The sequence below is a fragment of the Neopelma chrysocephalum genome, unplaced genomic scaffold, assembly GCF_003984885.1.
Source record: "Neopelma chrysocephalum unplaced genomic scaffold, ASM398488v2 Primary Assembly neopelma1_82, whole genome shotgun sequence".
In the NCBI taxonomy this organism is placed as follows: Eukaryota; Metazoa; Chordata; class Aves; order Passeriformes; family Pipridae; genus Neopelma; species Neopelma chrysocephalum.
In genome coordinates, this window is record NW_020897744.1 from 3,586,576 (window position 1) to 3,723,403 (window position 136,828).

The 136,828-nt window shown below is 50.2% G+C and overlaps 7 protein-coding genes and 1 non-coding gene across 16 annotated transcripts in view; 4 read left to right on the forward strand and 4 right to left on the reverse strand.

Moving 5' to 3' along the window:
• Positions 1-902, reverse strand: part of RAD51D (RAD51 paralog D) — an 8,945-nt gene extending 8,043 nt beyond the window's left edge. For 2 of the 3 annotated variants that reach the window (XR_003535491.1, XM_027690992.1), the window contains exon 1: positions 1-902. This exon is cut by the window's left edge and continues 168 nt beyond it. Coding sequence is in view for 2 of the 3 variants with exons in the window: in XM_027690992.1 (XP_027546793.1) it covers positions 1-78 (78 nt within the window). In the remaining variant the exon portion in view is untranslated. The other variant, XM_027690991.1, reaches the window with a different exon arrangement.
• A 249-nt stretch (positions 903-1,151) lies between these two features.
• UNC45B (unc-45 myosin chaperone B) lies at positions 1,152-12,394 on the forward strand. The gene is made up of 20 exons (XM_027690990.1): positions 1,152-1,349; positions 1,484-1,655; positions 2,401-2,437; positions 2,744-2,919; positions 3,477-3,566; positions 4,049-4,216; positions 4,438-4,606; positions 4,888-5,058; positions 5,954-6,125; positions 6,401-6,701; positions 7,090-7,184; positions 7,861-8,002; positions 8,451-8,591; positions 8,786-8,913; positions 9,373-9,439; positions 9,792-9,905; positions 10,012-10,127; positions 10,478-10,595; positions 10,697-10,852; positions 11,586-12,394. Exons 2-20 carry the CDS (start codon positions 1,494-1,496, stop codon positions 11,850-11,852), a joined length of 2,790 nt encoding a protein of 929 aa, XP_027546791.1. The 5' UTR covers positions 1,152-1,349; positions 1,484-1,493; the 3' UTR covers positions 11,853-12,394.
• A 1,819-nt stretch (positions 12,395-14,213) lies between these two features.
• LOC113971387 lies at positions 14,214-14,311 on the forward strand. Its single transcript, XR_003535539.1, has one exon. It is a non-coding gene; the product is annotated as a Z30 small nucleolar RNA (small nucleolar RNA).
• A 1,888-nt stretch (positions 14,312-16,199) lies between these two features.
• On the reverse strand, positions 16,200-19,754 carry PEX12 (peroxisomal biogenesis factor 12). Its single transcript, XM_027691123.1, has 3 exons — positions 19,604-19,754; positions 18,694-19,238; positions 16,200-18,036 (listed from the first exon to the last, which is right to left on the reverse strand). Exons 1-3 carry the CDS (start codon positions 19,727-19,729, stop codon positions 17,637-17,639), a joined length of 1,071 nt encoding a protein of 356 aa, XP_027546924.1. The 5' UTR covers positions 19,730-19,754; the 3' UTR covers positions 16,200-17,636.
• Positions 19,755-19,881: 127 nt separating this feature from the next.
• AP2B1 (adaptor related protein complex 2 subunit beta 1) lies at positions 19,882-98,471 on the forward strand. Of its 4 annotated transcripts, none has more exons than XM_027690807.1 (22): positions 19,882-19,948; positions 24,052-24,109; positions 26,128-26,233; positions 28,179-28,314; positions 29,939-30,184; positions 42,240-42,430; positions 44,509-44,730; positions 45,777-45,897; positions 47,962-48,057; positions 52,563-52,678; positions 53,764-53,929; positions 54,419-54,517; positions 57,433-57,692; positions 61,777-61,969; positions 71,691-71,732; positions 73,480-73,626; positions 74,906-75,051; positions 77,498-77,627; positions 86,008-86,092; positions 86,849-86,935; positions 94,997-95,151; positions 96,193-98,471. In XM_027690807.1, exons 2-22 carry the CDS (start codon positions 24,073-24,075, stop codon positions 96,265-96,267), a joined length of 2,856 nt encoding a protein of 951 aa, XP_027546608.1. In that variant the 5' UTR covers positions 19,882-19,948; positions 24,052-24,072; the 3' UTR covers positions 96,268-98,471. The 4 variants fall into 4 exon arrangements, with proteins under 4 accessions (XP_027546608.1, XP_027546611.1, XP_027546607.1 ...); XM_027690806.1 differs by having other exon boundaries at positions 19,896-19,957; positions 96,193-96,439; XM_027690809.1 differs by lacking the exon at positions 19,882-19,948 and adding an exon at positions 23,594-23,746 and having other exon boundaries at positions 96,193-96,439.
• Positions 98,472-100,626: 2,155 nt separating this feature from the next.
• RASL10B (RAS like family 10 member B) lies at positions 100,627-114,384 on the forward strand. 4 transcript variants are annotated; one of them, XR_003535516.1, is made up of 5 exons: positions 101,669-101,710; positions 103,781-104,113; positions 106,578-106,702; positions 107,140-109,039; positions 114,372-114,384. XR_003535516.1 is itself a non-coding variant. In XM_027691106.1 (4 exons), the coding sequence occupies exons 2-4, from the start codon at positions 103,898-103,900 to the stop codon at positions 107,408-107,410; spliced, it is 612 nt and encodes a 203-aa protein (XP_027546907.1). In that variant the 5' UTR covers positions 100,627-100,826; positions 103,781-103,897; the 3' UTR covers positions 107,411-110,137. The 4 variants fall into 4 exon arrangements, 3 of the variants coding, with proteins under 3 accessions (XP_027546907.1, XP_027546908.1, XP_027546906.1); XM_027691106.1 differs by lacking the exons at positions 101,669-101,710; positions 114,372-114,384 and adding an exon at positions 100,627-100,826 and having other exon boundaries at positions 107,140-110,137; XM_027691107.1 differs by lacking the exons at positions 101,669-101,710; positions 114,372-114,384 and adding an exon at positions 100,891-100,963 and having other exon boundaries at positions 107,140-110,137.
• GAS2L2 (growth arrest specific 2 like 2) lies at positions 110,261-115,134 on the reverse strand. Its single transcript, XM_027691214.1, has 6 exons — positions 114,780-115,134; positions 113,890-114,128; positions 113,664-113,771; positions 113,008-113,104; positions 112,372-112,642; positions 110,261-112,170 (listed from the first exon to the last, which is right to left on the reverse strand). The coding sequence occupies exons 1-6, from the start codon at positions 115,132-115,134 to the stop codon at positions 110,991-110,993; spliced, it is 2,250 nt and encodes a 749-aa protein (XP_027547015.1). The 3' UTR covers positions 110,261-110,990.
• Positions 115,135-117,208: 2,074 nt separating this feature from the next.
• MMP28 (matrix metallopeptidase 28) lies at positions 117,209-133,305 on the reverse strand. The gene is made up of 8 exons (XM_027691179.1): positions 133,216-133,305; positions 125,421-125,500; positions 124,568-124,731; positions 122,199-122,420; positions 121,605-121,850; positions 121,124-121,273; positions 120,456-120,623; positions 117,209-119,297 (listed from the first exon to the last, which is right to left on the reverse strand). The coding sequence occupies exons 1-8, from the start codon at positions 133,303-133,305 to the stop codon at positions 118,903-118,905; spliced, it is 1,515 nt and encodes a 504-aa protein (XP_027546980.1). The 3' UTR covers positions 117,209-118,902.
• Positions 133,306-136,828: the final 3,523 nt, after the last annotated feature.

Below are 136,828 nucleotides of genomic sequence, written 5' to 3' on the forward strand. Positions count from 1 at the left end.
AGAAAAACCACTGAGTCTATCCAAGGCAGGGATGGCCTCTTGCACCTTCCATAGCTGCTGTCCTTGTGCCTTGGACATACCTCTGCAGTGGTGAAGGTGTGTGAATTGCCCTTGATGCAGTGCCTGCAGCTGCAGTGCAGGTGATGTGCTGTGAAGGGATTTCCAAATTACTTTGGAATCACCTCCTGCCTGGATACCAGGGGCCAAGCAGTGTCACTGGTGCCAGGTGAATAAAACAGGAGACCTGGCAGGGCAGTCCTGTGCCAATTCTTGCTGTGTAAGATCCACAAGCCACAACACAGATCACAGAATTAAAGACGATATTTTTCCTCTTGTGACGAGCCCGTGCTCTCCCCATCCTTCTGCCACTTCTCCCATTTGGTTTACAGTTGGGATGCTGGTGGGGACTCTCGGGAAGGCAAAGCCTGCGTTTTGGGGGAGATAAGTCCCAAAGCAAAATTCCTGATTCATTGTGACCCCTGGGAAACAGGGTGTGTTGAAAGGCCCAGCTATTTAGGAGCTCAGTGCTGCTCTGGCTACTGGTGTCACTCAAATTGAGCCACTCATCACAGCAGTGGGCCAGTACGTTCCAGTACAGTGTGTGTTCCAGTCTGTGACAATGGGCTGCTGAAAAAGGGGAGGTGGCAGTGGGTGAGATTTCCAGTGGGATGGGCTCCCATAGGCCCTGTGAGAAGGAGCAGGCAGCACAGGGTGTCAGTCAGCTTTCCATCCCAGGGAATTCTGGAAGGTGCTGGGCGCTGTTGCAGCTGCTGGCGTGGGGCCGCTTGTCCCCGAGGCTCAGCTGTCTCATGCTTCCCTAAATAGAAAGGGAAAAGGGTCTGAGCACTGTAATGGGGGTCAGCCATCCCAGCCGGGGGCTTTTTTGGCATGAAACCCCCGTGTTCCTGCCCCCCACACCCTGTGCAGCTCTGCAGGCAGAGGGAAGCTGGGATTTGCTCTGGCAGGTGGGAGAGGATCCCCTCTTGCTGCAGAGAGGTGCTGCCCACGTGCAGGCAGGTGCCCCCCCCGAGCTGGCCCTGGCTCCCAGCCCTCCCCAGGCATATATAGCAGAGGGGGACAAGGAGGGGACAGGCTGTGGTGACAGGTGACGCTGACAGACAGCAGGAGCTGCCAGCTCCTGCCCAAACTTGGAGTGGGAAGCAAGCTCTTTCCTGAGCCCCACGGACTCTCCGTAGTGCTGGCAGACTTCTTCAATTCCTTTTGTTGTTGTTGCTTTTCTTTCTTGTATTTAATTGACTCCTAAGGACCTACAGCAGTGGGAAAAGCTTCTGAGAAGTCACAGCCTGGAGGAGCAATTTAGCTCTTGATTTTCAGAACTCTTCAGTCTGGTAAGCTGCTTTTATTAATGTGTGTGTTAATTATATGTCAGTCTCGTGGTGAAACTCAGCTTGGGGCAATAGGCAGGCGACCTCGGGTGACACAGGCAGTTGAAAATGGGACCCAAATTGATGTTCTTCCTTAGAGCTCTCCAGATGGAGGACCCCATCCAGCTGAAGGAGGAGGGCAATAAATATTTTCAGGCCAATGACTACGAGAAAGCCCTTCAAAGCTACACTCAAGCCTTAAAGCTCAACAAGGACAAGGCGCTGCAGGCGGTGCTGTACAGGAACAGGGCAGCCTGCTTCCTCAAAAAGGTGAGAAAAGCTCCCAGTTCTCCTGGGCAGTGCTCGAGGGGAGAAGAGCAGGGAGGCTCACCAGTTGTGGACTGTGTGGTTTGTCTATTTATTGAATAGGGTGTTTGCAAACTGGTCTGAAATTACATGTTCTGGGCTTGTGCTAGAGCTGTAAAGCCTCCTCCTTGCTTCCATCCTGATGGGGCTCAGCATGCAGGTTCAGCTCAGAGATGGTCCCACTTAATCACTTTGAAGCAAAGGCTTTTGGCATCCAGGCTGCTCCACACTTACCAAAGAGCTCTGTAAGCCATAGATTGGGATTGCTTTTGCAGTCTGTCCCAGTATAAGAAAAACAGGTGAAGATATTTAGTAAAACAAAAAGTTATTGCTATCTGTACCAAAATTGTCTCAGCTTGTAGCGGCCTGTTGTGGGAACTGAGCAGATTGCTTGCATGTTCCTGAATTTTCTCTAATCCAGAAGTGACACCAACACAGACCAAGGCTGTTGTGAGCATTCCCTCTTTCTTCAGTGCCCACTGTCCTGCTGCATCCTCAGCAAAGTGTGTTGTTTCACCTGCACCACGCACCCCTTCCCTTCCATCAGTGATGCAAAGGTACCTCAGCTCCCCTTCCCTTCCCTAGGCTGCTGCTGGCTTCACTGGGATGTCCTGTTAGGAATTGGGAACAGAGGGGTCAGTGTCCATCAGGAATGGGGACATGCTCTGCTATTCCATGCCTAACAACTCTCTCCTTTCTGGTTTAACAGGAGGAATACGCCAAGGCAGCCTCAGATGCGTCTAGAGGTGAGGAGGGGGCTGTTTTGAGAAACGAGAGCTGTATTGCTGGGTACATGTGCTCAGCCTGCTCTCACATCTGCTTTTGGGACACTGTGGCCTTATCCCTTAATGTCCAGTAACACCCAAGTGCTGAGGCCACAAGGGAATTACTGGAGGTTCAAAAGACAACGTACCAATTCGGTGGGATGGTGCAGTCGGTGCTAATCAGGCACCAATTCACGTACAGTGTCAATAACAAAGCAAATCCCAGTTAACACAGGCCATTCCCAAGCAGCAAACTCTGATGCCTGGTGTTTTGGATCACTTTCCCAGCTATTGACATCAATGCTTCGGATATCAAAGCCTTGTACCGGCGCAGCCAAGCTCTAGAAAAACTGGGGAAGTTGGACCAGGCGTTCAAAGATGCTCAGAAATGTGCCACCATCGAACCCCGCAACAAGAACTTCCAGGAGACCCTGAGGCGGCTGGGGGCCAACATCCAGGAGAAGGTAAATGCTGGAGGAGCAGTCCTGGATTCACAGGCTGGGTGTGGGAAGTCCTTGCTCTGGGTTATACCAAGGGGTTGTTGGTCATACTGGAAACTTGTAATGGTGTAGGGGAATAAATAGGCTCCATTAACTGGAAGTTCATACTTGATGTGTATAAATCTGAGGACTGGGTTGAATGGTTAAATTAGAAAGTGTGGCAGCTCCCTCCAGAGGCTGGCCTGCTCCTGAGTGTCTTAAAAGGGTTCTGGCAGGGAATTGGGCCTGCTTTGGACTGGGTCTGGCAGTTGCCACATTGACACAGTTACCTTTACAGGGCTGCTGTGAAGAAGCCCTTGCATCACTAGGTACTGTGAAATAATGATTTAGGGCTGTCCTGTCCATTCCCATGAGTCTGAGATGGGTAATGGGTGCCGATAGCTGAGAAGTGATACCTGTTTTGTTATTCAGCTTAAATTGTCTGTGGTTTGAGGGTCTGGGGTGTTCTCGAAGCAAAAAAAGGAATATTGCTCCTCAGTTTTCTCCCTGTGATGCTCCATGCCCTCTCCCCCTTGGCACAGCTGCGCATTCAGTTCTCCACGGACTCGAGGGTGCAGAAGATGTTTGAAATCCTGCTGGATGAGAACAGTGAGAAAGAAAAGCGAGAAAAGGTGAGAACTGCTCTGCATTTGAGAAAATGGCTGTTTAATGTCAGAGGCTGCACCAAGGAGCAGAACAGAGTTCTTTTCCCCACCTCCCCTGGATGGAGGATGAGGGAAGGAGCTGGGAAATGAACTGCACTCAGAGGGACAGCTGAGAGGAGAAATGTCCCAACGAGGCATCATCCCTACGCCAAGGGAAGGTGGCCAAACCTCCCAAAATATCAAAGGTGGGATCACACTGGACTTCTGCTCAGGTCCATCTCTGCCACCCTTTAAATGTTCCACTCCAAGCAGTGATCCACTCTTCTTGGGCACAGTGAAGGGATCCCACGTGCACCTGGATAAACTGTCTGGGGGGTCTGAGCTGGTCTGCTGCATCTGTCAGGAGATGGCCAATCCACAACTCCCACCAGGACCTCCCAGAGCTGCCTGGAGATGTTCTGGAGGCCTGAGTGTGCCACTGACCCCTGTCTCTTCTGTCTCCCACCCAGGCTGCAAACAACCTCATAGTCCTGGGGCGGGAGGAAGCAGGTGCTGAGAGGATTTTCCAGAATAACGGGGTCAACTTGCTGCTGCAGCTGATAGAAACCAAAAATCCTGAGCTGATCCTGGCAGCCGTGAGGACACTTTCGGGAATGTGCACGGGACATAAGGCTCGGGTAAGAAGAGGGTGCTTGGGACCTTTGCTGCTATTGTCTTGCATCTGGGGGAGTGGGAAATTGCAGTATGTTTGTGAGCAGTGGGAAAAAAAATTAAAACTCTGCCTTGTACTGACTCAGGAATCACTGAGGAAAACAGATTCTTTGTCCCAGCTGAGCCTGATCTTTCTGAAGCACACAGGAAGGAAAAGCCTTTGCTAACACTGTCCTGCTCTCTCCAGGCCACTGCCATTCTCCATTACCTGGGCATCGACAGCATTTGTATGTGGATGTCGGTAGACAACGAGGAAATCTCCCTGGCTGTCTGCAACCTCCTGCAGACCATCACTGACTGCCTGCTGGACCAGGGCAAAGAGGAGCACCACGGCAAGGAGGAGGCTGTCGTGTTAGGTAACAGCACATGGGGATCCCTCCATCCGGCTGGAGGAGAAGTGGGCTGAGCAGAAGAGCTCTGCTCCTGGGATGCCCACCCTATTCCTTGTTCTTTTGTGAAGTGGGGCCTTTACCCTTCAGCTGTCCAGGATGACAACCTGCACACAGCTCTTATCCTCATGCATAACTTAAATACCTCTATTCGAGCCACACGATGGCTTTGAATGGTTTTCACAGGGTTCAGCTGCTTTCAGAGATAATTTCTTGTAACTGGCCGCTACTGTTTTGCTTCTCTGTAGACACTAAGAAAGATTTGAAGATGATCACAATGCGTTTGCTGGATATGCTGGTCAGTAAGAGAGTGTCTGGGCAAGGGCGAGACAGAGCTCTCAACCTTCTCAACAAGAATATACCGAGGAAGGACCTGAAAGACCATGACAACAGCAGGACCATCTTTGTCATCGACAATGGTGAGCCCTTCCCTGCCATCCTGTTCTGATTTGGGAGATGTGGAGCTGTGTGTTCTTGCGTGCATACCTGTAGAACTGGTATAAAATAAAATATATATATAAAAAATATATATAAAATATATATGTATATAGAGAGAGTTATATATATATATAAAATATATATATAAAACTCTCTATAAAATAAATCCTGGAGCAAAGTTAGACTTATTATCAGGAAATAGTATTAAGAAAAAAAGAACCCTGTGTATGAGAACAAGAATTTTTGAGTTTCTGAAGAGTTGACTAACATCTCTGGTTAGTTTTTTCCAATGTATTTGCTAATGTTAGGAGGATTTGGCTTGGATAAATTGTCTAGTTTAGACAGGATGAGATGAGCACCTGCTGAGCTTGGTGGATCCACAAGCTGATCAGTTCTAAAACTGGGCAGGGGTGAGGGATTTGTGTGCAGTGTGTTTTTATACTAATTCCAGTGCATGTTACCATTCTGATGGAAATTATTTAATTACAGTTCAGCAAAAGGAGGGTTAAGACATCCAGAATCACTTGAAAGTTGCTGAGTTTTCCTCAGTCAAAGCCTCCAGCCTTGGAGGTCAGTAGGTTTAGTGTCTCCTGACAAAAATAACAGATCCAGCCAGAGACCTAATGCAGTTTTGCTTATCTCACTCTGAGAACTGGAAAAAGGCTTGATGCTGCAAACCTGTAATCTCACCAGCAGAAGCTCCTCCCCAGTGAATATCTAAATGTCTTGTCTGTTTAAGACTTATGTGATTAGGCTGCAGAATAATTGAGAACCATCCAAGCTGGATATTTCATGTCAAGAAACCAAAAAATGGTATCTTGAGTTTTGCACAGACCCTCTCCCCTGTAACAAGCTGTATCACTTGATTGCTTCCAGGCTTAAAAAAGATACTGAAAGTGGTGGGCCAGATTCCTGAGATGCCTGACTGCCTGCCCCTGACAGAGAACACCCAGCTGACTGCCTCTGTCCTCCTGAATAAGCTGTACGATGACCTGCGCTGCGACCCGGAGCGTGACAACTACCGGATCATCTGTGAGGAGTACATCAAGTGAGTTGGGAACGGCCTCCTGGGAGCCTTGAGGATGAGATGAGGCACTTGAAGTCCACTTACATTCCAAACTGAGGCTCTGGGAGATGATGATTTGCTTGAGATCCTGTTGGATCACAGCCTTTGCAGGAATCTGGGCTCAGCTCTGTCCCAGATACCAATGTATTTCAGCAGAGGAACTCACTTCCCAGTCTGAGGAAGGGCATTCCCTGCCCAAGGGAATAAGAACTGTAAGTAACTCCTGTCCCACGTGCTACTCCCTCTATCCCATGCAGGAGCAAAATCGACCCACAAGACATGGATAAGACACTCCATGCTGTCCAGATTGTGTCTGGAGTTCTGCAAGGGCCCTTTGACTTAGGCAACAAGCTACTTGGCATGAAGGGAGTGATGGAGATGATGGTGGCCCTGTGTGGGTCTGAGAGGGAGATTGACCAGCTGGTGGCTGTGGAAGCCCTCATCCATGCCTCCACCAAGCTGAGCCGGGCCACCTTCATCATCTCCAACGGGGTGAACCTCCTGAAGGAGATCTACAAGAAGACCAAGAATGAGAAGATCAAAATCCGAGCCCTGGTGGTAAGGATGCAGCCCCTGCCCTTATCACCTGCCACACTCACCAGCTTAACCCCAGACCTGGAAGAGTGGGGAGGTCCTGGGAAGGGGTTGGGTTCACTCACCCCATATGGGTAATGGTTTACCGTGTTTCCCCCCACAAGGAAGAGAGCACATGGATTGCTGGTAATTTTGAAGGCAAAACTGGTTAATCTTCCATGAAAGATATCCAATAGGAGCACAAAACATCCCTTTGCTGTGCTGCAAACTCAACGATCTACAGGGTGTTAGGATGCTTCCTCTTTGCTAGAACTGACTTGACACTTCAGGTGTGGGTCTAGGCTGTTTTGGGCAGCAATACGAGAGGGTTAATGAGCCTTTCTCACTGGTAAAATATTTTCATCCTCCTCAGGGTCTCTGCAAGCTGGGCTCAGCAGGAGGCACAGATTATGGCCTGCGGCAGTTTGCTGAGGGGTCCACTGAGAAGTTGGCCAGGCAGTGCCGAAAGTGAGTGACTTCACTTATTTCTTCAATTGTCCTGTCTTTTGCAAAACACAGTATGTTCCTTTTTCCCATGAGATCCTGCCCACATGTTGCCTTCATGTCCTATTGCTGCCTGACAGCTGACAGTGCCCCCAGAGCCACTGCACTGGGACCTGGAGCTCTTCTGTGCCTGAAGGAACCATATGTTCCTCCTGCCACAACATCCAGAGGAGGCTTCTCCCTTGCTCACTGCCCATGGGAGACACCAGGCATGGTGCCTCCCTCTTTGCCAGAGTGGTACAGCCTGACCAAGTGCTACCTTGCATATGCACAAGTCCCTTCTGAAGGGGAATTTACCACCAAGGAGGTGGGATGAAGTTAGGAAGTGACTGAATGGGCAGTCATTCCTGCAGGCAGTGGATAGCAGGGCATCCCTTGTTTTGTGGGATGGTAAATGCAAAGCAGTGCCAAGTAGCTGTCCTGGTCTGCCTCTCCCTGCAGCATTTACATCCCTCAAGCTGGGCCATGGGAGGAAGGTCATGTCTCAAAGGGAAGCATCCACAGTCTTAGGAGCTGCAGCTGAACCTGAGGACATGTTCGGACCTGAAACAGTCTCAATATCTGTTTTTCCTCCCTCTGTTTCCAAATAAATCAGTCCTGGCTCCTGAGATGGAAATGTGGGTGTTTTTCTCTTTTGCAGATGGTTGTGCAACACCACCATTGATGCCCGCACCAGGAAATGGGCTGTGGAAGGGATGTCATATCTCACCCTCGATGCAGATGTGAAAGATGACTTTGTTGAAGATGAGCCAGCCCTGAAAGCTATGTTTGATTTAGCCAAGGTCTGTCTCCTTTCCTTGTTCCCTCACTTCTCTGGTAGCATCAAGTTCTCCCAGCTCTGCAGCCCTGCACTGTCTCCCCAGTCCGGAGGGGCTGTGACCCCCAATCCCTCACCTCTAGTTAAACAAGAATTTCAGTTTTGCCTGTGCCCTGAAGACACCTCAAGGCTGTTACCATCCTGCTCTTCTCCCAAGACTCAGGATGATTGCTCCTATCTTTACTGTCAGCAACTGCATGAAAACCAAAGCACCAAAGTGTTGACAGCGCTGATGATGTGAAACAGCCTGTTTGACCGCAAAAACTTTGGGTTTTCCTTGCCACGGGCTATAAAGTGGTGGATAAGGCTAGGAACACTTCAGCTAGTGCAAACCACCATGATGGCAGTCCAAAGGGACCCCTTTCCCTGCTGTGTCCTCCTCACCTCACATAAGCTTTTATTTGTCTGTGCAGACAAGCGACAAGACCATCTTGTACTCTGTGGCTTCTGCTCTGGTGAACTGTACCAACAGCTATGACACCAAGGAGCTGGTCCCAGAGCTGGTGCAACTGGCAAAATTCTCCAAGCAGCACGTGCCTGAGGAGCATCCAAAGGTGGGTTGTGCACTGCTGGGGAGCTGGGAGGAGCTGCTCGGATCTGACAACTTTCTTTGGTGCATCCATTGTCACAGGCCTCAGGTCTCCTGTCCCTGAGGCTGAAATTGCTTTGCTCTCCAACCAGGCTTAGCTCTAGTTGGTAGAACAGCAGCTGCTAAGGGACTAATCCTTTTCCAATGTTCCCCCCTCAGGACAAGAAGGATTTTGTGGTGAAGCGGGTGAAGCGGCTGCTGAAGGCCGGGGTTGTCTCTGCCTTGGCCTGCATGGTGAAGGCAGACAGTGCCATCCTGACAGACCAGAGCAAGGAGCTCATTGCCAGGTGCCTCCATCGCTGTCCTGGGAGCCGGGAGCACTGGCCAGCCTGTGTGCCATGGAGAGGGACACCTGGGCTGGCTCCTTGTTTGTGGGGTGGGACATTCTGCCTGGGGGGGAGAAATGAAAGGGAGGTGGAAAAAGATGTAAACCAACATTTTTGTCATAAAAATCTCTGTTCTGACCTTGAAGCAGGTTTACAGGGCTGCCTTGCTAGGATGCACTTTGATTTTTTTAGTCCTCTCTACTGGTTTGGACTGGAATAGAGTTCATCTTACAGGCCTGGAAACTTCTTACTGTGCCATTTGTTGCTTCCCCCTAGAGTGCCACGGGCACTGGGTTAAACATCTGGAATTTGCCTGGTGGCTCTGGCAGTCCTGCAAAAACCTCAGCCCCCTTCCATGAGGGGTATTGGCTGTTGCTGTCCCACGTGGCTGTTCCACTAAGTGTTGCTGTGCTCCTGCAGGGTGTTTCTTGCCTTATGTGAAGATCCCAAGGACCGTGGGACCATTGTTGCTCAAGGAGGTGGAAAGGTGATTACTTTCCTGTGAAGTTAATGTCTGTTGGGAGCCTGTGATGTGCCTCCAGTGAGGGACGGTGACAGAAAAGCACGAGCTGCCCTGGTAGCCCCTGGGGCCACACTGACACTCCAGCCCCATCTCTGCAAGGCTGCAAAGAAGTGATGTTCTTGGAACACCTGTGTGTGAGCTACAGGCTCTGGTGTGGTGCCTATTTGAAAACTAAAGCAAGACGTCACTGTGAGCTGCAGTTCAGACCCATTTCCTCAACAGACACATATTTAGGATATTTTTAAATTATTTTAGTATATTAAGGCAATCCTGTAAGTCTTCTCAGAGCACTGAATGCTTTCCTGTGTGTCACCAGGCCCTGATACCTCTGGCTTTGGAAGGCACAGATGTTGGCAAGATAAAGGCTTCTCACGCTCTGGCCAAAATTGCTGCTATCTCCAATCCAGACATTGCATTCCCAGGGGAGAGGGTAAGCTTGAAAATAATAATAATAATAAAACCAAAAGTATTAATAATTCCTTTGGCAAATAAAAATCCAAGAGCTGGAAAAGCAGTGACATGCCTTCTCTTCTTAGGTTTATGAGGTGGTGAGGCCCCTTGTCAGCCTGCTGAACACAGAGAGAGATGGCCTCCAGAACTATGAGGCTCTGTTAGGTCTCACTAACTTTTCAGGAAGAAGTGATAAACTTAGGTGAGTTGAACTGCTTTTTAACTTTCCTCCTTCTTCAGGAGTGAATGTAAATTACATTTCAGCACTTTCCTTGTTGGACTATGAAGACTGGTAAGTTTGAGCTACCTTTGGCAGAGATCCAAAGCCTCAGATCTAAAAGACTAATAAAATAGGAAAAGGAGAGTGGCACATTTTCCTCTAGAGACAGGAAAGACATGAACCAAATCTGCATTAGACAGGGAATGAACCACATCATGAGCTCCACTGCTGGGGACACTGATTTGTTTCAAGGCCTTCCCTGCAGTTAATACTTGATAAGTTGGTTATTGCTTGACCCGTAACGTGTTTTATTTGACTGCTCCTCAACACAGGTTGAAGATAGTCAAAGAGAAGGCCCTGCCAGATATTGAAAACTACATGTTTGAGAACCACGATCAGCTTCGACAGGCAGCCACGGAGTGCATGTGCAACCTGGTGGTCAACAAAGAGGTAACTCCCTGGGCACCTCACACCTGACTGTGTGCACCAGCCCCCGTGAAGAGACATTCCTAAATGAGATATCTCTGGGTATCATGGGGGCTTTTTTTTAGGTTCAAGAGAGGTTTGTGGCTGATGGAAACGACCGGCTGAAGTTGGTGGTGTTACTGTGTGGGGAGGATGATGAGAAAGTCCAGGTTGCGGCGGCAGGAGCCCTGGCCATGCTTACGGCAGCACAAAAGAAACTCTGCTATAAGATGACTCAAGTGGTAAGAGCATAACTGATTATTGGCAGTGTAGGTGTACCGTGGAAGGGGCCTGGCTCAGACGTGAAAATGCCTCTCAACAGAAAGATTCGCTCTACTAGTTTGATAGTGAGGAGCTCGGTGAAGCTGAGACCTGGTTGTGCAAGCTCCTTGTCCATTTTGATAAATAACCTGAAATTGTTTCACTCAGAAATGAGAAGAGCTTGATCAATAACCTGCTGAGCTTTACAGATCCCAAAGCATCTCTCTTCCCTACACAAATCCCTGAGCACCCAGACCCTGCAGGGCTGAGTGTCTCTGAAGAGCTGTAGTTGGGAACTCTGAGCCCTGTTGTGCTGCACACATGATGATGTTGGACACTGGAGCTTGTTAGAATAAAAATGATTAATCAAGCCAAGAGGGAGGCTCAGGAAGATCAGGGTGGGGGAGTGTGTGATCTGCTTCTGGTCATCTCAGTTGTGCCAATGTTCTGGTCAGATTCTTTGCACAGAGATTATGCAGCAGCCTGAACATGAAACACATTTCATGGGGTGCCAGTGCCATGAAAGGTTCTGAGTTTAGTGTAACAAAAATCGGGTTCAAACCTTTGGAGTCAGGTTTCCTCAGTTAAAGAATGAAATAACCAAAACTGACATGACTGTTGCTCTTCCTTCTGCTGAGAAATGCCTTGCCAAACTCACATTTTTGGTTGAGATGTTCTGCAGATCAATACTCATGATCTCTCTTTCCCTTGAAGACCACCCAGTGGCTCGAAATCCTGCAGAGGCTCTGCTTGCACGACAACATGGAGGTCCAGCACCGAGGGTTGGTCATTGCTTTCAACTTAATCAGTGCTGACAAAGAGCTGGCGAAGAAGCTGGTGGAGTCAGAGCTCCTGGAGATCCTGACCTACGTTGGGAAGCAAGAGGATCACCCCAAGAAGCAGCACATCATTAACGTGGCACGTGATTGCCTCACGAGGTGCATGGATTATGGGCTGATCAAACCTTTCTCTCAGGCATGAGGAGGTGAAAAGCAACAAAAAGGGCTGAATGTGGGGGGAAAAAATGCTGTGGAGAAATATGGAAAAGTGAGAGTCACGAGGAGAGCCTAGTGCCATTGTCAAGGTGTGGAATAGTTTGAGGACAGCTTTGGAGGATCAGAAGCTCTACGAGAAAAAGGAGGGCATTTGCCTGGGAAATTTGGAAAGTGTCCATCTGAGTAATTCCCAGATGGCATAAATCCTTTCTCTGCCCCCATTCAGCTGATAATGATAAAAGCTTCAAGGCCCAGCTGTAAAAGAGTCAGTTGTGTTGGAAATGTTCCAGGAGCCTTTTGGAAGGAAACTCAAATGAGCTGAAGTCTGAGTCCACCTCCAGCTCCTAGTACTTCTGGAATTCCCAGCAATGGTGGAACAGAGAGGGTTAAGTGCCTTCTATTCTGCAGTCAGAAAATAAGTTGGGTTTTAGCTGTGTGCTTCTTTGTTCATTTATGGTAAGTTGTGTGCCAAAGTGTGAGGATGGCGGATGAACTCCTAATAAATTCACTACTTTGTTCCATGTGGAATTCCTGTTCTGCTTTCATTAAGCAAAAGGAGAATCTAAGGCAACTGGGTAACTGGAGTAATCTGTAGCACAGGCTGAATTTTCACCCCTTGCAAACTATCCAGTGCTGCTCAAATGAAGATACAGAGTCATCACAAAAGGCTGTACAAGGAGGTGACACCAAGGGGTTAAGTTGAGGTTTACACCAGAGCACAGTGTTTGGCTCAACAGGGAATGTTGAAAATATCTCATTTGTGAGAAAAGCAGAATGAGAAACAAACACACCAGTTGGTCATCACATTAAACTTCATTATATAAATATTTTCATTCAAGCACAGATTCTTAATGGATTCTATGGGCAACACAAAAAAACAGAGACCCTTGCTTTAGTCCCTGGGGGGAAGTCCCTAAGTTTATAGTAAATATAATCTTACTCAGCAATAATTTAAATGTGAATTCAAGCGCAGTAAAATATCTCTGATAATACTAAATGTCAGTGATGCCCACAACAGGCATAGCACGATGAAATGTTGAGGTTTGGAGGTTATGAAAGGAACCATGGGGATAGTCTTTCCTTGCATGTTGATTAAGGAAAAAAATAAATGAAAAGTGCCTCTAGCTTCCTGAATTTAGAAAAACATAAAATTTTTTAAGCTAATAGGTTTGATGACCTGAAGGCAAATTTATTTGGAGCGTTATTCCTGTGTACAGTATCTTCTCCATACTGTAACCATATTCAGTTTATGATGACAGCAGGAGGATATCAGACTCTTCTTCCAAACCACATGCTGTGGTGGAAAATATAGTTTGTTTTTAACTACCCTGAAATTTTTGGATACCCAGTTTTAGGGATTTTGAATCTGCCTTTCCAAAGTACTTTACATTAACTCTGTTCAGAGTTTTATCTAATCAACATCTCTGACACCAAGACAAAAACCCTACATTGGTATTGAAGGGCAAAGTTTTCATTCTCCCAACTGAAGCTTCTCTGTGGAGTAACTGGATTCTACTAATACTAATCCTGCTGCTGAAACTGAGTGGGGAAACTACTTATGTAAAAGCCATTTATTGGCACTTTTTAGCTAAAACACAGACATAACAGCCACTTTACACTGACAGAGCCCGCCCGCTCCCTCAGGCCCCCTCAGACGGCTCTGGGCGGGAAACGCTCGCACCGCCCCAGCTCTTGTAACGCGCCTTCCTATTGGCTCCCGCCAGGCCCCGCCGGCAGAGCCGCGCGCTGCCATTGGCTGTTGGCCAGCGGGGGGTGGGACAAAGGCGGGTGGCTCCGGCCTGGCATGGCCGGGCCTGGGGGAGTCGGGAGCGGCGGGAGGGGACACGGGACAAGGGGGCTGGGAGCGGCGGTTCGGGGGCCCGCGGAGGGGCAGCTCAGGGCTTGGTGTTGGGGGGCACGGGGTCAGGGAGGCTGAGGGTATCTGGGGGGCTCGGGGAATGCGGGGCTGGGTTAGGGCGGACGCGGGCAGAGGAACTGGGAGCTGAAGAGCTGCAGGGGCCTGGGCGAAAAATACAGGGAAGGAGATGGGAGAGTGCAAACGTGTGGCATGAGGGATCAAAACAGGCCTCTGGACCCCTGGAGCGACACTGATTGCAGCGGCATTCATGGGTATGAGACGGTTTTTTCCTCATTGTAGAGCCTGGTACGGGCTCTCCTTAGCCTGGAATCCCCACTCGTCACCTGCCTTCCCCAGCTTGGCTCTAGCAGGGATGTCCTTCCCTTCCTGTGCTCCCCTGCTACACGTGCTCCTCCTCCTAGGAAGGAGGAAACCACCTACTGCTAACTTGGGATCAGGCTCCCTATGGAATGGCAATGGACTTGCCCAAAGCAATGATGAGCGAAGTATAGTCTGAACTGGTATTGCCGAGACTCCGTGTCTCTGCTCTGACCAGGGCATGATCACCTAATCTTCTCTCTGAGCTTCTTTAGGCTAAGCTCGTCTGGAGGAAACAGCTTTGCTGCTTCTTGAAACTTTTTGATGTCCTCCCTCCCAAAAAAAAAATTGGAAAAAAAATAAGTATTTTTAGCAAAATACTTAATGGTAGAAAAAGAAAACCTCGATTTAAAAAATGAGTGGTGCAAATACTTGTTTGGGTTTGTGTGTGTTGCTGCAATGCTGGGTTTAGGACCGAGCTTGCAGTGAGGGGGGTTTCTTGTTTTGTCACCTATATATGACACGGCTCATGAAATTCCAGATACTCTGCCCCTGTATCTTCTCTGTAAGGTGGAGTCTGAGCTGCCTGTCCTGTAGATGCTCATTAGCAGTTGGTCTAGCTGTATTCTCATCTAGCAATTGCCAGCACAGAGCCAGAAGTATTTTTGGAATAGTCTTGATAAAGTGCAGCCCCTTTGGGGCTGGGGGAGAGGCTGGGCTAATTAAGCAAGGAGAGGAAAGGAGAGAGAGCTATTCTCTAACCCAGTTTTTTGTTCTTTTCCAGGTCCTGTTGACACCTTTATATTCATTTCTCTCTTTCTGTGGAGAAGGAAGCATCTATGGGGAATATATACCTAGGAGTATGTCATGGTGGTTCTCCCTTAATAGGAAAAGCTACATGGTTTCTCTTAAGGAAATAGGAAAAGTTGCTAATACATTGTTTTTTGAACACCGTGTGGATGAGCTGTGAATGTGACTCAGGTTCACTAATTATTTGTTAACAGACTTGCAAAGTCAAGTTCTGGCAGTGAAGTATTGGGCAGCTCCAGTGCTGTTGTTAATATTGGTGAAATTGTATTAAGCAAAAACAAAGCATTCTGAAGGTATATATACGATACATCACTGTATGTAAGACACAAATTAGTATGTGAGTCCAAAGGTTGGTTTAATAAAGTTGGTGTTACCTGAAAAAAACCCTCCTCTTGTCTATCTTTAGCCCATGATGGCTTTAAGAACACTATCACAGTTAAAAAGCAGATAAATGGGAATTTTTCTATAACCCTGATGGGTTTTGTAGTTTCGTTTTAGAACATTAAACCTGATAAATGTGTATGTATTTGGCTACTAAGGACAGGTTTTGACAGAGTCAAATCCAAGCTGGCATCCTGCAGCCATCTACAGGAACACATAAAATCCACGGAGTGACTGCTGAGTCTTGTCACCATTGTGGGCTCGATGCCTGTTACTCAGTTAAGGAGTAAAATTTAATTTAAAGAGCAATTTAATGTTCAAAAGAGTAATCACAGCTGCTCAGAACTGTGAGGCTTAGGCGTGGGTGTTCTGTGGAGGTCTTGGAGCTGCTGTGGAGTTGGCCAAATCCAGGTTTGGCAGGGACAGGGTGTTGTGCAGTGGGGAGTGGAAGGCAGCCAGGGCCTGGCAGGCAGTGGGTGTTCTGGGGAGAGGAAGAGATTAATCCTGGGAGAAGGAGGTGTACAGGCCCTGGAGCAGTGTGGGATCAGGCAACTCTGTTGCGCTGTTTGGCCTTTAATGAATCCTTCTGGATTAGAGGGAGAATGGTGCAGAACCTGCCCAAGAGCTCTGCAGTGCTGGCAGGTGAGTCAGCATCGGTCACTCTTCTGTCCCAGGTCTGCCCAGCTTCTCCCTGAGCAGCAGATGGATAATTTGGAAAGCATAGGAAGGACAAAAGGAAAATAATCCACTTGTGAAACTGAATCATTAGTCAAATGCTTCAGCCCTTATTTAAACGAGCAGTTGCACTGGAGTCACCAGGACATCAATACCCAGGCCAAGGCCAACCCTCTGAAAAGTGATTTGAAATCTCAGATAATCTCACACCTTGATGGGATTGCTCTTCCAGTAAGATGTGTGTGCTCTTACTGGCTCTCTGAAGGAAGAGAGGTGTCTTCATGGATCCTGTAACTACTGGAGAAAGGAGGAATGAGACAGTTTTTATTGTTATTCCATAGTGGCACAGGTAGAAGGGTCTGGAAGTTGTACAGAGATAAAAAGACAAGTTTGAGGACAAATCTCATTTGTTACAATAGGTATTTTCCAGAGCATCTTTGGGAGAATGCAAATTACTGTATTTTCCCACATTATTCAATAACCTTGCTATCTTAGTTACAGGTGAGGGAGGATATTGGAAATTTTTATCTTCTGAAGCAGAGCTAAAGTGGGGGGAAAATGAGATGCCTGGTTCAGTGGATTAAATGTCTAAAGATATCTCTTAATCTGGGAAGGACTTGTACTTTGTGCAGCAAACTTTGCTCTTGTGTTCTGTAAGCACTGTCACTGTGATGTCTGGAGCACTGCTGCTCCCTAGAGTCAGGAAAAAACCTTACAGCTGTCAAGCAGGAACCAGCCATGGCACACGGGTTTTCTTTCCTCTTGTGTTCAGTGAAAGGATGTTTTGTATTGAAAAGAATGTGCTACATGGCTGGGACTGCAATATGTGCATTGTAATACTTAGAGATTCTCAGCTTACAAAATGCTAATCTTACATCCATTATCATCACATAAAAAGATGAAAGCAGCTTTAATCTGGTCTCTCTTATATAAATAGAGCCCCCAGAGAAGCAAACTCTATTGGAACCAGAAAATAATTAAGTTAGGTTCTCAATCAAGAAAGAATTTTGCTTTATAAAAGCAGATAATAACGAATGCAAAGATTTATTTAACAAAAAGCAACTCTCACCATTTGGCAGCTTCTGTTTTAATCTGGTTTGTCATTTTCCTCCCTTGTGCAGAAAATGTAACGTTCCTTGTTTGTACACATGACCTTTTGTTCCTTTAATGAGTCAGAAGTCTTAATTTAGAACTACTGATGGCAATTAGGGGTGTGATGTTCTCAATTCAGGGGTGAGTAGCCTGAAAATGCAGGAGGCTGAAGGGCAGGATGACCAGAGCAGAGGTTTAAGCCCATCTCCACCTCTCTGACAAGCCCCAGTGCCAGAGCTCGGCCTGGGAAGCTGCTAAGGGAACAAAAACTCTCCTAGAGAATTTCCCTACCTCTTTAATTTGCTGGCTCATGCCCTCGGGCAGGACTTTTACCAGTGCTGGTCTCTGATCCTCACATCTGCGTTCTTCTTATCCAAATCAATGTTCCTTCCCTTTCAGCTGGTCTTTGAAGGCATTTCTGTACTGTCTAACAGACTGGGGCTGCCTGATCCCTCTGGAACTGTCACAGGATGTTGGAACAGCTTATCAACAAAGGGGAGAGCCTTGCCAGAAGGCACAGAGGCAGCAAAACTGATGGACCACCAAATTCAAAGGAGCTGCAGAGCTCACCGAGGAGCTGTAGCGGCCGGAATTCCTGGGATGTAAGAAGGGGTGATGGAGGCTCCCAGCAGCCTTTCAGCTCTCAGGGGAGTACAGTTTGACAAGGTGCTGCAGCTCTGTGGCATAGCCCGTGACAGGGCAGCGCTGGTGAGCCTTCACATGGCTGTAGATGCAGCGGTAGCAGAACACGAAGCCGGACGTGGACAGGGCCGTGGCGTTCACGCGGATCTTGCGGCACAGAGGGCACACGGTCTTCAGTTTGGGCAGCAGAGCTGAGCTGGGCTCATGGTCCAGGTGCACAGGAGGTGGAGGAGTTGGGAGAGCTGTCAGAGACTTGATGGTCTCCTGGTTCTCTGAGGAGTACCACCAGTCCAGGAACTGGAGGAAGAACACGCTGACGGACAGCCCGGTGGAGAGGGAGAAGGCGATGCCACCCAGAGCTTTTCTCAGTGCCAGCTGCACTCGTGATGTAAAACTGTGGCAGAGAGAAGAGTATGGAGAGACCATCACCACTGCACATTTATCCATCTAGAAACCGTGGAAAAAAGTACTTGGGGAGTCACTGCTTCCTACAGCTCCTTAATGCTGAGGAAGTTGATCAGTGTGTCCCATGTTTGTAGTGAGGCATATGTTAGGATGTTTCCCTCAGATTCTTTGTATTTTAAGAAAGATCCAAATCCTCTTTCGTTCAGAAGTCTAAATTAAGAGAGTTTGGATTGAGGGGACCTGGACCACAAAGCATGTCACTCATGGCTGACCATTTTACAGAATATTAAGGGTGGTCATGACTAGCTGCTGCTCAGGAAAATCAAAGAGCTAAGCTTCAGTCCTTTTAGCAACATTGCTGCAGTCTAATTTCCTTGTTGGAAAAGTGCAGGTGAAGACTGGACAGGATAAAGGCTGGAATGCCCCAAAAGACCCCCCAAACCCTGCAATTTCATTACCACAAGATGTTAAGCTAATCCCTGCTACTTGTTTCCTTACTTTCACTAACAATACTCCCTTTGGGAGCACATTTTGCCATTCTTCATCTTGAAGAATTTCTGGAGAACAAGGCACTTTTGCTTTGCAGCATCACCTCAAAATTAACACACCCCAGGAACCCCCTGGAGAGCATCGGGTTCTGACATACCTGTGTGTCTGACTTGAGGTGGCTCCAGCCAATTTCTTCTCCAGGGCCTGGATGTCCTCCGCAGTCAGCCTGACCAGGCGGACCCCAGCCAGCCTCAGCAAGGGGGAATGATGCTGAGCTTTCCCGAGGATGTAGCACAGCTGCTGGATAAGAAACCAGCCCTCCCAGGTCATGTTTACAAAGGGGTAGGCAGCTAGAAAGGCTCTGTAGAAGCGCTTCCAGGATGACGATGGAGGGTGGATGGAGTACTCATCCTCCTCCCTCAGGCTGGACACCAGTTTCTCCAGCTTTCCTTTCAGGTAAGGAACAAGAACCAGCAGGAGCAGAGATTTCCAGTGCTGCCTCTTTGGCAGGCCAGCCGTGGCCAGGGCCTGCCGTGTGCCCTCTCCCATCGGGATCCTCTTCAGGCTATAGAAGTTCTCGGAGAAGGAGGCGCTGCACCTGGCCAGGTAGTGCTGCTGGAGCAGCAGATCCAGAAGGACGTAGATCTCATCAAACCAGTGCCACACGGAGCCGTACCGGGCAGGATTGGACTCAGCAAGCACCTGTTGTGAAAGGGGACATAGAAGGAATCACAGAATGGTTTGGGTTGGAAGGGTTCAAAGACCATCCTGTTCCACCCCCTGCCATGGGCAGGGACACCTTCCACTATCCCAGGTTGCTCCAAGCCCCGTCCAACCTGGCCTTGGACACTTCAGGGATGGGGCAGCCACAGCTTCGCTGGGCAACCTGTGGCAGGGCCTCACCACCCTCACCGGGAAGTTGCTGAAAGTGGAGTATTGTGCTAAATTATAAGTTACTACAGCTCTACACGACGCCTCCGGTTCGGGAGGGTCACAACTGCCCCACTGCCTGTGAGAGGAGCCCGGCCCCGCTCCTGTGCCCTCCCCCGCGGCCCGGCCCGCCTCACCTTGACCAGGTGCTGCAGGGCGGGTTTCACGGCGGCCATCAGGCTGTCCTGGGCCACCGCCTCGAACACGGACGGCCTGTCCCCGCCGGCCGGGGCGGCCGTGAGGTGAGCGCCCACCTCCGCCATCGCACCGCCGCGCCCGCCCCGCCGCCGGGGGGAGCCGCCGCGCCGCGCCCCACACGGGCACCGCTCCGCCCCGCCCACCCGGAAGCGCGAGCGGCCTGCGCTCCGCCCGCTCTATGGTGGGGGGGGGCGCGGCCGCTCTGGGCGTGGGAGGGTTTGATCTCGCTGCTCGCGAGTCCGCCCGGCCCCGCCGCTTCCGGTTCCGCCGCCGCCCCCGCAGCGGTGAGTCCGGTCCGTGAGTGGGGCCGGGAACTGGGACGGACTGGGACGGACTGGGATGGAGTGGAAGGGGGCCGGAAGGGGCACTGGGAGGGGCACTGAGAGGGGGGACTGGGATAGGGTGGGGAGGGGCACTGGTGGAGTCTTGGGAGGGTCTGGGAGGAGATACTGGGAGGAGGTGAGACACACTAGTGGGGTACTGGGAGGGGGGACTGGGACAGGGTGGGAAGGGGCACTGGGGGACGCTGGCAGGTGATACTGGGTGGAGGTGAGGGGCACTGGTGGAGTATTGGGAGGGGCTGGGAGGGGGGACTGGAGCAGGACGTGGAGGGTTGCTGGTGAGGCACTGGGAGGGGCACTGTTGATGTACTGGAAGAGGATGGGGGGGTCATTGGGAGGAATGGGCAGGTGGGTGCAGAGGTACTGGGAGGAGGCACAAGGCTGGGGGGTGGTGGGTGGGCAGGTGCTGGGGGATGGGCTGGGATGGGGCTTGGTGGGACTGGGGAAGGGAAGTTGGGTGGGAATGAACACAGCAAGCTACTGGGACACTGGTAAGGCCAGGCAGGGAGGAGGGCTGGGGTGCTGAGAGGGACTGGGCAGGCACTGCTGGGGCTGGGAATGCTGGGGAGGGAAGCTGGGATTGGTGGGGAATGCTCCTGTGACTGTGGGATTCTGGGGATATCCATGGAATGCTGCTGACAGGGAAGGGCTGGTGGACAGGGGCTTGAGGGGGGTACTGGGCTGCCAGGGGGGAGTGTGGGGGGGTGCTGTGAGTCCTGCTGGAGGTGTGGGGGTGGCAGCAGAGCTGGGATTGGGGGTTCCAAGGAGTTGGGAGGTGACAGGAGGCAGAGGGCATTTGAGAGTGGAGGGGGGAGCACCACAAATTCCCTGCCCCAGCACAAGCTGCAGGTTTCTGGAGCCTCAGCACTGCTCTGCCTCTGCCATCCATGTTCCATTGTCCTGTTTATTTTCCTGGTGTTCCAGTGGCTCTGGGCCACCCTTGGGCTGTCATGTGGCTCCTTGAGAGGCTTTTCAGGGGAAATGGGTGGCACCACTTAACACTGGAGTTAAACCAGGGATCATTGTAGAGATTTGGGAGTGCAATAGTGGATTGTTTCAGGGAACTTGGATCTATCCCAAAGCCTTAAACCTGCTTCCTCTCTGTGTGGAATGAGTGGTGGGGAGCTGATCAGGCTGTTGTTGGAGCCACATTTGGGGTAAAGCAGGTGTTGGTCAGACACAGGATCCAGTTTTCTGTGTGGTTTTGGGCTGAGGAGGTTTATCTTACTGACTGTGATGGTTCCTTAGTCCTTTCACTTAATCATGGTTTTGGTTCAATCTGCATTTAAATGTCAGTAAATAGCATTAAGAACTGCTGGACCTTTCTGGAGTAATTCCTGTATTTAATGTCTTCTTGTTTGCTGGGGTTGGATCAGGAGCCTTTTACTGTCAGCTTTGAACACCTCTTACCTGTTTCCACCTTAGCAAGGGCTGGACACAAACATTAGTAAGGAGTGGGCAACCTCATGTGGATTTTCTTCTAAAAATACAAGGTTGTTCATGATGCTGTCATAATTTATCTTGGCTCCCTGCAGTTTAGATTTGTGTCCAGGAAGCTGGCATTTTCTGGAGGGATACAAACAGCAGTGTTTTAAATATCTGGGCTGTTTTGCTTTCATTTGCTGCAAACCATGCTGAGGTTGTTAGTGATGAGATAACGCTCAGTGCTGCTGGCAAGCTGTCTGTGAGCAATGTGCAAAGCAAGCCCTGACATCCATGAAGCAAAAATGTGTGTGCTCAGGAGAAAAAGGGCTTTATCCTGTGGTGCACTTGGAATAGGGTGGTTTGGTTGTTGACCTAAGTCAGTTCTCATTTACATCTGTCAAAGCAGGTTGTAAAGACATGGGCTGTGCTTGGCCCTGTCTGAGTGTTTCTAGGATTCTTCATGTTCCCAAGAATGTGATCTGAAGGGAGGAAAAATAGCGAAACGTCCTGCTTTAGGGATTTAATGATCATCCCTGAAATTCAGCGAGGTCCCTCCCTCTGTGTGTGGGGCTTTATGCAACTGGGATGATGTTTGTGCTGGTTTGGGTTTTTTTCTCCTCAATTTGCTCTCTAATCTGCTGCTCTGGCCCCAGTTAAAGCTGTATTAGAGTAGCTCAGCTGGGAGATATGACCCTGGCAGACAAATCCACATATAATGCAAACAAAGAACATTGAGGCCACGTTCAATGCCTTTTCCATGGCACTGTGCCAAGTACTCTCATAGAGAAAAACATTTAAGTCATCTTTTAAGCTGGGTTCAAACCCGAAGGACTGTGCCACAGTAACATTGCAGCTGAACACAGGGTCTGGTTTTAATTACAAAACAGGCCCCACAGCAGCTTCTGCTTTCAGGAGGGCTGTGATATTTTTGCTGGAAAAATTTGCAGTGCTGTGGCTCGTGTGGCTTTCCCAACCCAGCCTCTGTTTTGGAAGGAGGTGAAACCTACTCTGCAGGAGGAACGTGCTTCCACAGCTGCCTCCAGGCATAGTTTGCTCTCCAGCTTGGAGCAGAAAGGGAGAGAAATCAAACCCAAACGCAGTAATTCTGCCTAATTAGGATGTGGCAGTTACCACAGAGCAAGCAGGAGCTCCAGGGAACTGGGAAGAGCAACAGGTTGTTCCTCATCCGGTTGTTTGGCAGTTGGGCGAGATGATCCCGGCAATGCCATGTGGGGCACAGAGAAGGAGGTGGGAATTGGGGAATTACCCCCGAGCTGCTGCTGGGAATTCAACTGCCAAGGTGTTAAACTGCTCCAGGTGGATGGGGGCAAAGGAGTGGTGATGGTGTTGGGGTTGTTTAAGGGATGAGGAAGGAAAGTGTTAAGGAACACCCAGCTGGTTGCACTGCTGGGCAGAGCCTTGGAGTTCAAAGCTGTGCTGGTCCTTTTGTTGCTGAGCCAGCAAGACCTGCAGGGTTTAGAGGCAAGACAGGCAGCATTTAGGGAACAGATGACTTAGTGCTTTGCTAGCAGCATTTAAGGTCATGGAAGGATGTGTAAGTAAAGGAGAATTGGGGAAAAAATAGAAAAAGGAGGTAAGAGATGGAAAAAAGCCTTTTTTGAGGTGGTTTTAGCGCTGATACAGGCTGTTTCATCAAGAGCAGTCAAACTGCCCACTCCTCTGCTTGTTTTTCAGCCAGTACTTGAAAATTCTTTGAGTCATGTTTGTCACAGAGCTGGCATTTATCACAATAAAATGATGGATATCCACATACATCTGGGCAATCTCTGTATTCTAAGGCATTAATAATTTAGTGGAGCAAGAGAAGTGCTGGTGAGACCATTCTGCTGGCTCTGCTGAGCACTTTGCTGGCCCGACAGCATTTTTTGGTCCTGCCCACAAAACAAGCAGTGCAGCACTGAAATAATAAGCTTGTGTGTGTCTCAGAGGTGGGATGTTGGATCTTGGCAGAGAAAGATTTCGATTTCAAGCTTGAGAGAACTGAAGAGTAATGGCTGTTCTTTCAAAAAAAAAAAAAACAGAAAGAAAACAAACCCATAACTGCTTTGCATCTTCTGGGAACAAAAGAAGGGAAAGAAATGAAAGGCCTGGGGGTGGGTGTTGCAATTGGGGTTAATTGTGCCTTCCATGAAGATGCAGCACAGGGAAATATCGTTAGGGGGAGATGACAGTTTCCTTTGTCTGAAACCTGGAGTTCTCCCTGCCAGGCGAGATATTAAATGTGCTTTTTCTTGGAAAATGGAATAGCGAACCCGGGAAAGGCAGAGCTGCAGAACACACCAGGATCTGCTGATTGTAAGGAGTTAAAAAACGCCTTTTCCCTTCTGAGACTGGGAATTTGGAAAGCTTTCCCAGCCCATCCGCCACAGGCTGTTGTATTTTCCCCAGCACTGTTCATCTGAGCCCTTTAAATCCCTGGGTTTGCCAGGAAATTCCAGCAGCAGGTGCAGGATGAAGATTGGGAAACTTGTGCCTGTGGATGTAAAGCGTTTGCTTCTTCCCTCACCCTCACCAACCGTCCTCCTGCCTCCCAAACTGGGTGTTGCCATCACACAGCTCTGGGAGCTGACTTGTTCTTTTTTTATTATTGTCATTCTCAGGTGTTTTAAGGACCTGGAACCATGACGGACTCCAAATACTTCACGACCAATAAAAAAGGTTGGTGTTCAGCTGGTGCAGTGGATTGGAGGTGGTGGGTGGCTATTTTTACACAGCTTTTTTAACTGCATGCAGAAGGACTTGTGCTTTTCTGGTAGCTCTGTCCCTGTTTCTCTTCTTAATCATCCAGGGAGAAACTTCCAAAGTAGGTCACATGGTGACAAAAGACAAAACTGGTGTGTTGTACGGTTTTATGATGCACAAAACGACCCAAATTGCTGCTTTTTTAAGGATCAGAGATCAAAATATTGGGGTTTGAGTGCAGATCTGGTCAGAGACAAAGTTTTAGCCATGGGCTAACAAGTTCCAGACTGAGGATGGATGTTCTGTTGGGGATCACAGGATTAAATTGATTGTGAGCCATTTAATATTTCGGGTATAAGGATATTCTACATCAAGTAAAGATAACGGGTTTTCCTGCTGCCATTCCCTCCAAAGCTGCACTGCTCTGTTTGACTTTCCTATGACTTTACTGCAGGTGTGGTGGTCACCTCACCTCAGGACAAACTTCTGCCCTTAATAATGGGAAGCCTGGAAAACATCCTTGAGGACACTTTATCCATTCAGATGGTCCAGAGCTGGGCTTGTTCTGCTGAGACCGTCCCAGACAAATTTTATTTTCTAACCTGTTTTTAAACAAAACACTGTCTCTGAGTGCAGTTTGAGCCTGATGTTGCTCATCCTTCTCCAGTAGATGTGGAGAATGGTTTGCATTAACCTCTGCTTTTTAAAATGTCTGGGTGCTTCTGGGGAACGCTCGCCAGGGAAAAACCTACACTGTTGATCTATTTATGTTTCATTAAGCTCCAGAATGAGCTCATAAATAAAGCTAATGCAGTTGACATCTTTCTAAGGCGCAGCTGTCTGTAAATTCAGTCCTAAAGGCAGGTTTTTCTGGGGTGGCTGCAGGAAGTCAGCCTGCATAGTCTGGGCTCTGGTGAGCTCTGCTGCTGGCTCAGCTCTGCTCCAGGGCATGAGCTCTGGGTGAGTAATGCCAGTGTCTCTCCCTCAGGCAAGAGGGATGACAAGTGGTCCCTCCACTGCATTCTGCAGAACAGCCACTGCTCTTCCCTTCTGAAGTGCCTGGTAGCCCTTTGTGTCAGGCTCTTCAGCAATTACTGCTGCTGCTCTGACAAAGTGTGTAGGAATTGAAAGTTGGGGCTAGAATGTATTTTTTTCACAAATATTTTGATATTTGTAATTGTCTTCAGCCTGTGGCTTCCACTGGGAATACTGTTGGCTGTCCTTCCTGGGGAAAGCTGTTTGTCAGCTGGGAGCATTATCCTTCTCATAGCACTTGCTCTGTCTGGAACAGGCCTGATAAACAGTCTTTTGCACATGTTGCTTTATTTTATAAACTTGTTTTGCCAATTTGGTGACCCAGCCTGAACTGACTTTCCATGCAGTAATCTCAGGAAGAATTAGTGTTGTGGAAAAGGCTGCTTTGGCAACCTTGGAATCCAGACAAGCTCTGTTACATGCAGCTTTTGTTAGGAGTAGCTCTGTCTTTCTAGCTTGAAAAGAATTTATTCCACTGGACTAAATAGATGCTTTCCTGTTTCAGCCACAGCATGTGGGCTCCACTCCAGTTTTCCCAGGAAGCAGGCAATGATGAGCAAAAAAGTTAAAAAGTCTGGGCAAAATTCCTAGCTTAGTTTTTTTTTCTTGCAGGCACGAATCTGGCACCTCCAAATATCTTTTCATCCTGGTTACATAATAGTTGCCTCTGAGAAACAGACGCCCCAGGGATGTGATTTGGTGTTCTGGAAGTGGGAGAGCTGCAACATGCACGTTCTTGTTAACAGCTTTTCCCTCAGCAAGGTGTAGCCCCTGTCATTCCCTGGAGTGTTGCAGCTTTGCTTCTTATGTTGTCCATAAGGTCTGACAGGTTCCTTGTGCTGCTGCACCAGTTTTATGGGGAAAACAGGCTGGGAAAGTAAAAATTCACTCTTGAACTATCCCTATAGTGAGACCCTTTTCTTCTCCCAAGAGGCTCAATTTGTTTTGTCTTCTGCCAGGAGAGATTTTTGAACTGAAGGCTGAACTCAATAATGAAAAGAAAGAGAAGAGGAAAGAAGCTGTAAAGAAGGTTATTGCAGCCATGACTGTGGGGAAGGATGTCAGGTAAAAGCAACTTGTATCTCTTGGCAGCTCTGGTTATCCTGGGACTCAGTCGGGTGTAGTGATACACATGTCCATGGAACAGCTCTGAGTTTGGCATCTTGGTGAGGCTGGATGTGTCCTTGCCTGTGCTGTGCCTGTCACAGATTTCTCCAGCTCCTTCCTGTTACTGAGAGCAAAACAAACAACTATTTTTCCTGCTGGTTTAGCCCAGTGCCAATAACCCTTTTTATTTAAACCCATCCAGAATTCAGCCAATTTGTATGTTCACTTTAGGTGATGTTTTCTCCCTGCTTGCTATCCTGGGTTTCACTATTAAAAAAGTAATTCCACTTGTTTTTCTCAGCCTTACTTGCTGTAGCATAGATTTGAGCTACGTTTTAAAACAAGCAATTTTTATATTGGACCTGTGTCTCAAAGGGCACCAGCATTTACCTTCTGCAGCACTATCCCCAACACGTTTTTCTGTCTTTGAGACAACCAGAAAAACCTGTTTGAGTGAATGCTTTCTCCCTCCAGCTTCTCCTGTTGCTGGAGCCTACCAGAAATTCATGGCAGCGTGGTCTGTTGCCACGGAAATCAGGATAAGGTTGCAAATTTAGCATTGTGACTTCATCGTAGAATGAAGGAACATGTAAACTGGAAGGAAAAGAACCTAATCTTTTTTTGCCAACAGCACCTACCCTTCACCTTTAGATCCCTGCAGCTTACCTGGGAGCTGCAGAGATCCTTGTGTAACATCCTTGTGTTCTTCTGCAGTGCTGTTTACAGATTGCTGCTTGACATTTGTGTGAAACCCAGCTTGTCAGTGTTTAAGCTCCTAGAATTCACTAGTCTGAAATCTGGCAGGTTCTTTGTAAATGTCCTGCATGACCAAAACATTTTTAAGCAACGTTTTTTTCTCTTGTGGGTTCATCCCCAGGCCTGGCGTGGTAGAATTTTCTTGTTTGGTGAACTCGCCATTTAAAACACATTTAGGAAATTGCATTAGTTTTCACCTCTTCCAGAACTGACCTATGTTAGAGCCCTAGAAGAGATTAAATGATTATAATAAAAGCCATTGCAAACTGTTTTGGGAAGGAAGGTGACCTTTTGTTGGACAGCAGGGTGCTTAAAGTGGAACTCCAGTTTTTCTGGCTTCCTTGATATTGTTACTATCCCTTTTGCCTACTGTGAATTCTTGCTTTTTTTTCCTGTGCATGGGAGTGTTGATGTGCTGGAGGGCTGGAAGGCTGTGCAGAGGGATCTGGACAGGTTGGATGGATGGGCTGAGGCCATCCCATGGAACGCTCCAGGCTTGGGGCAGAGCAGCTGGAAAGCTGGAAAAGTACCTGGACCTGCTGGTTGACAGTGGCTGAGCATGAGCCCAAGGTGTGTCCAGGTAGCCAAGAAGGCCAGTGGCACTTGGCCTGTAACAAAAATAGTGTGGCCAGGCAGGACCAGGATTGTTCCCTGTGCTGGGCACTGGTGAGGCACCTCAAATTCTGTGTCCAGTCTCATGACAAGAAAGACATTGAGAGGCTGGAGCATGTCCAGGGATGAGCAACAGGGCTGGGGAAGGGTCTGGAGCACCAGGAGCAGCTGAGGAAGCTGAGGGGCTCAGCCTGGAGAAAAGGACAGTCAGGGGAGACCTTCTTGCTCTCTCCAGCTCCCTGACAGGAGGTTGTGGTGAGATGGGGTCAGTCTATTCTCCCAGGTAACAAGTGATAGGACAAGAGGAAACAGCCTCGAGTTGTGCTAGGAAGGTTTATATTGAATTTTAATAACCTTCCCTGGGCAGTGGTGAGTCACCATCCCTGGAAGAGATTGAAGAATCATATAGATTTGGCACCTGGGGACACGGTTTAGTGGTGGCTTTGGCAGTGCTGGGTTAACAGCTGAACTTAAAGGTCTTTTCTAACCTAAGCAATTGTGTGTATTTTTACTTATTCCTGTGTTGTCTATCCAGCTCACTCTTTCCTGATGTTGTGAACTGCATGCAGACTGACAACCTGGAGCTGAAGAAGCTGGTCTACCTGTACCTGATGAACTATGCCAAAAGCCAGCCAGACATGGCCATCATGGCTGTCAACAGCTTTGTGAAGGTAACCTGCTCCCAGGGCTCACCAGAAAATGGCCCAGCACAGTGCCTGCCAGCACATCTCCTTTGCCCATTAGCCTTTGGGAGCTGTTTATCTCTGCTTTTTGGTCTCAGCCTCTGGGCTGGGCTCATGCTGAGTCCCAGTAGTTCTGGCTCCTTTCCCTCACTTGCTGCTGTTTCTGCAGAGATGACTTAAGCACCCCTGTAAGTGGTTATGGGGGAGCCTGGTCCAGGGAAAGCTGCTTTTATTGTTTTCCCAGCTTCTGGTGTTGGCTGACAGATTTTATCTGTTTCATCTCCCAGCCGTTGTAGTATCTCTGATGTGTAGATATCTGCTTCCTGTTTGAATGTTCCAGCTGTGTGGAAACCCTTTATCTGTGGTGAAACCAAAAGACAGTTCAGTGCAAAAATAACAGCCTGATTGCTGTGTTGCCTTTAGTTCTGTCATCAAGTTGCCACTCCTTATCAAGAAAATGTTATTTCACATTGTGCAAGATAAAACCCAGTACTTAGAAGTTTGAAACTCCTTGTAGAGTATTATAAAATCTGAGATACTGGGGAATGGCATCGAGTTCCAATTTTCTGTCGTGGTTCTTGAGGCAGAAAGAGGTGAGAGCAGGCTGAGAGCAGGTCAGTTCTGCTCAGAGAAGGGTGTCCCTGTCTTCCTGTCTAGACAGAATATTGATGTCTGTCTTTCAGAGTAATTCCATTAGAATGGGCTAACAAACAAAATTATATTTTCCATCTTCATTCTTCTCCCTGCAAGGAAATGTCTGGTGTCCCTTTTGGCAAGGTGAGGGTCAAGTGTTTATAAAGAGCAAGTGTTGACACTGGTCTGCACTAACTCAGCACTTCACACCCAGTTCACACTTCAAGGTGTGGAATGCACTGGTAAGAGGTGTCACTTCTCTTGAAATGCTTTAAAAGTGTTTTATCAGCTGTAGGAAATTTAAACAGGGAAAGGTAAATGGACCTTATGCTTTTGTAGGTTGTTCTGCAGCCATCCTTTTACAGGCTGATTTTAGGGGAGCTCAGAGATGTGGATGGTTTGGATGTATGGAAAATTCTGTAGTCTTGAAGTATGAAGTGCTGTGTTCCTGTCTGCTTTTGCTGTTTCCTCTTCAGAAAAGCACCTCTAGACCAGCCTTTGCTTAGTGCTTCATGTGTTACAAACTTAAGGGATGCACAGGCCTTGATGGCTGTTGCATTGTGTTTAGTTGTTGACTTCTCCCATTATATGTCTTGCTTCTTTAAGCCAGTAAGGCTGGAAATCAGTGTATTTTTTTTGTCTGAGGGTTGCCTGTGATTTTGGGTGGTGAGAGCTTCTTCTCTGGCTTAGCTGTAGCTGCTGGATCATGTTGAAAGAAGCTTTTCCTGGGACAACAAAGGGACACCAAGATCACAATTTTACGAGCTATCACAGCCTGAAAACATCTTGAGACAGCATAAAATGTTTCTGTGAACCAGCGAGTGCCACCTTTTAACCCCGATCTGAAATAATTGCCAGGTTTTTAGTGTGTAATCAGAGAGAATGCTGCTTGAGCAAGAACAGCCTGACTCTGGCTGCAGGGAAGGCATCAGTGGGTGGTGGTGCAGATTTGTTTACTGGGTATTCTGTCCCCTTGCAGGACTGCGAGGACCCAAACCCTCTGATCCGTGCCCTGGCCGTGCGCACGATGGGCTGCATCAGGGTGGATAAAATCACGGAGTACCTGTGTGAGCCCCTCCGCAAGTGTCTGAAGGATGAGGACCCCTATGTCAGGAAGACTGCAGCTGTCTGTGTGGCAAAGCTGCATGACATCAATGCCCAGATGGTGGAGGACCAAGGATTTCTGGATTCTCTGCGTGACCTGATTGCAGACTCCAATCCCATGGTAACGTATTTCCAGCGCTTCGCTCGAGTGCATAATGGGCAGATGATCAGAAATGTGAAGGGTCTTTAATTGCAACTGCTGCACTGTGATGAATGGGTTGGTTAGAGAGCAGTTGTTGCCTCAGAAAACAGGAAATACCCTCTGTTGTTAGATCTGTTTGGGCTTTTGCCTGTCTTGAGTGCTGCAGCAAAAGTGTAACTTCCCGGTCAGGTGAGTCAGAGCAGCAAGAAATATTTGATGCTGCTTCCTCAGTGACAGCTTGTAGTTACTGCTTTCCTGCCGGCTTTGGCTCTTCTTGGAATAAGAGGTTGGATGAATTCATTCACTAATGCAGATAAATCCACTGGCTTGTAATGAGTGGAGAAAATCAATGCTAATGTTTTTAATAAAGTTAAATGAGTCGTCAGAGCAGAGGTGGAGATCACAACCAAGAATTTCACAGGAGTAAATTACCTACTAAATCAGCATTTAATCATGGTTGATGAAGGGTCCATTTCCAAGCCAGGCATGTTCTGCTATTATTTTGTAACTAAAAGGTGGTGGCCAATGGATTGAACTGTCCCACTGCATAATCCTTTCATTCAATATTGTTTGCTGTTACCTACTGGAATCCAGCGATCATATATATATATATCATCCTAACTGCAGCTCAGTGTAACTCAGACTTTAAGGACGTGACCACTACTTTTTTAGCTCTTTTAGAGCAGAGATCTCATTTGACTCTGCTTAAAGACATAATTGCACATTATTAGGGCTTGTCTGACAGCTCTTTCCATGGTGCATGTAAAGCAAATTGCTCTTGTAGCTGTCTTGGGCAGGTTAGATAAACCAAGTGCAGGTGGTAAGGTGCCATCCCCTTTAGGAGGAGAGTGAAGGCTGCTGATTGCTTTTTGTAAGGCTTTCTAGAGACAGTAAAAGTAGAGATGTCTGACTTTCACAGGCACCAGTCTGAGCAGAGATGTCTGTCAGGAGACACACCTATTGCCTCTGATATCCAGCTCTTTTACAAGCTGTTCTTTTTATCTGCCTCCCTGATTTTTTTTTTCTTGTGCCAGGTTTCTGTATGAATATTGATGACTCCTTGAAGATGCTCTCTCTGTCGAGGCAACTTTGAGTCACATAGAGGAACACCTGCTGGGTTAATTCCACGTGGGAGGGTGTGTGCCTTGCAGCCTCTGAAAGAACTTTCTTGGGTTGCTTTAGTTCCACTTAAATGCTGGCCCTGGCATTCACCAGCTCACAGGCAGCAATGGAATGTGCTGTGGACAGGGATAGAACTTCCTCTTCTCCTAGCCTGGGTTCCAGCTCTGATTTTCTTCTGGTCACAGCCACATGGATGTGGTTCTTCAGGAGGAATTAATGAGTTCTTTTTTTCCCCTTTCTGCTCGTTGATCTCGATGGAACTCACAGGTTTGGTTAAATGGACCCTTGGCTGACAGGAGAGCACCGATATGTATTTCACTTAAATACTGACTTAAATGAATGAAGAAAAGAGGAAAAACACCAAAGGGCAATGCATGCTCCATTTGCTAAATAAACCTCCGAAAGCAGCACAAGGAGTCCCAATAAACCATCAGTACAACTAATGAGCTCCTTGGTGGTAACGAGGGTGGGCTGGGGCAGCAGAACCTTTGCAGCTTCTGGAGCTGTGCAGGATCCCAGTACCTGCCTCATGTTGCACTCACCTTGCTCTTCCCAAAACTGAGGATTCACAGCAGGACAATGCAGTTTAAAGGAGTGATAGTGATGGAGAGGCCTGTGGTGTGTGGCTTTGAGAGGATCATGTAGCTGGTGTTCTCTGTACTGGTTTCCCAGGTTTCACTGTGGATGGAGCATTGTATTTTTGCTTCCTGAGGGTGCATGGGGAGAGATTTTTATCAAAGGTTTGAGGCTCCTATAGCTGCTGATTTAATACAATATTTAATCTGGTTACAATTTTAGTAGAAAAAGACATTCCTTCTAGTTAAGTTTATTCCTTTGGTCTCCTTTGAAATTCAAGCCTTTGTGGCATAGTGATTGTCAAAAGTACAGGAACTATCCACCTCCAATTAAGGTTCATCTTCCCAGTCAAACCATCCATTTCATTGCTGCTTTCTCCGTGTGAAACTCCAGTGGGGTTCCAGATGACCAGGAGTTGTGTTTGCCAGATAAATTATATTTATGTGCGAGTTGATATTTGTTAAGCTGTTTTTCCTTGATCAGATGGAATGCAGCCCTGCCTGGGAGCTCTTTTTAAGTAAAATCTGTGTATCAGTGTTGGCTATCAAAAGAAAGATTGCTGGAAAAATGGTACAGAGGGATCGATTCTTATGGCCTATTCCTCTAAATGGTGCATCTCAGTCATTGGAACCTGTTATCTAAGCTCATTCATATTTATATTATAAATGTTTCTCCTCCTTTGATGGCTTGTGGAAATGGGCAGCATTAGACACTTAATGAAGCAGAATTTTTTAGATGGGAAATCCACACTTGTTCTCTCTTCTGAGAAATGAGGATGTTGAGCAGGAGCTAAAAAAGGCTGCAGTTGAAAAATAGTCTCCAAGAAGGGTTTTATTATGGTTTTGTAATTAGTTGCCTCTAGGACATGAGCGAGCACTGAGCATTCTAGCTGGGTGCTTGGTAAAGTAACATCTCCATCTGTGGCTTGCTAATTGCCTTATAATTATGCAGAGATCAGGGTGCATATTTCTGTTGGCTCAGATCACCTTCGTCCTAACGATGTCTGACTAAGTTGGGAGGTGACCTTGTCAGAAACATTTTGTTGTTTTGGGGGTTTTTTCCATGTTTTTTTGGCTACTGGCATGATTCTTTGTTAGTAAGTTAACAGATTGGGGATGTTCAGGGCATTGAAGTCCTGTGGAGGTGCTGCAGGTCCACAGGCAAGGTGTTTGCCCCCTTTATCTGGGCTTTTTGTTGTCAGGATGTGGCCTTAGTTCACATTCAGTGATCTTCTGAGCAGCTGCAGTGTTGCACCCTTCCAGGTGAGCTGGCTGTAGTTGACATTAAAGGCCTGACACCTCAGTCTGGTAGTTCACTAGCTATTCCTGAAAAATCTCTGTGTAGCTTTGCAGCTTCTGCTGGGTGAATTAATTTAAACCTCTAACTGCCTATATAGTGATGTGGGTATGTATAGCAAGGCACCAGCTGGGCTGGTGACTTGTGACATGTGTAGGCACTGGGCCAATAACCCCTGCAAGGGCACAGTTCAGTTGCACTGCAGAAGTTTGATTGTGGCAGGAGTCTTTAATCTCGTTTTACAGATGGGTCTGAAGTGCTTGTGGCTGCCCTTTGTCACCTGGGATCCTGCCAAAGAGGATCCTTCCCTAGAGGGAACCCTCACTCCTTCCCAGGGCTGTCTTAAGGCAAACCCTCCTCTTTTGCTCTTCATTTCCTTGCAAGAAAAGCAAAAGCAGATCTGGAGGAATGAAATGCTGGGGCCTGGCTGCTTTGGGCTGCTGGACTTGCTCAGTCCTCAGTGCCTTTCTCACTGGTGACTTGGGCACAGTGCGACTCAGAAGCCACTGAATGGCTTCCATAATCCACGTACTCCAACCAAAATGCAATTCCAAAACGACATCCCAGGGTTTTTGTGTACTCCAGGTCACTGCAGAACACTGTTCACACCCAACGGCAGCAGTAGATAATAGATGGGTGAGAGAGGTAGGTTTGTTACACACCTACTGATGACCAGAGACTCTCTGAAGTCTTGGAAAACCCTTTTTTTTTTTCTTTTTCCTGATTCTGTCTTGTTCTGGCATTTTTGAACGAGACCCAGTGACTGCTTTAGGTTGGAAATGCTGAGCCCAGGTGAGGGAGAGCAGACCACGAGATGGCAGCAGCTTAAAGCAGAACCAAAGCTGAATGCCCTTAGACACCTCATTTTGTAACTAGTTCCCTCCTGGCTTTTATCCCAGCACTTGGTTTTCTTCAAGAATGTAAATATTAGCAGACAAACATAAGAAGAAATCCATCTTAAAACTTACTGGTCTTCTAATATTTGCATGGAACAACCTTTCTGTCCAAATATTTTCAATCCTTGACCTTCCAAGGTAACTCTTAACCCATGGAATAGTTTTCTTATATCAGTCTATCTGTTATCCACATGGCTTAAGTTGATGTCACCTTCTCCCTTTTATTTTCTAGGTGCTGTTCAGTGTTTAACTCCTTCCTGTAGCATTTCTTCTTCCTCACATTCTGCTTTGTCACTGTGATGTGCTGGATCAGGGCTTTTTCAGGTGTGGCTGTTCTGCTCCTGTGTTCTTGTTGGCTGTACAGATGTAGCACTTCTGTGCTGTCCAACAGAATGTCTTGTTTTACACCATCTACACATCACAGTTTATTGGGAGAAGCATTGTTGTGAATCAACACGCAGTAAACCAAGATCACATAAGTAAATGCACCAAGTGTGTGGAGATCATTAAACTCTGTTGTACCTGGGATGATTTTTGCCTTTAGCATTAACCACTCTAGGAAGGGAATCTATTGAGATCTGACAACTAGGGGTGGTGAGGTGCACCTAGGTCCCTCTAGCAGTATTGAGTTCCCACAGATGAGACTAAAAACCTGTTGATAGAGATCACAGTGCTCTCTTGTCTCTCCTGCTCTGCCTGCAAGTGATGGGGGTTCCTTCTCTGCCAGAACTTCACAGTGTGTGTGTGGGGGGGGCTTTCTGGATGACCCTGTGGAGGAAGAAGGTCTTCCTTTTGTTCCTTTTCCTCCTAGCTGGCAAGCTGTATGTCTTTGTGAGGTGGTGTCCTGAGTAAAAAGCCAGTTTAGAAACAGAAGCAGCTTTTGTCTCCTGGGCTGTCCTCCTCTGAGTACTCTGCAGGAATTTTAATCCCTCTCTGTGTAATAAGTCTGGGAAACTGGTGATCCTCTGAGTCCCAAAAGGGGTCTGTGGGAGGCAGTCAGGGATGTGGGAATTCTCTCATACAACAGGGAGTGGAACACCACCTTCTCCAGGGGCAAAGGAGAGCACTTGTCCCTCATGGGGACTCTCACAGCCGTGTGTTTTCCCTGTGCAGCTGATGCTTTATGAAGTGGGAGGAGTGAACCACCACTGCTGGGTGAGTTCATGATTCCTGCTCATGAAGGCTGAAAGGACTTGAAAATTCACATCCCAGTATGGAGCTGAATATTGCTGTGACTGTGGGCTCTCTCATCAGCCTGGGGCTGCTCCAGGGTACTCTGTCTGTCCCTCTGGATATAAAAATGTCTCTCCACTTTTCAACGTGGGTGTTGCAGATGCAGGCTGGATCTTGGAGTCCCCCAACCATGTCTCTATCGGTCCTGTGTGTGGTTTGGGTTTTTAATCTGTTTGTGCAGCAAGTGGAGATAATATTTCCTTCTGGGAGACACTTGATGGCATTTGTAGGCGGAATTTCTTTTACCCATTGATGGATAGGTTGCAGTGAGTGAGCCCATTGCTTAGGGCTGTTGAAAAGTGGTGGCAACACTTTGGAGCTCTTTAATGGATGTTTCTGCTGTTTGCATGAGGCTGCCCAGGAAGGGAGAGCAACACTTTTTGCAAAGTAAGCAGCCAGCCAGCAGCAGCAAATTGAGAAGGAAATAGGGAGAGGTTATGGAGGAGTTTGTATAAACAGTGGCTACATTAATGTGTGTGGTGGGTGCTTGAGAGTGGGAGACTGCCAGGGGAGAGCAGGAACTTGAACTGGGGGAGAAGGGAGAGCTGATGTCTGTAGTTGGTGGTTACCCACTCAGACCCTGCTTGCTCTGCTGATGAAACCCAGTTTTGGCTCTGGAACGAGCTCCTGCAACAGCTTCTCCAGAGGAAGGCTGGAATCTGACTTACCAAGTAGCTCTTTTTTTCTCCAGGTTGTCATCCTGAACAGGTCTGAGGGAATTTCCAGCCTGTATGTGGGACTTGATTGTTTGTTTGGTTTTCGTAGGCTTGTGGATGAAGGATTTGGGTCTTGAGCATCTTCCATCGAAGTTGTGCTTTTCCCTGTGTTTTCAGTACTAACAGAGATGCAACGAGTTTATATGATAATGCATGAATTTCCACGGCTCCACAGAGTCTGTCTTTCCAGACCCCTCATTTATAAAGCTTAATTGACAAATCCATCCATCAGAGACCTGTCTCCTTCCAATTACAGCCACCAGTATGTGCCTAATTTCCAAAGCATTTGTCTTGCCAAATAGATCACTCTAGGATCTCTCACATCAATCAGGGTGCTGGGAATTTTGCTGACATGTGTCTACATGTTACATTTTCAATCGGAACAGGCATTTCTAGCTATTGACAAGCACCATTCGTCTGAAAACGCTGTGGCTGTGATGTTTTGTAACTCTGCACCCCCCTTTTCAGGGCTCTGTGAGGGTTTTGTTGATGCTTAGCTGGTGCTTTTCTCCTCGGTTGCAGCTCGGATTGTTTGCCACTGGATGGTGCCAGCGAGAACCTCTGCAAGGGAATTGCAAAGAGCCTTACACAAAAAAAACCAAAAAACAAAAAAGGTGAAAGAAGCCTTCCTGGTGTGTGATAGGTGCCTGATCCAGGCTGGGATCACACCATGGTGTTTCCTGGAAGAGGAGTAGGGAGTTGCAGACCCTCTGTGTCTTCCTATAGACTTTAATTTCCTGTACTGGGGGCTCAGCTGTGCCAAGGAGAAACCCTTCATGATGGAGCCATCCCTGAACAGCTTCTTGCCCACCTACCACAAGAGTTTCAGCAGCTGGGGGAAGCATGTTTTCCTGTCTTACAGCTAACACATCCTGATTTTGCAGGGATGTGAGAGCAGGAGTGATGCTCTAGTCTGCCACAAAGTGCCATTTTTCTGCAGGGAAGTGCAAAAACCAGTCAAGGCAAGCACGCCGTGGGAAGGATAACACTTCACTTCCCTTTGGTTGCCACCTCCATAAAAATTCATCCCACTTGCAAAGAGCAAGCCAGGAGGTCTTCCCCACTCAGGCAGTTTTTGGGATGTGATCAGGAACTGGGGATTTGTTAGTCTCTATACATATTACATGAATTACCAGTGCGAGGTTCCCATAGGCTCCCTGACTTGCCTGATTGAGCCATTTTATAGTCATAGAATCCCCAAATGGTTTGGGTTGGAAGGGACCTTGAAGTTCATCCAGTCCCAACCATTGTCATGAGCAGGGACACCTTCCACTATCCCACGTTGCTCCAAGCCCCATCCAGCCTGGCCTGGGACACTTCCAGGGATGGGGCAGCCACAGCTTCTCTGGGCAGCCTGTGCCAGGGCCTCACCACCCTCACAGGGAAGAATTTCCTCTGTAAATTTAATTATAAAATTACTTTTAAAAAGTAATTTTAATTGTTCATGGGCCATTTCTAGGGAAGCAAAGTAAAGGGGGCTTGTAGATAAAAGACATAATATGAACAGAAGTAGGAGTCATATAATCTGGAAAGAGCCTGTCTGTGTTAGTACTCGTTAGGGAGCTTTTGGGCACACAGCATGGTCTGTGGCCATGAAAACGAGTGGCCTGGTAAAATACCCACCCTGAATATCCCATCTGGGAGTCTGTGCTTTATGACATGAGAGCTCAGAGTGCTCTTCAAAATGTCAGCACCTCTCCATTCCCAAAAACATCATGTGGTGCCTGGCTCCCTGGAGGATGGGAGCCTCCAGCTGTGTGGGGAATGCTGCCTTTCCTCAGCATCTCTTCAGAGCCCCTTAATTTTTCCTCCTCTTCTTCGTTTTTCCTCCTCATTTTAATGGCGTGGTGAGCCAGAGGTTCCTGTTTTAAGCAGCAGAACATTGTATTTCATTAACTCCATTACACACTTGGTTTAATTTCCAATTAGCCTGGGATGGGAGGAAAATAATCTGATTGCTCCGACCGGTTGGCGTTCTGGATGTGCCGAGCTTCCCTCTGTCCCCCCACCCCCTGCAAAGCTTTTCCGTGTGGGTTGACAGGCAGACACTCAGGTTTTCACCCACCCCCTTTCCTCCTTGTTAATGTATTTTATACCATTTGCTCTGAGCTGAAGGTTTGAGCTGCCAGAAGGAATAACTGGCAAATCAGTGTTCCTACCTCTGCAGCTTTCCGTGAGGTCGGATCTGGTCTCTCCGGCTGCAGAGGGAGTTTTGTCTGTAGGTGGATTTAAAAACGTTGGGTTCTTGTGAAAGCTGTAATGTAGTTCTAAGTGCAGGGTTGGGGTTTTTTTTTTTGGTTTTTATTTTAATAAGAGTCTGTGAGATTTAGCTATCCTCATCCCAATGACGCTTCTCCAAGAGTCTAAATTTATTGGGAAATTCCAGCCAAAAGCAGGTTTATTGTCATTGGGTTCATCTGTGCTCCAAAGGGATGTTGCTGTGGCTGCATTTGAATAACGTTGAAATGTAGCCAGGGTGAACTGATTTACATCAGCAAGCCAGGGACCTGTTGTTATTAATAATTATGATTAATTCTTCCGTCTCCTTTGCATTTTTATTATTCAGGTGATTTTTAGGTGGGTCCTCACTGGTTGGTAGCTCTTAGCTTAAAGGTGGTACCCTTAATTGTGAGTCAAGTGAGGCATTTTGCCGTGGAGTTAACTTAGAAGTTTAAGCTCTTAAAAGCTTTTCCTGTTCATTAGTTGTTTGGGCTCACGAATCTGTGGCTACTGGGGCGACCACAGTTTTTTCATTAATTTGAGGACTAAAGACTATGATAAATGTTAGTTTCTTGTCCTTTTAGTTTCATCCTTCTCATCTGTGGATTAATTATACAACTCCTGGTTGGTTTCTCATCACAATCGACTTGGTGCATGTTTTGAAAAGCAGAGAATACTTAGTTTTCTAAAAAACTTAGGGCTTTTTTTTCGTCAGCCTGTGAAACTTGTCCAGTTCCATGGAGGACTTTGTCCTGTACCACTTGTAAAGCTTTAGCTTTAATTTTTTATGTCCTCCAGCAAGTCCATCATTGCTGTTTATTTTCAAGGGAAAATAAGCAACTTCCATAAGTTACCACTTTGTACCTTGCTCTTGCTGTTCAGTGCAGTTGGACTTCACCATCTCCTGTTGCTGTGTTAAGGAAGAAACATCAGCTGAGTTGAAGGTTTAAGACTCAGCTTTGATGTTGTAGATTTTCTTTGGCCGAAACATGTTTCTAAATAATTCAAGTGACACTTCCATGACTGCCAGAGTATGTAGTAGGTTATCAGGTGATGTAATACTGGAATTGGTGTGAATGGTTCTTGATGGACTCCTTTCCATACCTGAGTGGTAGCTGTTAGAGGGCAGTGCTTCAGTCCTTGTTGACCTGCCCTCTCCCTTGGTGAGAGCTGTTGGCAGCGTGGTTATTGTGGGCTGGGATGGAACCACGCAGTGCCAGCTTGTGTTGCTCTGTGTTCCTGCCTCCCAGCGAAGCCCAGTGGCAGTGCCAAGGAAGAGGTGAGCGTGTGTGCTCGAACCAGTGTTTGTGTTGGACGGGGTCCTGAAATCTGTTTTCATTTCAGCTGTACTGTGGCTGTGTAAAAAGCCTTGGAGATGCTAATTATTTTTGTTGGCGTACCATAACATATCAATGTGTTCGGTGCAAATCGCCAGAGAGTCTTTTCTTTTTTAATCAATGTTGCTTAAAGTTTGAAGACATTCCCCAACCCTTCCCTTATCCCGTTTTGCTTTATTTATCTTCTTGTCACTGAGTTGACAGCAGCTCTGTTTTGCTGAGGTAGGAGGTGAGGACCAGCTCTAATTGTGGACTATGGATTGCAGATCCCAGCTCCTCTGGCAGAGCTGAGCTGCCACCAGATGTTGCACAGCCCCTCCCAGTCCTTTTTTTATAACCCCCAAGGACATGACAGCCCGTGCTCCAAAGTGCTTCTTGCCATCTGACACTCTCTCTCATGGATGCTTTTAATGGAAATCTGAGTGGATTGCCATGTGATGTCCCATCCTCAGCTTTGATTTGGACGCTTGCATTTATGCTGACATGTTAATTCCTAAAAAAAAAGCCCAAAAGGATCCTGAGGGCAAGACCTCATTCACAGCCGGGTGTCCAGGTTGGAGCTGCTGTGCACCAGGCCCATGGGAACAGCATTTCTGTGCATCCTTTGCCCCTGGAAAACACAGGGATAGACTGCATGGACTCTGCAGGGAAAGAAGCATAAACACAGCTGCCTTGACTTGTACTTGCCCCAGGGTTTAGGATATCCTGGAAATGTTAAAAAACATCTGGATATGGCACTTTGGGGCCGTGGTTTAGTGGTGGACTTGGCAGTCCTGGGTTAACAGTTGGACTCAATGATCTTGGAGGTCTTCTCCAACATTAACAGTTCTATGATTCTGTATTAATTACTAATTTATCAATTACTGCAACAACAGTAGTGCCTGGCAGTGTGAGTGCATCTGCCAGAGCTCAGCCTTGTTCCTTGGTATGACTGACAGGTCCCTTTCTGCAATGCTTTGGCTCTGAAAATGTTTTTTGTTACTTCAAAATTATTTTCTATAGTAGTTTCATTTTATAAGTACTTTTTCATAAGGATTCTGAACTTTTTCAGTTGCTTTTAGGATTTGTCTTCACTTGTGAACTTCCAAAATGCAGTGAAATTAATACAGTCTTTTCCTTCATTTTTATGCTGTGTCACATTAACCATTCAGGAATTAGGCAAATTAAATAATAAGAAGAATAAGCAGCATATCTTAATAAATTACTAATTAAAACAGAACAAGAAGACAGCAGTTCTGATTACTAATGATTTGGGTGACAGAAGGCTCATTCAGCTAATGAAATTCATAAAATCTTGGATCAGAATCCTATCTCTGACCTCTAGGTGTGAAATGCAAAACAATCATCATTACTGTGCTTGTGCAATGACTTTGGAATATATTGGTTTAATGACAAGCAGTGATGGGAACAAGGCAGAGAAACTTCTGGTCGTGCTGTTCTTGTTTTCATTGTACTGCATCAAAAGCATCTTTAGTCATCCTAACAGTCAGATGAGTTAGATAAGATGTTTCTTTGCCTTAATCCCATAGAAAATAATGCTATAAATCTTCATTTGAGCAGATATTTACTGTGAGTTGGGCTGGACATGATGTACATTGTAAAATGTCCTGAAAATGCCTTTTCATAGAGTACTTCAGTTTTGTATGTCAAACTCAGCATAAATCCCTCTTCTAGTTAGTTAAACAAATAAGACTTTAGTCTCATCTGCAAATTTTCTATTTTTGTCTCTATATTCTGCAACTCTTCTATTTTAGAAATCTTCACATGGAGTCTGTTAGAATAAATGTTGAATTTGAATATGGAACTAAGAATCAGAAATTTGTGCTGCACTCCCACTTCTCGTTCTTGCCCAGCTGGACCCTGAACCTCCTCTGTGATCCTTTAATCTGTGCTTAGAAAAGAAAAGACCTTATATAGTCCTAAATGTAGCAGGAATATTTTCATGGATGAGTTGTGCTGGGGTCCTTGCTTCAACGTGACTCTGTAAAGCAAATGGACGCTATGGAGACTGCTTGGAATTGAAATGTGTTATTAAAAATTTAGCAGGAGTTGTCCATTTTAGGGAAATGGTGTGTTTGTTTTCAAACTGGGTGACCTGACAGCGCTGCTGCAGAGCTGGAGGCTGCCAAGCACCTGACAGCTCATTTCTGGATATCCTTAAGCCATGTGCCATGGGGCTGCCAAGGGGAAATTAGGCAAGAGGCAGAACATTCCTGAATAAGTAGGGCACTTGGAGGTTTTGAGACCTTGACTGTATCAGTTGAGCATCTCCTGGCACTGGAAGGGAGATGATGCCTGCTTGAAGCAAACCAGGGTGGAGATCTGGAGTTGAAGGAGGGCAAGATGTTCTTATTCCCTGTGGCTGCCACCTCTAGCTCCTTCCAGAGCGAAGTCTCTTGTGAAGTCCCAGATCCCCATTACTCCCAGTCAAGCTTTGGGCTCTCCAGGTTGGTTGTGAGGTTGTACTGGGTCCTGGAAGGGTGGGATAACTGATGTAGTGGCTGCTGCTGAGCAGCTGATAACACACCTGCTATCAGCTGATAGATCTCCATGTTTGGTTCCGTGTGTAACCCGTGCCCATCCCAAGTCAAGCCCCCGATGCGCTGCTAACAAGGAACTCATCTTGTCTCTTCCCCAGGTGGTGGCAAACGCTGTGGCCGCCCTGTCAGAAATCAGTGAATCTCATCCCAACAGCAACCTGCTTGATTTGAACCCTCAGAACATCAACAAGCTGCTGACAGCTTTAAATGAGTGCACAGAGTGGGGGCAGATCTTCATCCTGGACTGTCTGTCCAACTACAACCCCAAGGATGACCGGGAAGCTCAGAGGTAGGGTGGTTGTTCAGGAGCAGGGCACTTGTGGGAGGTGTTGCAGCACTGAAATAACAGGGGTTCTGAGATCTGTGGCAGCACAAATAAGACTTGATAAAAGAGGTTTAGAAGGGAGGCTGCTTTTGGTAGTTTGGGCTGATGCTGGAATCCTGCCCCTTCCCTCAGCAGAACCACTTTCTCTGTTTATCTTTAGTGTTCCTTTTAACTTTTTTCTATTTAAAAGGCTGGTTCTTGTGGGAACTGGCACTGCTAAGAAGGGATCAGCCCAAGACCAAACCTGTAACAGTGGAAGCACTGTTTGGAGGATTTTCTGATTTAAAGCAGAACTTTCATATCTGGTTTTGCTACTTTGAGAGGCAAAAAGCCTTTATAGGTTTGCAGCTTTCCAAAGTACTAAAGGTCTGAGACCGGAATACTTTTTTCCAACTGAAAACTGGATTGTGATATGAGAGAAGTGAAAGTAAAGGTAAGAAATTATTTTTTCTTATCACTGCAAATTCACCCTTGTGCTTTTACCTTTAACTGCAGGGACTAAACCTGAATACAAGGACCTCAGGTTTTAGGTAGTGGAGTTTTAATTTGTGCACTTCAAGCTGCCTCCTCATCTGTCTTCAGAATCACAGAAAGTCGGATTGTGTTCCCAAGAGAACAAGGAACCAGCAAGAGAAATAACTTGGAACAGGGGGATTCTCAGACGATGTATTTCATGTGGATTATGTGGGGGGGTGGAGGGGGAGGAAGGGTCCCAAGCCCACATGCAAAATCCTGGACAGGCCCTTTCCAATTCAATGGGTTTCTTCACTGACTGGTTTTTTGAGGTACAACAGGTAATCCACTGTTTCTGAAAAGTCTGCCAGGAGTCTTGCTGATTTTTTCTTTTTTTTTTTTTTTTTCCCCACCTCCTTTCCCCTTGTGTTCTGTTTCTGTGCCAGAAACAGCTCCTAATGAGTGCTAGAAACCTGCAGAGATCTCCAGGGTGTGAGGCTGGTATTATCCCAGCTCTGTCAGAGAGGCACCACTAGTCTGAACAACTGTGAACACGTCCCAGTTCCTCACCTGTAATTCCTCTGAAGAGTGGTTTATCAAACTGCAAGGGCAGGAACTACTTTTACTGCTTTGTGTGGAGTTTCTCTCAAAGTTTGCCTTATTTCAGACAGGAGAGTGACAGCACTTGGTTTTATATAATGTTCTTTCCAGGAAGGCTGGTGTCAGTGCCCTCTGCATGGAGAAAGTGAGGCTTGGAGAGATGAAGCAGCTTTGACATGCAGGTGACCTTGGGCAGAGGCAGCTGGAGGCTGCCCCAGCTCTGACTTGGACTCCTCTGCTCTTCACTGAGCTTCCCTTCCTACATGGCTGAAAGCAAATCTTTCAGGGAAAGAAGTTTCAGGAGGCACAGATGGGAATAAGATTGTTCTGGGTTCGCAATATGCAGGAGGGAGTGGGAAGAAACTTGACAGATGCTGTAAGAAAGACCATATGAACCCAAACTTCCTTTCTGCTTGGGATGGATTGTTTAGGATGCTGTTGATTACAGGATCCATTATGGTGAATCTGAGACTTTGGAAGGTATTTAGGTCCTTCTTTCCCTGAGTCTTTAGAGAATCAGAAGTCTTTTTTTGTAGGTAGAAATGGTTGAAATGGCAGCAAACTCCCCAGGCAAGCCAGAAGCGTGTATCACCTCTGAATTACTATATGGAGGCTAAAGTGTTTTTCCAATAGCTGTTTTGTTAAAGTTATGTTTGTAAGTGACAGACAAGATCACAGACATAGAGAACACCACCAGGCAAAGGCAGGAAGCACTAATAACTGAGTATGTTTTGGCTCTGTAATGCTGAGAGCTGGAATTTTTCCTGAGTTGAGTGTGGCAGGAGAGAAACTTGAAGCTGTGGGAGACGTCCTTGTTTGCTTCCTGCTGCGTTCGAGAAAGCAGGACTTCTCCTGTTCTCTGTAACAAAACCAAATCAAAGCAGCATGTGAGAAGCTGTCTTGAGCCATGTGCAATCTCCTAAAATCAGATCTGAAATATCTGACACCCTGAAACACATGTGAACCCTTTCCTCCTCCTCTGTCCCCAGTATCTGTGAGCGGGTGACCCCCCGGCTGTCTCACGCCAACTCGGCCGTGGTGCTGTCAGCGGTGAAGGTCCTGATGAAGTTCCTGGAGCTTCTTCCCAAGGACTCTGACTATTACAACATGCTGCTGAAGAAACTTGCCCCTCCACTGGTGACCCTGCTGTCTGGAGAGCCTGAAGTTCAGTATGTTGCCCTGAGGAACATCAACTTGATTGTGCAGAAAAGGTAAAGGCTCGGGGGTGTTATTCCGGCGTTGTCAAAGGGCATCTGGTTGTCCCAGATATTTCCACATGCACAGAGTCTCTTTTAATCCAGGATCAGATCCCTTGAGAGACAGATTAGACAGTCTTGTGACTCTGGTAGCCTGAATTAATTTTCCTGACAGCATCCTTGTGATACCAGTTTCATACAGCATTTCTTCACCTGCCTCTCTTCACTGCCTTTTTATGAGCACTCAGAACTGCCCTCTATAAATCAGATGGCAAATAGGAATGAGGGTGTAACTGTGCAGTTCACAGTGACCTGCAGGAACTCAGTGTGTCTGTGCTGTTCTGTTCAGCACAGAACCACCAGGCTGGTGACATCCTGGTGTCCAGTGGGTTAGATTTTTCATTTGTTTTACTCCCATGTGCATGTGTCAATGCTGCTGTTCCTTGCTGGAAAGGTGGGATAGCTTGGATAGCACTTTGTGATTGTGTTCAGGGCAGAGTTACTGTGCAATGGCATCTTGCAAGTGAAAGTAGAAATTAATTTTTAGGTGAATTTGTAGGTTTTTTGAAATTTGGGAACAGTCGTCCACTACCTGCCTGTTGGCTCAGCATTTCAAGTGGAGAAAGTAGAGATGTAGCCATAGAAAGACTTGAATTCCGCATTTTGTATTTAAACTATCTTTTTATCCAGCCTTCTTTCTCTAAATGGTTGATCACTTGCGTGTTCTGGACACAAAATCACTGAATCATAGAAGGGTTTGGGTTTGAAGGAACCTCAGAGATCATTGAGTTCCAAACCCCCCTGCAGGTTTTAACCTCCCTGTGGGCAGGGACACTTTCCACTAGACCAGGTTACTCAGAGCCCTGTCCAGCCTGGTCTTGAACACCTCCAGGGATGGGGAGTCCACAACCTCTCTGGGCAGCCTGGGCAAAATGACACCATTCTGTTTCTCAACGAATATTTGGGTAGATTTCTAAAGAAAGGATGCATTTGGTTACCAAAAAAGAGCCCATTTGGGTTTTTAAACAGTCTTGAATGAAAGAACGTTATGTTCCCTCCAGGCCTGAAATCCTGAAGCAGGAAATCAAGGTGTTCTTTGTGAAGTACAACGACCCCATCTATGTCAAACTGGAGAAACTGGACATCATGATCCGCCTGGCTTCTCAAGCAAACATTGCCCAGGTCAGCTGAGGGACTTCTCATGTGTTTTGGGAGGGGGAAACCCTCTCCTGGTCTATGCCTGAGGATGTATGCAGGTACTACTACAGCTGTCTTGGTTTTTAAGCATCACTGTTCCTGGTACAGTGCTCTTTGCAGCTATTTAATGGGAGGTGTTGGAGTTTCCTCCATAATTTAAATGTTAATGGCATGGTGTGTCTTGCATCGTGACCGTTAGGTAGATCTTGTTTCACAGATTACAATTCCAGGAGGAGAGCTGATGGTTCCTGTCAAATGAGTCACTGCTGGTGCTGAGGTTGGAATGAGAGGCTTGTTTCAAGTGAGGGGGGTGTGCCTGCAACAGAGGCATTCGGAAAGGCCAAACATTATTGAAGTGTGAATTTCAAGTTAGTAAAATTGTTAAATGCTTGCACAGGCTAAAAAACCCTTTCTTCTGCTTAACTTGCTTCCAGAGTGGAAATAGCACGAAGCTAAACTGAATTGAAGCTGCTTTACAGTGTAGATTCTTCTTGTATTTGATGTTGTTTTAATCCAAATTTCTTTGGAGGAAGTGTTCTCGAATGCATTCCTGGCCACAAGGCCTAACACTAATGCAGAATGATTAATGCCTCTGGTTACTGCTATTATTGTCCTCTCATAATTGTCACAGAGCAATTTCATGTAATGTGACATTTTTAAGCAGCTCTCTTCAGCTCTCTCCTGATGTTTTTGGGAACAGAGCAAGGTAATTCATGCCCCTTTTGCGCTGGGGACACGGAAAACATTTTAAAAATCAGTTTCCCTGAGAATATATTCAAAATTTCTCTTTACTCTTGGTAGGCTCCATCCCAATTTTAATGCATAATGTTCCAATAATGGGCTGTTTGCGGGAAAGGCAGTGGTGTCTGGAGGGCAGAGTCTGGGATCTGCAGACTAATGAATGAATCTCTTCCTAGTTCTGAAAAGACATAAAACAACACAACTACATCAGGAATATGTCCTGGAATGAGACCTGAGCAGAGCAGCTTCTGCCCACACCCTCCCTGTGCAGCTTGGGGAGACTCTCCATCTCCGTGCCCGTTCTGGACCAAGGCAGAGGGAGAGCTCTGGCCAAGGCACTTGGGCAGTGTTTGGAAAGCATCAGCTGCTAAACCCGGGTGCTCCCAGTGCTGTGCAACATAGATCATCCAGGGAAATAATAAAACTTCAAAACACAGATGTCCCGTCTCCTCCTTGCAGATTTATTTGTCTGCAGTCTGGCCCTTCACGGCCTCTTTATCTTGTCATTGTTCTGAGCAATGTGCCTCCATGAGAGGTTTTTCAAAGAACTGTCTGGCTTTGTGCTGTTCACCTCTCCCTCACCATCTATTTGTGACATCACAATTAAATCCCTGATGTCATGTTTGGCATGAGAAACTGAAATAAATTGAGCTTTTGAGGGAATATAAATGACATATGGTCTTTTATTAAAATTGTTTTTTCTAAGCTAAGTGATTTGTTTAAGACAAAGTAGTTTTTTAGTTTAAGGTCTGTAGGTTCCCAGCAGGTCCTGGTTTAAGCCCTTCTTCGGTTTCCATTAGCAAAAACATCGAGACAAAACAATAAATTGTATTTTTAAGAGAGGAAATATCTTTGCACTGTTATTAATCTCAGTGTAGATGTTCCAGGGTGTCCTCAGATCTCCTCTGCACCTTCTGTGTGCATTCAGCAGGGATCCAAAGGTTCATCTCGGCACAGAAAAGGAGAGATCAAAAACAGTTGTTGCCAAGAGCTTTGCATACAGTGAACATGCTTTCAGTGTAGGAAGGAATAGCAACATTTATGTTTGGCAGGGCTGATTTTCCCCCAGCTTTTGTTCAGGGGATTTTGAAAATAACTCAAGACAGAGCCACGGTTTGGCTTTGTCCAGGCTAAACCAAGTGGGGTCCAAACCGGTGGGTTTCGGAGGTGGAGGTTGGTTGTGGAGTTTGACTGTGTGAGCTCTGGATACGTGTGGTAGCTGTGGGAGAACATCCTGCTGGTGTTCTGGTGTTCAGTGGGATGTTCTCTGAGTGACCCAGGGACTCAGCTGGTGTCCTGCCTCCTCAGGTCCTGGCAGAGCTCAAGGAATACGCGACCGAGGTGGACGTTGACTTCGTGCGCAAGGCCGTGCGAGCCATCGGGCGCTGTGCCATCAAGGTTGAGGCAAGTATCTGAACCCTGAGCTTTTCTGTGATCCTCTGCCTTCAGAAACAGTGATGGGCTTTGCCACCTCATTACACCAAGCTTCTTTGCTTCCCTGTTGGCCATCAAGTGGCCTGGATATGTCATGGATATGGGCAGAGCAGCAGCTGATCCAGAGGGCTTGCGAGCTGTGAGTGCATCACAGGAGGGGTGGGCTGCTCCTCTCACATCTCAGCTTGCAGGCACAGCAAGGCAGATAATTCATTCCTGGTGGAATATTTTACTGCACTGGCTTCAGTGGAAAAAATGACCACTTATCCATGAGGACGTCCTTTAATAGCTGTGGACTGACCTTTTGAACGCAGAAGGAGAAAAGATTGTGCATGGAAACTCTATTATGAAACATTTTGTGTCATTAGTCCCCCCTATTTCAGCTGAACAGAACACACAGGCATAGAATTACAGAGAATTGGGACATTAAGGGCAATTTATTCAAACATAGAGTGACTCTATTTGCTTACTTAGGTCTGTATAACTTGTGGTTGCACTTGGAGTGTGCTCTCTTTGGCCTCGATGCTTATGCAAATAAGTTCCAAGGAACCTCTGCAGTTCTCCAAAACAAGTCTGAAATGTCCTCTGCCAGTGGAACGTCCACTGAAATGCTCATAATAAAATATTTTTTTAGTGCTCTCTCCCGTTCATTTCCCTGTAAGTGAATCTGAAACACCTGACAGGAGCTCAGAGATCCTGTGAAGAGAGGGAAGATTTATGCTGTGGTGTTGGTACTTTTCAGTAAACTGATGACTGAGTGCAAAATGTCACATAAGTGGTCTAATTTCAGCTGAGCTCATTTAGCTTTTGCTAAAGTGTGTTCCCCTGAGCTTTGCCTGACAGCAGATTTAAATAATAACCCTGATCATGCCTGGCTTAGTGCGGTATCAGTGCACAGGTTTCTCTTGTTTCAGCTGAACTACTGTAAGTCTGTGTACAGAGGACACACCAGCTTCTGTGCTCTTGAGAGAACCAACTGCCTGTGCAGCCTTTTCTTCCTTCCTTCAGCTCTTAAAGGCTTGTCCCTGCCATGGGCTTTCTTTGAAGCCCCATCGAGCAGGTGACTGCTGTTTCTGTTTCATGTCTGCAGTTCAAAATACCAAAGTGTTCCTTCCATGCTGCGTCCAGGTGGGAGGTTGTCTGGATGGAGCCACAGCAGTGACAGTAGAAAATCCCCCTGAGCTTGGGAAAGGGCTACGGAGAAGTTAAAAGAAGCTGGTGACAGCCCTTTTCGTAGCTGTGCTGTGCTGGGGGGTGGGAGTTTGCTTTAGTTCTCAGCAGGGACTTCCTCAATAGGATTTTGCCATGTGTCTGTCCTAGTTTCACATGGGGGGGTGTATTCCTGAAGTATCAAGGTGTTTTTAAAGTCTTACCCTTTCCCTGTCTCTAATACCACAACAGTCATGTAAAGGACTAATAATAATGTCCAGCACATTCACAGTGACCCTCAAACTGGAATTGTGTCTCTCCATAAGTAGTGCTAACCTTGATTTTTAGCACTGGTCCATGAAGACGCTGCTGCTGAAGATGAGGTCTGCTTCCTGCTCTGACAAGAGCCAGATTTAAAGAGGGCAAATATAGAACAACTCATTACAGTGTCCTCATCTCCAGGTTAATCCCTGTCCCCAGTGCATCTGTGTTTACTAGAGGCTGTTTTCTCTGTGAGTTATGACTAATAGAAGAGCATCCTCAGCCATCAGTGTCCAAGTTCCCAAGGCTTAGAAATCTGCTTCTTGACACAGGACGCAGCTGGTGGGAGCTGTTGATGAATGAGCATTCACAGAACGTTTCAGCTCTGCCTTCAAGGATCCTACCTTTTGTCTAACTGTCTCTCCTGGGAGGGGAAGACAGTAAATAATTCTGTCTGCTCTGAGGTGCTCCGTAGAGGAAATGTGGTGTTGCCCGTGCTGGCAGTGCTCGTTTTGGATGTGGAACCAATACCCATGTTGAGTAGTAAGGCTGATGGACTTTGCCCAGGCTTGAGCGATCATTTTGGTTTGGGGAGTGCCAGAATATCATCATTTTGCATGGATAGGGCTGGACTGTTGATTGCTGGGCTCAGAGTTAGCTTGGGTGTGTCTGCAGCAAGCCATGTGGTGTAGCTGCACTTGGATCCCTTGTGCATCAGTTTGCTCCTTTCACAGCACTAGATGAAGTCATCATGCCATGCTTAGATTGTGAGGAAAACAAGCACCGCTCCCGTGGGAAAAGGGAATGAAGTGGATGCAGTAAGAACAGGGATTCCTCTGGAGCAAAGGAGAAGCAGAAGGAGCCACATTACAGGGAGATTTGTCTTGTTTCCGGGAGATTCTGCCAGCAGCCTGGTTCTTAGAAATCATTGAGGCTTGTGCCTGAATGTTGATGTGTGATGTGCTACTCTGGTAATCTTGTGGGCTTTCATTTGATTTCTGCAGAAAAACAAAGCAATTTTGACTTTGGTTTGTTGTCCTTCCTCACTCCAACTTGAAAGCTGTTCTAGTTGGGGAACTCTTTCATCAGTTTGTAGAGCACTGCAGTCCCCAAGGATGTCCACCTTCAAAAAGCAATGTGTTTACAAGGGATGGGGTGAGCTGAGATCTAATTTATTAGAGGGACTGCTCTTCTGGGCATGTGCCCACGTGACTGCTCACTTTCCAAGGGACTGTTGGGCTGAAAATCATTGCTGCATATTTCAAAGGGGATGTTGTGTTCTTCCTGGAAAAAATCATGCTTCAGAGTGTAAAGAAAAGAAAACTAAACCTTAATTTGCTTTTCCTTGAATTCTGCAGCTCTTGAAGCTTTGCTGGTTGTTGGCTCTGACTGCGCTGCTTATTGCCAACAGTGACTGGTGCTGCAGGGTCTGTAGAGTGGAGTTGGCTTAGGAGAGATTTACCCCCTTAAGGTCACTTGTTAAAACATCTGCTGAAAGGTATTGGGATGAAGAGATGAATCTGCAAGCTCTGAAGCATCAATCTTGCAAGAGCTTTGAGCAGGGCTCCCACTGAGAGCAAAGTCAAACTCTGTGGAGCCAGGTCCATGGTCAGTCTCCATGAAGTGGAAGAGTCTTCCAGGTCACAGACCTCGAATCTCTTCTGGAGCAGAAGAGGTCAGAGCAGGGCACTCTGCCATTTCACTGCCTCCACAGTGGCACAGTACCTGTAAAGCTGTGCTAGGGAGGGAGAGGCATCATAAAAAAAATATTATACCAATCATACAGTTTTATGTGATGCTTCTCTTTACTCTGACACCACTTGTGTTGGGTATATTTTTCTGTTTGCTGTGAATTTCAGGGAAGAGTCATATGACTTACTGCCAGTTTGCAAAGATGAGTGAATGCTGGTTTAGGGTGTCTCCTCCCTTGGCTGATCCCCAGGCCAGCATGGTCCCTGTTTGTGTAAGATACCTCACCTAGAGTCAGGAGGGCAGGAAATCACCACGAGGTTTTAGTCTCTGATCCAAATTCAGCTTTACAAATCTTGAGGTTTGTCCTTGAGATTTCTGCCCATTCTCAAAAAACTGATTCCTGTGACTGAAATGCCATTTCATTCCTCCTCCTCCTCCTGCCCAGGCTTCAAGTGCTCTGTAAGTCAGAGGGACTGTTAACTCACTGAAATTGAAAAATCCACCTACGTTGCTATTGTTTGTGCCCTACGGTGTTTGTCTCAATCCCGAATGCTTTATGGATGTTCTGCCTCGGCAGTGTTGGGAGCAGGCTGCTTCTCACATTAATCACCAGCTGTGTAATGAGGCTTCACATGTGCTCTGCTAATAGCCAAATCACTGTCCTTATTGGAGACTCTCTGGTGCTGAAGTTGGTTGCTCCTGTGATGTCCTGCCTCACTGTGCTGGTTGGGAATAGACCTCCCTGAATTATTTGCCTCTAATTCCAGTTCTGCTTCCTGGAGTGTGACAGTGTCCAGTCCTTATCTTTTTTTGAACTAATTAACGTGAAAGCTGCATTAGCAACAGCTGAAGTTCTATTTTTAGCTGTATCTTCACATGTTGTTAGTGACCTCACCCCAAAAGTACTGAACCTCTTGCAGCTGTGAGGTGCTTTTTGCTGCTGTTCCTGCAGAGTGATTGCCAGCATGGTTTTCTCCTGCCTTACAGCTTCCCCAGCCAGGAGTCCCTGCCCAAACTCTCCCAGCTCTGATTGCCCAGCTTGGGAAATTCAAGAGATCTCACTTGGTGGCCTGTTTAGCTGCTCACCAGCAAGAGGGTGATAAAAAGAGCAGTGTAGGTCTCCTGTGTGGTGATCCAGCTATCTACTGGCATGGTTGCTTCAGACTTAATCTTTGCAGGAGCTGGAGTCAGCTAGTATCTCCACCAACATTTATCAACCTGTGTTATTTTTCCTGGATACAATTGGTGGCTGCTGTCCTCTTGTTTTCCCGCTCTGGGCATTTTCTCATACACAAGCCTCATTCCTCAGTGTGTGCTGTGGGCTCAGGAGTGTTTCTGGAGCTCTTTTAATGGCATTTTTCTGCTCTCTCCAGCAATCTGCAGAGCGCTGTGTGAGCACACTGCTGGACCTCATCCAGACCAAGGTCAACTACGTGGTGCAGGAGGCCATCGTTGTCATCAGGGACATCTTCCGCAAGTACCCCAACAAGTACGTGCAACTGGTGTAATGTTTTTTGGAAGCCCTTGTCTGCTCTCAACAGAACAGAGCAATGTAAAACTCAGCATGGCTTACCAGGGCTCTGAAGCAAAGGTGGGAGCAGTGTCCATTCTGATTCCACTCCTAGTTTGGTAGGATTCAGATGTTTGCTGTAGGTGAGGTATCGGCCTGACTCATTATTAGTTGGAATTGAAAGCTTTTCCTTCCCCATCACTCCATATGGATGCTGAATAGAAGCCTCACTCAAAAACCAGTAAAGCTCTTGCAGAGAATGCCAGAAGGAAAATTTGGCCAAGTTTACAGCATCAGGCTTTTCTGGTTTTACTCATATCTCCTCTAGAAGTCTTACATACAAAGCCATGAAAGGTTCATGGCTCTCCTGGTCTGAGATCCCAGTCAGGTTGTGCCAAACAAAACGCTGCTGTCTTTCCCCATCGAGTGTTCTCTCTGGTTTGGGCAGAACTCAGCTTTTTTTTGCTGTTTCTGCAGTAAGGTTTTGTCTCCTCAGCTACAGAACAGCAGGAGTGTTTTTCAGCAGTGACTTGATGATCACCTAAAAAGTAATATGGGACATTGCAGGCCTCTCTGGCAATTTCTGGTGTCAGTTACAAGACAGATTGTCTGCTTGTGACAGGGAAACCCACGCTCGGGAACAGGGGAAGCTAAATTAGTGCGGGGTATTGTCTGTTTTACAGTAAAGCCTTTGGGGAAGTGTAATATCCAGTTCAGAGTTACCAGTCTGAAGACTCCAGTGAGGCTGCAGGATCTGATTCAGATGCATGGGCTGAACCGTTGGATCAAACGTTCCCATTAGCAAACAAAGTCAGGCAGCTTTGTCTTGAATTTCACATCTGGGTGGTCTTGCTGATGAACTAAACTGCAAAGACCCTGTGAGATCTTAGTGCTCAGCTTGGAAGAAGAAAAAGCTAGGGAATATCTTCTGTAGTTAAGTGAAAATGCTGCATGGAAATACAAGATTTTTTAGTGCAGGATTCCCTGGAGAATGATGTGGGCAGGAACTGAGTTAAGACAAGTCCAGTTCATCCCAGTAATCCACCTGTGCTCTGACAAATCAGGTATGAAAGCATCATTGCCACTCTGTGTGAGAACCTGGATTCCCTGGATGAACCAGATGCCAGAGCTGCCATGATCTGGATAGTGGGTGAATATGCAGAGAGAATTGACAATGCTGATGAACTGTTGGAGAGTTTTCTGGAGGGCTTCCACGATGAAAGTACTCAGGTAAAATTGCATTGTGCATCTTAATCTGTAATGTTCCATTCAGTGCATTAATGGGATGGACAGTAAATATTATTCGATGAAAGCTTCAATATTTGGCTAAAGAAACCCTCTGGGAGCCTGTAGATTTGCTCCGTTGTCCCTGTCTCCAAAACTTCTCTTCTTGGAAGGATAAGACAGAACTGGAGGGGTTTCTAGATGTTTCATACTTCCTGGGGGAATAACCCTACTAGGGACCAGAACATAGAGAGGAATAGTGATGAGATACATCACAGTACGACACAAACCTCAACGTGGTGCTCAGGGACTTGTCTGTGAAAGTGTTTTGCAACAGGCAAGAGTCTGAGTCTCACTGTTCTGGGTTTCACTGGCTAAGAATAGTGTAATGCTGTTATGAAACTCGAGTTTTGTATCAGTAAAAGATGCTGAGACTTGCGAGATGTTGCTAAAGCATGGATGAATTTTCTGTTCTCTGTTGTGTCCCTTTCTCAGGTGCAGCTCACCCTCCTGACTGCTATAGTGAAGCTGTTCTTAAAAAAGCCTTCTGAGACACAGGAGCTGGTTCAGCAGGTCCTCAGCCTGGCCACCCAGGTAAGCCAAGATATCCAGTGATCCAGAGCCCTCCAGACACTGTGCATCCTGCCATGTGGTGTCTCCCATCTCCCAGGCCAGTCAGCTTTGCAGTAGATGGGATTCAAGGGTATTCCCCTCTCTTCCAAAGAGACTCCATTTAAGAGCTGCTCTGTGCCTCTTGCCATCTGGAGTCTTCCCTCTCCTTCTTAGCTCTTGCTTTATCCAAATTCCTCCCCTATTCCCCCACTAAATGGAAAGTTAGGGACAAGGTGGAGTTACCAAGAAACCAGAATGCTTTCTCCTTGAAGGTGGCTTGCAGTTAAAACATCTGGAGCTGTGACAGAGGGAAAGAGCCTGGCAGGGACTTTGTTCTGCGAACAGCAAAGTTTAGGCAGTGCTATGAAAAAGAAAGAACTGGAGTTTGGGGTTTTTCCTTTGTACTTGGATGCTGTCAACCAATGTGGCAGCTTTGCTGGAGGCTGTAGCAGTGGGTTAAGATCAGGGATTCATTATGCATGAGGTGCTGAGTTACGAGCTCAGATCACTGCAGGCGAGGCTGGGATTGAGCTGGCAGACACAAGTGCTGTAGTTCTGGAGGACAGAAGTGGAGATGTCCTGGTGGCAGGGGTGGCTAAGGCCTCAGCCAATCTTCCTGCACTCCCTGGCTGTAATGACTGGGGTAAACAGCCCAAAAAAAGCAGCTCCTCTCCAGGCCTGCTGTGCCAAGTGATAAAAATAGTCTCCCAGCTGAATGGGCTGCAATTCTGAGCAGAAAACCTGGAGTCACTCATCAGCTGGCTTTTTTGATCCTCTGTACTGCAAGAAATCATGGCTGTGAACTTATCAGTACTTAAAACTTTTATTCATCCTTTTGAGGAGTTGCATTGGTCAGCAGCAAGAAACCCATGGTCTGCTTTTCTTGCTTCAAAACCTGCTTTTAGGCAGGATCTCAGCTGCTCTGCAGAGAGGAGTGGGCCAAGGGCTTGCTGTATCATTTGCCTGAGCCAACAGAAGAAAGGTACTAAGTGTTAAAACCCACTGTGCTGAGTCACAAAACACTTAATGGCACCCTAGGAGTATAATAGGCGTCTGTTTTTTCTCTGTTTTTCACAAATGTTGATTCAGTCTGGCTTCTTGTATTTTATATGAATAATAAGTCAATGTAGGATAACTGGCTGCAAAACACTAAAAAGCCTTACATTTCGAGGTCTGATTTCTAGGTGGAGATACTGGTTTTCACTTGAGTGGGTGAGTAATTACACGTGTGTTTCTTTCCCCAGCTTAGGTATTGTTGCACTTTGAGCGTCTGGGGGTATGTCTGCACAGCCCACTGCAGGCGTGATTGTAGCAGGAGCCAGTTTAATCCAGCCAACAGTGGCCAAAGTAGTAGTGAAGCAGCTGGGGATGGCAGGGACAGGGATGTGTAGCAGGAATCAGGTCTCTGGCAAGCCCATAACCCGTAACAGACCTCTGCATCCCCGTTGCTGCTGTGGGTCTGGCACGGGTGGGGAGCTGAGCTCATTGGTATGCAGACCCTGGAGAGCAGAGAATTGGGAGAGAAACTGGGAAAGGGAAGATCTGAGCCTCTTGTTTCAGTAGGTTTACTAAAGTTTCAAATCTGTTTATTTGGCTGTGGAAAGAAACAGCCAGTCTTGAATCTGTTTGTGCCTGCAAGTAGATGGAAACCTGTGGTCTTTCACGTCTGCCTTGCAGAAACCCTCCTGATCCTGAGCTGCTGGTGCAGGCAGGATGTGGAGAGTCTTGTAGGGATTGTTAAGGGCAAAGGGATTGTTAAGGATTGTAGGGATTGTTAATTGTCAACCATCAAACAAAACCAGCACTCCAGAGATAATGTCTGAGACTACAGGTAGATTTATCTGGGTCCTTACAAGCGAAATGAGCTTAGCTCAGTCTCATTCCAAATAGAGGTTTTACTGTGTGCCTGAGGATGTTGAGACAGACAGCAGAGAGGCAGGTTCTGACAGGTCGGCAGCAGCATGAATGAGATCACAGAAGAGGAAAAGAAATACCAAGAGGAAGGCTGATGAGGTGTATGATATATTGCCGGAATTTTATGGGGAAAAAGCCCTCAGAAACATTTATCCTGTTATTCTGCTGACGGGGGGGTAAAAATCCCAGGTCTTGCTTCCATGAGCAGTTCAAACATGTTGCACTGCAACATAAAACCACATCACCTCCCTCTCCCTTGAACATTAGCTGCAAACCATCCCCACTCACTTTGCTGCTCCGGGCAGAGATGCTCAAAGAGGAGAGAAATAATTAGCACTTCATGCAGAGGCAAAAGTATCTGCAGTAAAACGAGGGTATTATTGGCAGCTGGAGAACTGATGAAGTATCCTAAGTGTGTATCATTAGCATCTTTCCATACTTCATTAGATAACTAAAAGGCAGGATAAATAAGATCTCTTTTGGTATAAAGAATATGGCTTATTAAGATGTAGCTCTGCAGCATCTTTTTGTCCAGCAGTGCTCTTGGGTAAGTCACATATTTCCAGGAATCTTGGATCATTATTCAGTATTGTATCTCTACTCTTAGTATGTGAAAGAGTGATTTTCTTTTCTTCTGTCTACACCCCCTTGGAGTTCTCCTGATACTTATTGTTGTATCAAGTGGCAGGAGAGTTTAGAAAGCAGTTGAGAGCTCTGTGGTTTGGGGCAATTGTGGGATATAAATCCCAGGTTTTTTGCTCCTTGACCAGCTGAGCAGGAAGCCAGGCATTAGTACTCTGGTTCTCCATTTTTATTTTAGGATGTTCATCACAACAAACAGTTTGTAACACACTTTGAAACTACTGACTGTCGCTGCTGGATGGGTGGGGTTTTTTAATCCAGCAGAATCACTGCTAGAGAAATAATTGATGACAGGCCTTAGTTCACTTCAGACCCGTGAGTGATGTATTGCTTTGTCTCAGGATTCTGACAACCCAGACCTGCGGGATCGCGGCTACATCTACTGGCGCCTTCTTTCCACGGATCCCGTGACTGCCAAGGAAGTGGTTCTCTCGGAAAAGCCACTGATTTCCGAGGAGACCGATCTGATCGAGCCCACCCTGCTCGATGAGCTGATCTGCCACATCGGCTCCCTGGCGTCCGTGTACCACAAACCCCCCAACGCCTTCGTGGAGGGGAGCCACGGCATCCACCGCAAGCACCTGCCGATTCACCATGGCAGGTAAGCTCAGGCAGCCACCAGGATAGTGGGAAGGGTTGGCTGTTTCTTTCTAGCAAACGGTCCAAAAGATGCCAAAGTCTTTTAGAACACTCTGATGGGATTTTATTGATAAGTGTGTAAGGGCTTGCAGGTCATTCAAGGGGCCATTCTGCTGTCGAAGGTAATCCTGGGTATGTAGTTTCTGAGTTTCTGGGTCAGAAGACACGGGAAGTATGGAAGTTCTTGTGTGAGGAGGAGGTGTGGTGTTTTTTAAGACATTGGCTATAAGTGCTCTTGACATGAGAGATTGAGTTAAAAAGCAGAAGGTTTGGGTAAGGGTGGAATCACCTTTGGTGCAAGGGCTTCCTTCAGGGGGAGGAGGACTAGAGTAAGAACAGGCATCTTTCAGAAGATGATTTTGTAAGAGCTTTTACTTCAGCAAGCACAGCTTTAGGAGCCTGTCTCCTGGAATACGGTATCAGTTTCTTGGAACAGGCAAGTAAAGGGATCCTTTGCTGTTGGAATATGAAATGAAGAAGGATTGGTAAAAACTACCTTTCTCACTCGGTGCCTATGAGACAGAGGGAGTCAAAAACCATCAAAGCCCCATCACAGAAAACTGTTAGAGCTTAAAAGAAGATGGGTAGACTGATGTCTGTCTAACCCTTGGGAGGTGGGGGGAAATGCTTTGGCATATTGCCTGGAGCTTTAATGCTTCCCTGTGATCACAGTCCTGGAAGCAGGTTGGATCTGCAGGCAGTGCAGCAGCTCCAGGCTGCAGAGGGGTTGCTATTGAGCCTGTTCCCATGGTCCCTCATTCAGGTGAGCAGTGCTATTTGCACTAATGGTATTAATTACACAACTGAGTGTGCTTTACAGCAGGAGGCAGAGTATCCAGGCTTACCTCTTAATAATATTCCCAAAGTGACATTTGGAGTGCTATTTTTTGCTGTTGCACTGATAAATCAGTGTGCAATGCTGCTGCTTTTCTATTTTCCGACACCACTTCTCTGCTATTCTTAGCAACTGAAGCTATTTCGGTGGAGACTGGCTTTGGGAAGCCGAGTTGTTTTCTCCCTGCCTATGAAATCAAGTCTGGCTGCACTGACCCAGAATCAGCAAGCACAGGTCTACCAGTTGGACAAAAAAAGCAGTGGCCGCTTTCCTGCCTCTCCTAGTCAAAGATTAGTCTCAAAATGAACTGGGGTAGCTTTGGTCTTTGGTGTTACCAACCCTCCTGTACACTGTTGTTTCAGGTCACGACAGAAGATAACATTTTAGGGGATTTAGCTCAAGGAATTCAGCTTTTTGAAGGGGCTAGTTTTTTACTAGCTTCTTGCATGTACTGTGTATGTGCTTGACTCTTGTAGCTCATGCTCTGGCTGCTGACCTTAAATCTGTTCTGACTAGAGCAGAACCATTGCTTCAACATAAACCCTCCAGGCCTCAATCAGCAGTGTTGAGCTGGGGGAAGGTCTGAAGGGTGCTCCTACTGGTCATATTGATGCAGTGCTGGAGCCCATTTGGTAAATTAAAAAACGAGTGGAGTTAATGGCACACTGGGCTTCTCCAACGGGAGCTCACCTCATAAACAGGCCCCTTATTGGGGTTTTCTGCATCACTGTAAGGCAAGTTAAGGGTGTCCAGTGGAAGATAACCATCTCACCTAATTGTTTGGAGTTATCTTCTTAACACCTGCACTCCAGTAATGACCATTTTGGTGGCTGAAGTGTCTGCTAGAGACTGAGGTTTTCCTTCAGGTTGCACCGTGAGATAGAGGTGAAAGCATGGAAGTGTGGACATGTCCACAGTGAATGTGGCTTGAGAGTCAAGACAACGTTTTCTTGAGTGGATTGGCAGAGGTAAATAGATGAATGGTGCTTCCCTGGGTATAAACCTTGGAGTAGTTAGTTATGGCTGGCAGAATTCACTACGTTGCATTTTGATTCATTTAATTTCCATTTCATTTAAATTCCAAGCAAGGGCAGGTTTCTTTCAGCTCTCTCAGCTGATGGGAAGACCCATTGAACAGCTCACAGATGGTGAAATGTTCCTGCCTCTTCAGTGAGCCCAAGTGTCACAGAGTTGCAGATGTATCCTGAAGGTGGGGGAGAAATCTGATTGCTTGGCAGTGTTCCCTGGTGTGGTGGCTCCCACCACCCCTGCTCAGCCATAATTCAGCTGGGAAATTTGGGAAGATGTTTACAGGGCCCCTGGGAGGAGTCTGGTTAGACTTGGGCAGGAGTCTCTATCCCCCTATTTCACAGGTGGCTGCAGGAAATTTATGATTCTGGTTCTCTCTGTACATCCCTTGTAAAACCCAACATCTGGGACCTGCTGGAGGCTGAATTCATAGGGCTAAATCTCCACTTCACATGGGCAAACCCAGCTGTTACCCACTGCCCGAGACTGTGAGGGGGAAAGCTTATATCAAGACTTTTTGCCCTTTATAACCCACATATTCTTTATTAATTTTTTCTTTCATATAAAATTCAAAGGGTTTTTTTTATACAAATCTCTTTAAAGAGACCCATTCTTCCCAAACGGGGTTTTGTTTTTTAATACAAACTGACTTGGCTTTGTCCTTTCCTAATTTCTTGTTGGGTTTTGGGGCAACAGCAGTTACACAAGACCTTGAGGGATTTCTCTGTCTCCATCAGGAGAAGGATGAGTAAGTGTTGAAGAGGTGTAGTGTTAAAGGGATTACAGTCTGGGAACGAACCAAGTGGCTTGTAATGTGCCTCTGCTTGGAGCTGCTGTTCCTCCCCTTCCCAAGGTGGGGGTGGGAGTGGATCACAGTAACCACTTGCTCTTCAGAAATGTTTCACTGAGCAGTTCAGCACACTCAGCAGTCTCCCTGCTGAAGGCAGAAGCAGAAAGGACAGCTAATATTAGTATTATTTGGGGTCTAAAGCTTTTAATGCAAAGAAGCTTTCATTGCTTTCTGCTGCTGCTGCCTGGTAACTAATTCATTCTGCAGTCCTTATGCTCCATCTTTTTCTCTTGGCACTGAAGTTGGGAGCAGCTTAGACTCTGTCACTGAGTCTTTCCCCTCAGCAGCTGAATATAAGGATGAGGGAATTCTGGCCACTCGGAATGAGGAGCTGCAAATCCTTACACAAGAGCCCCAGTGTTAAGCACCTTGTCAGGACACTAATTCCCACAGCATTTGTGTGCAGTTACCTGTTGGCTGCAGCTGCAAGGACATGAGCTGGAAATCATTTTATCACTTGCTGCTGGCAACAGGGTACAGAAGGGATTTTAATTATCTAAAATGAGCATCTCCGAATTTAAAGAATAAATACGTTGTAGTGAGATCTTCAGGAGCTACAGTCAGTTACTTCCCCTCTCTCCTTTCTTGTTATAAAATCCAGTGACAAGTGAATGTAAACGGTAGCCAGACTGCATATGATGAGAAATTTTGGAAGCTGTATAATAAGCATTTCTAGACTAGCAATTAACATGCCTGCTAACTCAGAGGAAAGGAAATTATCGATAGAATAGAGGAATCAATTTTAGATGGAGGTTTTCAATTAGGAAAGAGTTGTGGAGCTTGTTGCTGGTCAGTAGAAGGTGATTAATCGAGATGTATGGGGAGTGGTGGAGTTTGCACTGGTTAGAGTGAGGGCTCAAGGGTTTTGTCAATGTTAGGTTGATAACATTCTCTGAGGAAATCTGAATTATTTATCTTTCCCCATGTTTATTAGTGGTTCTCAGGCCCAGTGGGCTGAAAATTGTCTCTGTAGGTTTATTCCGAGCTGGGAAATACTTATTTTCAGTGCTGTGGTCCATGTAATACTCATGGCTCACTGTTTTGGATGGGTCTGTGATTCTTAAGGTGGGCAGATCCCACACCTTGGAAGATTCTCTTTGCTGGACTGAAGACCATGCACGATGCTTGGGAAGTCTTGGTGCTCAAAGCATGTGGTGAAGAACCACGTGCCATAACACGTTGCCAGCTGTATCAGTGAGCAGAGCACTGCTGGGATGAGCTTTGGACTGGCTTCTGCTTGTCTTGCTGTGTTTCCCCATGCTGGGAATCCGAAGCTGGAGACCACAGGTGACTGATGTCTCTCTCCTCTGCTTCTTGTCCCACCTCCTGCAGCACCGACGCTGGCGACAGCCCCGTGGGCACGACGGCCACCACGAACCTGGAGCAGCCACAGGTCATTCCATCCCAGGGAGACCTCCTGGGAGACCTCCTCAACCTGGACCTGGGGCCCCCCGTGAATGTTCCCCAAGTGTCCTCCATGCAGATGGGTGCCGTGGACCTCCTGGGAGGAGGGCTGGACAGCTTGGTAAGCAGCATCCTCGTTAGCTGGTGTGAAATAATTGGAGCTGTGCTTATCTCTGCAAAGCCTTGGTTATTTGTGCTTTTAATGCTTGGATCACTGAGCTCCCAGTGCTGAGTCCTGAAACTCCAAAAGGATTTAACGAGTGCTATTGTACCAACTCCCAGCAGGTTTTTCCTGCTATAAAATGGATGTTGCTGCATGCTGTAGAATCCCCGTGGTCAGTGGATATATTTGTTCTGTGCTTTTTCTGTGTAAAAGGAAACCAAAATGTTGTTTTAAGCATGTAAAGTGTATCACTGCTTCCTATTTGATTCAGGCTGCCTTTCAAGAAGGCATTTTACTCCACCCAGTTCCCAGCCCTCCTGAATTTCGGTGCAAAGCTCTCAGGCTGTAACCCTGTGTCATCTCATTTTTATATGTCATGGCTTAATATGGGTGACATTTTAATTGCAGTGGGGTCAAGAGGGAAGCACTCTGTGTAGTCCTCACCGTGTCACAGCAGCTCATGAGGTACCTGCCCTGGTGCTACCAGGGTCAGGCTCCAGTGGGAGAAATCACACCTTTTTGTGCTCTGGGGAGTGAGCTGGGCATGAGCTGCAATGAGAAAATCACTTGGCAAGGAGACAGCAGCAGTGGAGAGGTCAGTGCTGTGGTCTTATGCCAGGTATTAAGAGGTGGTGAATGTAACAGTGAGCCTGGGAGCTGTTCCCATGGAGGGGAGCACAGCACACAGGCCCTCAACTCCCTGGCGACTTCCCTGCAGGGGAAGAAGCACTCCTGGGTATATTTGCACTGTGTAACCTGGGTAAGACTGCCCCAGGGAACATAGCTGGGTGTTTTTTCAGACCTGCAGTGGATTTGTCTTGCTTGAGGTTTGGCTTGTAGTTCTCTGCCTGGTTTAGGTGGTTTCAGTTCTGAGTCAAGCTCTGAATAACAGAGGTAGGAGGCAGCTGGATGAACCCCAATGCAACAAATCCTTATTTGTCAAATATCTATTTTTTTAAGCTGCCATAATCTTATTAAAGCAGACATTGAACTCATTTCCAGCTCTCCATGAGCTAATGAACTGGAAACAATCTAACCCTTAATGGCACTGGCATTCACAGAGGTCAGCTGTGCTTTAGCCTCTGTGCTGACCAGCAGTTTGTTTGGTCAGTGGGGTGGCTGCTCTTATGCTGGGGGAGTGTCTCAGAGGGGATCAGGGAAATGGTGAGGCTGGAGGTGCTGGGAAAGCAGACAGTGAGCCCAGAGCCCTGTGCAGCCTTTCCCTGCATTGCAAGATGTGCCACTAAGGACCTGGGATTGGTAATTGTGTAAAGGCTTTGCAGAAGACGGTGCTGTCTGTGGTGGCACAGAATGGTTAGCACTTAAATTCCTCTGTCTGTGCTGCTTTCCAGGCCTCTTATAATAGTAACCCTTTGTTTCTCATTAGTGTCAGACAAATAAATGGACACAGTAAAATTAAAACTTGGTTTTGGGAGAAGAGCTGTCTCGCAGGTGGCATTAATGGGCTTAATTTAGTGACCTGCTTTGACAGTAGAGCTGTTAGTTGATATGGTCCTGGGCTTTTACTTAATATCTTCCTCAAGCCTTAAGTAAATCCGTGGAGCTGTGGAGTGTGATCTGACAAAATGATCATGTCTGGATGGGGAGTAGCTGTGCCTCGGGCTGCACAGCCCAGCACTGTCTTAGCTGAATTACTGATGGGGTGAGCACTAAACCAAATGTCTGAGTGATGGAGGAGTTTTTGATGTTGGGTGATTTCTGTTGAAGTGCTGTTGCATCAAATGAATCAAAGCTCTGCCTTTTCCTTCCCTCGTGCAGATGTTGCAGATGACACCAACTTGGGCAGGAGTGTTGGTCTGCCTGAGGATAGGAAGGCTCTGCAGAGGGATCTGGACAGGCTGGATCTATAGGCTGAGACCCGGTGGTGTGAGGTTCAACAAGGCCAAATACCGGGTCCTGCACTTGGAGCAGCCCCATGGAATGCTCCAGGTGTGGGGCAGAGTGGCTGGAAAGGTGCTCAGTGGAAAAGGACCTGGGAGTGCTGGTGACAGTGGCTGACCATGAGCCAGGTGGCCAAGAAGGCCAGTGGCACCTGGCCTGTATCAGCAATAGTGTGGCCAGGCAGGGCCAGGGCAGTGACCATCCCCCTGCACTGGGCACTGATGAGGCCACACCTCAAATCATGGGATTAGTTTTGGGCCCCTCACAACAAGAAAGACATTGAGGGGCTGGAGCGTGTCCAGAGAAGGCAACAGAGTGGAGGAAAGGGTTGGTCTGATGAGGAGCAGCTGAGGGAGCTGGGTGAGCTCAGCCTGGAGGAGGCTCAGGGGGACCTTCTCACTCTCTGCAACTCCCTGACAGGAGGGTGTAGGTGGGAGTTGGTCTCTTCTCCCACATAACAGGTGACAGGATAAGAGGAGACAGCCTCAAGATGTGCCAGGGGAGGTTTAAATTGCATATTAGGAAGAATGTCTTCACTGAAAGGACTGTCCAGCCCTGGCACAGCTGCCCAGGGCAGTGGTGGAGTCACCACCCCTGGAGGGATTTAACAGATGTGTACATGTGGCACTTGGTTTAGTGGTGGCCTTGGCAGTGATGGGGTAACAGTGTAGAGGTCTTTTCCAACCTAAATGAGTCTGTGATGATAAGCCTAATTAGTGAGTGAATGTGATCTGTATCTTTGTTCATTGTGGGCATGTGTTTAACAAGCTGGCTTAACCCTAACCTGCTATTAGCCAAATTGCTGGGCAGTGTCTCTGGGCTGCATGAGTCACCAAGAGGGTTGGGATTTGAATCTTAGGATAATATTAAGCCACATTTGTGCAGTGCCATCCCCTCTTCTACCCCCTTTTCTTTAGAGGGAGTGTCTGACTTCAGAGGGATGCTCTTGCAGTAAAAGTCCCAACAGGACTAACCCAGAAAGACCAACAGCAGCTTTAACTTCCATGGCAAATGTCATTCTGCATTTCAATTTCTTAAACTGGAGGGGGTTATTTTTTCTTCCAGGCATTTAAGTAGAGACTATGTGGTGTAAAACTGGATAAACACCATATTTATATTGTTCATTTGAATTTTCCTCAGCATTGCTAGGTATTTATCCCCATGACCAGTGAGACTCCAGCTGCTTGAGAGGTTAATTTATTTATTGAGTAAATCTTATTTTATCTCCATAGTGAGTTCTGTAATTGGTATTAAATGTAACATGCATGCACAGATGCTGAGCATGTGTTAACAATTACAAAAAAAAAAAAAGAGAGAGAAAAAGGGCTGTTAGTACAAAAACGAGATATGGTTTGCCTATAACCAGAGCAGACTTGCTGTTTTCTAGTGAACAAGGCCAGTCTGGGTTGTGCCCCTGTTTGCCACCGTGGGCAGGTTTAGTTCTTCTCTGCTCAGTTTTCTTTTCCATAAAATGGTGACTAAGCCCACTTTTACAGAACTATTTGAGATCTCCAGCTCAACAGTGTAAAGCAGTCATACCAGCCACTCACGTGGGAGAAACAAAACTTCCTGGGACAGCAGATTGCTGGATGCAGAGCTTTGTGCAGTTTGATGCCTTATCCCCTCAAAGGCAGCTCTGAAGTGGCTGAACTTCGTGCAGGTTCCAGGCACCCTCCCAGCTCCTGTTTGCTGTTGATGTGGTGCTTTGCAGGATGTCTGTGCTGACGTGAGCTGGGGTCATTTTGCCTTTAAACCTTTTTTGTGTGTTCATTTGCTCTGAAATTCCACTGAGCATGTGAGTGAGAGCTCTGTGCTGCCCAGCACATCCTGCAGCTCCCTGTGAGCATTTAATGGGAGCAGGGCACCATGGCCAGGAGCCAGGGAGGCTGGCTTGAAACCCAGGGGCAGAGCAGTAAATCTGTGGGAATAGGCAGACTTGGATAGCCTGTTATGTAAGGGTTTTATTTAATGCTCGAGCCACTCATCTACAAGAATATTATTGATTCAAGACTGGCAGCTGGTCAGATTGATTTATGTCCTTAGTTGAAAAGCTGTTTGATAAACACTGGTTGTCTGCAGTTTTCTGTAATACCTGGACTGGTTTGGGCTGTTCCAGGTGTAGCTGTGCCCCTCTGTGTAATCCGATTGGATATAGGGGGGGTCTGACCCCAAGGTTCCCTTCCCTGCAGTTCAGGGCTATGTCCCACCCCTGTGCTTGGCTCTGCAGTGGGATGGAGGGTGCAGCAGCTCACCCTCTCCCCCAGGGTGTCCTGAGCTCCAGGCACTTGGCAGCCTGGGAAGAAACCCCTGCTCCAGCAGCCCTGAGTGCCTGTCTCATCCAAAAGGGGCTACTGGTGTCACTCCCTCCCTGTCTGGCTGCTTTCAAGTGGAGAGTTTGAAGTCTGGCCTCAGGGGACAACATCCTGGTTTATTGGGGTTGATTAGGGACTCACCAATGTTTTATAAAGAAACCCTTCTGCTGGTGTTTCATAGTCAGAGTAGCTGTGGAAGCCCAAAAGCAACCTGGGAGCCAGATTCCTCTCCTGGCTCTGCAAGTGACTTGCTGTGTATAATCTTAAGGGAAGTAACTTTCCTACCTTTTCCTGGAACTACAGTGTGAGAGTGTCAGTGCTAGGTCAGCCCCAGCATCCATTTATGCAGTGGATGTGATGCTCTCCCAGAGTGCTGCTCCAGCCTCTGATAAGGAGCTGAGTGACTCCTTTCATCTGGGCTGTTCTGGTTTGATGAGCTTCAAAGAGCATCTGTTAAGATTTCTGACAAAGGACGCGTGTCCATTGCTGGAACTGGGCTGATATGGAAAAGGAGCTCTTTTGGTGGGTCACTCATTCATGTCTGATTGAAGGCTGTTGTTGGAGCAGTCATAGGGCTTCTAGAGCTTTGTGAGCTGCTTTTTTGCACTTTAGAAACTGAAAATGGTTAGTACTCAGTTTTGTTTGCTGATGGAAGTCATTCAGCCAGGTGTAGAGCATTAGCAGTAAGTGCAGTGAAACGGGTGACCCTGGTATTGGCAGCAGGACTCTTTCCCCAGCACCTTTGACACAGCTGTCCCTGGTTTGGAGAGCAGCCCTTGTGCCCTGGAAGCCTGGCTTGGTGGTGTGAAAACAGACACATAAAATAGGCAGCAAACAGGCACTGAAAATGCCTCTGTGTGACCCACAGCAGTGTCTGCAATGAGATCCCTGCAGCCCACCAGGAGATGCAGCCTGGTCTGTCCTGCAGCTCAGGTGTCTCTTAACAGGATTAACCTGGCTCAGTGGCATCTCAGTCAGCTCCAGCTCCTGATTCTTCTTAAGTAAATGCCTTGTGTTCCTTGCTGCTGTGTTACTGAGTGCTGGCTCTTATCCAGCTCCTTGAGCTGTGGTGCTTGACTCTTGGTTTGGGGTATGAGGGAGGGAGGGAGGAGGCAGCAATTGTCCCGTGTTAACCCATGAACTATGGTTCATGAAATGCACAACTGCCCTGAAAGCCCTGGCTGTGCTGTGGACACAAGGCAAAGCAGTTGCTGGGCAGTGGTTGTTGCAGCTTCTGTCCCTGGCTCCACCCTCCCTGTTATTTTTTGGTGCTCCAAAAGCCTCACGTCATTTTGCAGAAGTGATTGTAACCCCTCTGGATCACATGAGCACTTCAGCAGAGTCACTTCATTACAAGCTGCTGTTAAGATGCAAATAAACCCTCCTAAATGCAGTAACTTCAGCACTGCTGCACTTCATAAGTCAGCATAACTGCTTCCACGGAGCTGGAATTACAGGGCAAAGGCTCTCCCACTGCAGAGCAGCTGCAGCGCTGTCCAAGCCAACTCACACCAAGTAAAGGCGCTGCTGCACTTTGGGAAGAGGTGCTAGTACTGGTTTTATTGATACAGGCTTGAGCCCTGCCTCTTCTTTAAACCCATGTGGCTGCCTTGGTGCTGTTGTGGCACGATGGGTTTGGAGAGAGCGAAGAGAACTCCTGTTTGAACAACTTGGTGCTTTTGGGGGCCAAGACTCCCTGTTCATCCCCTGCTCATCTCCTGGCGGTGGCAGCTCTTCCTCCTGGGTAGAGGCTTTGCCCTCTTCAGCAAGAGGCAAGCCTGTCAACTTTGGGCTCAGGATCAGGGCTTTGCAGTGCTGCGAGTTCCCCTGGACTGTCAAATGCCAGCCCTTGTCCACTAGTGAGCATTTCAGCCTGAGTGGGGCTGTATTCTCATGGTCCTCTCCTCCATGGGGCTCTTGCCTGATCTCCTGTAAGGCCAGTCCAGGTTGTCCTTCTGGCAGTGTCTGTCCACCCATGAGATGAATGGAAATGGTTAACTAGAGCTGCCAGCCCTGGGGAATTGCTTCAGCAGCACTTCACGCCTGACTAATATCTGCTTCTTTCCTTCTGCACTCTGCCTGTCACTCCAGATGGGAGAGGACACTCCGTGGGTAATTGGTTCCTGTTCCCTCTGTCTTCCTCCTTCCCTCTTACTCACACACTTCGCTCTTACCATCTCTTCCATCACTCTGAGTTTGGAATAAAGTTAGGTCTTGGGCATCTCACAGGAGGATGGAGTAAACCAGTCCTGTGGTTCCTGAATGGGGAAAGAACTGGTGCCATGGGAGGGTGACAGGCAAGAAAAATGGAGAGAGGTACTTGTGTGCTGCTGCAACGGGCAGTGCACCCTGGATCTGATGGGGAACTGATTAGTTCTTTATTAACTTGTGTTGCAGTAGATGTGCTGTCACTTCTCTTTTCACTGTTAGGTAGAGCCAGCTCTGCCTGCAGGGACCTGGAGGAGTTGGCAGCTCCTCGGCGCTGGCTCTGCGGCTCCGTAGCACATCTGCAGTGCTGGGCCCGAGGACAGGAGCCAGGAGAGGCACAGGCTGTGCTGTGCAGAGCCCTCTGACCAGCAAAGAGGGGCTTCAGGAGGTCAGAGCTTCCTGACATTGAAAGAGACCTTTTCTCCCACAAAGCAGAGATGTCGGGTGCAATCTGGAAATGTAAAGGGGCTCGTGGTAAATCCTCTAAGCCAATGAGGGTTTTTTTCTACTCCTCATAGGGGGTGAGAGCTGGAGTCTCCACTCAAGCAATTCTACTTTTCCCCCAAGGCCTGACATTTAGGGAAGATGAAAGACTTATAGATAGCTTGAGGAACCCCAATATGTCATTTCTGCTCTCCCTCACAGTGAGTGCATTCAGATACCAGTGTACGAGCTGCTTCGAGGTTGGGTTCCTACCCTGCAGCTTCTTGTGATGAGTATAATAGGAAATGGTAGAATGGTTAACATCTGGCTTGATTATGCAGAATTATTCAGTCATTTCCATAATACCCTTTGTAAAATGCTTGCTGCTTGATAAACCAGTCTTTCTTCTGCTTCAGACAACAGTACCAGAAGTCCTCCGTGCATACAATAATATCTGGAAATGAACTGGATTCTTTCTCTTCCCCCAGACTTCGCTGCCTGTCAGTGTAAAGCATAAAGTTCATCTGCATGCAAGACTATGAATAGGGATGAGGTGTAATAGTTGCATTTATTACTCCTCAGTGAGCCAGTAACAAGATGTAAATGATCTGATATATTAATCTAAATCATGGCTTGGCTTAGCAGTCAATAGAACAAAACTCGGCTCTGCCAGACTGTTTCAGTGGGGGAGACTTGACAGTGTAATAAGCCTTGTTTTATAAGCTCAATATTAATTGGATTTGCATCCTCTGGCTGGCTTCCTTTGGTCTCTGACTGATCCTTCTTTTGACTTCGGAATCACTCACTTTTATCTATTATCTCTTAAGTAAGCTAAGGAAAACTGGACAGCAAGAGCCTGGGTTGCTGTATGAAGAGGTGGCTGTTGCAAAAGATGAGGAACCTGCTATTAACTTATGCCATGACCTCAAGCAGGGATAAACTGAGTCCCACACAGGAAAAGAAAAAGCTCTTAAGGCTTCTTAACAAAAAGCAAATTCTGTGTCATTTGTTCTTCTCTAACACCTACTTATGGTGGCTGATGTTGCATCAGCTGGCTCCTGTGGGGACTGGGGAAGGAGAGGTGCCAGGGGATTGAAGAGGGATCCAGGGTAGCACAGGGATTTGTCAAATTTTACATGTTTTATGGAGGCTGGTTATCATCTGGTAAGTCACTGTCTTACGACTTTGCTGCTGTTCTCAGGGCAATTTTATCCTTTTTATCTGTGCTCTGATGGAGAGAGGTGTGAAGCTTTATGGTATCTCTTGACCAGCATAAAATACATTTACTGTGAGATCTCCCAGGGAACAGGCTGGTGGGGAGCAGAGCAAAGTTAATTTCCAAGTTTTTTGTGCAGAGGGAAAAGGTTGGAGCCTTTTTGCCTCTAAGCATAGACACTCCTGGCAGCTTCTGCTTTAGCTATATGGTGCATTTATTCAGTATTCTAACACATCAGCGTTTATTTGAACAACATATCTAAGAGCCTTTGTTGACCCAGTTTGTCACATGCTTTTTATAAAAGCAAACTGACTCCCCAAACCCTAATCAAATGGAAGAGGAAAACCATCTCAAGGTGAGCTGTGATGATCTGGTCTGACAGTCCAGTTTTCCTCATGGGACTGGCTCCTATCTCACCCCTGCACTTGCATCATCCTCTGTGCTTATTGTCAGGTCATGTTCCTTGTCTGAATGTGACCCAAAAAAACCCCTGTACTAGGCAAAAAATTATCATGGTCTTCAGAAGAAAAGCCCGGGACACAGATAAGCCCGGAGATGACTCTGCAGTGTGTGGTTGTTCCCTCCTGGCTATCAGTCATCTGTTGAGTGCTTTTTAAATATTCACAGGAGTGATGTTGTACTCACAAACAGCGCTTGTAGCCAGCTTTGGAGCCTGTCCTGATCACTGAAATCTCTCGAGCGTGTAGAATGATGTTTGAAAAATGGGCTTTGTCACTGAGAAAGTGGTACGGATGCTTTCGTGAAGGGAGTTCATGATAGAAGAGCTTCTAGGTGGGCTGCAGGAGGGTTTGGCAGAAGGGTCCCAGAGAGGATTTAGTGTTTATGGAGGGTTGTGCGGGTGTACACAGTCACTGTTTCATCACTTCAGACTGTAGCTGTGTAGCTTGGCAGAGACTGTTATTGAAATAACCTGCTGCACCGAGAGGTCTCTTTACTGTTGGAGTGCCCATTAGATCATGAAACTGTTTTTTCTCTGTCTGTGGGAGGGTTGCACTTTCAAAGGGAAGACAAAGCCCAGCTATCTGAGCTGTTGCAATAGCCAGCACATACCCCGTTCTCTTTCTTCCCTGTTATTGAAAAGAGCCGCATGTCAGAGGAACACAGCCAAGATGCTTTGTGTTTGCCCGTAGTTCCTAGCTGTTCCCTAGAAAACTAAAGCTTTCAGGAAGTCAGCTTCCTGTCAGTTTTATTTTTATGCCGTTTCACAGTTACCCCACTGGGTTTTGTGGAGCTGCCGGGGCCTGCTGGCAGGCAGCGAGGTGGGCTGGAGGGAAAGCACTGATGCATGAAACGTGAAGAAATAGCGCCGAGCTTCTGGCGCAGACGACGGGCGCGAGGAGGGATGGATTTTTGCTCTTATTAACCTGCAGAACACTCCTGTCCGCAGTGTGGGGTGCTTCTCCAAGTAGCTCTGCTCACACAACAGCAAAAAGCCCCTCTGTTCCCTGTGCTTTCCCAGCACTGCATTTCCGTCTGTCCTGTGTGGCGAGCGAGCCGTGCTCGGAGCAGCGCGGGCGACTGGGCTCCGCTCCGGCCATCTGACACTTGGCTTAAATGATCTCGGTCTTTCTCTCCTCTCTCTCCTTCTCTCTTTCAGCTTGGCAGTGACCTTGGCGGGGGCATTGGAGGAAGCCCGGCAGTAAGTGCCATTCCATTTTTTTCCCCAGTTTAAAAGAGCTGCTCAAAGCTCAGGGTTTTTTAAATGTAACCTCGCCCGTTACGTGCTGGAAGATGCTTTAAATCCCTGAAGATGTTGGAAAATGGGCAAATGCAGCTGAAATCTGAAACACACAGGTCCCCACCTATGTTGCTTTGAGTCCAGCTGTCACCTGGGCTTTCCGAAGAGCAGCCAGGGCCAGAGCTGTTCACTCTATCTGCTTAGCTCTTCTTTCTCAGAGCTTTTAGTTGGAGCAGCAGCGTTAACACTGGTAGTACCTCATCCTTGTGCAACTGCTTTGGCAGCTGGAAGGCCAAGGATGCTTATCTCTACTCATAAAGCCTGGTCTGTTGTAACCCTAACCCACTGTCACCACAGGCTTGCCTGAATTCAGTGCTTTTCTCCTCCCAAAGCTCACAGAAGTTTTTTTGCCTGGCCATCAGGAATCAGGTGCTCTGAGCTCTCCTACTACGTGTGGTCAGTGCTGCCACCTCCACTGTGCCTGTGCTTTGTGAGTGTCCTGGTGCCTACAGCGCTTGCCAGGACATGGGAGAGTTTCAGCTTGCTTCCAAAGCACCCTTGGCTTCAAACACATACCAGCTTTTTCCGAGAAAGCATGGGAAATGAGTGCAAGATGACTTGGAGATGCTGTGGGCAGGAGTAGCCAAAGTAGTGTCCTCTACTAGAAAGCTCCAGTCCCTCTGCCCAGGACTGTGTACCCGGTAATTCAGTGAGGAAAGCACACTCAGTTCTGGAGGGAGGGCTTTTCAGAGACCCTTGTTATGGCTGCAGTCATTCTCTCCTTCCTTCCCTGTGAATCTGACACTCCTTTCTGGCTTCAGCACAAGGGCAGAGGAGAGCTGGTGGTGCAGTACCCCCGTAGCCCCCAGGCAGCCCATCCACACCAGGGCATGGCAGATACTTCCCTGTAGTGATCACACCTACAAAGCCAGGTCTTTGCCTTCCTGAGCCAACAAAAACCCACCAAGCAGTTCTGTCTTAGCAATTCTGCCTGTTTCTGGGCTGCTGACTGGAGAATCCTGTTCTCAAGCACATAATTCTTCCTGCTCACAGTAAAGAACTTGGAAGTCAAACTTGACTGTGATTGTCCCATCTAGAGCTGGGCACCTGAAGGTTAATATTCCTGGTTTGGTGCTCTCATTTAAGTCCTGAGAGGGAAGGATTGCCCTTCTTACAGGAAGGTTGTCCTCTGGCAGACAGAGACAACTAGTTCTGCTTCATGTGATGAACCTTTTGGACCACAGTGCTGAGAATGCAGAGCTCTGGCTTTGGGTGGGAGTACACAATACGGTCATGACTCCCTTGCTATCTCTGGATATGCAAAATCTTGCAGATTCCTGAAGACTGACGTAGTTGGGGGAAGATTTGAATTATTTTTTCTTTTCCCTGGGTTTACGTAGGGTAGATCCACAAAGCATATTGTCTTGTGAGAAGGAGAGATGGAGAAGAAAGATTCCTCTAGAGTGGGAATAGATAACTGGAGCTATAAAAAATGATGTGAAAGCTTGGTTGAGGTGACAGCCGAGTGTAGGGATTAGTTGCCAAGAGCTTTGGAATTCAAATGCATAATTTAGCACTATTGATAAATCAGCGGGGAAGCTGCAAATGGCTTTAAAATATTTAGGATATTGCCCGAATTCATGCTTTATTTAATAAGTAGCGTTCAAGTGTGGTGTTAATCAGCGCCTGTTCTTTCTGACTCCTCCAGGTGGGACAGACCTACATTCCCTCCTCCGTGCCAGCCACCTTTGCCCCTTCGCCCACCCCTGCAGTGGTCAGCAGTGGACTCAACGACCTCTTCGAGCTCTCCTCTGGCATAGGCATGGCTCCCGGAGGATATGTGGCTCCAAAGTCTGTACGTAAGGAAAAACCATCCTCTTCAGTGTATTGCCTTACCCTGGGCTACAAGGTGTCTGAGATTGCTCACTTGTCCCCTTTATTTGTGAGTCTCTGGTGCTTTCGGCACCTTAGTTCAGCTTCATCCCATTAGGGATGCCCTGGGTTTATCCCAGGTGGAATAACAATATATTGGAGACCATGTTAGTTAGTAGTTACAGACTTCTGGTATTTTAGCAGCTCCCTCATTTTGCCTGTAACAAGATTACTCCCAAGACTGGCTTATATAAGATCCGAGACTTTCCGTTTTGCCGGAGCAACTTTCCTGCAGACCTACTTCTTAGCAAGTTTCCTCAGGAAACTGAGGGCAGGATACAACGTGCAACAACTTACTTTGGTAGCAGATTTGTTTATTTGGAGGAATCCAACGTGACAGTGAAGATAAACCCATGTGATTGGGATGAACATGCCGCAGTGTAATGCAGATAAACGCTCTGTTAGCGGCAGAGACCACAGATGCATTGGCTTAGTCAGGAGGGGTCGGGAGATACAGAACATGGTTCTGGAAACAGGCTGTGGAGCAGCCACAGGGAGCTCTGGGTTAGCCTTTCCTGCCTGAAAGGGAATAAACAAGAATTAGCACTCTTATTAAATAGTCCATGGATGGATAAACTTCAGTCATCCTGTGAAATCGAGGAATATGAAATGGAGTGTGCAGAGCATACTCAAAGCTCTCGGTCCTTGCAATTATTACACCATATGTAAGACCAGCTACAAAAGAACAGAGTCATTTTGAGCTAAGCACTACCTCATCTTGCACCACTCAGATTTGGGTCTGGGTTTTTCCCACAAAGGTGGTTTGGGAATCCAGAAGCCGAACAGCTAATAGATTTTATTTGGTTCAAACTTTAGTATTGTCCTGCCTCTAATAGCCCAACAAGCCCTTGGAGAAGCCTGTCCATCAGCAGACTCGGTAAGTCTCACATTAGTGTGATGGACACAAGTTCTTGTGCACACTAATGCTATAGTATAATTGATTTCTTATGTGAGTGCTGTGAACAAATATGGGTTAGGAGCAGCAAGCTTAGTCCTCATTGGTGAGCTCAATCCTTTCAATATCCCATATCCCATCTTCCCTGTAGTGTTTCTTTAGCCTTTGTGGGCTTAATGTGCCAATGTAGCTGAATTTCTGAACTCAGGACTTCTCGTTTGTTTGTTGTTTTTTTTTTTTTGAAAACTACTAGTTTGTTATCTTCAGGCCAGGCTGCTCACGCTGAATGACATCTCTTGTGTTCAAGGTTTGGTTGCCTGCAGTGAAGGCTAAAGGATTGGAGATCTCAGGCACATTCAGCCACAGGCAGGGACACATCTACATGGAGATGAACTTCACCAATAAGGCTTTGCAGCACATGACTGACTTTGCCATTCAGTTCAATAAGAACAGGTAAGAAACCAAAATCAATACACTGTGTTCAAAAGACTGCATGCTCCTGTGAGAGGAGGCTGTGTCTACACTGGTAGATCTAGGCAGGGCTTTTACACAGGTGTATAATGCAGTCTTGGAAATAACTTGGATGACACAGCCTGAACTCTCCATCACACCACAGTTGTGTTGAAAGGGCTGAAAATACAGACTGATAAATCTGAGGGGAAACAGGCAGCAGACAGTCCCATCGTTCTCCCGGCTCTGAAACAGCATCTGCCCCATTTAATCTCTGTGGTTTTAAAGCAGCCTCATGAGTTGTTAGGCAGGTTAGTGGTTTTATAGCCAGTGAGTGCCCTGAGGAAAACCAAGAGCATAAACAGGCAAGATCTGAGCTGTACAAGTATCAGCCCGTAATGCCTCTGCCTCCTGACCTAATTGCTGTGCTGCCCCTCAGCCTGTCTGGAAGTACAGGACTCATTAATAAAGCTGTTTGTCAGTGAAGAAGTTGCAAGTTAAGAGCCTGTGGCACATGTTTTCCCCGTAATTGGCAGCAGAACAATTTTGTCAGAAGGAGCAGCCACTTGAACGTTTAGAGCATACAGATTGTTCTCAGAAACCCATCTCGGCCAAAGGACATGACATGGCAACACAGTCACAAAATCTTCCCACAAATACCCTTTCCAGTAAGAGCTTATCCTGTGGTTTTATGTTATCTTGAGCAAGGGCCAGGCTGGTTCTTATCAAGACTGTAAAGGGTATCTTGTGACTGAAATGTCCTCCCTATTTTTTAATATCGCTTCACTGCAAAAGGGTTCTCTACTAAAAATCCACTGAAACCATCTCTTTAATCACTGTTAGCCTTGCAAATTTAACATTTCTTGGGACGAATAAGATTTACTTAGAAAAGACATTATGCTAAGTAAGTCTTAGTAAATGTTCTCCCTGGACTGCGATATTTTCTGGAGAGTTTTGCTAAGCTGCTATATGCAAATGTTTCTTGCAAAATTAGCCTAGAAAAAAAGGCATTTTGTTTGTGATTTTCCCCCATAAATCAAGCTATGTTGTAGCCACACCTACATGGCTTCAAGGATGTAAGAAGTTTAGGAAGTGTACAGTAAATCAGCAGTTTTTCCTCTTGCAGCACAAGCTCCATATACAATCTACTACTATTTACTCTTTTACAAATGCTGTTCTCCTGTCACTGCTTTCCACTGTGGCTGGTGCATTGGAAAGAGCTGCTGAGGGCTGGTTCTTTTGTTTTAAATATTAAGGTTTGTGATTGGGAAGGTTTTATTGCTTTTCCTCCCCCCTCTCCTGCTGCTACTAATTGCATTCACTGCAGCCTTGGAATAAAGAATTAAAAAAAAATAAAAGAAAGCTAAAGCTCTAGAGTTCTGTAACATCACAGCCCCTTAGTAACAAACCACAACTTTGGTTTCCCTCTGAATCTTAGGGAAAACACGAGGGTTTGTCCTCCAGGGTGAAACGGCTGCAGAAGGCAAATCATGTGGTGAAGCCCTTGCTGAGAATATTCTTATTTCAACTCCCTAGAGCTGAAAAAACTAAGGAGAACCAAGAATGGGGCATTTACTGGTTTCTGAAGGAGTAAAAAATCCAATAAATGTGGCTGACTCTGTGCAGAGGCAGTATCAGGTTTATAGTGAATAAAGTAAAAATACACATCTGTACATCCTATAAATGCTCTGTGACCTCTGAGCTCATGTGGATTCTGCTAAAGAGAAAGGCATTTGTGTGTGGACACCAAAGCATCTGCACTTCCATGTGCTTTTGGAAAGCAGTGGGTACATAGTACAGGAGTGCTGATTTCCCTCTTTGCCACACTAAGCAGAGGTGCCTTTGGAATTAAGTGTCTTCTGGACTGAATGGTCAAGTGAGCATTGCTTTGCTGAGATACATCCCCAGTGAAGGAGCCTCCAGCCACGTGGCTGAGCTAGGTGCTGTCAATTGTGACTGGCTGCTCTGGTTCATTTGTTCTGCAGTGCTGTTACCAACCCACATGTTCCTCCCTGGCTATTTATTTAATCTGTGTAGGCTCCAGTTCCTTCTTCTCATAGCTCCCAGTGATACAACAGCCATTAAGTGTGTGATATACTCTACCTGCAGTGCTCTGCAGCTCTGTAAGAGAGAGCCAGGAGGCCTGACTGAGTCCAGGTGCTGATCCTTGCTTGGCAGGCTGGTGCTCAGCACACAGACCTGCAGGTAATGGGAGAGTTCCCAGGTGCTGGTCCCTGGGCAGGATGGTGCATGTTGTCAGCAAGACCAGCCTGAATGAGTTTCCCATGCCTTGTCCTACTTGGAGTGTCTGCTTGTTTGAGCTCTGTTCCTTCCCTGGAGTAACAGCAGGGGCAGCTCAGGAAGGTGAGCCAGGTTGTGCTTGGCAAAAGGGGAACAGTGTTGGGCAATGCAGTGCTGCTCTCATCACCTCTGTTTTTCTCTTGCCCAGCTTTGGGGTCATCCCAAGCACCCCACTGGCCATTCACACACCTCTGATGCCAAACCAAAGTATTGATGTCTCCCTGCCCCTCAACACTCTGGGACCAGTCATGAAAATGGAGCCTCTGAACAACCTCCAGGTAAGGGTTGTCTCTTTCTGGGCAGGGGGGAGATGAGCTGGTGCTCAGCCCAGTTTGTTTGGCCTGACACCATGTGGTAAGACTCTAGTCACAAAATACCACGTGGATTTGGGCCATGAGTCTGCCCAAAACTTAGTCCACTTCCTTTCTCTAGTCTCTCAGAAGGACTGAAACAGAGACTTAGTGAATTTTGTGAATTTTCAAGCACCTCGAGCTTGAAAAACTTGCACCTGTGTAGATTAAGATCTTTGTACCAGTAACACTGCTCCCTAAACTGGGCATGAGGTTTGGTTGGACTTATGAACGAGCTGGTCTGAGCAGAGAAAGTGCCTGTGGTGGAGCAGGCAGCGAGAACTGTCAGTGAGAATTGAAGCAATTAAAGGAATTGCAGGAAAGATGGCAACTGCTGAGTGATTAATATTTCTCTAGTACTCTTAAGTACCAGGGTGCTTTATAAAGGCATTGGCACATCTCTGCTCCAGATAGCTTAATCCAAGGCAAATGATGTGTTCCAGGAAAGGCAGAGGAGAAATGACGTAAGCAGCTGATGTTTCATTGATGAGGGTGTTGGTGCATGGCAGGGACAGCATTCCCCAGAGGAGGCTCTTTATCGGATTGGGCTGTCAATCTGATAAAGACAGGACAGATCCAGGGAGATGTTCCCCTCTGCTTTGGACCAGACTGTCTCCATCAGTCCTGGCATGCCTCAGGGGCAGTGGGCTGGAAGTCATCAGGCAGACAGCTCTCCCTGGAAGGAGGCTCTTCCCCTCTGCTGCCATGTGCAGCCACTCTATGGAGCAGAGTTCAGCAATTCCTGCCTCTCTTCTGGGCAGCTGGGTCCTCCAGGATGATTTTCCCAGTATCCCCAAAGATGCAGTTAACTTGGCACTGTAGCACATCACTCACCTCAAGTCTCCAGGAGATGGAACTGGGTCGGGTTCCTGTAGCGTAGCAGCCCATAAAGGGGAATATTTTGAAGCAGCTCATTCTCTTTTTAGATTAAGAGAATGCAATGGAAGTTACTATTTATTCTGCCTGAGCAACTGTTTTTTCCCTTCTTTTGACTTCCATTCTGGGGCTTATGACTTATTGATGAGTCTTTGGGCAAACAGCTTGAAATAGCTTCTCTGGCACTCAAACGAGCAGTCCTACACCGAGCGCAGTCATGCGATGGGGGAGCACACAGACAGTGAATGAATTACATGGCGTGTCTTCCACAGAGGGCCCTTCCAGCCTCGGGAAAAACTGGGCTCCCTCTGTGTCCAGGTCATGAGGATGAGGTTCCATCGCTGCATTTGGGTCAGCTGTGGTAAAATCTGCCTCCTGCTCCGAAGGAAATTTGGAAATCTCTAGGAGGTGACGGTCCCGATCAGCCTCCATAACACCAGGGACTCTCTCAACGAGGCAGCCTCAAGTTGCTGCTTCCTTTGATCAGCAAGGAAGTGAAGTATTTGGGTTATTAAATCTCTGAAGAAATGGGAACACAGTTTGTTTCTTGTAGCATCTTCTGCTAGAACAAAGCAAAGAGAAAACATGGGAGGAAACCTCCAGCCACCTTCTATTGAGACAGTGGAGCATTCATTAGTGCCAGACTCAGTTGCTAATTTGCTAAAGCTCTCATTGCCACAGAAGTTGGCTGCCCTTTTACAATTGGGGAAGCTGCCATATGGAGTAATAGTATATTTCTCTGCAAAGAGTTGAATCACAATAGCAGATGCCAAGTTAAAAAGAGCACTCCCCTTACTTTTTTGACAGCAGTGGGTTTGATGGAGGTCTGTCACTGCCCTGACAGCCAAGGCTCTGGTTTTGTTTTGTGAGTTCATGTAGAAAGGGTTTGTCTTGACACATTCAGAAATCGTTTTGGTGACCTACTTAGGCAACAATTTATAGCATAATATAGGAGTAGAGAATACAAATGTTCCTGTATTCATTGAAGAACCAAAACACTCATCAAGTTGAATTTGCTTAATGCGTTTTTTCTGAGCTGGGGAACATTGGAGCAGATGCAGGGCTGATTTGAACCTGAGGACCTTATGTTCATCTCCTATTCTGGTGGGGTTTTTTTTGTTTTAGTAACAAGAAAAATAAGTCCTGAAGTAACCAAACTGATAGCTTTCAAGTTTTTGTCATGTTAATTAGAAACTTCAAAGACTAGTTGTACATTCTTTAGGCAACTGTTTCAGAAGTAATGAATTCAGGTCTTGTTCAGGTTATTTTTATTACCATTTCTAATCTTTCACCTGATACAGCTCATTTAATCCTAACATTTGTAACCACAGAAAGAAACTAAAATATTTGACAAGGTAACAAAAAAGCCATTTTTGCAAGAAGATGAGGAAGACTGAAATATTTTCAGAGGCTCACTTAGGTAAAATATAACTGTCTTCTGTTTGCCAGTGACCTTGCATCTTGTGAACCTCAATGCCAGGTTTCTCCCTCACATCCCAAATTAGCGATGATAATTTTCTTGACCCGTTGACTCAGATTTAACCCCCAGTCAAGCAGAGATTTATTCAAAGGGTAAGGACAGAGTTAGACTGGACCCAGCACTGTAGGGCTGAACAAACTCCAATCCCTGCTCTCTGGTTCATCTCTTTCACTTCTTACAGATTAAAAAGCTGCTGTCAGGTGCCTTTGGAGTGTGCTTGTTGCTGAAGAAAATCTGATTTAGTTGTTTGTGTGCTGCTAACTTCTGCTGGGGGACACTCTTGCAGTGCCTTGTCAGCATTTTGGAGGCAACCTGGCACTCGTGGGTGCTGTGTTCCCCTGCCCAGAGCTGCCTCTGCAGAACATGGCATTTGTAAATGCTAACAAGCTCTTGCCCAGAGGTTCTTGAGAGGCTGCATTGGCCTTCATGAGTGTTTGCCAGCCATGGAGGTGACTCTGGTAGTTGTACAGGCTTGCCTGGGTCCTGTAGTTGCCTTTTCACAATCAAAGCAGTGATACTCCTCTGGTGACGTGTGAGCTGTTAGAGTCATACCTGATGGAAGAGGTGGGCTGAGTGAGGTATATTTGCCACCATGTGTTTGAAACTTTCAGCTCTCAAAGAGGAATTTGTTTTTTGAAATAGGGATTTGCACCGGTGAGGAATATTAACTCTTTTCAGATGTTTTGAGTCAAATTTGGAATTAGAAAATGACTGGGCTGAGAGCCTTTCTGTGCTACCCATCTAGCGGCACGAGAGCTGCTCCCCTAACCCTGGAAATGGGTGAAGTGGAACCAACCTGCTGCAAGAGTTTAAGAGCTCAGGCCTGGCCTGTCATAGCACAGATATGGTAATCTATTCTGTGAGATGACAACCCCTTGCAGGAGACAATACATTTGAAAACAAGCTGCAGGGACTCCTGGAGCAATAGCAGGGCTGCCTGAGGCTGGTGCCACCCCTGGGACCCACATTCAGAATTCTCCATCAGCGTGTCCCATTCCCCAGCATTGCCTGCTGTTTGTTGCACCTACTGAGCATTTAACTGAAAGCAGCATAGCTTCAGTTTTCCAAAATGCCTGTGAGATGATCTGATGAGTATGGAGAGGGAAGAATCCACCAGCTGCATTTCTCTCTGGTCAGTGGCACTTTGAAACACAAACCTCTTCCTTGCTGCTGAGCAGTGTGAGGTGCAGAACACTTTGGTTTCTTGTAGTGAGTTTGGCAAAGCGTTTTTGTAAAGGCAGAGGAAGGTGCAGCTTCTTCATTGAGGAAAATACCGACCTTGCTCATGCACTAGATCATGCTTATCCTTCCACACCCAGCTCTGTGGTAACTCATCGCCTGTGCTCCTCCTCGCAGTGCAGAACCACTGGAGCTCTCATTCATCAGAGCTGTTAATGCATCTCAGGGCACAAACAGAGCACTCAGTACTTGGAAACAGATTTCACACATTCAGCTCTCCATGAAAACAAGGCTGAGAATCGGTGTGAGCAGCAAGTCCAGCCAGCAGATGTTCACCCTCCAGAGCCTGCTTGATAAACGACACCGTATCTGCCCATGTGTGAGCTGTGTCAAAATCACTGACCAACCACCACACATCAGCCTTGGGTGGCTGGAGGGGGAAGGTGCTTTGTTGGGTTTGTTGCCTAGGTTATTTTTTAACAGTCTGTACTCGTGAGAGTCTTACTTCAGCAAAGAATCCTCCTGGGAACTCCCTGAATAAGGGACTTGGATCACAGCTTGGTGTCTGCGGCCAGTTCCTAACTCGGCTGGGAAAGCTGTTGGTTTGCTGGTTAAGGGCCCGTCTGCCACATGGTGCAGCATATTTGATAAAATGTGCATCTTGAACTCCAAGTACAGCAAGGCACACGAGAGTGTAACCCCCCCAGTAACTCTGTGTTCCGTGGCCATTGACGTAACCCAGCCTTGCTGCCTGTGCCCGGCTCCAGGCTCCTGCCTGGAGGCAGAGCATCCGCCTGGCAGCGGCTGCAAACACCCCTAGGATCCCAAGAACCCTACCTGTCACACGAAATGAAGTGAAGGAGCAGCATTCCCTGGGGGCATGTGACAGGCAGAGCAGCAGACTGTCACAGAACAAACCGTGACCTTGTGCTGGCAGAGGTAAAAAAGGCTCCGCAGTGGAGAGTTGTTCTCGCCTTGACAGTTTGGCTGTTACCAGGCTCTAAAGCAAAACCCAACTTGAAGTAAATCCTTAATTTAGTGGAGGTGCTAATGGGATTCCAAGTGGGTATGTTGTGTACTTGCTGCTGATGGAAAGCATCTGTGTTGCTTTCAGACTTGACTTTGAAAGTCAGTTCTTATGCTCAAGTCTGGGATTTAAAGCATCAGAAACCCACACTGTTGAAGAAAATAGCTTAACCTTGTTCTTGTGAGGTACCTCTTCCCCAAAATACCATATGTTGGCTCTCAGAGAGTTGCACTTCAAGAAAGGTCACCGGAAGGGTGCTCATGCTACCAGGTGAGCAAATATGTTCCAGGGGTTATTTCTAGAGGTGCTGATTCCTCTAGTCAGATCACGAACTAGACATAAATGATTTGAAACCCTGTGCCAATTTTTAGTGGGCTCACACCTTTTCATCGGTGAAGCATCACACAAAAATCTGTCACCTTTTGACTTCTATCCCTCAGAGCTTTGTAGGCTGCTTGGCTAAATTCACAAGGTACTAATATTTTTTCTCCTCTCGAAAAGGTTGCTGATAGAAAGCCATTTTTATTAAAAATGCTTCTGTTTCAACTCTGAAATGTCTGAGGCTGAAGGTCTAGCTAGAGATTTAATAGTTCATGTCCAGGTCGGCAGGTTAAAGCTGCAGAGCCATGAGGAAATTTAGTGTGGAGTGGAGGATTTATGGAATGCAAGTAGAGGTTTCTTTCGAGCGTGTCAAACCTGGAGAGACTTCTCAGCTACTGGTATCACTTCAAATGTCATTGACTGTCTCAGGACAATGTTCCTACCTGAGGAGCACTGGATTTTTTTGGCAAGTTGCAGTTAGCTGCTCAGTTTCTTGTAGACACTCCTGTGGATCTGCTTTCTGCCCGTGGTTGCTTTTGTAGCCTGTCAGATGGCATTGGATGCTCCTGATGTGGAGCAAAGCATGACCGTGGAAAGCTGTTATTGACTGGTAGGGCTTCTTAGCTTTTCCTTGGTGCAAGTTCCCCCATCCAGGTATCTGCAGGTGCCTTTTCATGGACCAGATTTTGTGGGCCACAGTGCTAACAGGGCATACCTGCCTTTTTGGGGGAAGTGTGGGGTGTTGAACGATGGAAGCTTATCTTGAAAAGCTCACCAGCCTTGTCCTAGTGCTGTAGGTTTAAGGAGACCGTAGCCTTTTCCTTTCCTCTTTGCAAAAGTTATTTGTAACAGCTGGTTTCTGCATCATTACAGATACTTGCAAGGTGACACGTGATGTCATTACTGAACCCAGTGATGCAGTTTGGGAGGAAGGCTGGCATGTGGCTTGATTTTTCTTTACTGGGAAGAAATTGCACTTCAGAGCATCTTAATTGGGTGGCTCTCCAGAGTATAGCCAAAGCAGCTTACTCAGTATGTTTCTGCAGAGTTGAGAAGCAGGTCAGCAGATACCTTTTTATAGCATCCTTATAACTGCAGGGACAGGGTTGGCATATTAATTTGGAGTGTGCCTCCCAAACCGTGACTGGAGAGAAGGCTCTGCTTTCCAGCCCCTCTTGTAAAAAACTGCTGTTGTATGGCAACAACAATTAGCTACAAAAGCTAAGTAATCTCTGTTGTTCTAAGGCAAGGCAATTAATCATTAAATCAGAGCCGGAAAAGATCTTGGGTCACGCAGTGTAGTCCCTGCTCTGTTTTGTTGTTTTTTTACAGTTCCTCTTATTGAGAGCATTGTCAAGGCTGATTTTAGATAGTCCAAGCACTGGAACTTCTCTCTTCCTCAGAGGAATTTTGTGCTGCTTAATAATTCTCACTATCAGTTTTCCCAGACATTTAGCCTAAATTTTCCTTCTTCTGGCTCATCTCCATGATTTATATCCAAGCATAGCATCTGGAATGGCTACACTGCTGTCCTTTCCCCAGCTCTCTCCTCCCAGACTTGGAGGTGTGTGTTTTTGGCTATTCACCCAGTGTGTTCAGTCACATTTTGCAGAGGTGAATCATGTTAAATCCACCCACCAATCTGCTTTTACCCCCCTGGCTTTGGTGCCTCCAGCTCAAACACCGAACGCTCCAACTCGTGAGCGTGACGCCAGCAGTGGGAGCACGTAACAGCTCCCTGTTGCAGAGGACCATTGCCAATTTTTTTTCTCAATTGCACCATCATTTACGTGGTTTTAGTGGGCCTTAAACTAATCCCTTCTTAAGCTGGCTTGCACTGTGGGAATTAAATTTAAGCTGTTACCTTTACTGATGGCTGGAAGTAGAAACACCACGGACTGTCACATCTACCTTTCTGCAGTTCTTTGCACTTCTAGGACCTTCCCAGTTGCCAAAAGAGTTTGTTTGAGAGCTTGATCTCCTTTTACCTGTCCTCTGGCTTGTGTGCACGTCTAATCAGTTGTCTTGTGTTTGATTTCTCTGGTTTATTCCCCTCCCTTGATTTCTCTGGTTTATTCCCTTCCCTTGTTTATCCACAGCTGGCTTTTACCAACATTTGGGAGTGTCTTTCTAAACTTGACACTATGTGACAACAGATTTTCTCAGCAGGACACCAGTATATTGTAATTATTGTCAATGGAGTTTGTCTTGGCATAAATCTTTGTAGCAGCCAACTTATCCCTTTGGCTCAGCATTTAGCATGGTCTGGTTTGTGTTTCAGCTGGGTGGCAAGTCAGAGAACTCCTTCTGGGGCTTTTCAAAGGAAGGAGGAGCTCAAATGTCTCCTTAAATTCCCCACACGGCCTCAATTCTGGGTCTTTCTTACAGGCTTTAGGTTCCTTTGTTGGAAGCAATGGCAGGTGTGTGCTGAGCTGTGCTCCCCTGACAGGCTATCGCTGCCCGGGCTGACGTGGGGAGAGCATGAGAGGCATGGAAATAAAGCCCAGAGCTGCCTTTTTCTGTGCTACATTATGACAGTGCACTTCTCAGACCTCCAGTTCGCTCCTGCTTTTGTGCCCTCAGCTCTCAGCCTGGGGAGAACTGAAGGCAAGGTTGCTCTCTGTTAGCAGAGATTAGTGGGTAACATGGCAAGTGTGTGTGATAAAAGCAAACCAGTGCATCTCCCTGGCTGGCAGAGTTTAATGACACTGAGAATTAAGTCTTTTTGTGAAGTGATCTTTTGTTACCTGCCCTGATTGCTCTGTGGCTTTCTTCTTCCAGGAATCAACACCGTATATGGCTTTCACTAAGGTATAGGCAGGAGGCTTGGAAGATGCTGCAAGGAAGATGTGGGCAGTGGACCCACTTGAGGCTCTCTAGAAAGTGTCTGGACTGAGACAGGGCTAATCAAAGAGGTGAAAAATAAGGAAATGAAGGTGCAAATAAAGAATACACGGGGGTTTGGAGCTGGGGAGTTACAAAAGTGAGATGGCAAAGAGGGGTGATGAAGAAGCTGATGTGCAATATGACAGACACAACAGCATCTGTGTGCAGCCAAGAGGTGGGGAGGTACCTCGGAGGTGTAAGGGGTGAGGAGAAGGAGAGGCTGGACAAGAGCAGGGAAGAGCAAGGATGCTGCTGTGAGCCCATCAGTGCAATTGGCTCTGAAGCAGCAATGGTGAAAGGCTCACAGGAGAAGATTGGGCAGCTTTTAGGGAAAATGGAGTGAGTGCAGAGGATTGGGACCGGTCCTTGTCTGAAACTACCCAGAAGCTCAGTAACATCCCTCCAGGGAGTCTCACATTTGGAGATGGCCAATGCTCAGAGAGAGCACTCCAGGGTGATGAGCCTGTGTGAAACCTTGTGATCCCTTTGGATTTCCAGCTGATGGAGACTCTTTAACCTCCCTGTTTCTTCTGTAACAGGTGGCTGTGAAAAACAACATCGATGTCTTTTACTTCAGCTGCCTAATTCCTCTCAACGTGCTCTTTGTAGAGGATGGCAAAATGGGTGAGTGCTTTTAGGTCTGTGGTCAGGCTCCTCCAAGACAGACTGTGCTGGCAGTGCCCAGCTGGGTGCAGTTGTCTCATGACTGAGATCTGTATGTGCTTGGCAATGACCTTCGTGCCAGTGCATCTCTCAGCCTGAATTGATCTGCTTTGGTAGCCTGCCCTTGTTGTCCTCCAATTCCAAGAACTGCCAGAACCTACATCTTCTGCTCTGATTCTCTCTGCCAGGCAAGGGGTGGATCTGTTTTCTTTGAAGTGGATTTTTTCGGTATTGGTTTGGGTTTGGGTTGTTGTGGTTTTGGGTTTTGTTGTTTTGGGTGGTTTTTTGAGGGTTTGATTCACTCAAGTGGGTCTAGAATTTGCCCCCATACCACTTTCACTGTAATTTTTGTATTCCTTTATTGAATCGTTGTTTGAATTGGCTGGGAATTTGCTTGAAAAGCAGCTTTCACTAACATAATCCTAAATGTGTGGATCTTGCTCCTTCTTGTCAAATCTTGCCTGTTCTTGGCTTGTAAAGAGCTCATATGTTAAAGACTGTCTCTGTTTTTTTGGGGGGCCAAAATCCATCAAAGCTTTGGTGCTTTTACAGTGAGACTGAGGTTGTCATAGGAGCAAATCCTGGGTCTGTCCACAGCAGGGCAGAAAGTGACCACAAGCTCTTTTGTGTGTCTGCCTTGAAACATTCTGTGGTGCATTAATTAATGCCGTGGCCCTTTGAGGATCCCACAGTGCTGATCATCTTTCTCGTTTCCAGAGCGCCAGGTCTTCCTTGCAACATGGAAGGATATTCCAAACGAAAATGAGCTTCAGTTCCAGATTAAAGACTGTCACCTGAATGCTGGTGAGTAGCTTAATTCTCCTGTGCTGAGAGCACTTTTGATGTATGGCCACTAAACATCACCTCATTAATATCACCTCGTTAAAATAACCTTATGGTTAATGAATAGATGACTTTTGAACAGAACAGCCTTGGCTTATGAACAGAGCAGCCTGGGATCCCAGGGCTTGTTTCAGTGAAAAATTTCAGCTGGGTCTCCATAAAAGCACATCTAAAATCCCAGGTCTTTGATTTTACCGATCTGTTTCTTCCTTTCATTCTGGGCCTTGTATTCTTGTTTTCTCTTTTATACTTTGCTTCCCTGCAAAGCTGCTCTTTAAATAGAGCTGCATACGGTGCTGGGGCTGTTCAGCAACCCTGTCCTGCTACTGTGAGTTTTGGACAAGGTGTTCCAGCCATGACTTTAACCGACTGCATCATCCTGGGCCACTCACTTCACCTTTTGGCAGCTCCTTTCTTCTTTCTGTTGTGAAAGAGTAACCCTACGTACACTATGAGGTGGTGTGATGTCTGTGGAGGGCAGGCCATGCGAGAAGAGCTTTGGTCTGCTGTTGTTAGCTGAGATATTGATGCATTTTGATGAAATTGGGTCCTGTTCAGTCTTTTTAGCCATCTAGTTGCCTCTGTGAGCATCCTACTTGTACGTATGACCTTACTACTGCTGAAGGATGACGGAGTGTAAAAGAGTGGAATGGGGCCAGTGTAGCAGCTTTGCTCCTGTTCAAAAGGTTCTGGACGGGAGCCAAGTGATTCTACCAAAAGCTGCTGTGTTTCACAAATGAAAGAAGTGTCCCTATTGATTACCAACCCTGTAACCTTTTTGTTCTCTCATGCCTGCTATTACACAATGAACACCCTCATGCTTCAATTGCAGACAGAAACCATGGGTCTCTTTGTACTCATGATTATTACTATTTTGGAATATAAAAGATGGAGCACGGAAGAGGAGGAAAAAAATAGCAGCTGTTGGACCTTATGACTTGATTTCACTGTGGGGTTTCAAATGAGAACAACCTCGGTGCCTCCCCCAGCCCTCCCTCTGCTCCCGGCCGAGCTTGGCATCATCTCTCCCCCTGCACTGCAGAGCTGCTGCTGGTGGTGCCTTCTGCCCTGGCCATGTCCTGACTGCATCCAGGGCTCTTCATCTCCAATCAGAAATGCTAGAAGCTTCCCATGTCTGGTGTCAGAGTGCTGGCTAGCAGAGGATATGGGTTGGGAGGGAAAGAGGAGGGTACATGACTGGGAAGATGAGCCCTGGCGATCCTGCAGCCTGGGCTGGCCCTTCCTCCCTCCGGAAGAAAATGTTATAAAATGTGGAGTGACAGAACGCTCCCCATTCCGGGAGGGTTTGCCAGTCCAGGCCTGCCTGAACTGGGGATACTCAGAGCAGAACATGTTCCCAGCTTGCAGGGAGAGGACAGGAACGCCGGGTGGTTTCTCTGCAGTGGGATCTGCAGCCACTGCCAGGCTTGGGCGGGAAGAGCCTTGGCCGCAGTGCCTCTCCCGAGAGCGATCCGTCACTCGGGATGCTCGGGGTGTGCGGGATCTGCCAGCCTCTCTGGCTTGTGTACGGCAGAAAGTGGGTCATGTCTCATAAACAGATTTCAAACCCTTCCATCCGCTGAAGGTTCTGTTTCTGGATTTCCACTGCCGACAGCTCCTCCCTCTTGCAACTCCACCGACCGTTCCCTTCCTTGACCACCTGGGCTTCGGCACGGAGCAGGCTGGTAGCTTGCACGAGGGATAACTAGGGAAATCTTGTGTGCTTGTCCTAGTCCCTTGGATTTTATCTACCCTGACTCAGTCTGCTCACCTTGATGTCATCTGAGCAATACTCTCCTCTAGTTTAGACCATCCCAAGAGCATCAAGCTTTCCCCGTACAAGGATCAGCCAGAGCCCAAAACCCGTGGAGCGCTGGGCTTCCAGCATCCGCAGGGATGGAGGCTTCTCACAGCATGGCAAGCTGCTGCACCCCGTGGCAAAGGCAGAGTAAACTGGATGAGCTCTGGCAACAGTTGAATCCATCTTGCTACTAGTTTACTCTAGAGCAAGGGTGTGTCTGGCCACCTGCCATAGTCGGGTGATAATGTTTCAAGATTCACAATCTTGATCTTTTAAATCCAGTGAAAATAGTAGAAAAGATGCCTTCTTTCTTCCAAGAAGAACAACTCCGGGTATAAAACCTTTAGGAACTTGATCCCTGTGGAGGAAAAACTGGTTCACGTTCCAAAGACTCTCCTAGGAGAGGTGTCTGACCAGAGTTAAGCTCTCGATTTGGGCTCTTGGTTGTTCTGTTGCTCACTCATGACACACCACCACGTGCAGCTCGTGTCACCGCACAGATTAGGGTTCACGATGGTCATGTGGCAGAGCTGCACAAAACTCACTCCAGATTTCAGCAGCTCCTCTCCAAACGTGAGGAGACGCTGGGTTTGTGCAGTCCTTCAGCACAGCGAGAAGCTTGTGAGCACCGCTGGCTCCACAGAGGCGTGAGTCGTTATCCCTCCTCGCATCTGCTCAGATCACTGATTCATGCCCAGGATCACTGATTCATGTCCAGGATCACTAATTCACGCCCAGGATCAGTAATTCATGCCCAGGATCACTAATTCATGCCTAGCGTGGGCCCACCCACTCAGTGGCGAGTGCTCAGGGACGCACCGTGCCATTCATGCTTCGGTCTCACCGATTCCAGCCTGGTGACGTGAATTCAGCTGTGAGCTAAAAATACCTCTGCTCCCAGCTGATGTGCCCGAAGGCAGCTCCACCAGCTACTTGGAGCTGTGGCTGCAGCAGGATTTGGATGGAGCAGAGGGTGCCAAGCTGGGCTGCTGGGCAGAGGCTGATCAGGAATGTGGTCCCTGCACCCTCAGTACGTGTCTTTCCTTCTCCCAGCTGCAAACAGCCTTCAGTTCCCTGAGTGTTCCCATCTGTGCTGCTTCTGCACCGTGTGAGAAGTGGAGCTTAAGTTCTGTGTGGACACACAGGAGCTAAGCAGGGGATGCTGCTATTCTTCAATGAAGAAACTGAAATTTTAATTTCTTTCTCTCTAAACCAAAGTGAGATAGGCTTGGAACAGGGATTTGTGAGGGGCTGGGATTTTATCTGTCAGAAAAGCAGCTTGTGCGTTTCTTGTACATCCAGGGCTGTCTGTCACCGTGCAACAGTCACCTTACAGCACCTCCTGTGCAAACTGCAGACTTTTCCTCAGGTTATTGCTTTTCTTCCTTCAAACAAAAAGGAGATAAACACAGTCAGTCAGTGGAGGTGCTTCTGTGGGAGTCTGTGCTCCCAGACCTCTGTAGGTAAAAGATCCGTCCTGTGCCCACAAGGCAATCCAAGTAGGATTGATTTAAGCTTTGATGGCTTGCAACAGGGATGGCACAAAAAAAAAAGCTCCTTTTCCTGGCAGCTCACCCCAAAACAATGCACAGGAGAACCAGAAAATCTTGGCTGCTGCAGGAAGCCCACAGCACAGCAAACTGAAGCCAAGGGTAAGGTCCAGGCTGTGGGATGAGAAAAAGGTATCCTTAAGTGGGCAGAGCTGGCCACTCTAATCCATGTCTCCAGCATCTTAATTTCCAAAAAAAAAAAAGCAAATCCTGGACCTTTGAAGGTATTCCCACTGTTCCCAGTGACTCAGTGAGAGATGAGTGCTTAATTCTGGATTTGGGGGTTGGATTCCCAGAGGTGGGAGCTGGCGCTGGCCTGAGGCTGTTCCCGAGGGCTGTATGGCCACGGAGGAGCCAGTCTGGAGCTGTATCATGGGACCAAAGTGTTCTTAGGATGCAGGGCACATCTGAAATTCATTAGAGCTGTTTCATGCATCTGCCTCTGAGGAAGAGGTTGGGATAGTTCCGTGGAGAAAACTTTATTCAGAAATAATGAAAACACAAGGTCGTGGTTACAGCCCAGCATTCTCATCTCTTATGAATCCAGCACTAAATTAATTGATTTGGGGGGAGGTTTAATGAACATTAAAGAATCTAGCGCATGAAAATAGATTCCTAGTCTGTTATAGCTCTAATACTCTGGGTGTTTTTGGTGCAACTTAGACCATCTGAGGTTTCCCCTGTAACTGAGTGCACACTAAAGCTCAGTTTGACTTGTTTACACTGTTTTTTCAATGTGCTAAGTTTGACTGAATTTTAAAGGATCACTACATTAGGATATGCAAATTAGATTAGCTAAATGTTTTTCTTTTTTTTTTTTTTTTAAATTCTGCTTACCCAAACCCACAGAGTAAAAGAGGACAAGCTGACTTGCACATGAAGACTGAGTGCCATTAAATGGGAGGCAATTAGTTGCTGTGCTGTTCAGCAGTTCCAGGAATTTTGGTTTTACTTGCTTATTACTTGTCCACAATTTGGTGTGAAACAGCAGCTTTTGTGTTTGGAGTTGAATGTGGCTTTATTGGTATGCAGTGGTCACTTTGTTTTTCTCCCTCGAGTAATTTGCTAATGCCAGAACAAAGAGAAATTGGATTTTTTTTGATGAAACAACCTGGGGGACAATCATACACAAGCTTCCCTGGTATGTTGTTTTTTCTGTATGTGCAAATCTTGTACCTGATAGTTTAATAAATTACAGCACTAGTGCATATTACATGTCTTGAAAACTAATGTACTGTCATCATATTGCCCCAAGTGCCTCCCCACTGCATCAGAGTCTGCATTTTGTATTTGAATGCATTTCTTGGCTGGATGCTCAGAACCATTCAGGTGGTGCTGGAAATGGCATGGGGATGTTCTCAGCTACCACAGCATAAAATATAGTCATTAAATTTTCCTTTCTGATATCCAGGGCTTCTTGCAGAATGCCACCAAGTTCAGAAAAGGTGTATTGTTGATGTTGGCTGTGAATTATGCATGTCCTTCGTGAAAACCCTGTGGTTGCCAGTTGGTCATCTTGGCTGTTTGAGTTCACAAGTGAAGTTCTTAAGCTGATGGGTAGAATATTTAAGTGTGTCCTTTGCTTTACCCATAAGGAAAGTGCAGTTAAAAAGCACTGGATCACTTCAGTGCAAGGGAGGAGAGGTTGTTCAGCTGTTCTCCCCTGCGTGCCTGTGTTTCCATGTGCATTATTTAATTGCTGATCTGAGGTAAAAAATTCTGTTTAGAAAGGAAAAGAAACAAACCCAAAACCCCAACCCTGAAAGATGAGCTGATGTTAGAAGTTTCCCTGGCGATGGGCAAATCTCCCTGTGTCCTTACATTTCACTCCAAGAAGGTTGTGAGAACAATCCCTGAGCCAAAAGAAAAAGCCCTGCGGGAAGTTGCTGCGCAAGGTCAGGTGTGGACTGTGCCTCTGCCAAAGGACTCATGTGCTCTGGTTTGCAGAGTCACCAGCCCCCAGAGTCACTCAGCCCTCCTCCTCCTGCCTCACTGGGGCTCTGGTGGGTGCTGTGCTCTGGCTGTGCAGAGCCGGGCTCAGCTCTCTGCTCCCAGCAATAACTGCCTGGGTTTATTAGGTTTTTTTTAAAGGCTGTGCTGTCACATGGCATTAGCGGTCCTGCCTTCAGCCAGGCACAGCCTGGCACTGTTGCTTAGCAACTCTGATGATCTCCAAAATCCAAATTCCTGATACTCCAGAGCGCAGGAGGGACGGGAGATGCTACCTGTGGGGAGAGGGGGTCAGCTCTGGCCAGTCCCCAAATCGGTGCTGAGAAAGGGGGCAGGAGGAGTTGGACAAGCCAAGCATCAGCTCCAGCCTGCTCACATTGGTGGGGGTACCTGGCTGAGGCAGGTCATGTTTTGGTTGGGCTTTTTGCTCTCTTCAGAGGGTGACTGAGGTCAGACAGGGAAGCAGAAAACAGGCTTTCCTAGGAATTGCCCTGCCTCACTTTCCCTCCTTGCATGTTCCTCCTTGGAAACCTGCCCCTCAGCAGAGGCTGTGGATGTTTAAATTGCAAGAGGAGCCATCACACAAGGGCTTTGGCATAAGAGCTGCTGCTCTGCAGCCCCATCTCACCCACTGTGCTCCCAAAGCACAGCTCCCCTCCTCTGCCATCACACTGTGGGATGGGGTAGCAGCCTCACAGCTGCCCAAATTACAGCTGCTCACTTGCAGCTGTGCTTCCAATCCCGCACCCCTGGTCCCCAGGGAATGCCTTTACTCCAACAGCATCCCCCAGTGGAGGGGAGACTGCTGTGAACGATGTAATGATGGCAGGAGAAACTTCCTTGCCAGTAGTTCCACCTTCAGGATACATGTCCAGGGGGGTGAGGTTTAACCACAGCCTGTTAAAACTGGGCAAACAAAATCCCGTTTAATTTCAACGTCCCTCTCCAACAAGGATATGCCCTCTGAGCAGGTGCCTGTGCTGGACACTGAACCTTCACAAAGCCCTGGAGGCTGCTGTTGCTGTGGGGGAATGAGGAGATGGGAATTTAAGCTTCCTCCTCCCTGGGTGATGTCTCTCCCAGCCACACTTTCTGCGAGGGGACTGCTCTGCATTGCCTGTTTCCCTAGTCTGGATGAGTTTGTTGTGTAGAGGAGGAGTATGGGTGGGAGGAGGAGACAGGGAATGAGGGGTTTTAAGCAAAAGATCTCATTAGTTACTTATATCTGCCAGTTTCCATAGTAACTGGGGAAGAGAGGAAACCTAAATCTGAGTGTGTCTGGGTAGCTGGATGCCTGAGCCATCCTCGACCCGTGTGTAGCTGCTCTGAAGCCTGGGGAGCAACGGGGCTCAAGCGAAGGGTCCAGGCTGCCCATGGAGCCACTCCACAACTCTGGTTATCAGCCCTGCCCTGGGGAGAGACAGCGGATCCAAGTCTCTGCATCAGGGTATGGATTTGTGGGGCCCTTTCTTTCCTCCTTCCACCATTCCCTGGTGCATGAACAGGCTCTACTGTCCTCTCTCTAATCCCCCCATGTGCCAGCACAGACTTGTGTCCATTCTCAAATCTGGCACAGGTGTATCTTGGTGTTTGTAGGGGCAGGGGTGGATGAGAGCTGCAGGGTTACTTTGCTGCTGTCCTGCTCCCTGTGCTCCTTGAGATGGAAACTTCATTTCCAGTCTCTGGGCGTTCAGTGCAAGCTGCTTTAAGGCTGTTTCTCTCCCTTGTTTTTTGTCAAAAGTGCCCAACCTGCTGGTAATGGCCCAGCAGGGAGTTAAATTTCTCCTGGCAGGGAGTTAAATTTCTCCTATTGGGCACCAGGAATGGGAATTTGCCAATAATGCTTATCAGATGTGGTGTCTTCCTCCCTGAGCCTTCCACCCGAAGTGTGGATGTGCCCCTTTCCTGGCATTCAAAGTCTGAGCTTTGCTCTTCTCTGTGCTGAGAAGCCCCTTGACATCCAGAGATTGCTGGTGTCAGCCTTTGTGTTCTGTGTATTTGCCTCTGTTCTGGTTTCCTCAAAAGGTCCCATAGAAATAATGTGTGTCATGATGACATCCATACAGGTGAAATCACACATCAGCTGAGGTCAGGCTGTGTGATAAAACTGTGTCACAGCCCTGTGACGTCTAGAGACATGTCTGTGGGTTTCTACCTTTCAAGTAATTGCTTGAAAATAAAGGAAAGTATTTTTACTGCCTTGTATGACATTGATTGGGCCAGAAGTGTCTGCACGTGAGGGAAGCAGGAGGGAGCTGTCAGGGTTGGGGCAGGACTTCAGGGAGTGATCTTTGTGCTTTTCCAACTTCTTGTTCTGACTTTTGGCTGCCTCCAGGTTAGCCTGCCTGCAGCTGATTGGAGGTTATGGATAAAACAGAGTGCTCATACCCTCTGAGCTGCCTTGAGAGTCTTACCTTGATAAAGGCAGTAAGTCCTGAATGACCCAGGGCAGTAAGTCCTGAATGACCCAGAGCAGTAAGTGAAAGCCCTGTAAAATGGGCAAATACTTAGCAAGGGATCACAGCCTAAAAGAAAGGACGTGGGTCCATGAAGCACATTGGAATTTTTATCCCTTGTGTCATGTTTGCTCCTGTCCCCAGGGAAGAAGTCAGCATTTCCCTGTGCGCTTGCATCCTGGGAATGTTCCTCTGGGCTCTCCTGTCACCGCAGATGATGAATCTGAATTAACAGATGTGTTTTTTTTCTTCCTTCTCTCTGAAGACACTGTCTCCAGCAAACTGCAGAACAACAATGTCTACACCATTGCCAAGAGGAACGTGGAGGGCCAGGACATGCTCTACCAGTCTCTGAAGCTCACCAATGGCATCTGGATCTTGGCTGAGCTTCGCATCCAGCCGGGGAACCCGAACTACACGGTGAGGTGTCGGACCGTGGAGGGCTCGTGGTGCAGGCTGGGATGCTGCTAACTCACCTCACATGCAGAGCAACTTCTCCTCGCTCTGCCTAACGTGCTCGCTTTGGGGGAGATCCTGTTAATTTGACTGGGGGTTAGGAGTGCCCACTGAACTGGGAAAAAAGTGAGGAACATCAGAATACGCTGCTGTGTTACCAGTGAGCTGGGACAGTGCCCACTCAGCAACGAGCAGTTACTTGCCAAGGTTACCCAGAGGTAAAGCCAAGAGACATTAGCGAGAAAGCATAGCCAGGATGCCCTTCCCCCTCTCACTGAGGGGTGATTTATGCCCTGCAGCGGGACCGGCTGTCTGGATGTCAGAGGCCTTGTACTGGCATCAGCCTGGGGCTGGTGGGAAGGATGTTCCCTGTCCTGCCTCGTGCACCCCTGTAACTGTTCTCTTTGACTTTGCTCCCTTTCTGAGGGCCTGTGTGTCTGAGCGTCCTGGTATTAGAGGATTTATCTCCCGTTGGAAGCTGTGCCAGGAGCTTCAAGAAAAATCTCTGGTCACCCACGGGGTGAAAGCAAGAGTTGGAAGGTGATTTAAAGTGTTTGCACAAGGATTGATGCCACAAGCCTGGTCTCAGCCTGATCTTTGCTTTAGAGAGGGGTGACAGCCAAGTTTGTGTCCGTCAGGGCTGAGCAGCAGATCGTTAGAAGCCCTTGGGTTTAGTGCTGGGATTTACAGCATGAGGACGAGCAGGTCCCTTGTCTCAGTTTGGGGCCATGTCCCCTTCCTCCATACCTGCTGGAGAACCTGCATTTGTTAAGGAATTTGGGAACCCCTCAGTGGGAGTTTGCATTTGTGTATCTCTGAAAAGGCAGTTTGGGGTTGGTGATGAAGAAAGCAGTACCAGGGGAAGTATTCTCTGTGACTGTCATCATCCACATCCGTGGGCTGTCCAACCCATGCTGTAGGTCAGACATTTCCAGCTGCTTTGTGGACACTGGACGCTCCTGCCTCCCTTTGCACCGTCACTAACCTCTCCTCTCCTCTCCACAGCTCTCCCTGAAATGCCGAGCTCCCGAAGTGTCCCAGTACATCTACCAGGCCTACGATGCCATCTTGAAAAACTAACAGGAGATCAGCCTGTGCCTCACCCTGCGGAAGGAGGGGGGGAAAAAGGGGTCCTCAAATCCTCCTTCACCGCTAGCGCGGGGGGAAAAGCACTCCTAACTGGAAGCAGCTGTATTCATGTGTAGGATTTCAGTCAAAGGCACTGATTAAACAAGGTAGCAATTAGTATCCACGTGCTAACGATGATAGGGAACAAACCCCTTTGGTATTTTTAGCGTCCATGGAGTTTGTAACCACTGCTTCGACTACTCCCATGTCCCCCTCGCCCCCCACTCATCCGTTCTCGTGGGCTTCTCCATTTTGTGCCAATGTTCAGTGTTTTCTAAATGGCTTTAGGTGTAGTTTCGATTTTGTAAAATACCGCTCATTGGGGAAAAAAAAAAAAAAAAAAAAAAAAAAAAAAACAAGCAACAACCACACGTCCGCTCATTAAAACAAGGCAAAAGTGTCGAAAACATAACACTGCACTTTATTTTATATTTTTATACATTTTTTTGAGTTTTTCTATTGTAATTGGCTCAAAGGAAAGGTGAATCCAAGGAAGCATTGGGAGCCCTGCAGGGCTGTCGGGCTCTAGCAGGGTGAGCACGGCCTAGGGGAACCAGGAACAGAGCCATCAGTTCAGTCCCAGGAGGCGGATGGAGCCCTAAAGAGGGGTTTTTATTACACTTGTGCTGGCAGACTCGGCACTGCTTTGATGGTGTGTTTTCACTCCAGCCATCTCCCTGGCTCATTAGCTGCTGATTTGAGGAGTGAGGCTGCTTTTGTGTGGGGAGGAGCTGCAGGCCTAGATCAGAGACAGGACAGAGGTGGATGAAATGAAGGAAACGAGCCCGTTCTTAGATCAAAAGGCTCGTGCCAGAGCTCCTGGTGTAGTCTCTGCATCCTCACCCATCTGCAGCCCCTCTTTTCCTGTTCTTTCCGTGCCTGCTATGGCTGAACTGCCTTCTCGGCCATCCCCCGAGCTGTGCCCCCTTCACGCTGTGCTGGCCCCGGCAGTCCCCGAGGCTCCTGGTACATCCAGATGTGGCAGTGCCACTTCCCTGACGGGGCTGCGGGTGTCAGCTGTGCCCCAATGGAGAGGGGCCACTGCTGGCAGTGTCCCAGGATGCCAGGGGAGTGGAGAGGCTCTCCCTGCTCCCGTGCTGTCCCCCAGAACCCAGGCTGTGGCGTGATGGGAGATGGTTTGGGCTTGGCGGTGTTTGCTCCTTGCCGGCCTGGGGGCCTTCAGTTTCCAGCTGGGCTGACCTGAGCAGATCATGGAGGATCTCTCCCCTTTGCAGCTCAGTTCTTTGTGCCCAGAGGCACATGGTGACAAGGGCCAGCAGAGTTCCTGCTCTCACCCCCTATCTGGAGCAGCTCCATGCCCTGGCCCCTCTTTTCTGACCTGTCCCTCGGGCCAGGACTGCTTCCCTTCCCGTCCATGGCTGTGGATTCTCCCCATTGCAACCACTAAGTGCTGCAACAGCAGCAGTGAAAGCAAAGCCTCTTGCATGTCCCTGCTCCATCCATAGCTTGTCCTTCTTAATCCGAGTCCTTATCCAGCCCTCCCCAGCATGCTTGGACACCATTTCCTCCCTTGCTAAGAAAGCTCTTGCGTGTAGCAACCCCCATGTCGTCCTTTTAGATGCCACTTTCAAAGTCAATAAATGTTTTACGGTGGGAGATCGTTCATCAGGGCTTTGGCACTGTGTGCAGCCAAGAAACCAGTGCTGGGAAAAGGTCACAGTGCTCTGGGAGAGACTCCAGCAGGGCCCAGGAGCTGCAGGACCTGAGTAAAGTGGTGTCCCTGTGTAGGAATCCCTGTGCTCTGGCTGGGGAAAAAGTGGGGCAGAGCTGGAGCCATCCAGCCCTTGAGCATGTGCTGGGAGGTGATTTGCTCCGAGCCCTGCGGGTGCACTGCAAAAATCATTAACAGAGCAATTAAGGAAACACCGGTGGCCCTGAGCTCAATGCTGTGTCAGGGCAAGGAGGAGAGTGTAGCTTCGACCTGGGGAGGGGATGCTGAGCACCCCCTTCTCTTGCCAGATTTCTTCCCAGCTTCCCAAGTGTGCAGGTGTCTGTGCCACAGGGCAGAGCCTGGGCTCCTGGGTGACATCCCGCCCTCCTCTCCTGCCGCTCCGCTCGCTCCAGTGTTGGCCGCGTCGTCGTGTTGCTCTCCAGGCTTTACCTGCCATCTGTGTCAATAAACTCATTTCCACGATGCTGTGGCTGCGTGTGGCTCTGTGGGGCTGGGGAGAGGGGCTGCTCCCCCTGATGTCGGCTCTGCCCATGGGAGCAGCAGGGCTGCAGGCGGGGTTTGGTGGGAAGGAGACTGCTCACCAGTAGCCTTTTGGCTTTTTTTTCCACCCCAAATTAGGGGCTTGAAGGGTGAGGAGGCAGCAAGTATCCTCAGTCTCTGACTGCTGCTCTCTCCTCATCTCAAAAGGCAGTGAGGACAGGCTCAGATGAGGAGCAGAAGATGGATGTACCCATTTAGCCCTTTTGGGGCCCCAGGTGAGCTGTGTGCAGTGTGACCTGTTTTCCCTGTAGTGAAACGATAAAACCCTGGGCCAGTGATGCATTTTGGACCACTTTGCACTGGTGCTGTTGTTTTCCACAGGGCTTTGCCATTGCTGGTCTTGTCTCAAGCAGGATGGGTTGGGCTGCAAAATCTGTGTACAGGACCAGAGCTGAACTTGGGTAACCCCAAACTCAGTACTTGAAGTGGCCAGAAATACAATAGAACAAGCAGCAGCCCTGGCCAGCTTTGGCTTAGCAGCACTTGGAGATTTGGGCACTTCCACCCTCTGTGAAGGGCAGGTACTGTATCAACCCATGTTGCTCTGCAGTGGGATGGTTTTGTGTTAGAAGCAGGTGTATGTGCCGAGTAACAGCAGTGACAGGCTGGTTTGGGGTCACTGATCTTGCTGTTCAGTTCCTTCGTGCATCCCTGGTGTGCCTGGGATGGGATCATCATTCCCCACTGTGGGTCACCTCCTGCCATGGTGCTGGCGATGAGCCTGGAGCAGCATTTGGCCCAACAGGAACAAAAGCTGCTGTGAGATGCTCAGGGCTCTGCCCTGCCAGCTGCTGTCCCCTCACATCCTGGGGCAAAGGTTTCTTTCTCCCTCCCTGTTCTGCCAGGGCCTCCTCGTGAAGAAATGGGTCTTTCCTGCTGCTCTGGATTTCCAGCCACACTCGTGCCCTGTAAATAGGGATACACCAGCCTCGGGCTGTGCTGAGCTTGTGAACTGGGATTGCTTCATTAGCATTGTCAGCCCCCAGTGCTGGGAGCTCAGAGGACACGGGTGGTGCTCCCTGGGCTGGGAATTGCCACGGGGGTGGATGGTCCCTGCAGCCTTCCCTGTTCCTCAGGCCCACACCATGGGACAGGGACCTCCCAGGTTGCTCCCTGCTCCTCTGGCTGGAACTGGGGCCAGCCCCACTGTGCTGGGTGGGCTTCCCAAAATCCCTGCTGCTCTCGCTGGTCCTGTGCACATCCTGCCTCAGTGCATGTGCTAAGGGCCAGCACCGGGTGACAACAGGTCCCTGGGCCCATGATGAGGTGTGGGAAGAGGCAGGGACTCAGGTGAGGATTTTGGAGACTGTGGCTGAGGCTGGGGCTGACTGCAGCCCCCCGAGGCATCAGTTCTGCCTGTCCCCTGCTGCCACCTGCATGCCAGGACACGAGAGCTCTTGGATGGATGATTTTAGGTTTGCATCAGACTCCTGTCGCTGAGGCTGGGATAAACCTCCCAATCAGTGGGGATGTGCCAGGATCCAGCCCCACTCCCCTCCCCCTCCCTCGTATATTAAGTTTCACACATAAAACTGCAACCGAAGAGCATCTTAGAGGGAACTGCTAAAAATAGCCCCGAGGCTGGAGCCTGAATTGTGCAGGAGAGTTCGTGTGCAGCCTGATCCCTTCCCTCTCCCGAAAACATTCCACAGCTCAAGACTGCTTTATGGTGATCCGGGGAAGGGAAGCAGCATCTAGGGCTGGTAATAACCCCAGGGACACATAAATATTCCCCTAGCTGCGAGCACCAGGCAGCTCTGCAGGGAAATAACCCCCAGATCTCCAAAAGCCTGGGTGTAATGTGGGACAGGGCAAAGGGGCTGTGACCTCCATTGCCTGGCGCTGATCCCAGTCCCAGCCTCGGTGCAGGGTGGCACAAAGGCAGTTGTGTGTTTTGCCAGCTGCCCTTGTCCGTGTCCCCCCCGCCAGCCGTGGGGCTGTGTCTGCCGTCCCCTTGTCCCCCGGGGAGGATATGGCATTGCATTTCCACTTGCACCCCCTCCTCACCCTGCACAGGAGCCCCCGGAGATGGTGTTTTTTCCAGCCCAAGGTGCTGACGAGGCTGGGGGGAGCTCGGCCAAGCCGTGGCCGGTGTTTGGGCTCAGCCAGACCCACAGAAGCTCCCTGGTGCCCACCGGTGTCACGGTGAGCTGGAGCAGGGTTTGGGGTCTGCTTCGAGGAGCAGAGAGGTTCAGGGAGCCCACCAGCAGCGTGTCCCGGGGGCCCGGACCACACTCCCAGAGGTGTGACCAGCACTTTCCCTCTGTCCAGCACGCAGGTAAATGCTCCGTGCAGGGTGACCCAAAATGCAGACTCTGCAACAGAAATGTCCTTCTCTGGCACCATCCTGGGCTGAGAGTCCCCCTCGGTGCCAGCGGGCACAGAGAAACCCCTAAGGGCTGGCACAGCGAGAAGGTGAAGTGATGTGCCCAAGAGCACAGCGGGCAGTGGTGTCAGAGGAGGGAAAGATTCCCTGGGAGGGGTCCTACCCTCCTTCTCCGAAGGAGTCTGGCTGGGGGGACTCGTACAGGGTGGGCATGAGAGCGCAGATGCCGCTGGGCTCCGGGAAGGGAAGGGGTGACGGCGCTGCACCCAGCACAATGCAGGGGAGACATGGGAGGGTCTTTTCCCATCGGCACCTCCCCAGAGCCCCGGGAGAAGCCGGTGTCCCTTCTGGGTTCCTGCGGCTCGCTCTGGGCATTCCTTGCCTCCTTTCCCGGGTCCTGCCTCCTTCCCTGCCTGGCCACTGCCTGTGTCCCTCCCCGGGCATCCCCTGCATCTCTGCCTGGGCTGAGCGTCCTTCCCTCCGCGGGCGCTGCCTGCATCACTCCCGGGCATCCCTGCCTGCATCCCTGCCGGAGCTCTGCCTCCCTCCCTCCCTCTCTCCCTCCCTCCATCGCTCCCCAGGCGCTGCCCGCCTCCCGCGCGGGCATCCCCGCCATCCCACCGGGCGCTGGCTTCATCCCTGCCCGGGCAGCGCCTGCCCCCGCGCCGTGCCCCGGACGGGCTCCCCGCTCTCCGCCGCCACCCCCCGGTCTCTCCGCGCCGGGCGGGGGCCGGGCCGGGCCGGGGCTCTGCAGCGGGGCCGCCCGCCCCGCGCCGGGCTCGCCGCATGGCTCCTCCGCCCGCCGGGGCGCCGCCGGCCCGGGCCACCGCTGCAAGGTACGGGGCGTCCGCCGGGAACGGGGGGACCGGGGGGGCAAAGTTACGGCTGGGTAGAGCCGTGGGGGGGACAGGGATGTTGGGGGAATGGGGGGTCCCCAGCGAAAGTTGAGCGGCGGCGCTCCCCGCTCCCCTCCGCCCCGCCGGCACGAGGGGTGCGGGTGTCCCTCTCCGGTATCCCCCCCCCACCCGGTACCCCCAGCCCCAGCCCCCCACCGCGGCCGGGGGTGCTGCGCTGCCCGCCGCGGCCAGAGCATCCCCGGGAGGGTCGGGGCGGGATGCGGGATGTGCGGGATGTGGGATGCGGGGTGCGGGGTGCGGGATACTGCCGCCGCCCCCTCCCCGTGGGGGTCCGGGCTTGCTCCTCCGAGTGCCCCCGGCGTCGCGGGGTGCCCAAGGTCGCACCGAGGGCCGGAGCCCCCTTTCGGGAGCCCCCTGTGAGCCCCCGCCCGGCCCTGCAGCCCACTGAGCCCGGCCCGGTGCTGAGTGCCCGCGGCCCCCCGGCTGGTCCTGCTCCACCAGCCCACCGTGGGCTCCCCCGAGGGGTCCCCCCGCTGCGCCTCAGATTCCCACAGTGGCTGCTCATGGGGCTGGGGGCCTCCAGGTCGGCCTCAGATGTTTTGGGGTGCAAACTCACTTGCTGGGGCCCGTGAGTGGTCCCCGTGTGCCAGCACAGAGAGGAACAGGGGTTTTGGGGTGGCACAGTAAGGCTCAGCCTGTTCCCCACTTCCAGGGAGCCCTGCAGGCACTGGGTTTCCAGTTGTGTTGCTCCATCACCCTCCAGCCCCACCGAGGAGCTGGGGAAGGAGGAAGGGTTTGTGGGGACGGGGTTGTCCCTGCAGCAGAGATGCCCCCCGGGACTTGCAATGACAGTGCTGTCTGCTGGTGGAGAAAGGCCTCGGCAGGGTCGGGCGTGGGGGCTCCTGCACCTCCTGTTTCCCTGCATTTGGCACGGAAACACTCCTGCTACCAGGGCTGGGGGCAGCCAGCACCCCAGGGGACAGTCCCAGCAGCAGAGGGTAATTTGGGTTCCCAGTCCTGCTGCGAGGGGGGTGAGGATGGTGTGAGCCATGGCCCAGCTTGGGGGACTGCAGGAAGCACATCCACTCCAGCACCCAGCAGTGGGAACCTCTGTGCCCAGGCTCTCCCTGGGGCAAATAATCCCCATAGAAGGGGCCAAACAGGATGTTTGAACCAGACACTTTCTGCTGCTGCCCTGTGCTTTGGGCACGGTTTTCAGGGAAAATGGACCAGAGCATCACAAATTGGTCAAAACATCCACACTTTGGGATGAAGCACAAGCTGCTTCCTAGTGATGACAGCAAGCAAAAGTGGGACTCATCCCCTCACCCTTGCTGTTCCCATCACAGCTCCTGGTCGGGATCCCACTGCCAGCGGGTGTTTGGACTCCTCAGACTCAGCTCCCAAATTCCCATGTGTGGGTTATCACCCTGTGTCCCCCCACACGTGTGGCCCTGCCAGCAGCTTGTGGGCTCACCCCGTCAGCTGGCTCGGAAATTAGTTTCCATCAAGTTAATTGCCCAACTGCTCGAAGCCTGAAATTAAACGTTAAAGCTGTCGCTCGCAGGCGCAGAGCAACCTCCCCCCACCCCAGCAAAAGGCAATTCCAGCTGTCCAAGCAGAGGGAAGATGGATTCCCTGCCTTGGGGCAGCACTGGGAAGGAGCAGCCAGTGACAGTCCCCACGGTGCTATGGAACAAGTCCCCAGCACAGCCTGGGATCTGCTGCTGACAGGCTGAGCAAACCCTGAGCCACAGACAGACCCTTTCCTGGAGGTCTCCTTGCTCTGGTGCCGAAAGGGAGGAATGTGCCTGTGAGAACCTTCCTGCAATGAAGTTCACTCACATCCTGGCTCTCCTTGGCTGCGTGGGGTGGGAGGCTCCAAAGGAGACCCTGATGTCCTGCACTGTTGGGGTCGTTGTTCAACCCTGGGGCTCCCCGGTATAACCCTTTTCCACAGACTCCTGCTTGAAAAAATATCCCCTGAAGCAACAACAGTGTGACAGTGGGGTGTCTCTAGATCTGACCAGCTTCTCCTTGGCCTTGCAGTGACGGGCTGTCCCGGAGGGAAAATGCATCCTGAATGGGGCTGAGGCCCCCTGCACGGGAATATGCAGCCTCGGCACCACAGAGGCAGCACCAGGGCAGCGGCCGGCGCGCGGCGGAATGGTGGCAACGTTCAAGATCGCCGTGCTGGGAGCCCAGGGCGTGGGCAAGAGTGCCATAGTCCGGCAGTTCCTCTACAACGAGTTCAGCGAGGTCTGTGTGCCCACCACGGCCCGCCGCGTCTACCTGCCCGCCGTCGTCATGAACGGCCACGTCCACGACCTGCAGATCATGGACTTTCCCCCCATCACCGCCTTCCCTGTCAACACCCTGCAGGTAGGGGTGCTCCTGAGGGGACCTCCACCCTGGGGGGTCTCTGGTGACCTCCCTGGGGTTTCGCTGTGTAACTCCACGGGGTCCCGGTTCCCCCTCTTTGGGGGATGCTTCTCCCTCCCTGTCAGGGTTTGGTTGCTAAAAGCGAGAGATTGTGTCTTCATGGATACTGGCTGAGCAGGTCCAGGATAAAGTGCCTTTTAAACCTCGATGGCAGCAAATGCGAGATAGTGTTCCCACTCCAAGGAGCGTGGCTCTGGGATTGCCCACAGCCACATCCAGCTGAGTGGTGGATCCTGGAGCATTGGGATCCAGTTCCGTGGCTGTCAGAGAAAATGCCAGAGCATTCAGGTGGAAATCAGGGGTTTCTGGAGAGCCAGACCCCTGAGGTACCCACTCTGCCCTAGCCAGGCAGAGCAGGGCTGCTTGTCCCCTTCTGAGAGTGGCCATCACCCCCCAGCATTGCCTGGGCTCATTCCTGGAGCACTGAATCCACCAGCTCCTCCTCAGTCCCCCTGTGCTCTCAGGTGCTTCCAAAGGCAATGTGGGACTGGAAAGTGCTGACCAGTGCTGACCATTTCAGGGGGTAATGAGGGAAAAAGGGGATTTTAAGCTCATGCCATAGCCCCATCCCAGAGGCACAAGTTGTGTCACTGCTGTCGGGAAACAAGCTGGAGGTGCCCAACTGCGACTGCAGCCACGCTGGAGGGCAATGCCATCAGTGGGGCCACCTCAGTTAATTACAGTGTTCCTGTGCCCGACAGGGATGGGGTTACAGGGGCCTTGTATTGCTCCAAGAGTCCCTGTGCCATCGGGCAGGAGGTGAATCGAGTGCTCCAGGGGTGAGGAGCAGGTTTGATAATTAATCGGTGAGAGCAGGGAACGAAAGGTCAGCGCGAGAGACAGCCCCGAATAGCAAAGGGTAATTTATTGACACGGCAGCCGACGGTAACACACTCGATTAACTCCCTGCCTTGCTGCACTCCATGGAGGCGGCCAGTGGGAACAGATGGAGTTTTCCAGGGAGGAGAGGGTGCTCAGGAGGATGGCTCCGAGGGGAAAGAAGAGGACCATGGTGGAGGATACGGCTCTGCCTGCTGGGAAACATCGCTGGACTCTGCTCTGTGCCCAGGAAAAGCACCCCTGCAGTGATGTCCTGGGAGAGGAGCAGGAGCCAGTGGCTCTCCGACATCCTGCTCCAGCAGTGCAACCTTTCTGCAGCTCAAGCATCCCGGGAAGCCTGCACTGCATGAGGAAAACCATGCTGACACCACAGCGCCGGAGCAAGCTGCACCCTGGTGTGGTGAAATAGCTGCGATCAGTTAATCTCCCAGGTGTATCAGGACTCGGTGTAACCCGAGACGCTGCTGCTCCACCCGCCTGCGTCTCTGAGACTGAGGACCTCCCGAGCACCTCCTCCCCTCGGTGGACAGAGAGGGGCTGTGTCATTCTGCTCGCTCTGAGCTCCTTCCCGTGCTGCCGTCTGCAATGGAGACCAACCTGCACACCAAACCCCCTTTTTCCCAGTTCCCTTCAGTCCTAGATCTTCTCATTTTGCTTCATTCCAATTATAAACTCAGAAAGGGCTAATTCATGGTTCTGAAGGGGTTTGCTCAGGGAGAAGTGATGCCTTTCCTCCTTGGAGCATCTATCTCCTTTCCAGAAGCATTCAGGAGGGTTTGCAGTGCTGCCTTCACAGGCTGCCACTCCTGGTCCCACTGCTGGAATGAGAAAGTGGCTCGAAGTGGGGCAGATTTTCACTTACAGCACGGGAAAAAATCCTGTTATTCCCAGAAACCCAAAACTTTCACAACAGCATGTATTTTTTACAACTCCAAATTTTGGATTTGGAGAGGCCACCCCTGCCTCCCTCTGCACTGGCTCCTGATCTTTTTCACACAGACCTGGTTCCTGAGCAGCCACTGCTCCTCTCCTGTCCCCATGTCCCCTCCAAACAGACCTGCCATCACCCTCCCTCTCTGACCCACAGAGCTGCTGGTCCATCACCCTCAGACCCATGGGGATGGGGCTCAGCATTCTCCTCACCTGCCCTGCCCAAAGAGCAGGGTGCATCACTAATTGACAAACCTAATTAGGAGCTCTGCAGGATGAAGCTTTTACATCCAGAGCAGGGGGCTGCGTTCGACCCCACTCCCAGCTCACCACTGTGTGCTAGGCAGGCTGCAATCCTCGCTCAGGAGAGGAATTGGGGCTGACAAATCTTGTTACCTCTCCTCCGGATGAACAACGAGGGATAAGGGATCTCTGGAGGGGGGGAATGGCTGAAGGGTTGTGGGTGCAGACGCAGCTGTCGCAGGGACGGTCACAGAGCAGAGGTGAGATGGGTGCTGGGTGTCGGGGCTGGAGAGTGTTCAGTCCCCTTGCTGCCTGCTGGCAGCAGTGTGGGGCATCCCCTGGGCCCAGCAGCGGGGCTAAGCCAGGATTGATCCCTCTCTGCACCTTGCAGGAGTGGGCGGACGTGTGTTGCAGGGGGCTCCGGAGCGTCCATGCCTACATCCTGGTCTATGACATCTGTTGCTTTGACAGCTTCGAGTACATCAAAACCATCCGCCAGCAGATCCTGGAAACAAGGTAGGCACCACTTTGCTGGATGATGCATCCTGTCCTGCAGCTTTCAGCTGAGTGGTATGGCTGGTCCCAGTGCTCCCCTGCTCTTGGAGCTGGAGATGAGATATTCAACTGGGACAAGCCAGTTGACTGGGAGCCTAACAGCAAAATCAAAACTGGGACTGAGGGCAGGAGAAGGAGCAGGACCCTGGGCAGGTATCCCCTGTGGGTGAGGGCAGCCATTCCTGGGAGAGAAGCTGTGGGTGGCACGGTGGGTGGCTGTCCATGGAGAGGGACAAGAGGACAGGACAAGGGGAGGCACATCCCACTCAGCAAGCCAAAACCAAGAGCCAGTTTGGGATGGGTTGAGTTCTGTTGGGCCAGTCAGTCATCACACTCTGCCAGTCATCACACTGTGCCCCTGTTCCCTTCTGTCCCCCCTCACCTCCCGCCCTCCCCAGGGTCATCGGCACCTCGGAGACGCCCATCATCATTGTGGGCAACAAGCGGGACCTGCAGCGGGGCCGGGTGATCCCGCGCTGGAACGTCTCCAACCTGGTGAAGAAGACGTGGAAGTGCGGCTACATCGAGTGCTCGGCCAAGTACAACTGGCACATCCTGCTGCTCTTCAGCGAGCTCCTCAAGAGCGTGGGCTGCGCCCGCTGCAAGCACGTCCACACCACCATCCGCTTCCAGGGCGCCCTGCGCAGGAACCGCTGCACCATCATGTGAGCCCCCCCTGCCCCGACGGACCCCCCTTCCCCGGGGACCGCGGCTCCCCAGCGAGCACTGGAGTCTCTGCTCCCCGTGGGGGTGATGCTGCGGTGGGAGCTGTGCTGGAGGCACCTCAGGGTTGGCTTCCCACTGGCGCTGGCTCCCTGCGGTGACATTTGGGGACAGTGCACCCTGGGCAGGGTGATGTGGTGGCCAGCAGCAGGTTGGAGTGGGTGGCTGCGTGGAGGCAGTGATGGGTGAGGGAGATCCTTGACTAAACCCCCAGGCCCTCCCTGAGCCTCAGCTTGAGGCCAAAGCAGTCCCGGGGGGGTTGTACATGGCACCGGAGGGTGGAGAAGATGCTTCAGAGGGTGCCCAGATTTTGGCTGTCGGGTCCATCCCTGCCAGTTCCTGCTCTGGCAGCACAGGGGCAATGCTTGCTGCTGCCTGCCATCCCCTGCCCCTGGAAGGGAATGATCCAGCACCTCTATCCTGATGTGCTGGGAGTGGTTCCATCCCTGGGGCACAGGGAGACAGGAGTCCTGTTTTCCTCCCTGCAGAGCTGGAGTTTCTCCCCTTGGAGGACAGAACAGCCTCCAGCAAGAGGCCAGGTTACACGGGATCTCTTTTGGCTGAGTTGGGTCAGATTTCCTGGTGGAATTTCCAGATGAAAGCAAGAAAGGGGGGAAAAATAATAATAAAGCCCCCACCCTGCCCCTTACATCCCCAGGATGCCGGGAGCTGCCTCCCCAGGGCTCTCAGTCCTCCTCTGCCCCAGCCCAGCCCAGGAAGGCTCCTCCTCCCGGCCAGCCCGTCGAACACCAAATAATCTCGGAACGCTCCTTGCCGGGCAGGTCACCCCTCCGCTACCTCGCGTCCCGGGCTCAGCCAGCGGCCGGCTTTGCACGGCTTCCACCCAAGCCCCCGGTGTCTCCCGGGCGGGTGTCTCCTGTGCCGCCGCACCCACCGGCGGTGCCGAGAGCTCCCACCCGCGCCGGGTTTTCCCATGGTGATCCTGCCTCGATCCCGGCAAGACGCCGCCCTGGGAAGGCAGCCTCCGAAGCAATAGGGAGCTGGAGTTGCATTTGTGGTTGCATTCCTGTTTGTTTGTTTCTGTTTTTGTTTTCTTTTCTCTCTGCATATCCCTATCAGGGAAGTCAGCCTCTCTCATTTAGTTTTTTAATTATTTTTTTAATCTTTCAGCACGTTGTTTTTTTTTCCCCCAGACTTGCAGCTCACCTGCATCCTGTCCTGCAGGGCCAGGTGGCAAAGGGCAGCCCCTGTTAGGAAAAGGTGGTGAGGCAGTGAGGGGTGAGCAAGGGGCCGTGGTTTCTCCTTGGTTGCCCCCTGTGAGGCACGGGGAAATACCATCCTCACCTCCTGAGGCAGGATCTGTGGCTGGTCCATCCTCCAGCAGAACCATCTCCGTGATTCCTGGTGTAACAGGGAGGTGCAGGTGTTCAAGGTATTCAGTGCTGCTCCGGGCAGTAAAGCAGAAGGACACCAGTCCCTCTTCCCCCCAGCCAGGTGTCCATTGCCCAGCAGCATCACCATCCTCTTGGAAACACTTCCTATGAAAGGCAGGTCCAGCTGAGCTCCAACACGGTGCATCCCACCAGCTCACCCCTGCTCCAGGGCTGGGGGGGGGTCACCCTGCTCCCTCCCTGCTTGGGGAACCAAACCCCTTGATCCAAAAAGAAAAAAAAAAAAAAGAAAGAAGAAAATTAAGGGGAAAAAAAGAGACAAGGCAATGGGAGGACACAATTCCATCTCAGCCAGGAAGGGCAGTGGCACTTGTCACCATCCCTTGCCTTCATGGCAAACCCAGCTTCCCCATCCAACCTCATCCCGTCAGGATTTATGAACACGTGCAAGTCCACTTATCGACCTCTGGCTGGCTTTATCCCTCCAAATTGTCTGAGAAGGAAATTCCTTGGTAAATGCTAATAATAAAGCATTTATAAAGTGCTCCGACGTACACATATCAACGACTAAGCCAATACATTGTTTGTTATAACCCTGTAGCCTGCAGTTTATAGCACAATTAGTTACAGGTTTTTATAGCATCTCTTTAGTATTTTGAAAAAAAAAACCAAAAAAAAAGGTTATAAATATAATTGTTATATTCTATTGTACTTTATAGACAGAGGAAGTTATATTAGTAATAATAACTCTCACTGCTTCGTCAGCATTTCCCAGCTCCCAAGAAAATGAGGGCTACAAAGAGCCGCTTTCCCAAAAGCCCAGGAGGGGGTAGGTGGTGGTATCCTGGGTGGTGGCACCCCGGGTGCAGGCAAGGACTCTGAGGCAGGACGTGTCCAGGCACACAGGAATCGGAACGCTCAGGAGCACAGCAGCAGCGACAAGCACCTCATGCCTCACCCCTACTCACACCTGTAGTAAAAAGTGTTCCCACTTCCCCAACGCCACCCTGGTCCTGCTGAAAACAACCTGCTCCTGGGCCTGGGAGAGGCTGGGATGTCCCTGCCGCTGTCCCCAGGACAGTGCTGTGTTTCTGCCCCCGTGGGCGTGGAGGTGATGCCTGGGTTTGGCTCAGCCCCACCAAGGATGCTTCCCTCTCCTCCTTCTCCTCTTGCCCCGGTGAGCATCTCAGTTGCCTGGACTTGGCTTTCCTTTCCCTCCTGGACTTCTTGTTGGAGATTCCCAAGGTGTCTACACCGCCTATAACGCCCTGCACCCCCTTCTTTGAAATCGAATTAAAAATCAGGTCTGTCCCCCTTGTTCTGTACCCGCCTCAGGAGTATTTTTGCAAGCAGGTTTTGCATCCCCGGAGCCCCAGGGCTCACCTTTGCTGTCTCCGCAGGGGTGTGGGGGTGGCTTTGTCCCCTCTTGGAAGATGGGGATCCCTGGCCCCCGTGGGGCTCCTGGAGGGACATTCTTTGTGCCCACAGGGAGCAGACTGGCAGCCGTGACTCCCCCATCAGGATTATCCTCTCTCCCTCCTCACCCACACAAAAAAAAAAGTGTGGAAACAGAAGAGCTTTGGTCCATCTCTATTGCACAAACAGCATTGCTGGGTCAGACTCGGGGTGTGGCCCCATGACCCTCAGGGACAGCCACCACCATGACCCCTCTGGTTCTCCCACCTTCACCCACAAGAAAGCTCGTGGGGGTCAGCAAGGGGCCCTTCCAGTGACCCCCCAACCCGAGTGACTCACTCATTCAGGCTCTTGGAGCTGTGAGACATAAGGCTCATTAGTCCCATGGTACAGACGGGGAAGTCTGAGGTTTGAGATGTTTTACACCTTTGGATGCCAGGGGTGGGGTGTCCCTGCTTTAGTGGGGGTTACACCCCTCTTCCCTGCAGAAAGCATCCCACGCTCTCAATTCGGGGCTGGATTTTTCCACCCAAACCAGCACAAAAGCGCCTGTTTATCCAAAGAGTTACCAGTACAAAAAAAAATCCACAGGGAAGGAGGGCGTGTAGCTCCGAAGAGCGAGGCGGGAGGACTCCCGGGCTGCCTGGGAGTAACCCTATCACGCCGCCCATGCCAACCTCGGGCACTGCAGCTCCAGCTTCAGCACCACTCCCGTTTTTGGAGTGAGGGGTCCGTCCCCACCGGCACTCGGGGAGGGCTCAGACCCAGGACTCCTCATCATCCTCGGTCAGCCAGGCGCTGCAGTCGGCCGGGGAGGGCTTGGCCGGGGGGCGTGTGCTGCCGGGCGGGGGGGGTCTGGGCGGCCCCGGGGGGCGATGCTGGCCCCGGCGGGCAGGTGGGCGATGCCCCAGCGGGGTGGGGATGCGCGAGGGGCGCTTGCCTGGCCTGTGGTCCCGCCGGGGACGCACCTTGGGCCGCAGCTTCAGCTTGTAGATGGAGGGCACACGCTCAGGCTTCTTCAGACACCGCCGGGGCTTGGGGACGTTGTTGGCCCTCACTCCTTGTGGAGTCTGGGACCCCACTCCCGGCCCCTCTGCTTCCCCCCTGGCTGGGAGGGTGGGGGGCTGTGGGGCAGCTCGTGGCGGTATTTTGGGGACCTGTCTCCCCAGCCCCACAGGGCACAGGGGTTGCTGCCTGCGGGAGAGCTCCTCCACCACCCTGTCATAGCCGGGGGGCTGTTTGTGCCCCCAGCACCCCCGAGGACCCTTGCTCCCATCACCAGGGCCACAGGCTCCCCTCAGTTCATCCTCTGGCACCCCAGGTCCCTCAGCACCCCCAGCCCTTGGGTTCAGGGCTGGGTGGCACTGCTGTGTCCCCTGGGGACCACCTCCAGCAGCACAGACTTTGCACCCCTCTGCAAACTGGGCCAGAGGGGTGGGGGGCCGGGAGGTGGCCAGGCTGGCTTTGATGGGGGTTTTAACGCTGCTGTTCTGTTTTGGGGGCTGGCTGGAGGAATTTCGGGGTGAGGGGGATTGGCCCCGGCTCAGGGCTCCCCGTCTCCCTTCCCGTGGGCTTTTCTGTCTCTGTGAATCTCCCTGGGCACCTCGGTGTGAGGAGGGGCCACAGCCCTTGAAGGGGCTGGGGGCACGGGGTGTCACTGTGGCGGGTACCCCTGTTTCCTGTGGCCTGGCAGCCACCACAGGTGATTCTCCTCCTTGCTGGGTGCTTCTTGGACGTGCTGGTGTCACCCGTGGGCTGGGTGCTGTGGACCTGCCCCGTGCCAGTGCCACGGGGGTTTTCCCTGGGGTGCTCCCATGTGGTGCCTTAGGGACCCCCACACCGTTTGGCAAGGTCAGCCGGGAAGGGGTGGGTGCCCGGCCCGTCACCCCGTGGCCAGGGGAGCTGGGTCGAGCAGGAGCCCTGGATGGTGGTGGCTGCCTCCCCGGAGGGGCAGCCAGTGGCTCCCGCATCCTGCAAGGAGAGAGAGAGCGGAGAGGAGCCGGAGAGCTGCTGCATCCCCCCACCCAGCCTGGTGTGGGCACATTCAGAAGGGAGGGGGGAAACAAAATTCAAGGATGTGAGGAAAAACTGCTCTGAAACCAGGCGGTTTGGGGCACGAACCATCTCTGCACCACTTACCTGCTGGAAGGGACCCTCCGGGGCTGTGCTGGCTCCCGGCGAGGGCTGGCACCCTGTGGGTGACCCGAGCTCTGTGGTGAGGGGGTGGCAGGGGACTGGGGGCGAGGAGGGACACGGGACCCCCAGGTGACGGGGGGCAGGGGGCTCTGGGAGCGGCTGACCAGCAGCGTGGGATGGGGACCACGGGCGGCCGCCTTCGAGGCCGGGCACAGCCAGACCTCGTGCTGCACTTGCTGCTGCGGGCTCCTGGTTTTACAGGTTTGTTTGTGAGCTGCGGGAGAAAACGGAGAGGGGTTCGGCATCCCTGTCCCCTGCACCCACCCTCGAGTGCAGCCCCCCAGCCATCGCTCAGCATCCAGCCCCCGAGGATGCTGGCAGAAAGCTGCGCTCCCGGCGAAGGGGCTTTTGGGGTCTGGCTGCATCTGAAAGTCTCCCATGACCTCTAGTGGCCACCGAAGCCAAAGAGAGTCCCCGAAACCAGATATTCCCCGGCAAAACAACGAGGCACGGCTGTACAAAAGCCTCCTGCTTTCAGGAGCCTCCTGCTCCTGAAAACGGCCACAGATGCATCAAGACCCACGGCAGACACCCTTCCGCCCCTACTCAGCCACGGGGTTTGGGGACACGGGGACTCACAGAGGGAGGTGCAGCGACACGGGTCGTGCTTGTCCAGGTAGTGCTCCAGGGTGTCCCAGCCGCCCCCGACCCGCACCATGACGTGCTCCCGCAGGATCTGCACGGGATGCCGTGTGCCGTGAGGCTCGGGGAGGCGCTTGGGATGGGACACCCTCCACGTTTTAATCAGCCTGGGGGTGACACGCTCAGCTGGGCTTGGAGAGCAGTGGGCTTGCCCTAAGTGCCACCAGGTCTCCCAAGGGACAGCTTCATTCCCGGCTCAGCTCCTGCTGCCATTCCAACAGGTACCTTTCATCACCCCAAGGAGAATGGGGACCATTTTGAAAAAACCCTCTCCTTCGTCATGTCCTGAGTTGTTTGGCCAGGCTTAGGGATGAATCCAGGCAGGGACAGAGCTTCCCAGTATTCCTATTACTGGGTAAGACCTGGCTCTGGCTTGGTGAGGGACAGCCTGTTTTGCCCTGTACACATGGATGGTTACACTGACAGCAAACACTGACAGCAGGGCTGAGCTTCCCTGCTGCCCCGCTTTGGGAATGATGGTCAAAACACCCACATGGCCCCATTTGGGGGATGGATTATGGAAGAGGCATCGAGGCAGCAGAGAAGGATTCCTTGTGCCTGTGCCCCAAAAGCACAGGGAGCAGCAGACTCACCCGGACGAAGATGAGGGTGTCGGAGTCGCCCACGCGGTATTTCCCTTCGGATATCTTGATCATGGGGAACTGGACAGGGCAGGTGCAGCGGCTCACCAGGTGCTGGACCTGCAGGCAGCAGGAATGGGTCCTGGAATGGCCATCCCCATCCACCTCCATCCCCATCCCCATCCCCATCCATCCCCATCCATCCCCATGCTCATCCCCATCCCATGCCCCTCCGCACCATCTGGTCGAGGTTGTTGAGGTCCCGTGGTTTCCTGGGGGGCCGGGGCAGGGGGGTGTTTGTGGGGGGCAGGTCCAGCTCCTGGCGAAGCTCCTCCTCGATCTCCTCCTCCATCTGCACCAGGGTCGGGGCGCGCATGCCGAAGCGGGAGGCGCGACGTGCCAGCTCCAGCAGGCACAGCACGAAGTTCTTCTCGTTCTTCCTCAGCACCAGGTCCTCCGTCTCAAACATCAGCACATCTGGGGCAGGGCAGGGCTGGGCTGAGCCAGGGCTGGCACGTGGGGATGGGGACAAAGGGGACGGGGGCACAGATGGAGTCAAAACCCGCCCAAAGGGGTGCTATTCACTGGAGCCATCCCGCTGGGAATATGGTTGGGTTCAACAAGAGCTGGGATAAATTAAAGGATTTAAGATTTTCTTGGGCTTCTACGGCTGTTTCATGGTATTGCAAAGCCACGAAACTCACGTCTGGGTGCCTTGAGGGTGTGTCACTCTGTGCCATTCCCCTTCCTGGGCAGCCACTGGTGGTAGGACAGGCTGACAGACCCTTTGCTGAGCCAGGATTTCTCCTGCTCTCCTTACAGCTGGGATCATGCCATGCCTGGCAGGGACACACTGGGCCATACACCCTTTCCTTTTCCACTCCTCCAGTGCATATTTGCACCCAAGCAAACACACTGGGTGTGTGCCAGCACCTTGCAAAGCTGCTGCCAAGCCTGGAGGAGCTTGTGCAAGGAATGCCAGCTCAGGGATGCATGCACAGGGTGCTGCCCCATGCTGGGGTGGCACTGATTTTGAGGGACACATGGGAAAACACCCGGGCTGATGTCAGAAGCACCTGGAGGGGATTGCACACACAGACACAGGGCAACGGGAGCCTGGCATCTTACCTTTGATATCCATCTCCTTCCTGCACCACTGGATGAAGTTGGAGACGTTGTCTCTGGCCTGGAAGGTGCCCGGCTGTGCTGTGAGGTTGCAGGTGACACCGGCAGTGGGCAGGCGGAGGTGACGGGCCACGTCGGGGTAGGTGCGGGCGAACTCCCCGGCCACCTGGGTGACGTTGTTGGCGTGGGAGCAGAGCACAGCCCCCGTTTCCAGCACCTCCACAAAGGTGCCCACCCCAATGTCCAGGTCATACAGCTCCTTCAGCCACTCCGCCAGGTCCTCCTTCATGGCGTACAGGTACTGCTGGCTGGTCGGGTAGGGACGGATGCTCCGCACCAGGCCCGGAGTCCCCCACATTCTGCCATGAGACTGGGAGGAGGTTGAAGGAGAGGGGACATGGGTGATGGGGACATGGGGAGCTGCCCCGGCCATGCCCCCAGCCCACCTCTCCAGCAGCCACACTCACCCGGTACCACTTGCTCCCTGTCGTCTGGGACGGTGATGCCGCCGTCCTCCTGGTGTCCAGAGCCCTTCTGGGGTCTGAGGGCTGAAGGAAATCGCCCTCCTGGGCAGTGGGTGTTTTGTTTCCTTCCCAAGTGCTGATCCCTTCTCCTTGGTGACAAGGGACTGGCTGCAAACACTCCCTGTTAACCCTTCAGCACCTGCTCCTCCCCAGCCATGCCAGGGGTGGATTTTCCCCTGAGGGCTCTGGCTCCAGGACAGGAAGGAATTAGCAGCTCATCAGCTTCCCAAGTTGCTCACAACCACATGAGAGGGATTTTCCCCCCTTCCCGACACCCCTCCACCCACCTCCACCGCAGGTGGGGTGACCTGGTGGCCCTACAAGACACATCTTCAGTGCAACCTCAGAGTAAGGAGGGTTTATTTCCACCCCCACCCTTGGGCTTTCTCTGCCCTGTGCTTCCTTGCAAACTTCTTCCCAAATTGCTCACAACAGCGAGGTCCTTGGTAAAAGCCAAGCTCCTCCAGGGACAGCATGACTCCAGGAGTTGGGGCTTTAAGGAAATAACTACACATGAGTGGGCACCTCTGGGAATGTGGGATACTCCCTCCCTAACCCAGGGCTTGCAGAGCTGCAGCAGCACCCAGGTACTTCTGCAAAAAGCAAATCTACCAGGGAAGTGCTCATGCCTCAGGACCAAAACAGAGCCTCTCATGTGCTCAGGGGGCTCTGTTGTGGGCTTTGGGGGGTTTCTTGCTGTGTTGAGAGACCTGTCCTCTCTCTGGAGCCAGCTGCTGATGCTCACTGCAGCTCAGTGTCCAGCCAGTGTCATTTTGGGGGAGGAAATGCAAGAATCCCAGCTATTCTGCCCGGGAATGTGTGGCAGGCTGGAGGAGTCTTCGCCTGGCATGCCCAGCCAGGGAGCCCAGCAGGAGAAAAGGACCCTTGTGAAGCTGGATTTCCAGCCAGGGCACCCAATGGGGTTGACTGCACAGCTCAGAGTGTGAGTTCACCTCCCCCAGGTCCCCCCCACATCAGTGGGGTGCAGCTGATACAGCACAGTCACCCCATCCCTGCCAGAAATGCTGTGCTCAGCCCCAGCCCCGGCAGCATCACAGGACCCCAAGGCTCCCGATGGGACACAGCCACAGGAAACACACAGCAGCAAGCCAGTGAGGAAAAGGAAAACCCAAAAAGGGGAGAGGATTTGAGGTTGTCCCATCCTCACCTTGCAGTCACACAGCAGATGGGATGCCTGCTTTCTCCTAGGGGAACAGGAAAGGGGATAATGAACTGCTGCTTCTCGGCAAAGCTGCAGGTGTAGAGTATCCCTGGGCTACAGCCTGGCCCAGAAATCCTCCTGTACACGGAGCAGGAGTGACACTGCTCTCCTGACCCTGCTTGACACCCAGAGCAAATGCCTTGACTGAAAGACCTTGTCCAGTGCCAGTTTTCCCCATGAATCCTCCATCCCCCCATCAATCCCTCCATTAATCCCCCATCACCCCATCAATGCCCCCATTAATCCTCCCATCACACTGCAGATCCCACAGCCAGTGGCAGCTCAGGGAGCTGGTTGGGGTGTTCCCTGTCCCTTGGGAAGTAAGGATCCACCTTCACACACTTCAATAGGCTGGAGGTCCCCCATCAGTGTGAATTCAGCCTGGGGAAAAAACCTATTAACACATCCCAAGGTGTGGAAAAATCCTCAGTAATTTGGGAGGAAGTAGGGAATACAGTTTCCCTGTTTTCATCACCACCAGTGAGTTTACAGTGGGATCCATTTCCTCCCTTTGATCCAGCAAGCACAAAAGCTGAGGCCAAATTCAGCAATACCCACTCCAACCCCAAACACCCACAGGCATCTTAAACACAGCCCTGTCAGGAAACTGGAGATTGGCTTTACAAAAAAAACAAAAACAAAACAAAACCAAACTGGGACATGAAAACAGGCAGAAATCCCAATGCCACGCATCCAGAGGTTCGTTTTATTTGCCAAGAGGTTTCCAAGCCCTTGGGACTCCCCGCAAGCCTTATTATCATTCAATTCCGAATGAAAATGCTGCAGCCCCGTTTCTTTGGCAACGCTGAAAGTCCCCTGAGATTTTAAGCAGATGAAGTGACCATGTTCGAGCACGAAGGGCTCACTCATAAGTTTTATGAAGAACAGGAGGAGTGGTGGATCTCCATCCTGCCAAACCCACATCCCAGCTGGCAGCTGGCTGCACCGAAAACCCTTGGGAAGGACCAGCCTTGGCACCCTGCCTGGGGCAAGCCTGGCTCCTGCCCTCTCTAGGGAAGGTTTAGGGTGAGCGAGGACAAGTGGAGGATGTTGTGCTGAAGAAAAGAATCCTCAGAGCTGCTGGCATGGGGAAGGCACCCTGGCATGGCACCACAGCACAGCACCCTGACACAGCACCGGCACAGCAGGACCACCCCAAAGCTGTGCTGGGGTCTGAGTCCTGGGAGAACCAGCAGTGACACAGCAGCCCACCTGTGTATGACCCCAGCACAGTGAAAATCCCCGAATCTCTCAAATCAAAGGACATTTTAATAAAGTTGAGCCCTGTCTTGCTCATCACCGATGGCATTTGCTGCCACGGAATTCCAGCCCTGGGAAGCTGATGCTTGCCCGTGTGCTGTGGGACACGATGGCCCTTTGTGGACATGACAGGTGACTGCACAGGAGCCAGCGGCGTTTCCAGGTGGGGAGCCTGCTTCGGGAAAGGAATGAGGAATATGCAGCCGTGCTGTCCTTGTGAGCCTGCATGCACAGACATGTTTGTCCTGCTCACCCTCTCCTCTTTCCCTCCTCCCCCAGTAATTTGTCAACCCCGTGTTCATCCAACTGTGGCACAGGGACTCAAAAACACACCAATCCTGTCTCTTGCAGAGACAAAGCAGAGCTGCCCGTGAGCTGCACAGCCACATGGTCATATCTCAGCTGTGCCTCCCCTCTCTCTCCACCCCAAAGAGGCTCCTGCACCAAACCCCTCTGCTTTCTCCCCCCAAATCCCACTGTGTTGATGTCTCCAACTGGTGCCTCAACAGAGCTCTGGGATGTGAGCACAGCCCAGCAAAGCATCCCCGACCCCCCATCCCTGGGGTTCTGAGCACACAGTAGGGGCAAAGCTTAACACGGATCCAAAAGTTTGTCCAAATGTCTCTTTTCCTTTTGTTTTAAGCAGGAAACATTCTCAGTCTCATATTTAAAAGCATCCAAACCCCAAGGCAAGCAGTGGCGAGGCACTTCTCTGTCTGGTAGTGGGAAAAAAACAAATATCAACAAATATTAACAAAGATATCAAAAAGTAGCAACAAACCCCAGTCCTGCTTTGGAAAAAAATGTGTAATGATATCCTGAATGTTAACAGGAATGGGTGTGATTGCAGTCTCCATGGCTTATGTATTTTTTGTGGTCTTTTGAAAAAAAATACTGTCTCCCAAAGCCTCCAGCCCACCTGGCTGTGGCAGACCTGTCCCACTGCATCCATGCTGTGCTGGGACACTGCTCCACCATCCCATGGCTCCAGCCATCCACAGGCAGCCGGTCTCCCTGCCAAACCATCCTCAGACAGGAAGCCAGAGTCAAAGAAAGAGGGATCCAGGCAGCGGTGAGCGAGGTGGGGTTCAGACCCCCGTTCCATCCCAGCAGGTTCTGCTCAGAAGAGGACCTGCCCGCTGTTTGCATCCCAGCAGCCCATCCAGGGGAGCTGGGTGGCCCATTTGCCAGTGGCCACCACTTGTAGCTTTGCCCGGTCGAACTTCCAGAACTGCTCGTCCCGGAAGAAGTAGATGAAGCTGTCGCGGTGGGTGAGGGCCCCGGCCGTGCCGGGGGGCAGCCCCTGCCAGTCCCGCAGGCTGCGGGGGTAGTAGGGCTCCACAGCGAGGGTCTCCTCACTCACCACGAAGTATTTGGGGCCCTTGAACAGCACCAGGCGCCGGAGCTGCTGGAAGAAGAGCGCGGTGTCTGGGTGCCGAGGGAGGCCGCGGGCGCTGCACTTTTGGGGAAAACCTGCCTCCAGGGTGGAGCCCGCGTAGCGCCAGCACCGGCCACCTGGGGAGAGACAGGGAGGGGGTCAGAGCCCACCCTAGAGGGGTCCATGGCAGGACCAGCTCCAGGAGATGTGGAAAGACTCAGCCATGGAGCCAGTCTTGTGTATGTGATGTCCATCCCACTGGTGACCCAACCAGCACCACTGCAGGGCTGCCCCAAGGAACAGGTTGGGGGGAAATTGAGGCACAGCAGCTCAGGGGTTTGAAGGCACAGAAAGGGACTGCCAGGGACAGAGCAAGGCCCCCCTCCCCTCCCATGCTGCTTCCTTGAAAACCTCCCCCTGTTCCTGCACAGCGAATGGGACAGACAGACCCGGACCTGACCTGGGCTGGGACAACACTGCAGCAGCAGGAATTGTGAGGGGGACCGATGGCTCAGCCATCCCCACAGTGCCCTGTCCCCACAATGCCCCGTCCCCACAGTGCCCTGTCCCCACAGCGTCCTGTCCCCACAGCACAGGCAGACAAAAGCCCCTTTCTGCTCCCAAGCTGCAGCCTGACCCAGCCCTGGAGAGGGACGGAGGGAGCGGCGAGGGCTGGGGAGGCAGAGGGGCTTTGGCTCCCACCCAGCAGCAGCAACAAAGCCCCTTTTCTGAAGAACCAGCAACTGGTTTCCATTAAAAGCTGGGGCTGACCCTGGCAGCCGGGCTGCCTGGTTTGACCTTCCTCTCCCCATCCGGCTGTGGTGTGCTGCCGGTCAGCTTATGGATGGCATTCCAGCTCCGGGGACAGCTCAGCCCCCGGCACGACACAGGGATCCATGTGTGCCACGAAAACACCACACTCAGCTCCTCTCCACCACGTGTCTTTGGGGAGTGTTCTCTCCCCGAGACCCCACGGGGTTTGATGCACCTGGTTTGGTTCTGACGCACCGGTGAGCTCTGCTCTCCTGAACGGGCTGATGGGGAAACTGAGGCACAAGGGGGTGATGTGACTGCCGGGGTGATACATCCCAGGCCACATGGTTCATCCATGGCAGGCACCGAGCCCAGGGTTTGGCACACCCAGGACACCACAGTGCCTCAACTCTGCACTGGGAGGGGACATGGGAAGGAGAAAGTGCTCCATCCGGACCTGGACAACCAGCCCTGCAGGCAGGGAGCAGCAGGAGCCACAGCAGGAGCCACAACAGGAGCTCCCCTGCCCAGGTCTCACCTACCTTTGAAGAAGTAGAACTTGCCACTGAGCTGGGACCAGGCACAGGCGTCGATGCCAGCGGGGAGGCCAGGCCAGTGTCTCTCCAGGGGCTGTGGGTCACTGGCGTTGCCACTTGCTGACACCACCCAGTAGTGGCTGCCCTTGAAGATGTAGAGGTTGTGATCTGCATCTGTGAGGCAGAGGGAGAGTGTCCCAGGTGAGAATCCTCATTCCATCGCCCCACCACTGCTCCCCAGCTCCCCTCTCCTCCCCACGCAGCCCTGTGGTGTTTTGAGGATGTTTTGGATGTTCCCTTCTGCCTCTCCAGTCATCCCCTCAGCTTTCATAATTCATTGCCTTCGCTCCAGCCTGGAGAGGATAAAAGCTGATTACAGCTCCAGCCTCATCTTTCACGGCTGAGCTCCTGCAGTGATTAATTCTTACCATCGCCCAAGTTTCAGGATGTTTTCCCTGCTCCTGACACACCCAGCCATCGCTGTGCCCTCAAGATGCACTCTGCTCCACGGCAGCAATGTGCATCAGTGATCCCACCAGTCCCAGGAGCACACACAGGGCTGTGGATGAGTCAAACCCCCCCTTCCCACCACTGGAGCTTATCAGAGCAGAACCAGGCTGGGACAAGGGGAGGGGTGCACAATTTGAGTGAGGGTCACACTGGCCAACACCCACCAGCAGTTATGGCATCGAAGTAGGAGTGGCAGTAGTAGGTGCTGAGGCTCCTCTGCTGCTGGTCCCTGCCATAAAGATCCATGTTCCAGTCCTGGAAATGGGTGAAGACCTTTCCTGGGAGCTGGATGGCCAAGCCCTTGGAGGGCTTCCCTGGGACGGACCAAAAGGTGGTGAGTTGTGGAGAAGAGGCAGGGAATGGGCTTTGTCCAAAGCACAGAGCTGAGGAGCCATCCCAGGGCTCCAAACACTCCCTGTCCTCCTCTCTGGTTCCTGTCCCCCTCTATGTGGTGGTGGCAAAGATCCCTTGGTACCCCAAAAAACATGCACCAGCATTTCCCTGCTTGCAGACAAGCAGGCAGCAAGTCCAACCTTCCCTGCCCTGGAGGAGCTGGTGCCCACCCCACATGTCCTCCCACATCTTCCTCCCCAGCCATATGGGGTGGGGCCCACCCCGAGGGACGCTCAGGGAAGCCAGGCTCACCGTACAAGTTCTGGACGGCCAAGATGTCATCCCAGCTGAGGACAAAATCCTTGCTGAGCTTCTTGTAGTAGGGAGACATCAGGGCGCTCTTGACGGGGGAGTGCTCCAGCCCCAGCGTGTGCCCGACCTCGTGAGCCACCACGATGAAGAGGTTGCGCCCTTTGCCGCTGTGCAGGGACCAGCGCTCGGCGCTGTCAAAGTGGGCTTCCCCACGCCGGGGGAAGAAGGCGTGGGCCAGGGCACCTCCTGGGGACACGAGAGCCATCAGAGACCACAGGGCAGGAGGCACATGCAGCTCTGGTTTGCCTAAACGGGCACCAGTTTTAGCTCTGGTTTGGAGGGTGCCATCAAACAGGGAGGGCTCCTTAAAGGCCACCAGCACGATCCTATAAGGAATATCTCAGCCACCTCACTGGCAGACCTCAGTCTCAGAGTTGGGAGGGAGGACCCCAAATCAGACAGCAAACTGGTGCAAACTGGGCTAAGAGGCGCTGCTGGGGCAGAGCCCTGCCTCCCTCACCCCCAGCCCTCCTCCCTGCCGGGGAAGAGCCCACATTGTAAAAGAGCAGCTTACGAGGGGGAAGCGACCAGCACCTGGCCCATCGAAGGCATTGTTGAGTCCATCGTTGTGGTCCCCGTGGAAGAAGGTCAGGCGGATGTCGGCGGGGCCGTCCTGCACCTCCCAGAACACCAGGGAGGACACGTTGCTCCAGAGCTCGAAGGCGGCTCTCACGGCCAGGCGCACCTCGTGCTGCGGCAGGTACGGCGGCCAGTTCACCACCCGGTACGTCAGGTGCCTCTTGTACCACCTCCCACCTGCAGCGGGGGCAAGCTCAGCGTGACGATGGGCACTTGGACTTGTTCTACCACTCAGGAGTAGAGGAAAGCTTTCCCAACGCTGGGAAGTGCCACGGCTTTCCCAAAGCGAAGCTGAAAGTCAACTCAGTGCCACCAGCAACCCTGGCACCCTGCAGCACCATGAAATCCCACCAGAGCCCACCCAGAGACTGCCAAAGTTGGAGCTGCAACCAAATCCCAAGAGAGGGACCAAAACGTCTTTGAGGAGAGGAGAAGCTGAGGCACCCAGTTTGAACCCCACCTGTGCCTCAGTACACTCTCCAGAGCCAAATCCAGCATGGAGCCCTGCTGGAAGGTCTCCTGCCTGATGCCAGCTCCATGTCCAGAAGATGCAGCCCAAGGGCTGGATTTCAGGGACAGAAAGCAAAGCCCCCTCTGGAAACAAGTTAGGCAAAGGAATGGGAAGGGGTCTTGGCAGCACCTTGGGGGCACAACAGATTACTGCTCAAGGCTTCCTTAGAAGCTTTCAGGGGAGGCAGAGCCCCGGTGCCACCAGGACAATGAAGAAGGGGACAAGCTTGTGTGACCCCCCCTAAGCTCACAACTCTCCTGTTACAACACAGGAGTGCAAAGATGTGTGTTACTGCAGCTGCTGTGCAGCATCACAGCCTCCTCCTCCTCCTCCTCCAGCACCCCTTGGCAGCTGTGGGGACCCCAGGGCCCTGGGATACATCTGGCAGGGTGCATCTGGCCAGGAGCAGGACAAAAGCCGTGGGGCCCCGGGGAGATGTGGGTGTCAGAGCCGGTGCCGAGGCGTGGGAGCGGTGACAGACCTCCAGTGTCTGCATCTGCTCCAGATGTGCGAGAAAACAGGGGGAACGGAGCCGGCAGCACGCTGGGGCTCGCTGCTCCGGGTCTGAGCCAAGAGCTTAGACCTGGCAGACATCCAACCCCAGCTCTGCCTCCTTCTCCCCCATTTCTGAGGAGCCCACGGCAGGGGAGACTCTGGGCCAGCTGGTCATGCTCCTGGGGGCAGAATCAGTTCCCATTGCTTGACAGTGTGACGACAGCCCCCAACTCCAAAGGGACACGTATGCGCTTCCACCAGGACATACCCTGCGTGGCAAAGGCTAAAACCTGCCTGGATGGTTGCAGTCCTAAAACAAAGCCCTGGCATCCCATCCTTCCCTCCACAGGAGCAGAGCATCTACTATCAGAGGAGGATGGATGGCACTAGCAGGCAAGGCTGGGTGAGCCAAATGTGGCCAGCTCTTGGGAAGAGGATGGTTTGGCATTTGGCTCTTCCCTCTCTGCCTCACTACCCGCCTGTCCTGGGCTTGGGATGTCTCCTGCAAGGGTCAGACTACATGTCAGGGCTTTGGAAGGAAAGCCAGAGGCTGGAGGAGGATGAGGGAGCTCTCCTGGGGCTGTAGACCGCCAGCCCTGCCAGATGCAGAGACAGCCTGACATGGCACAGAGCCCTTTCTTAATCTCGCCTTCATTTTTCCCATGTCCTAAGCACAGCTGGCCCCAGCCCTCTTGCTCTCTAGGAATCCAGTTACTCATCCACAAGCCCAGAAGGGAGCTCACGAGGGACAAGAGGCCCAATCCTGGACACACAGGAGCACAGAAGGATGCTTGGGGCAGAGTTAAACCCCTCAACATTGGTGAAATGACTCTCTGGGTCAGGCAGCCCAGTGCTGCCAGGTTCTGTGGTTACTGCTGGGTGATTAACACACGTCAGAATTCCCAAAGCTCAGCAAAACCTAGAGATAACTTCACTGTTTGCCAGCTCCTGCCCTCCAGATCATGGCATCACAGGCACTGTCCAGAGCCACAGTGACCTGATCGCTCCTTGGGAGATGTCCTGGCTCCCTCAACAGCAGTAAAACAACCCCGCAGAGCCGAATTTCCCCACGAGTGGGAGTTGCACCTCTAATCACTGCTGACATCAAGACACACAGAACAACTGAAAATAAAGAGGTTTAAAAATAAAGCGGTGCAAAGCCCAAGTGGGCCCTGGGATGGATGCGGTGCTGCCAGGGCTGCTGCACCTCCCACCCACAGCAGCATCCCCCAGAGTCCAGGATGGGAGAGTTGGACTTGCAGCATTCCAGCAGCCCAGAACCCAGACGCCACAGGGCCCCCCTGGGGTCGGTGCTCACCGTGCTGTGCCATGCGCCGGCGGCGCCGGGCGGGCGATGCCCAGCGTGTCCCAACAGCTCTGCTCTCCCCGTCATCGGTGCCACACCGCGGCTGAGCCATCTGATGGAGCGTGGGGGCATCCAGCACCCCGCTGAGTGGGAGGTGGGTCACCCGCTGGAAATCCCTGGAAAGGGAAGGGAGACATCAGCACCCACATCCAGAACCCCCATGGGGGGTTTCAGTGATGTTCGTGCCGGGGATTTGGCCTGAGCCAGGGTTTTCACCCAGCAAACCTCACACCCTGCCACCAGGACTTCACCCAGGTGATAGAACAAGAAGGATTTGGCTCTGCAACCACAACTGACTCGTAAGTCATCTCCTAGCAGGGCAAAAGCAGACAGGGGAGCCTAAAAAAGTGCCTTTTCCAGTTTTTAACCCCATTTATTTGACTTTGCCTTTGACTTTGCACTTGACTTTGCACAGGGTCAGGCCAAGGATGCTCCCAGAGCCGATGTGATCTCCTTAGAAGAAGTCCAAGCAGGGGCTGGCTGCTCGCCCCCCCTGACATCTCCCAGCCGTCCCCAACCTCGGCCTCCCCGCAGATATTATTGCAAGGGGAGCACCAGGCCATAAAAGGCAAATAAAGCAGCTCAACAAGCGCCGGGTGCCAGCAGCCGGCATCCAGCTGCGGGAGCCGGGCACGGACCGGCCCTTCCAAAAAGGACTGGTTGTGCTTCACCATCGGACCGTGAGAGAGAACCTCCAGCTGCAAAGAGACCCCTTTGGCTGCAAAAAGACCCTCTGAGTGCTGGCACCATCCAGGCAGCTGGAGCTGCTGAGTTTTTCCTGCAGTTTTCAGTGACAGGCTCCCACCTCAGCGCCTCGGTGAACTCGGCAGGGCTGTGTGTGCCGGCCCTTGGCTCGCCGAAGTAGCCGTATTTCTCCAGGAACAGCTGCAAGAAGAGACGGGAGAAGTGCAACTCAGAGCATGTGGGTGGCTTAGGAAGGGGGGAAAAAAGGAGATGCAATGGCAAACAGTGCTGCAAACCCGGGGCTGTGTGAAATTCCCACTTAGTTTCTTCCTGAGACCTCTGCATCTCAAGGAGCCGCACCTCCTGTGCCCGTACAGGTTTATGTGTGTCTCCACCCCACCATTTTTGATGGCTCTTGGGGTTTTTGGCCATGACACGGCGGAGGCGTAGGAGGAAACACTGCATTAAGAGATCAAAACACTCTGCTGCCGTGTCATCCACGGCCAGAGGCGACCAAACCCACAGCTCTGATCCCCTCAGCTCAACGCAGTGATTGAAATAAAGGCTAAAGTGCTGTGGATACGAGGAGGGTGGGGTGAGATGGGGTCAGGCTGCAGCCTCCCCCCATCCCCACGCAGGATGTGCTGCTGCAAAGTGGAGACACGCTGGGGGCAATCAGCTCTGCCAAACCATTCTTCTTCTTATCGGCCATTGACACGGATGGAGGCTGTCTCTCTGAACTTGCTCCAACACTTAAATTGTATGTTAAGGAAAATAAACGGCTTCCCTCGGCTCAGGCTGCTCCCCAGCTCTCGGAGAAGTTAATAGCCGGGGTCACAGGAATGCTCCACACCCGTCTGCCCCGCAGGGGATGTCTGCGGGAGACAAACAAGCTGCCCAGCATCCTGTTAGTGCAGCAGAGTCGGAGGAGTTACAGTAATGAATAATAAGAAGAATAAAAAGTGAAAGTGGTGGCTTCCTTTCCGAGCATCCCAAAGGAGAGGTGTGAGGAGCAGCAGGAATGCCATGGGCTGACCCCGACAGCACGGCTGCTGCCCTCTGGGAAAACACGTGTTTTTAAAGCTGCTTCCCTCCCTGCTCGTCTCAGGGCAGGGAAAAGGGGGTTGGGATGTCAACCTCCGCTCAGTGATGCTCCTGACCATCCACCTCTGGCAGGTGATCCAGTCCCCTGTGGAGGAGGCAGCATCCCTTCCTGGGTCTGTCACCTGGCAAGGAGCAGGAATGGCTTATGGACATGGCAGTCCTTAGGTGTGCCAGGGCCTCTTCCTCTCTTTCTCCTGCCCAAACCTTCTGCTTGCCACTAACAGTCATCTTCACATCACCCCCAAACATGTCACCTCTGCACCCGCCACCTCCCCACGGGCAGGGCAGGCACATCCCCGTGTGCTCCTGCAGACCTCATCTCCTCCAGGTATCGAGCTTGATCTCCTCCCTTACACCCCTTCTACCCGGAGGATCCCCCTCTGGCTGCAGCACAGAAGGACTGGCACAGCTTCCTGCCGGACACGCTCCTCACCCAGCCCCAGACGAAGAATTTGGTCATGTTTCCCACCAAAGCAGCCTGTCTCAGCTGGAGGCACCTGCAGCTCCTTGCAGCAGCACCATGCTGCAGCAGTGAGAGCCCAGTGTGGCCAGAGCCACCCCCACACCTGGTCAGGTGAGTCAGGATAAATCAGGCACAATCAAGGGCTGCGCTGGCGGGTGAGAGCATCGGCTTGTTCACTGGGAGAAGCCACAGCACCTCTGGCCAAGGATGGACTGTACAGCCTGGACATGCCATCCCCCAGCCCTAACTCCCCACCTTGCATGGGTACCAGGAGACAAAATACAGTGGCAACTTGGGATGAGGATGCAGGGAAGGAGGATATGGGGATGGAGGAACCTCCCTGGGGATGGGGTGGCTTGGAGCCCTAGGAGAGGAGTCTGGAGAGGAGAAGGTATCTCGCTCTCTTCCTCTGCCTTTGTGTTTTTATAAAGTTCTCCTCCAGAATTAGAAAATCCCCAGTTACATATATGGGTGCAGGGTGATGATCCCAGTGGTGACATCACCACAGATAAATGTGAGCTGAGAAGCACAAGGACAGAAAGTCCCGGGTCTCAAATCACAGCACGGCCTAAACTTTTTCTACCATACATTTGCTTTCACTCAGCATCTAAAACGAAACAACCTGAAGCTGTTTCCTCGCCTGTAACCCAACACGGTCCCATTCATAAAGCATGAAAATGGTTTCTCCCCACCATAATCTCATGAAGGCTTGAAACCCCATCTGGACAAGTCAGGGTGCACAGCAAAAAAAGCAACTGGTGTCAAGCAGCTGCTCTTGAGCAGCACCAGGAGGCACACAGACCACTGGCTTTATCATTCCTGCCCAGATCTCCTTGGGCTTTGCAAGTCCAACCAAAGCAGCAGTTTCGCTGTGGTTTCTGGTCTGTGTCACATGGAGGTTCTCACACACAGCCACCAACTCTCCAGCTGCAAAATCATCAGGAGAAATTTTATTAAATTTTCTAGACACACCTACTGTCAGTTAAGGGTGATGATAGTCCTGGAAACACAAAGCTACAGGAGAGGGATGTGCTCATCCTCCACTCTGTCAGGTATTTATCAGAGTGCAGACCATACAAAGCCCCCTGGACCAGAGAGTTTTCAGGGTGCAGGGGAACCCAAGAGCTCCATACCACAGTGTCCTGTGATTGAACCAGCACTCAAGACCCCCTCCAGCACTGCACAACCCCCCAGAGCCCAGTCAGGCTCTGGCAGGGCTGGGTGGAATCAAGCACCAGCCCATTAAACCTCCCCAGAGACAGCAACTCAAAGCCTGGCCATGCTGGGAAAACCCCCTCCCTCCTGCCCTAGATGGGGAAATGCTCTTTTCCATACAATGGGAAAAGAAAAACAGCAGGAAACCAAGAGCTGAACATTAATATGAAATATGGCCAGCTCCCCCTCCACATGAGGGAGGGAGAGGAGGACGGATCTGGCTGCCTGGGAGCCGGTGCTGGGGCAGAAAAACCTTTGGAGCTGCAGCAGGGACAGCAGGAGGAGAGTCTTGGGGAGATGGATGGGCCATTCCCATCTCAGGGCTCTGATGTGGAGCCTGTTACAACCCTGGAAATCATCTCTGCTGAGAGCTAAAGCCAAGGAAACACCTTGCCCTTCGACCACAGGCATCCCGGGTGGAAGACAGCCAACAGCAAATACAATTAGTCCTCCCTCCCTGGAAACCGGGATAACACAAGTGCGGAGACAGCAGGCTCCGGTCCTGCCTGCTCTCCCCTCCACATGCTCAACTTCTGGCTCTTTTCCACCAGCTAAGTACCAGAGAAGCCTCACACTGGGCTCCTGCTGAACGTGGTCCCTCTGCTCTGCCTGGTACAAACCTCATCTCTCCCCTCCATCCCCTGGCAGCGGAGGGAAGCGATCCCATCCTGCTGAAGGGTGGGCAGGAGCTTCATGCTGTGGTTACAGAGGATGCCTGTCCCAAGCTGCACCTCAAAAGTATTTTGTTTTTAGTCATGAAATGGCAGCAACCCCCCAAGCCAGCCCAGGTGTGTCCTCAGCCCTCATCCCAGCAGCCCCAGGCTCCATCCTGCATCATCTCACCACCAAGATGGGCACGGTGGCTCCCACTTTTCAGCATCAGTTTCCCCCTGTACAGACACGAGGAGAGCTGACCCCAGAGCATGTTTTGGCCTGGTCACAGAAGAAGCAGGGGCTCCTCCTGCCCACCGAGTCGCTGCTGCCTGATAGTTGCCTCCAGAAGATGTCACAGCAATTAAAAACGCTCATTTGCTTCCACTCTCCCAAGCCACATCCCTGCAAACCCTCAGGCAGAGTCCTTGCGCCTCTTTTGTTTAAGTGTGTGTACAAGTATCTATATAAATATTATATCTACGGACACAGAGAGACACATAAGAAGGGAGATTAGCGAGCACAGAGCTTGGTTGTCCTCCTGCCGAAAAGGCAGCAAAACCTCAGCTAATTCAGTGTGTTAGTGACAGAGGGTGATTAACGCCCCAAACCCCTCTGGCTGCTGGGATGCTCCCCTGCTGTGCCTAATTCGTCCTAAGGGAATCTCCTCTCCCACCTACCCTTCCTGAAAATCTACTTTAGCAACAAAATATCCACTTGCCACTGAAGAGGTGGGTCTTTCAAGTTCATTTTATTTTCACACTCGACCTTGTGGAGCTGAGGGACAAGAAGCCAGGACTGTATCAGGTCTAACTAAAACCACTCCTGGTTTCAGTAACCAAGTGGGGCTCGGAGCAAACTGGTCTAGTGGAAGGTGTCCCCGTCCATGGCAGGGGGTTGGAATGGGATGAGCTTTAAAGTCCTTTCCAACCCAAAACATTCTATGATTCCGTGATAATTCACTGGGAACCCCCAGCTTTGCCCCAGCGCCCCACACCTGACGCCGATGGGCTGCACCACCCACCACAGCTCCAGCAGCACCAGAACCCCTGAACGCGACCCAAAGCGCTCGGGGAAAACAGGGAAAAACACTGGGCTTGGCCAAACCTTCCCCTGCGCATACCAGAGCGGCTGACAAACCAGTTTGGTCACGCAGACTGGTTGTGCTTTCATGTCTAAGGAGAGAAAGGAAACCAGACGCTTGGTCTTGCCCCTCCACCGGGGTGGGAACCGGGGGGGACGCGACGTCCCCGCCGCCGCCGCGGCCCCTCGCCCGGCGGGCGATGTTTGCCGTAACAAGCGGGGATTGTTTTGGGGGAGAAGCAGGAAGAAAGCAGGGCTGTTCGCGCTGCGGTGACTCACGGGGCTGTAAATCACACCGGGGGATTGCCGGGTGACTCGGAGCCGCTCTCGCCACATCCGCGCTACCGGCGGCGGCTCAGAGACGCGACCTCACGGGTGCTGCGTGTCCACGCAGAGCCCAGCGATGCCTCACAGGGGTGATGCCTCCTCCTCCTCTCCCCCGCTCCTTCCGTTGCCGTGCCGAGGCTGAACAGCAGGAATTTTTCACAGGAAGAACAATTTCTTTCCCTTATTTCAGAGGGAAGATGTGGGGTGCCCTGGGAGCACGCAGGGGTCCCAGCTGACCTCCCAGCCCCACCACGTGCTGGGTGGTACCCAGAGACCCTCGCTCCATCCAGGCTGTGCTCAGCATCCAGCATCCCAACTGGATGCTCCTTAAAGGAGCTCAGCCAGACGCTGGAGCGTTTCTCGGCACAAACACAGCTCAGGGTCCTAAATATAAGTCCTTGGGTGGCTGAGGGGGAAAACAGATGGGCCATGAGCAAGATAGGAAGGAGGAGTGCAGCATAAGGGAAAAAAAATTGAAAAAAAAATCCTAAATGAGAATGTCCCAGTCCCAGTCTCGCTCTCCATTCCCATTCACTGCTTTTCCTAATTTCCCCCTATTTTTCTTCCCACTGCAACAGACCTGTGGCTTCTCACACAAATCTCTGCAGATTGTCCTTTGTCCTTGGCACCACCAGCACCTCGCTGTGCTCCTCACTCCCAACACAGGCTGAGATCTCCCATGCCCTCTGTATTTTACACAGTTCCCCCGGGATCAGGGGATCTCGGGCATTACCACACCCCAGCTGCTGCCTGAGACACTCCAGCCAGACACCAGCTCTGCCAGACAACGTGCTCTCTCACATCAGACCCTCTCCTATCTGGAGCCTACAGATGATAAGATAGATGATTTAACAGACAAATGTTTCAAATTAAATTTCCCAACTTTCCTTCTTTTTTTTCTTTTTTCCTTTTTTTTTTTTTTTGAGCTGCAGTTGATATGGATGCAGTGAAAACATGGGCACAAGCCAGGAAAAGAACACAACTGGACATTTTCTCAGTCCTGTGCATCTAAGTTTACACAACCCATTGTTGCTAACTTTGGCTATTTTAAAAGCAACAAAAAAAAAAAAAAAGCTTTGGAAGGAAAGCCTGGCTCTGAAAGCCACAAGTTACTAGAACTATTTGATGTTATGTGAGAATTTCAGCTTCCTTCTAAAGGAAGATTAACTGCTCAGTTTATTTAGACAAGCTTTCTCACTCCATTTTCGTTGTGTGTGTTGTCCCAAAGTCCCTGGGCAGCACAGCCCATCCCACTGGGGAAACTGAGGCAGAGAGTCAGGAAAGTCATTTGTCCAGCCCTCCTCACCTGGGATCTGTCACAATCCTGGGATATGCTCTGAGGCTTTCAGGGAAAAGTTCTCAGAAGTCACCAGTGAGGAATGGAAAGGCAGTTTGGACCTTTTAAAACCTCTTGCCCTCAATCAGTTAGTTTTCTTTTGCAATGAATTTTAAATTATTGATTTTCCGAGCATAAAAACTTCAGAGATTTGTTTTCTCCAGGTGGCATGAGGGGCTGGGTTGAGGTTTGTGCACAGTGGGACAAGCACACCTATAAATAACCTCTCTGAAGCAGCACCTCCCAGCATAAGAAACCTGCACATCAAAACAAGCCTCTGAACATTTATGTCCACTTTTACAGCATGTGAAAAATCCCAATTAATTCACGAGGATTTGCTGACTGGGGTTTAAAATTAAGCGTCTGTGCAAATCTACACTGGATCGATGCCCAAACAAGAAAAAATCCCCAACACAAACCTTCGCTCACCAGCCAAATCTCATACCTTGTCCTCCCAACACAAACAGGAACGGATGGTGACACAGCATGACAAAAGAAATCCAAACAGAGGTGATGGGGAAAGCCCTGGGGAGAGGCAGGGAGGGGAAGGACTGGCATTTGTCCCCTCCTGATATGCTGGGAGATGGGAAGGTTTCCTCATGCAAGAGTTGTTGTTGTTGAGCTCTGTGGATGGGTGGGTTTGCAGAGACACATCAACCGTGGGGACACCTGAAGACAGACTGAGAGAGCTGGGGTTGTTCAGCCCGCAGAAGAGAAGGCTGCAGGGACACCTGGAGCCACCTCCAGTGCCTAAAAGTTCTTCAAGAGAGCTGGAGAAGGACTTGGGACAAGGGCCTGGAGTGATAGGACAAGGAAGGATGGCTTTAAACTGAAGGAGGGCAGAGCTAGATTAGATATCGGGAAGAAATTCTTCCCTCTGAGGATCATGAGGCTCTGCCACAGCTTTCCCAGAGAAGCTGTGGCTGCCCCATCCCTGGAAGTGTTCAAGGCCAGGTTGGATGGGGCTTGGAGCAACCTGGGCTAGTGGAAGGTGTCCCTGTCCATGGCAGTGGGTGGAACGAGAGGATTTTGAGGGTCCCTTCCAACCCAAACCATCCCGGGATTCCGTGACACACCTCCACACGCAGCACATACAGGCACACACCTCGACATTCCAACACAACCCTGTGGCACAGGCCCATCTCCAGCTGGCACAGCCACACCCCTGTGCCACGCATACACTACGGGTACCCATGGCACACGTGTGGATGCACAAGCACTCATGGGCACTCACCTGTGGTGGGAATGTACCTCGGGGACAGCGGCACACCTATGGCACAGGCACACCGGGACCATGGGCACACCGGGGACACACACACCTTGTGCAGGGGCACACCTGTGCCACAGGCACACCCAGGGCACGGGCACACTGGGAACAGGGGCACACTGGGGACATCCCCACCCAGCGCAGGGGCACACCAATGGCACGGGCACATGGTGGGGACACGCACAGACCCGGGGGGACACGGGCACACCTATGGCATGGGCACACCTAAGGCACATGGGCACAGCCGGTGCACGGGCACACGGGGACACACGGGCACACGGGGACACACGGGCACACACGGGGACACACGGGCACACACGGGGACACACGGGCACACGGGGACACACGGGGACACGCGCAGACCCAGGACACGGGCATCCCACGCCGGCCGTGAGCAGCCGGCGGGCGGCAGCGCCCGCTCCCAACCCGCTCCCACCCCGCCCCGCTCCCGGTGCCGGTGCCGGCCCTACCTCCGCCTGCCGCCGCTGCCCCGGGGCCGGTGCGGGCTGTGCCGCCGCCAGCAGCCCCAGCGCCAGCGCGGCCCGCAGCGGTCCGGCCATCCCGGCTCCGCTCCCGCCGCTCCGCTCGGCGCCGGGAGCCGCCGCCTCTCCCCGCCCCGGCCCCGGGGGCGGCCCCAGCCCCAGCTCCGACCGAGGGCAGGGCTCCGCCGGCGGCACCGGGCGGAGGGGGCTGTCCCTGCTCGGGGAGCCCCCGCCGCCCCCCTCCTTGTCACCCAGCCCCGGTCCTGCTCCGGGGGGATGACCCCCCGTGCGTACCCCATGCCCCGTCCCCAGGGAGCATCCCGCTGCGGGTGTGTCTCTCCGGGCCGCTCAGGGTGCTGGGGCAGTGGCTCTGCCCAGTTTGAAGCTGGGGGTAAGACAAGGAGAAGGCAATTCCGGCTTTTCTTAAACCTGAGTTCACCCACGGTCCACCCCACGAGGATGCAGAGCGCACGAGAGCTTGGAGGGCCAGGGGTCCCTCTCGGCCAGCACTTGCCATGAGCACAGAAGCACAGGAGGCTGGATGGGAAATGCTGCCCCTCTTCAGGGGTCTGGCAAAACCCTCAGTGCTCTCTCAAGCTTTAGATAATAACCACACACTCAGCTTTATGGTTTACACTCTTAATGCTTAAATTTCCCTCCCAGATGGGGAAGGTGGAAAAGGAACCCGTGGACAAGGATGGGCTGTTTGCCACCCAAGGCAACACGCTGTGCCTGTGTCAGTGTCACAGCTCTCCTGCAGCTCGGACACAGCTGATGATCTTGTGGCTTCCACTGACAGGTCAACAGCTCTGTTTACTCACAGCAGTATTTTGTTTGACTGTTTTGTTTTAATTTGACTAAAGCGAAAGGATGTTTTGATTCTGCTTTGGTTCAGGGGAAAAAAAAATAGGATGTGACTTATATGTGCTTTTGTTTTCATGCCAGCTTCAACCCCACACCTTTTTTAAAGCTCCCAGGCCTCTTCCTCCTCTTTTTAAACATGCCAAAACCTGAAGTTACAGGAGCATCTGTTGAGTGCAGCCTGAAGAGATCGGCAGGGATCCTGTGACACATTGTTTTTCAGTTGGACAGGGTTGAGCATGTAGGGGAGGGAGGTAGGATTTGAAGGAGAGAGAAAGGGACCTGCATAACACGACAAAATAGGGAAGCCACTGAGCTATGAGGAAAAAAATAAGGGAGAAATTAAGAAGGTGACATCTGGGCCAGTAAGTGCTGACCGAGGGGCTGTCAGAGAGCACGGGGGGCAGCTGGCACAGCCTGTGCAGTGGTGTGAGGGGAATACTCAGCCCTGGGAGGAGGGAGAGCCAAGGGATGGCCGCTCCTTACACAGGTCAGCCTCACGCTTCCTTTCAAAACAAGAGCAGCTCCGTCTGCAAATGCATCCGTGTTTGCGTGGTATCTAGGAAGCAACTGATCCATCTGCTCTTCCACTTAAGAATATGGATGATGAGAAAGTGACTGGCTCGGCTCCAGCAGGAGCAGGAAACTCCTTCCTCTGCTCATTGTAATGTGGGGAAGCGTCTGGGAGGGCACCTGCAGCCCCTGGAGCAGCCAGCTTTCCGACCGGGCACTTCCCGGGGCTGCTGCCTCAGTCCTCAGGGGTTTTGGCATTCAGATGGAGAAGAGATCAGCCCAGCCTTGGAGATGCCAAATCATATTTCTCTGCAGATTTTTGGCTGGGAGTACAAAGTTGTTTTTCCAGCTGCTGTAACAGGAGCGGTATCAGGAACAGAAAAACTATCTCGTGGAAAGGTGAACAGATTTCCAGCTCTCTCAGTGTTAGCTAAGAGCTCAGAAATGGGGCAGGAAAAAAAAGAGTTTGAATCCTTGTAACTTCTACCCCAAAACTGAAGCCTGACATGGCAAAGAGCTGACATAGTTCTACTAAAAAACATTCTCGGAAGAGCACGATAAATAGATCCATACAAACTCTGGCTGCTTAAACATACCCAGTTTCTTGGATTTCTAGACGAAATGCCATCTTCCCTTGAATTTAACTCAGAAGGTCTCAATGCAGTTATTGAGCTTGATTTCCAAACCCTTTCCTGAGACACCTACACAGCTTGAACTTGGAGATCCAGAGGGTTCCTAATTTAATACCACTATTATATTCACCTGAAATCATCATGAAGCACTAAGTGCCATTACCACAGGCACGGAGTCTGGGATGGGGGAGGCTGCTTTGTCGATATGGGCACGGCCAGAGCAGCTGAGCATTGCAAAGAGCTGAAGCCCCAGTGAGTCACCCTCAGAGGTGAGATCCAAGAGATAAACCAACATAATGAAACAGCACTTAAGTGACGTGAGCTTTCCCTGAGCAGCTTTGAATGTTTACCACAACTGATAAGCAAATAGCAACACCATTACTCCTCTGTGGCAGCTCCTACCCAAGATGGATGTGATGCACAAGAACCGACGGTTAAAAACCTTTAATGCTTTGCACTAAGACCTGGGTCGATTTGTTCTGTTTCACCCACTTGAGAACAGCCATTCTTCAGGCATTTGCTGCTCCAGGATGGCTCACTGGGTGCTATGTCAGGCAATGTCCAAAATACTCATCCAGCTGCTGGAAGGTGGCCAGATGCAGGACCACTTTGGATCAGATCAGAGGGGCACAGTCACAGCTTTCCCTCCCGACCCCAGCCTGCAGGAGTCAAATTCTTTACCAAGGCACAAGCAGCTTACGTTCCCCGAGCTTTGGCTGTCACAAGGGTGAAGCTTTTCTGCTCAGACACTGTTTTCTCAGGTACTTAATTCGTGCACAGTAAGTTCTCACAGGTCAAAGGACTTTCCCGTGTCCTCAGTGTGTTAGAAAGTCTGTCTCATCCAGTATCCTGTCCCCAACAGAGCTAGGAACAGACATTTACCAGAAGGGTGTTACAGAGAAAATGCAAAGTCTGTGCAGACTTCCCTTGGCTTTACCTTTTGTGTGCAGAGTTCCTGGAAGTCAGTGAGGTCAAGAGGCTGCATCCAGCTGACAAGCCCTCCTACAAACACATCAATTTGCTGGATTTGTTTGAATCTCACCAGTTATCTGCTCAGAGGACAGCCAAAACCATGCACCCCTTTCGAGGATCAGGGTGGTACCCGAGTTCCAGCAAACCTTGGTATGAAAAGTGGACTTCTGAGCAGCTTGGGGTGAGTTCTGACAGCTGTGTTTTATTACAACAGCTTTACAAGCAATTGCTACAGCAGCATTAGCAGCATCATCTACTGGGACAGCACCACATGAGCTCTTCGTTACCCTGGAAATGGGAATTATCAGTTCTAGATTAGGCAAAGCAGCACAGATGGAATCCTGCCCTCAAACCCCCAAAGACTTGAGTTACTGGCTTCAGTCACTGCTCCCATATCTCTCTTTAGGACTGTGGTATTTGAGCAACTTAAAAGTTGCATTTCTTCTCAGGGTGAGGTGGGTTTGGCTGCAAAGAGACGGTATGGAAACTATTTGGCTGCCTCTGAGATTGTTCAGCTATTATTGTGGCATTTCAGCTCTGTAACGATCACATGCCTCTTCTGCATTGGCATCCCTCTTTTCTCCATGAAGTCCTTGTTGAGCTTGGCAAGTGCTAGATGTGTT

Excerpts from the sequence above, each read along its gene's own strand:
- UNC45B (XM_027690990.1), top strand. The coding sequence starts at position 1,494 with ATGGAGGACCCCATCCAGCTGAAGGAGGAGGGCAATAAATATTTTCAG. Across the intron at positions 9,440-9,791 it reads TTGCTCAAGGAGGTGGAAAG|GCCCTGATACCTCTGGCTTT; the intron begins GTGATTACTTTC and ends GTGTGTCACCAG. Across the intron at positions 10,128-10,477 it reads GGAAGAAGTGATAAACTTAG|GTTGAAGATAGTCAAAGAGA; the intron begins GTGAGTTGAACT and ends TCCTCAACACAG.
- PEX12 (XM_027691123.1), bottom strand. The coding sequence starts at position 19,729 with ATGGCGGAGGTGGGCGCTCACCTCACGGCCGCCCCGGCCGGCGGGGAC. Across the intron at positions 19,239-19,603 it reads CCCTGCAGCACCTGGTCAAG|GTGCTTGCTGAGTCCAATCC; the intron begins GTGAGGCGGGCC and ends CTTTCACAACAG. Across the intron at positions 18,037-18,693 it reads ACCTCAAGTCAGACACACAG|TTTTACATCACGAGTGCAGC; the intron begins GTATGTCAGAAC and ends TCTCTGCCACAG.
- AP2B1 (XM_027690807.1), top strand. The coding sequence starts at position 24,073 with ATGACGGACTCCAAATACTTCACGACCAATAAAAAAG. Across the intron at positions 48,058-52,562 it reads GCTGTGCCATCAAGGTTGAG|CAATCTGCAGAGCGCTGTGT; the intron begins GCAAGTATCTGA and ends TGCTCTCTCCAG. Across the intron at positions 53,930-54,418 it reads TCCACGATGAAAGTACTCAG|GTGCAGCTCACCCTCCTGAC; the intron begins GTAAAATTGCAT and ends TCCCTTTCTCAG.
- RASL10B (XM_027691106.1), top strand. The coding sequence starts at position 103,898 with ATGGTGGCAACGTTCAAGATCGCCGTGCTGGGAGCCCAGGGCGTGGGC. Across the intron at positions 104,114-106,577 it reads TCCCTGTCAACACCCTGCAG|GAGTGGGCGGACGTGTGTTG; the intron begins GTAGGGGTGCTC and ends TGCACCTTGCAG. Across the intron at positions 106,703-107,139 it reads CAGCAGATCCTGGAAACAAG|GGTCATCGGCACCTCGGAGA; the intron begins GTAGGCACCACT and ends CGCCCTCCCCAG.
- GAS2L2 (XM_027691214.1), bottom strand. The coding sequence starts at position 115,134 with ATGTGGGGGACTCCGGGCCTGGTGCGGAGCATCCGTCCCTACCCGACC. Across the intron at positions 113,105-113,663 it reads ACACCCTCATCTTCGTCCGG|ATCCTGCGGGAGCACGTCAT; the intron begins GTGAGTCTGCTG and ends CATCCCGTGCAG. Across the intron at positions 112,643-113,007 it reads GTGTCGCTGCACCTCCCTCT|CTCACAAACAAACCTGTAAA; the intron begins GTGAGTCCCCGT and ends TTTCTCCCGCAG.
- MMP28 (XM_027691179.1), bottom strand. The coding sequence starts at position 133,305 with ATGGCCGGACCGCTGCGGGCCGCGCTGGCGCTGGGGCTGCTGGCGGCG. Across the intron at positions 124,732-125,420 it reads GAGTTCACCGAGGCGCTGAG|GGATTTCCAGCGGGTGACCC; the intron begins GTGGGAGCCTGT and ends TTCCCTTTCCAG. Across the intron at positions 120,624-121,123 it reads CTTCGATGCCATAACTGCTG|ATGCAGATCACAACCTCTAC; the intron begins GTGGGTGTTGGC and ends TCTGCCTCACAG.